Source organism: Nilaparvata lugens, chromosome 9, assembly GCF_014356525.2.
Source record: "Nilaparvata lugens isolate BPH chromosome 9, ASM1435652v1, whole genome shotgun sequence".
Lineage (NCBI taxonomy): Eukaryota > Metazoa > Arthropoda > Insecta > Hemiptera > Delphacidae > Nilaparvata > Nilaparvata lugens.
This window is the reverse complement of record NC_052512.1, coordinates 28,091,275-28,205,530: the sequence shown is the minus strand read 5'-3', so window position 1 is coordinate 28,205,530 and position 114,256 is coordinate 28,091,275. Positions and strand designations below refer to the sequence as shown.

The following is a 114,256-nucleotide window of genomic DNA, read 5'->3' as shown; positions in this document are numbered from 1 at the left end:
ATCCCAGGAATTTAAATTATTTTTTTTTGCCCAAATTTTCTCAGTTTCAAAATTTCTTTGCAGTCATCTTTATCAATGGCATTAAAAACTTTATCAATTCCTCCATTATAATATTATTTTAACATTGAAATAATGATTCACTATAACCTAAATTCACTGAAACCGTCTATCGACTATCAGCAGTTTCCCCCTCAAATCTTTACATATGTCAAGTTAATCCAAATTATTTGGTTAAACCTTCTGCTTTGGAGGTTCAAACTTTCCCGTAGTTCGAACTCAAAACAGAGTTTAAGATGATTCTGTGCAAACGGAATTTTAGTTTAAACCCAAAAAAAATCCAGATTTGGTTTGAGCTTTAGCTTAAGCTTACACTGTGCATAGTCTTAGTTCCCTAAGACTACACGTGTGGTTGGCCCAGTGCATTAAATGGAGGGATATGTATTGATAACAAGTCATTGTAACTGAGATTCCTAAGGATATTTATTTACAGGTGGAATTGTAAGACCATGGTTTTCCGACCATTGGGCTCTGGTTATGAAGAATAAACTCTTCACTGAAGAGACTAAAGGAAATATCAATGAAACGAAGGCAGTATGATATATAAACGATAATTGACCAAGCGAAGCGATTCAAGTTGACGGTTTGGCATTTTAATGTTCAAATATTTAAATGTTTGAATGTTTATATGTTGCGCATTTACAGCGAAACGCGGTGATAGATTTTCATTAAATTTGACAGGTATGTTCCTTTTGTAATTGCGCGTCGACGTATATACAAGGTTTTTGGAAATTTTGCATTTCAAGGATAATATAAAAGGAAAAAAGAGCCTCCTTCATACGCCAATATTAGAGTAAAAATCAGACTATAGAATTATTCATCATAAATCAGCTGACAAGTGATTACACAGATGTGTGGAGAAGCCAGTCTATTGCTGTATTTCCACAAGGTCTATAGTTTCAATCAGGTACTTGTGGATGAGAATACTGCGTGAGTTCTACTGTTCACAGAACTACTAGTAACATCTCAGTTTTCAAAAATATTCTGTTTGAAATGAATTAGACTAGTTTGTATGTAGAAAATAATCCAGAATTGAAAACCTCTTCCTTTCTAGATACAATGGAGAAAAATAGTAGATACAGATTTTCCATTGAAAATAGTAAGAATTGAACCAACTTCTCCCAGACCCAGTAAGGTTTACAATCTAGAACTGCTTGCTATAAAGAACACTAATCTTGTGATCTGTTGTACAGCACTTACCTTGCTACTGGTATAATGATATAAAGTCACAATATAAGAGAAACAAAAGAGAGTTTAGGGACAAGCCAGAGACTATCAGTAAATAAAAGAATGACAAGATGATTTCTGAATCAAAGAACAAAACCAAAGCAATTTGAAATTTATTCGAAAACAGTCTAGTAAATCATTGCTGGTGGAAAACAATAGTCCATTATAGGTTCACCAATCCAATGAATTCTTCATAAAAAATCTGGTGTGGTACACTCACACAACTTTCCTTGCTCATATATGAAACTACGATCAGACTTCTGTATATGTGTATATATAATTGCTTCCAGAGTAGTTTTTCCTTTGTGTAAACTGTGGAATTCGATGATTTTTTCAGTCGTCATTCTTTCAAAGTCGCCGAAACAGCTGTTCTACAGATGAAATAACTCGACTATGTGTTCTTTTTATGAACTGGGCTACCTACCTCATGCACGAAAAGGAGGTTACTAAGTTTATTTCTCAAGGATGGGGTGAACCCCCCCATCAGTTCCCCAGGGAGAAGACTCATGCCAGTTGATAGAGCTGATAAATAACTATACAGGGTATGAATTTGAAAAAAATCGGTCAAGTTATTTTTGAGAAAATCGCGAAAACATGGTTTTTTAGTAATTATCCGCCATTTTTCTCAAGAATATTACGGAGCTCCTGCAATTTTCCCGGAGATGAGACTCGTGTCAGTTGATAGGGCTTATAAATAGCTATTCATGGTATGAAATTGAAGAAAATCGTTAAAGCCGTTTTCGAGAAAACCAAGAATAACATGGCTTTTTAGTCATTATCCTCCATTTTTCTCAAGAATATTACGGAGCTCCTGGAATTTTTCAGAAATGAGACTTATTTCAGTTGATAGGGATTATAAATAGCTATTTATGGTATAAATTTGAAGAAAATCGTTAGAGCCGTTTTCGAGGAAACCGTAAAAAACATGGTTTTTTAGATATTATCCGCCATTTTGAACTCAATTCTATTGAATTTCTCATTGTCGGATCCTCATGGTATAATAAGGACCTTAAGTTTAAAATTTCAAGTCAATCGGTTAATTAGGAATGGAGTTATCATGTTCACAGACATACACACATACACACACACACACACACACACACACACACACACACACACACACACACACACACACACTGTCACGTTATTTTTTATAGTTAAATAACGATTAGCCTCCTGCTTGGCATCAGTCGGTAGAGCATGAAATATTTTAATAATTATAAAAATAAGGTCGTGGTTTTTCATAGGATACAGTCTCACTTTGATACAACATGTTCTTGTCATCATACATTATTGGGCTCATACAGGAGCTTATAAAAATAATACTGATAATTTATTAAAAAATATATATAATGGTACTTATCCTATAGTATTGAGGAATAAAAAATAATCGAACACCATAAACAATTTGATACATATATTAACAAATATTGCAAAAAATAAATCAGAGCAAAAAATATATAGAGTGATAAAAAATATATGATGAAAAATAGAACAATAATCGAAATCAATAAAATATCACAGGCTAAATACTATTCTCTAAATTCTACAGCACGAAACGTTATCATGTGCTTTTACTTCTATGATCATATGCATCTATTTGCATATAGCTGCGATATCAGCTTGCTAATGCCTGTCGACTTGGACAATTCCATCAAAACTAAATTCTAAAAATCAACTTGATAAATTGACAACTAATAATCCAAATATATTTATTAAATTCTATAGTATCTAATAGATTTCTTTGTAATAGATATATTTTATCTCAGGGTGCGAGATGTGGCACCTGAAGGAATAAAAGAGCAATTAATCTAGTGAATCAGAGCTACAACAGACTATCACAAATTATATTGCAGTAATTAATGATCATATGAATGTGTATTAACAGCCTAGATTTTATACTACTGATATGTAGATTGATTCGTTACTTTCTAATAAAATACCTTTAATACTACATTTACTTGCGCAAGTATTTTTTTACCAAATTCTTAATTCATAAGAAAACCCTTTCGACAAGCTAGCTTTGATTATTTGATTATTTAATTTCGAAGCACTGAGGGCGCCCTATCACTATTTCAATATTTTTCACTCACGTGTTGAAATTTTCTTATGAGCTGCTGATGTCGATCCAACTCCTGGTGGTCCTGGATTATTGTAGCCGGAGTCGTCTCTTCCAAGGGGTTACAAAATTATTTAAAATGACTTTTGCTTTATAAGAGCATCACAAAGTCTTATGAGAAATTTGGTAATTCAATTAAACTTTGAGTTATTACAAGATATAGCAAGGTATTACACTCTATGATTCTTAGTGACCTCTCATGGTGGCAGTTGGCAGGCGAGTATAATTCTCGTTTCTCAATTTTACAATTCTCATTTCCGATTTTGAAATTTGCATAAAATTTGAATATTCTAGTCCTCCGCCATTCAAGGCTCAAATAGACTGTGCCAAAATATTAAACTATGACTTATGTTATATATATAATAATTTCTCTGCCTTCGGTCCATATCCTAAACATAGACTATACAACTATTTATTCGTAGAAATATATACAAATATTTTTGAATCAGCTCACTATCGCCACCTATCAATTGCCATTATTTGATTGGTGCATGCAAATTATTACAGTATTCATGCGCCTGGTAACCTCCTACTTCCTTAATACATTTAATTATTTTACTGGGTTTTCAAATATGCTCTCTACATGCTAATCAATTTTTTATAGGTTATTATTTGTTTCATACATCATAATAATTAGCCACGTGAGACCTTTAGTTCCTCAAATTGCATACTGTTTTGCCACAATAAATTTCTGCCAAGGTGTTTGGTCAGATTCTACATCGTATGGCTCAGTCGATCGTTAGGTCGCCGATCACTAAATGTTCATGCCTAACCTCAATTTTCAATATTTTGTATAATATTATATATTAGCAAAAAATTATTTCAATTCCTCTTAGGCTGTTTTACAGTTTAGCCAGGACGTCTGATATTATCTAATCTTCATGTTATCTCTTTGGCAATATTAGCCAATTACTTCACTTAGACCTATAAATATTTCAGCTGGGGATTTTTATTTATCTATCCAAATTACAATATGTTACATGCGCCCCTGGATTTGAATTCGAAATATTTGAGAATCACAATGTTTTTAATAACAATCCATCCTTCAACAGATCGACATATTCCATACTTTGTCTGCAAAAATATACTCTCAAAATTTTACAATAGTTTGCAGATCCTATCTGCTACGCCCCCCTTAGACCTCTATCAAATACAATAATAAATTCTCCTCATCAACACAAAAATATCATAAATATAACATCTTAGACATATTCCTCATTTCAACACTTATAACACAGTATTTTTAAATTTGCAGCTCGCAAGGCTGCCAACCTAACTCCATACATTACACTTGAGATTCTCTCATAATAGATTTCTTTCAAACAATAACTTCGATGTACAAATTTTCTGGGGCTTATATTTTATTGTAACTCCTAGGTCTTAATATAAAAAATTTTCCATATATCAGGTACATTTCCTTTCTTTTGCAACATGGTTTTTGGCTTTTGTGGTAACTAGCATTCGATTGAGGTTTTTTAGTGACAAACATGACATAAACTAATGGTAATAAATTATAAAACATATAAATAAATATATTAACACTGATAAATACGATAAATAACAATAATAAATAACATTTTTGGGGTACAATACTTCTTTCATAATCATATGTTTGAGGGCTACATTTGATTCAGGTGGCTTTGCCCAGCTGGCCACTGGCTCTACATTTCATACTGTTACATCAGAATTTGCTGTCAAATTTCATGATTAACCTAACTGCTGCATTTTTTCCTTTTAAAGGTAATTAACAAATTTTAATTTTACTATCCTCGCTTGTGTCCTTTTTTATCTGATGTATATTATTAAATTACATACTTAAAAAATTGTTCTTTGACTGTTCCAGGCCTCCAACAGTTGAAAGGAATAAAAACGCTGGATTGTTGCCATGTGGTCTAGGTCAAGATTGAATTTATCATGAAAGGTCAGTAATTCTTCTGAAAATGACGTTTTATCTTGATTACTCATCATATTTATTTCAAATTCTGTGTTATTGCATGTAAAATTTCGTGGCTTTCCCATATCTTTTGGCTTTCTGCTTTTAGCTATACTGTAGGCCGGTTAGGTTATCTGCTATCCATTTGTTGTTGATAGATGAGGCTGTCCTAATTAATAATTTTTTCATCATAAATTTAAAGCCCTTGTATCTGGTATATCCTTTTAAACAATTCCAAGCTTCATTAATGGTAATTTCTTTTAATCTGTTCTTTTTCCAATCATCCTATAGTCTTAACTCATCCTTCCTCTTATTTTCCTTTAATATTCTTGATTTCGGTTCATTATAACTCATTAGGCTCACAACAATAAACATTTTTATAATATTAAATTTCCAATCATCAATAGTAGTTTCATTTAATAATAAAAATACAATATTTTTCATCCTATCCACAACACAGTCTTTTATTAATATCACAGCCATTATAACAAATATTACACACCATATCAAAACATTTATCATCTTTTCAATAGTATAATCTCTAATCATATCATATCCAAGTACTTTCACTTTTTTAATATAATTCCTTATTTCTCTTGATTTTATTAACCACTTTCTGTCCATCAATATCCACAAGTAATCCATTCCATTATTATCCAGGCATGAATCCATATTTGTCCTATCAGTTCCATTTTCAATCCATTCATTCGATCCGTTTTTATCGCATTTCTTTAGCCCATTCTTCCGGTCACATCGCTGATTTGCCCTCTTGAAGCGAATGTGCCACGGATGCATGCTGTCGGTCTCCTGTCCTCCATCCTGGTGTTGGTCCGGTGTCTTCTTCGGGCGTTTGAAACGTGCATGCGGCCGGTATGCGCGTGCGCGGTTCGTCTTTTGTCTTTAACGCCTCCTGGCCTTGCGGTGCATGCCTCTTTTCTCCTGTAGTCCATCCTGTAGTCGGTCATCCGATGTCCTCCTCAGGCGTTTGCGTCTCCGGGCCTTGCGGTGGGCGCTCCTTTTGTCTGGTAGTCCGTCCTCTCGTTCTTCCATGGGGTACTTGGTTTGTTGTGGGGTCGAATGATGCGCGGGTGCGGTGACGGTCTCCTCCTGGTGACTGTTTGTGTTCTCCGGCGGTGATGGGTCTTCGGCGGGAAACAATATACTTAAAATGGGTTGATGCTTTCGGGTGGTTTTAATTGCATGTTTGGCGGCGGTTTTTTGTGGTAGGCTGTCTTGTATTGGCTTCTGTTCTTCTAATAATATTTCCGGTAAATCATTTCTAAAGATGGTGTGTGATGTTGAAATATCTTGCTCTTCTTTGTTTGTTTCATTGGAGCTTGCAGGCGTTATATCGGGGGTATCATATATTCGTAATTTTTTAGCTGTAGTCTTCTCTGTGTTTGGTGGTGGGTTATCTTGTGTTTTTCGTTGATTTAATCCTATTGCATGCGCTAATGGTATATAATTGGTACTTATTTGATGAGGTGGCGGTTTGTAATTTCTATTATAATTATTCTGACTGTAACCATTATTTGTGTTAAATCGATCACGGCCATCATAAAAATTCCGGCGATTATTTTGCTGTGGATAATGGTTTGTTTGGCAATTTTGAAAACTTCTATCATTCCAATTATTCTTGTGTTTATGATCATTGCGGCATTCAAATTGAGGAGTAGGTCGTGAGCAATCATATGGTACTGATTCATAGGCTTGGCTGATGTACTGATTAATTTTTGAATTAGGTTGATTCTGTTCATACATTTGATCTGACAGGTGATTTGATATTGCCATCATAGATTGTATATTGTATAAATAATCTATCAGCTGTTTGCAACTAGTTATTGGCTGTGTAGTTAATGCTGTTTTGACTTGGAAATGTAGCTTTTTTACGATTATATTTGCTAAAGCTGAATCACACATTGGCTCATCTAATTGAGCATTTTTCAGTTTAAGGGTATTAACAAAATTGATGCATGTGACGTCTGTCCTAGAATTAAACTCACAAGCAATGATATTGGCTAGTGCAACCATTTGTCTATTTTTACTCCAATATTGTTCCAGGAAAGCTGCACTGAATTCGTCCAACGTCCTGAATTTGTGATTATGGATCTGGAAAAACATCAGAGGTTCGCTGCATAACAAGCTGGATAATCGAAGACACCAAAAATTCCAAGAGGTGGGTGTTAGGGATTGTACTAGTTTTATTTGGTCGATAAGGCATTAGTAAGGACACAAATGAGGATAGGCCCATGGACATTACAATCCAGGTAACCTATTCATTACTTAAACTCTTATAGTATAATAATACTATTCATATTTTCAATTGTCAGTTTCTGACTAGCTAACATACTGTTCTCCAACCATATATACAAAATAATTATGACTGAATTTCGGCGGTTTAGGCCCATGAAATATAATAGCTCTCTCTATAAAATATATTTTCTACAATAATAATAATATAACAATTTTCTTTAAAACACATAATTTCTCCTTATTTAAATCTATTGATTCCCCAAAAAGTGATACAAAAAATAATCTGCCTGTTTTCCTCAATACAAATATTGTTCTATTATCTATCCACGACAAATTTCAATATGACTAGACTTGTCTTAAGTTATTATCCTCAATATAGGTCTTGACTTAATTTCAATAATTATTTGATGAGCTCAGCTCTCATCATCAGTCCCATGTTGGTACGCCAAATAATTGCATCATGGCCCCACGTTGGGCGCCGAATAATTGTGTCACATTATTTTTTATAGTTAAATAACGATTAGCCTCCTGCTTGGCATCAGTCGGTAGAGCATGAAATATTTTAATAATTATAGAAAAAAGGTCATGGTTTTTCATAGGATACAGTCTCACTTTAGTACGACATGTTCTTGTCATCATACATTAATGGGCTCATACAGGAGCTTATAAAAATAATACTGATAATTTATTAAAAAATATATATATGGTACTTATCCTATAGTATCAAGGAATAAAAAAAAAATAGCACATCATAAACAATTTGATACATATATTAACAAATATTGCAAAAAATAAATCAGAGCAAAAAATATATAGAGTGATAAAAAATATATAATAAAAGATAGAACAATAATCGAAATCAATAAAATATCACAGGCTAAATACTATTCTCTAAATTCTACAGCACGAAACGTTACCATGTGCTTTTACTTTTATGATCATATGCATCTATTTGCATGTAGCTGCGATATCAGCTTGCTAATGCCTGTCGACTTGGACAATTCCATTAAAACTAAATTCTAAAAATCAACTTGATAAATTAACAACTAATAATCCAAATATATATAATAAATTCTATAGTATCCAATAGATTTCTTTGTAATAAATATATATTTTATCTCAGGGTGCAAGATTCGGCACCTGAAGGAATAAAAGAGCAATTCATCTAGTGAATCAAAGCTACAACAGACTATCGCAAATTATATTGCAGAAATTAATGATCATATGAATGTGTATTAACAGCCTAGATTTTATACTTCTTTGATTTATAGATCTTCTGATATGTAGATTGATTTGCTACTATCTAATAAAGTACCTTTAATACTACATTTACTTGTGCAAGTATTTTTTTACCAAATTCTCAATTTATAGGAAAACCCTTTCGACGAGCTAGCTTTGATTATTATTTAATCTTGAAGCACTGAGGGCGCCTTATCACTATTTCAATATATTCCACTCACGTGTCGAAATTTTCTTATGAGCTGCTGATGTCGATCCAACTCCTGGTGGTCCTGGATTATTGTAGCCGGAGTCGTCTCTTCCAAGGGGTCACAAAATTATTTAAAATGACTTTTGCTTTATAAGAGCATCACAAAGTCAAATTTGCATAAAATTTGAATATTCTAGTCCTCCGCCATTCAAGGCTCAAATAGATTACCTACGTCAGGGTCATATGTCATTTGTAGCAGATCAGACAGACTGGTTACTACATACTGCATCACGCCATCGTGAAAGCAAGCAGCATTACCACGCCCATCCGAGTTGTATCTGATGCTGGTTCCAGAACATCATCGGGTTTGTCATTGAACCAGGTTCTTCATGCTGGGCCCAAATTGCAGACTGACATTTTTGTTTTGTTAGTTAATTTTCGTTTGTTCCCAATCTCACTAACTGCCGACATTAAACAAATGTATCGACAGATATTAGTGGAGGATTCCTGCCGTCGTTATCAGCGTGTATTGTGGAGATTTTCGCCGGAGGATCCGATCGAAATTTATCAGCTCAATTGTGTTGTTTTTGGTATTTCAAGCTCTCCATATTTGGCGCTTCGCACCGTCCACCAGCTTGTAGAGGAGGATGGAGATCGTTTTCCAGCAGCCAAGGCGAGAATACCAAGAGACATGTTCATGGACGACTTAGTCACATCTGTCGCCACAGAGTCAGAGGCCGCGGAGCTGTATCGTCAGTCCAAGCAGCTGTTTGAGGGAGGAGGTTTCTCGCTCACAAAGTGGACTTCAAATTCACCATCAATGTTGGAGAAATTCTCAGAGGAAGAGAAATCGTTTTCGTACAAGGATTTTGAAGCAGACAACTCCTTGGCTATCTTGGGATTGAATTGGCAACCCAGTACTGATCTGTTTCAGTTTTCAGTCAAGAGTGGTGAGGTCGTCGCTACTAAGCGTTCTATTCTGTCGGTGATGGCTTGTATCTACGATCCACTTGGTCTCTTGTCACCGTTTACATTATTTCTAAAATGTCTTGTCCAGAAACTGTGGAAATTAGGAGTGGATTGGGACGAGAAGCCGCCTGAGTCCATATGCACTCTTTGGGAGAATTGTCAAAAAGAGTTGCCTCTATTGTTGAAATTTGCTGTTCCACGTCACGTTGGTTTTTTTCAGGATTCTCACATCAGTTTGATTGGTTTTTGTGACGCATCATTGTCTGGTCATGGTGCAGTTATCTATGTGAAGTCGCAGAAGGAGAGCGAGGAGTCAAGAGTTGTATTATTGTGTTCAAAGTCCAAGGTAGCACCATCTAAAGCTGTTTCAATACCTCGTTTGGAGTTGTGTGCAGCACTCTTGTTGGCAGAACTCATGAATCCAGTAGTCACTATTATTAGTGAACGTTGTCATGTGTCTCGTATTGTCGCACTCTCTGATTTGACAGTCACCTTGTGTTGGATTAATGCTCCATCTGCGAAATGGCAAACTTTTGTTGGTAATCGCGTCACAAAAATACAGGATTCTTGTATACAGGAGTGGATGCATGTTGCCGGAATTGAGAATCCCGCTAACTGTTTGTCTAGAGGTTTATCACCAGTTGAGCTTGTGAACTTCCCGTTGTGGCTCTCAGATCCATCATGGATAGCAGAGGATGAATGCGATTGGCCCGTCCAAACTCAAATGGAAGAGATCGTGGATCCACCGGAGGCGAAAAAACCGTCAGTGTTGACAGTCACAAAATCTCCTGATTGTAACAGCAATGCAGTATATACATTGATTGGTCATTGTTCGGATTATGGTCGTCTTTTGAGAATTGTAATTCTTGTTCTCAAATTCTTACGAATCTTACCCCAATCGGAAGAATCAGATTTCGATGTTGCTGAGAGGTATCTATGTAAAGTGGTACAGAAGATACATTTTTCATCTGAATTTGGGCAATTAGAGAGAGGAGAAGATTGTTCTATGCGCCTACGTCGCCTGTCTCCATTCATTGATGAAGGTGTGATTCGCGTCGGCGGTTGTTTGTCTCATGCTGGACTGGAATTTGAGACTTGTCATCAGATGATCTTACCAAAATCCGACGCATTCGTATCGATGTTGATTGATTATCATCACAAGAAGAACTGTCATGCTGGACCTTCGTTATTGTTGTCCTTGATCAGACAGATATTCTGGATACTGTCTGCTTGCTCTACTATTCGTATTTGTGTCTTTAAATGTAATCGTTGTTTCCGTATTCGACCTAGTAACAAAATTATATCCACTCCCAACTCAATAGTTGTGGTGATTGTTGCATTTTTTCTTTTATGTTGTTTTTTGGTGTTGGTGTTTTCTTCTTTTTGTCATGTCTGGATTGTTCCCTTCCTTGGTTTTTTCAGTTTTGTAACTTGGCTGAAAAATAGTTTTTCAGAGGCGGGGGTATGGTCCGGCCAGAGCATTCGAATTGTAGCGCCAAATCCCAGACTACAGTTCTGCCAAAAGCGGGTTTGTTGACTCCAGTGCCGACTGTTCAGCTGTTTTTGGTTTGTCGAGAAAAAGCCCCAGTCATCTTGTTTCCGTCAGTCGTTCAGTCATTCTTGTTTCGTCCATTCGCTTGTTTTGTTACCCCATTGTCTTGTAGCAAGACCGAATTTGTATTTGTAATGTAATTTCAATCGGAAATTTATTGTAGATAATTGTTTGAGTATAGTGTGTGTGAATTGAGTATAACAGCGTGAATAGTGTTGAATTGAATCAATTTGAATCAGATTTGAATTGATAAAGACTCCATTTTGAGCTTTGTTCAAACCACAGTATATGACCTGCAAGTGGAACACAGAATCAACGCGAAAAGGCAGCCCGGAAGCAAACCTTTCTTTTCCCAGATTTCTTCCCACCTTGAATCTGACCAAAACACCCAAAAATCATGTTTTTGGACTCAGGGGGCCTTGAAACGTATAGAAAACTTGAAATCAGGGTACTTTAATTTTTTTTGGAAAGCAATACTTTCCTTACCTATGGTAATAGGGCAAGGAAAGTGAAAATAAGTGGAGTGGTTGATGAAGTTGAAAGTGGCCCTAGTGGAAGAGATCCATAGAAATCGATAGGAAAACTCTATTGATATCGATATATGCTCATGGATATCAATATGTGCTCATGGATATCAATAGAAATCAATAGATACCAATAGAAATCACGGTAAATACAGTCAATGAACTTATATTGATATCACTACAAGTTTAGTGATATCAATAGAAGTTTATGGATACCAATAGAAATCACGGTAAATACAGTCAATAAACTTATATTGATATCACTGCAAGTTTAGTGATATCAATAGAAGCTCATGGATATCAATAGAAATCCATGGATACCAATAGAAATCACGGTAAATACAGTCAATGAACTTATATTGATATCACAACAAGTTTAGTGATATCAATAGGAGTTCATGGATATCAATACACATCACGGTAAATACAGTCAATGAACTTCTATTGATATCACTGTACGTTCAGTGATATCACTGAACGTTCAGTGACTGTATTTACCGTACGTATCACTGTACGTTCAGTGATATCATAGGTGATCATGGATATCAATAGAAATAATGGTAAATACAGTCAACGAAAATCTATTGTTATCACTGAACATTTAGTGATATCAATAAAAGTAAATGGGTATCATTAGAAGTGAATACAAACAAATAGAAATCATGGTAAATACAGTCAATGAGCTTCTATTGATTATAATTATGGAATCTTCATTGATATCAATAAGGACCGGTTTCTGAGCTCTCAGGCTGATATTACCCATGTTAACACATGATGTGAAAATCACATTTCTTCACGTGAATAAAAAGTAAAAATGTTAAAAGTGAAAATCAAACATTTTTTCAACTCTCAATTCAGGCTTTCTGACCAACAGTTTGGATGAAAAATCGAATTTCAACCCCTTTCTATCCTTTGCGAAATCGTTTACTACACACCATTATCGAGATAAAAAAAAATTTCATGCCAATTAAGTTTTTGATGGAAAATTTCTTGAATTCTCCAAAAAAGTCTCACATAAAGCTTTCTTTTAATCAATTCGGGTATAGAAATGAATTTCCAGCACTTTTCGTCTTTTGCAAAAATCGTCTACAATGCACCATTAATGATATATAGACATTTTGTGGTAATTTCAAATGCAGTATGTTAAAAACTTAGTAGCCTAATAATTTAGGCTGATTCTGAATTTTCTCGAAACAATGTATTTTTGATGAGTGATTCGGGTGTAGAAGTAAATTTCCAGCACTTTTTGTCTCCTACAAAAATCGTCTACAACGCACCGTTAACAATATATAGACATTTTGCTGTAATTTTAAATTCAGTTAAAATTTTGTAATAATTTTGACAGATTTTCAATTTTCTTGAAACAATGTATTCTTGATGAGTGATTCGGGTGTAGAAGTGAATTTCCAGTACATTTTGTCCTTTGCGAAAATCCTGTCAGACGTGTTAACGTGCTACTGATGTTTAAATTTTTTCAAAAAATTGTATTTGATCATGGAAAATTCTAAAAAAATCATGTACGATTCTGTTCATATTGTCAATCTTATCCTAGAATTTTAAATGATTCTATCCAAAATTGAAAAAGTTATACCACTTTTTCAAATAATATCAAAGTTTATGGGGAAAATTGTGCAGTATCTGAACTATACACACTTGAACTTTGAATGATTTCAATTCAAATGATAACTACTTCTACTATTTATCGATCCCAACATTATTTCAGTGTCAAGCACAAATGTCCCCCCATAAAAATCATTAACCCGCACCTGAAATATCAATTTTTTTAATAAGATTGTCAATATCATTAATTTTGAAATTCCCACCATCCATAGGTCTACTATGGTATCGAATTAAAATATCAATATATTTTCATACTATGAGATAAATTATCAAAGTTTCAACAATCGATATATCAAACAAACAAATTCTAACTTTTTTCTGGGGCAAACTGGTTTTATTGCATCAAACAATATAGAAATTAGGACAGTATTCCACTCTTACTTATTTAAAATATGTAATTTGAATAATGCATTCCCAAACAAGTTTGAAAATATATAATTATGAATAATCGAATATCAATGATATATCGATATTGTCATAGTAGGCTTATCGATAGTGAGTTTATTGATGATGGGAAGGTGGTTGTTGGTCAATGCCAATGGAGGGAATGGCTTCGGGTTCGGCATTGTAACATTTAGATCATAACGGTTTTTTTGGTGTCTGTTGTTTTGTGATTTTTGTGAAAGATCAGGTTGAAGGTAAGTCAAGTGATTTTGTTTTTATTGATGTACTGTATAATGGAAGAATACGTTTATCATAGTCTTAGATACTTAGACTATATTTATTTAAATGATAAACTTATTCAAAGACTAGGCACATAACCTCAAAGTCTCATAACATAGCATAAAAATGTATTATTTATGGCATAATTTTAATAATAATAAAAGTTAGCCTCTTAGATCTATCAGTGCTGGAAATGAACGTTTATTATTCTAGGCAGACACATTCCAGGGGAATGCTAGCACATATAAATTGAAATGTGTAACAAAAATGTCTTAACTTTGTTGTAGTTCAGTCACTGAATCATTGTATATATTTGAAAAAAAACACCTACTTTTCTTGGAGTATTGGGGAATGCATTTTACTCCTGAGGAGCAAAATATCCGCCTGATGAAGCTCCTCCTCAGGAGTGAAATGCATTCCTCAATACTCCAAGAAAAGTAAGTGTTTTTTCAATTATCATAAGTAACACAGTGTCTAAACTACAACAAAGTTTTTGTATAGAATATAGTGTCTTGTCATGGAAAGCAACATCAATTTCAAAAATATCTTTTCAGCCTAAATAATTCATGTCACCACATAGGTAGGCTACTAGCCTAATCTACACTCATCTTAATATAATGAACTTGATAGCAATATATGACTGTGGATAGATAGATTAGATGACCAATGGCTAGATAAATTTTAATGGAATAGTGAGCATTATTATAAAATATCTCTATTTTATACTTCGAATAATTTTGAATAGTTTATTTGAATTGATGTAGCCTAGTAGATATCATTTAATTGCTTTCTATTAGAATTTATTCAGTTGTTTGCTGGTGCGGCAGGCTTTATTTAGACTTTTTCAACAAGCAAGTGATTCATCTATTTATAATAATAGCTCTATTTCTTATTCCAATTTAGAAAAACTATAATTGTAGTCCTCTCGTTTTAGCAATATATATTCTATATAATAAGAGAGAGAGAGAGAGAGACTGTGTGTTTGCAACATGTGTGTTTTTCAATTTTTCAGTCAAGAAATATTGTTTGGAATATGCTCAATTATAGGTAAACTTTTGCTCCATTCCTGATAGGAGCTGTGGTGATAAAATTTTCCAACACAAAAGAAAAAGACATGGAAGCAGTAATCAAAGACTGGCTGAAGTCTTCAAAAATTCGGTTTACCAGCAAAGAGAAATCTAAGTAAGTCTCAATTTTTATTATTTTAAAACAGAATATAGAGTCAAACAATTTTTTCTATGGGTGATGCCCACATGAGCTCTAGGCTTGTGCTAATCATTTATAGTTAGTAATTATACAGAGTGAGTCATATGTATGGGAATCTTTCAATAAATTAGAGACTGTTGTAGATATAATACTGTAACTTTTAGGATATGTTACTGGTCAAATACTCTAACTTTTGACATACAACTGAAATTCAACCCCTTCATAAGGGGTTGACTAGGTTCAGAATGTATAATATGGTGACTTAAGAGTTGTAACTCGAATATTTTTAATGTGAACGCCCATTGTGTGGTACATTATTTCAAAGGGCTTTTTAAAACAAGAAAGATAACATCAATTAAAATGTACTATGAAACTTGATTCCAAAACTGTGACTGATTGAAGTTATAGTTTGTAAAGAAATGAGGGGTTGTAATTCGAATATTTTTAATGTAAACACCCATTGTGTGATACATAATTATAAAGGCCTTTTCAAAACTAGAAAGATGACATCAATAAAAATCTTCTATGATACTTTTATCCAAAATGGCGGCTGATTGAATTTCATCAATTATTCCTGTAAAAACTAAAACTTCAATCAGCCGTCATTTTGGATAAAAGTATCATAGACGATTTTTATTGATGTCATCTTTCTCGTTTTGAGAAGGCTTTCAATATGATGTATCACACAATGGGTATTTACATTCAAAATTTTTGAGTTAGGCCCACAACCCCCAAGTCACCCCCTTATGAGAGGTTGAAATTCAGTTGTATGTCAAAAGGTAGAGTATTCGACCAATAACTTATCCTAAAAGTTACAGTATTATATCTACAACAGTCTCCAACTTATTGAAGGGTTGAAGACTGTGATGTTTCGAAAATAAATTCAATTTTAATATAAATAATTGTTGTTTCTTCATTTTATTAAAGCAAAAATCTCCCTATTGGCCATCCAGACATTCATGGTTTTTTCCCAATGGGTGATGCAAGGCTATAGCGAAGTCCACGCTATAATGGCAGTGTAGGAAGAGAGGAAAAAAGGGTTGCCAGATCTCAGCCTTGCCACCCAAACAGCTGATACTGGTATATCTGATGAATGTAACTGTTCATTATTGTTGAAAATAGTTAATCATATTTCATTTGTCAAGAAAATATATTTTTTGAAGATGTGATAATAAATTTCCATGATTGAGATTAAATATTTTGTCAATTAGTTGAGTTTCTACATTGTTGATAAACGATGTGGCAGCATCGCAATGTGTGTACCCCAGGGTTCCACACTTGGACCTATACTCTTCATTATTTATACTAATGACTTGCCAGCTGCTATAAGTAGTGGAGATATTGAGGTTTTTATGTTTGCTGATGATCTGGCAGTCCAGATTAAGTGTGAAAAGATTTTTACCAATTCAAATGTATTGGGGCAGATTAATGCAACTATTGAGGACTGGACAGCTGCTAACTTTCTTTGTCTCAATAAAGATAAGACCCAGTTGTTAGATTTTGACTTTGGTTGTAAGACAGATATTAGTTATGTAAAATTTCTTGGCATCACATTTGTCACGTTATTCTTTATATTTAAATAACGATTAGCCTCCTGCTTGGCATCAGTCGGTAAAGCATGAGATTTAATATAATTAGGTCGTGGTTTTTCTAATAGTATTCAGTCTTAAAAAATCTTGATAGGCCTAGATATGGGCTTCTCCTATAACTCTTGTAATTCAATAAATAATAAATATATATAAAAATGATACTTATACTATAGAGATGAGGAATAAAAAATAAATTGCACACCATGAAAATTTCGCACATATATTACACAAATAATGCAAAGATCAATCGAGGCAAAAAATATATATAGAGCGATAAAAAATATAATATAAAAAATAGAACAATTATTTTATATCAGCAAAATATCACAGGCTAAACTTTATATTCTAGATTAATGGCACGAATCATTACCATGTGCCTTTATCTTAAAATCATATGCATTCTTTTGCATGTAGCTGCGACATGCACTTGCTAATACTTGTCGACTTGGATAATTCAATCGAAAATATGTGCTCTAAGATCAGCTTGATAAATTAGCCACTAATAATCCAAATATATATATATATTAAAATCTCTAGTATTTAGTAGATTTATTTGTATCGAATATATATTTTCATCTCAGGGTGCAAGATTCGGCACCTGACGGAATAGGTAGAGCCATTCATCTAGTGAATTAGAACTATAATAAATTATCGCAAATTGTATTGCAAAAAATTAAATATTATATGCATATGTTTCAATAGCCTAGATTTCGTACTTCTTTGATTAAATAGAAATTTCTAAAAATATTGATCTATATATTTTTCTTTCAATTAAATACCTTTAATACTAATTTTACTTGCGCAAGTATTACTCTTATTAATTTCTCAATTTATAATAACCCTTTCGGCGAGCTAGCTTTGATCATCAGATTAATTCGAAGCACTAGGGCGCCCATCACTAAATTCAAATTTAATCACTCACGTGTCGAAAATCTTCTTGTAAGCCGCCGATGTCGATCCAACTCCATGTGGTCCGGGAATATGGTAGCCGGAATCGTCTCCTCCAAGGGGTTATAAATTTAATTAAAATGAAAAATGACTTCTGCTTCACAATAGCATCACGAAGTCTTTTAAGAAATTTAATAATTTACTTTAACTTTAATTTTTACAAAATTATTAATAAGGTACTTCGCTCTAAAATATTTGGGGTCCTCTTATGGTGGCATCTGGCTGGCGAGTGCTGGTTCTTCCTTCTCAAGTTTTACAGATCCTCTTTCCGACTTTCAAATTAGCATAAAATTTAAATATCTTAGTCCTCCGCCATTAAGTTCAAATAGATCTTACAAAAAATGCCAAAATATTGCTTAGATTATATGATTAATAATTTCTTTGCATTCGAGCCATATTGATAACATAGATTACACAAATTTTTACACAAAATCTAGTACATTTATATAAATATATATAATATTTTTGAATTGGCCTACAGTTGCCGCCTATTAACTGCCGTTTTACTATTGGTGCATGCAAATTTTATTCGGTATTCATGCGCCTGGTAACTCTTATTTCCTGAATACATTAAATTATTTTTATTTGGTTTTTTATTTATGCTCTTTGCATGCTAGTTAATATTCTATACATTAATATTAATTCCATGCTACCTAATAATTAGCCACGTGGACGGGTGTTTTTTCACATTGCACACCATCCGAATGCAATAAAGCTCTGCCAAGGGGTTTTGGTCAGATTCTACGTTCTTCGGTTTGATCGATCTCTAGGTCACCGATCCGTGAATACATCTACATAACCTCAATCTTCAAATATTTTATATAATAATCTATTTATGAGCAATAAACTTCCTTCAAATCCTTTTTAGGTTCTTGTACCATTTAGCCAGAACAAGCTGATGCTATCTAATCTTGTTTATTATCTGCTTGGCGATATTAGCCAATTACTTTATTTTTAGACCTATTACTATTTCTGTTAGGGCTTTTCATCTACCCAGATTTAAATATGTTACACGCGCCCCTGGGTTTGAATTCAAAATATTTGAGAATCACAATGTTTTTAATGAAAACCCACCCTTCAATACATTGATATACACTATACTTTATTTATAAATTATACTCTCCTACTTCTATCACATTTCGCAGACATATTTGCTGCATCTCCTTTATACCTTTATCAAAAACAATAACAAATTCTCCTCCTCAACACACATAAAAATATCATAAATATAAACTTCTAAACGCACTCCTCCTGACAACATTTACAACACAGTAATTTTTAAATTCGCCGCTTGCAGGGCCGCCAACTTAACTACACACATTTCATAATTCTCATAAATGATTCCTTTTAGACAATAATTTCGATTCATAAACTTCTGGGCTTATATCTTATAGTATTTCTTAGGTCTTAATATAAATAATTTTCTATACATCAGGTACAATACTTTCTTTTGCTAATGGCTCTTTGGTTTTGGTAACTGGTATTCACTTTAAGTCTTTTTCAGGTAACAAACGTGGCATAATTAAAAGTAATAAATATAAAAACATATAAATAAATATATCGACATTAATAAATATAATAAATAACAATAATAAATAACTCTTTGGGTACAGTACTTCTTTTTATAAACATATGTTCAACAGACATTACATTCATTTGATTTGGGTGGCTTTGGTCAGCTGGTCGCTGTTCTACTGAATTCGCTGTCGAGTTTCATAACTATTAACCTAACTGCTCAATTTTTTCTCTTAAAAAGGTAATTAACAAATTTTAATTTTATTATCCCCGCTTGTGTCCTTTTTTATCTGATGTATATAATTTAATTACACATTTAAAATTTATTCTTTTTCTTATTGCAGGCTTCTAACGGTTGGAAGGAATTAAAACATTGGATTGTTGCCACGAGGTCCTATACCAAGATTAAATTTATTAAGGAAGGTCAGTAATCGGTTTGATAATAATGTTTTCCTTGATTTCTTATCGTATTTATTTGAAATTCTGTGATATTTCATGTAGAAATTTCGTGGCTTTCCCGTATCTTTTGACTTTCTGCTTGTTGCTGTTGTAGGCTGGCTAGGTTATCTGCTGTTGATTGTTGAGGCTGTCCTAGTTGATAATTTTTCATCATGAATTTAAAGCCCTGGTATCTTGTATACCTTTTTAAACAATTCCTTGATTCATTAATTGTAGTTCCTTTCAATCCATTCTTTTTCCCATCATCCTGTAATTTTAATTCACCTTTCCTCTTATTTTCATCTAATACTCTTGATTTCGGCTCATTATAACTCATTAGGCTTGCAACAATAAACATTTTTGTAATATTAACCTTCCATTCATCAATACTGGATTCTTTCAATAATAACAATATAATATTTTCCATCCTATCTACAACACAGTCTTTTATTAATATCACAGCCATTATTACAAACATTACACACCATATCAAAACATTTATCAACTTCTTAACAATATAATCACTCAACATATAGCCAGGTACTTCCATTTTATTAGTATAATTCCTTATTTCTCTCACTCTTCTTAGACACTTTCCATTCTTCATTAGCTCCCACAAATAATCCAATTTATTGTCCGCGCATGAATCGATATTTGTTTTTGTAGCTCCATTTTTGTTATATTTCTTTGGCCTATTATTCCGGTCACATCGCTGATTGGCTCTCTTGAAGCGTATGTGCCGCGGATGCATGACGTCGGTCCCTTCCTCCTGGTGACGATCCGGTATCCTCCTTGGCCTCTTGAAGCGTGCATGCGGCTTCCATCGGCGCGCGCGGTTCCTCCTTTTCCTTCGCCTCCGGGCCTTATGATGCATGCCTCTTTTCTCCTGCATGTTGTCCTCCCAGTCCTGATGTCGGCCGTCCGGTGTCCTCAGGCGCCTCCGTCTCCGGGCCTTGCGGTGGTCGCTCCTCTTGTCCGGTAGTCCGTCCTCCCTGTTGTCGTCCTCTTGGTCCGGGTCCTTGGTCTGCTGTGGGGTCAAATGATGCGCGGGTGCGGTGGCGGTTGTAGGTTCAGTGCACGGATCTGTTACATTTTCAATTGGTTCTGTATCCACCCACTCCTTAATTATAGCATGATCCTGGTGGCTGCTTATATTTAGTAGTGACTCTTTGGTGGCGGGTTGCTCTTCAGTGGGGAACAGGATACTTAATAGAGCTTGATGCTTTCGGGGTGATTTAATTGCATTGTTGGCGGCGGTTTTTGGTGGTGGTTTATCTGGTATTGGCTTTTGTTCTTCTAATAATATTTTCGGTAAATCATTTCTAAAGGTGGTGTATGATGTTGAAATATCTTGATTTTCTTTGTTTGTTTCATTGGAGCTTGTAGGTATTATATCGGGGGTATCATATAGTCCTGGTTTATTAGCTGTAGTTTTCTGTATATCTGGTGGCGGGTCGTTGGGTACTGGGTTCTGGGTTTTTTGTTGATTCAATCCTATTGCATGCGCTATGGTGTAGTTTGTATTTATTTGAAGAGGTGGCGGTTTATAATTTCGGTTGTAATTGTTTTGTGTGTGATTATTATGTGAGTTTAATCGATCACGGCCATCATAGTGATTCTTACGATTGCTCTGCTGGGCATAGTGGTTGGTTGTACGATTTTGAAATTTTTCATTATTCCAGCTGTTATTTTGATTATGATTATAGCGGCGTTTAAATTGAGGGGTAGATCGTGAGCGATCATATGGTACTGATTCATAGGCTTGGCTGGTGTACTGATTAATTTTTGAATTAGGTTGATTCTGTGCATACATTTGATCTGACCGGTGATTTGATATTGCCATCATAGATTGTATATTGTATAAATAATCTATCAGCTGTTTGCAACTAGTTATTGGCTGTGTAGCCAATGCTGTTCTGACTTGGAAAGGTAGCTTTTTTACGATTATATTTGCTAAAACTGAATCACACATTGGCTCATCTAATTGAGCATTTTTCAGTTAAGGGTATTAACAAAATTGATGGATGTGTCGTCTGTCCTAGAATTAAACTCACAAGCAATGATATTGGCTAGTGCATCCATTTGTCTATTTTTACTCCAATATTGTTCCAGGAAAGCTGCACTGAACTCGTCCAACGTCCTGAATTCGTGATTATGGATCTGGAAGAATATCAGAGGTTCACCGCTTAACAAACTGGATAATCGAAGACGCCAAAAATTCCAAGAGGTGGGTGTTAATGATTGAACTAGTTTTATCTGATCTATAAATTCTTTAGGTTGGAGATAGCGGTCTGTATTGTCAAAACGGCCTAATTCATTGAAACTGTGTAGTGAATCAAACGTTGCTATGGGAGTAGGCTCTATATTCTCGTGCGGAAATTGATGTATTTGATTTTCAAGTTGTATTAACTTCTCTTGGGCCTGTTTCCAATGACTAGAAGCTTCTGTTTCATTATCTACTACTTCGGCATTTAATTCAGATGAAAATAATTGCTGTTCTCCAACGGCTGTCTCCAATGAATTAAGTTGTACTATGTTTTGGTTTATATCAGAATTTGGGTGAGCTATTTCATGAATTTGCGAAGTGTTTTGTGCTGGTAGGTTATCTATTCTTTCGTTTAACTCACAAGTGACAGTATCTATTTTTGCTGTTAAATCGGTTGTAATTAGTTCTTGATTTTCAGCGGTAGATGCTGATATTGTGTCCGCAGTTTCCTTACCCGTTCTTACCGATGTATCCTTCAATGATTCCCGCATTTCCTTCATTTCCGCCTTCAAGTCCTTCATTGCCATGGTCATTGTTTTTTCTAAACTATTAGAAAATGACTTGATCATCCCCTCTACTGTAACCCTTCTTATTGCTTCTTGGGAGACATTTAACGGTTTATTACTGTTCACAGGATTCTTGGCGGTGATTGAAGATATCTGGGCGTTGGACTCCATCGCGCCCCCCTCAGCGTCGATCTCCGCTACTATCGCCGTCTGCAGTGTGTCTGCTACCTTACTTTGCGTGGACGAAAAGAGACTCATATTTTAAAAATGGATTAAGTGTCAAGTTTTTTAAAAAAAAAAAAGTGAAAGTTTTGGCCAACAAGGCATTAATAAGGACACAAATGAGGATAGGCCTATGGACATTACAAGCCAGGTAACCTATTTATTACTTAAGCTCTTATAATATAATAATACTATTCATTGATTTCTGACTAGCAGTTTAGGCCCATAAAATATAATAGCTCTCTCTATAAAATATATTTTCTACAATAATAATAATATAAAATTTTCTTTAAAACATATAATTTCTCTTTATTTAAAGCTATTGATTCCCCAAAAAGTAATACAAATTTCCCTTCGCCAGTTTTCCTCACAACTCGTATAAGTTATCTATAATTTTCAATATGGTTATTGACTTAATTTCAAATAATTATTCGATGAGCTTGGCTCTCATCATCAGTCCCACGTTGGTACGACATGTCTTTCTGTCACGTTATTCTTTATATTTAAATAACGATTAGCCTCCTGCTTGGCATCAGTCGGTAAAGCATGAGATTTAATATAATTAGGTCGTGGTTTTTCTAATAGTATTCAGTCTTAAAAAATCTTGATAGGCCTAGATATGGGCTTCTCCTATAACTCTTGTAATTCAATAAATAATAAATATATATAAAAATGATACTTATACTATAGAGATGAGGAATAAAAATAAATTGCACACCATGAAAATTTCGCACATATATTACACAAATAATGCAAAGATCAATCGAGGCAAAAAATATATATAGAGCGATAAAAAATATAATATAAAAAATAGAACAATTATTTTATATCAGCAAAATATCACAGGCTAAACTTTATATTCTAGATTTATGGCACGAATCATTACCATGTGCCTTTATCTTAAAATCATATGCATTCTTTTGCATGTAGCTGCGACATGCACTTGCTAATACTTGTCGACTTGGATAATTCAATCAAAAATATGTGCTCTAAGATCAGCTTGATAAATTAGCCACTAATAATCCAAATATATATATATATTAAAATCTCTAGTATTTAGTAGATTTATTTGTATCGAATATATATTTTCATCTCAGGGTGCAAGATTCGGCACCTGACGGAATAGGTAGAGCCATTCATCTAGTGAATTAGAACTATAATAAATTATCGCAAATTGTATTGCAAAAAATTAAATATTATATGCATATGTTTCAATAGCCTAGATTTCGTACTTCTTTGATTAAATAGAAATTTCTAAAAATATTGATCTATATATTTTTCTTTCAATTAAATACCTTTAATACTAATTTTACTTGCGCAAGTATTACTCTTATTAATTTCTCAATTTATAATAACCCTTTCGGCGAGCTAGCTTTGATCATCATATTAATTCGAAGCACTAGGGCGCCCATCACTAAATTCAAATTTAATCACTCACGTGTCGAAAATCTTCTTGTAAGCCGCCGATGTCGATCCAACTCCATGTGGTCCGGGAATATGTTAGCCGGAATCGTCTCCTCCAAGGGGTTATAAATTTAATTAAAATGAAAAATGACTTCTGCTTCACAATAGCATCACGAAGTCTTTTAAGAAATTTAATAATTTACTTTAACTTTAATTTTTACAAAATTATTAATAAGGTACTTCGCTCTAAAATATTTGGGGTCCTCTTATGGTGGCATCTGGCTGGCGAGTGCTGGTTCTTCCTTCTCAAGTTTTACAGATCCTCTTTCCGACTTTCAAATTAGCATAAAATTTAAATATCTTAGTCCTCCGCCATTAAGTTCAAATAGATCTTACAAAAATGCCAAAATATTGCTTAGATTATATGATTAATAATTTCTTTGCATTCGAGCCATATTGATAACATAGATTACACAAATTTTTACACAAAATCTAGTACATTTATATAAATATATATAAATATTTTTGAATTGGCCTACAGTTGCCGCCTATTAACTGCCGTTTTACTATTGGTGCATGCAAATTTTATTCGGTATTCATGCGCCTGGTAACTCTTATTTCCTGAATACATTAAATTATTTTTATTTGGTTTTTTATTTATGCTCTTTGCATGCTAGTTAATATTCTATACATTAATATTAATTCCATGCTACCTAATAATTAGCCACGTGGACGGGTGTTTTTTCACATTGCACACCATCCGAATGCAATAAAGCTCTGCCAAGGGGTTTTGGTCAGATTCTACGTTCTTCGGTTTGATCGATCTCTAGGTCACCGATCCGTGAATACATCTACATAACCTCAATCTTCAAATATTTTATATAATAATCTATTTATGAGCAATAAACTTCCTTCAAATCCTTTTTAGGTTCTTGTACCATTTAGCCAGAACAAGCTGATGCTATCTAATCTTGTTTATTATCTGCTTGGCGATATTAGCCAATTACTTTATTTTTAGACCTATTACTATTTCTGTTAGGGCTTTTCATCTACCCAGATTTAAATATGTTACACATTGCAGAGTAATAAGAAATGGGAAAATCGTATTTTTTCATTGGGTAAGAAAATATCTAGAGGCATTTTTATATGATGTAGATTAAGAAATATTGTTAGCATTGAAGTGTTGGTAGCTGTATATTATGCTTACATTCAGTCACACCTGTTGTATGGTATTTTGGCATGGGGGAGAGATACCAATATGAAGAAACTTTTTGTTGTACAAAAAAGGGCCATAAGGATCATTTGTAAAGTAGATGGTAGAGCACATTGTCGACTTCTGTTTATAAAACTTAATATTATGACTGTTTATGCTTTGTATGTGTTTGAATGTCTGATGTATATCAGAAAAAATCTTTTCATCTTACCCATATATAGTAATATTCACAATCATTTTACAAGACAAGCAGAAGCACTTAGATTATCACAGTGCAATTACCATTTAACTTTAAAAAGTTTTTTTTAATTTGGAAAGAGGTTATTTAATAAACTGCCTGCTCATATTAAAGAATGTGATATTAATAGTTCTAAGTTTTCTGTTGAAAAGATTCTAATTGACTGCTGTCCATATGGTTATGAGGATTTGTGGTGATGCCTGTGTATTTTCTTAACTGTGATATACCTGTTTTAAAAATGTTTATTATATTATAATAAAGTTGAATAGAGTTAATAAAGTTATAGAATTTTCTTATCTTTGTCATTTTTGTATATATTACGATGTGACTGTGATGACTATGAACGTTTATTGTTATATTTTAGAATTTTTAATTTAATTGTTGACTTTGTCTTGCATTCTTGTTAAAGTGTCCTGACAATAAATGAATCTTGAATCTTGAATCTTGTGAAAGAGATAACGCCATCTGCTTTGTTGAACGATAGACAAGGATAGCAACACCATTGCAAATCACACACTGCCATTATAACGTGGACCTCACTATAATACAAGCAAATGGCTGATACAAATTCAAAAAGCTGAAAAAAGAAGCTTACATGGAGAATATTTGAAATTTGTCAGTTGTTGAATGATTACAAATCAAAATGAGCTTTCTTTTTGTAATTATAGTGTCCAGCTGTTAGATTGCATATATCACCTACTAGGAAAAATCCATTTGTCTGAATAAGACTTGATGGTTCAATTCAATTTTTATTCTGTTTTGTGTAAAATTATTGTGAAGTTAGGGTAGAGAATTTACTCCTTATTATATTGTGGTTATTCAAAAGTTTTATAAGATTTATAGATTTTTAATGTAAAAATAAAGAATTGAAAAGGTTATTTATTTAGAATTATAAAGGTAATCCTTCTATTTCTTTTCACAATAAAATATTGTAAAAATGTATTTTAAAAAACGTTATTTTCATGTGAATTTTTGGAAATTTTCATGTGAAAGAAATGACCAAATGTGATACAAGAAATGTAGAAAAAACGTTTCATTCATGTTCTTTTCTGAGAGTTTTTACATGTTCAGTATACCGTAAAAATGTAAAAACAAACAAAAAACGTTAATTACAAGTTTCAGTTTCATGTACTTTCCACATGAAAAGTTGGAACATTTCCACCTTTTTTCTCACGTGAAAAAAATGGTGTTTTCTCGACTTTTCCACCAGAATATGTCGTTGTAATGTAAAACTGTGAGGACATAATTTTCACATGAAAAAAAATGTTCTTATGTTATCTTGACTTTCCTTTCACGAGAGGGAGAGTCATGCATATTTGAATGCATTTTTAGGGTATTAAATAAATTTGCTAGCGGATTAATTCAGGAAATAAAATCCTTATTTCCTAATTTTTCAAGATTTTTTACTTTGAACTGTTATTTGTTCTAGAAATGTTCAAACACCGGATCCTGGAGGAAAATCTGAATGCTTCAGAAATTGAGATTGAATTGAGGTGCAGTAACATAAACCGGTATGTAGCTCAAAAAATTGCTACTTCAAACAGGAAGAGAATAAAGTAAATTGGAGCACCACAATAAGGACCTTTCTTCATAGATGAATGACATGCATATGAGTTATTTTAATAAACAACTTTCCACATTATTTATGTCTTAATTATTTAAATACATTAATTTTTCATCGATATGTCAATAGACATCTATTCACTGAATCCAATTCACTTATATTGATTATAGGTAATTAAACAGTTATACTCCCTTGTCTGATGCTAGTCACAGCTGGGTTAGAATATTATAATCCTTGCAAATGTTATCTTCATCCTAAGCTGCTCTCCTAGATTTAAAAGAGGATTTTTTTTATAAAGGGGGCAGGCTGCTTATGGATAGCTATTGATCTGTATTGATATCAATACAGCTGGTTATGTATTGATATCCATGGCTACCTATTGATTTGTATCGATATCATTAGGTATTTGGGCCAATACACATCAATACATATCCATGGAAATGTATTGATGTGTATTGATATCAATACAGCTGGTTATGTACAGCTGATATCCATGGATATGTATTGATTTGTATTGATATCATTAGGTATTTGGGCCAATACACATCAATACATATCCATGGAAATGTATTGATGTGTATTGATATCAATACAGCTGGTTATGTATTGATAGCCATGGATGTGTATTGACTTGTATTGATATCAATAGGTATTTGGGCCAATACACATCAATACATATCCATGGAAATGTATTGATGTGTATTGATATCAATACAGCTGGTTATGTATTGATGTCCATGGATATGTATTGATTTGTATTGATATCATTAGGTATTTGGGCCAATACACATCAATACATATCCATGGAAATGTATTGATGTGTATTGATATCAATACAGCTGGTTATGTATTGATATCCATGGATGTGTATTGATTTGTATTGATATCAATATGTATTTGGGCCAATACACATCAATATATATCCATGGATTACATTTTTTTTATTGATCTCTATTGATCACTTCCACTAGGGGGGATTTCAACAATAAGTCCAATTGATTTTTCAAATAATGGTTACTGATTGAAAAAGACAATATTGTTAGTGTTCTTGGGGAAATGAAAGCCAGCAATAGTACAGATGTGTATGATATAAGCCCCAAAATGCTGAAAATGAGTTGTGATTCTATTAAAGATCCTTTGATGAATCTAGAGAATAGTTCAATTTACTGATGGTGTTCTTCACAGACTTTAAAATTGAGTCTTACCTGTTCATTAAAAAAATTGCGAATCCGACTTTAATAACTTCAGGCTGATAAATAAAACCACCACTAGTCCAAAGTTCTTGAGAGTGTTTTGAATACTCAAATAATACATTAAGACTAAGCTCTAGCCGGTGAGCTCCCCCTGTTATCTCAGTTATTATTGGAGATATCGACTCAATTTTTTTGTTTTTAATGAAAGAGGAAGACAAAATAAAGCGCGCTAGCATATTTTTATACCATTTGATTCAATTGTAATATTGGAAAAAGCTGTTCCAAAACTAACCTTTTTTTGAAGAAAGGACGATTCTAAATTATCATAATTTGTATCAACTATAATTATTAAAGATATGGGACTTAATTTTTTTAATGAAAGAAGAAGAAAAAATACGTGTCGGTAACTGAATAACAATTCTAATCAATGAAATTTAATACTATCAATATTAACAGCAAATATTGAATTTTGTCTAACATATTAATAATTCTATCATGTTTTTACTAGCACCATAGAGTTTTTAGAGTTATAGAGTTGCTGTTCTATTCTCTAAAGGTCACAAATTTGAAGCATGCTAGATGGAGTTGTCATCGGTTTTTGAAATTGCTCAATAAGAAAGATTCCGATTTCAACTTGTTCGATTAATGATTTAAGAGTTCAATATTTATTTCATTGTTTTTGATTGTTATTGTTCCACAAACTTCAATTTGATACATTAAAATTCTAATTTGATCTACATTTTTTCTATGATTGGAATCCTTTTTTTTTTGAAAAAAATTGGTAACCCCAATGAGTACTAAATTTGTGAAGTCTCATTCAGATATTAATAATTAAAGTTTATTTATTTATTCAATCATTCAAAATATTATACAACTTACAGAAAAGTACCACAAGCTAATCTATGCTTAGAACGTTTCCATTTATAATTTTCAATATCTTCAATTTTTCCAAAATATTCCAATTATGGGAAAAAAATCATTTTGAATTAGAATTCAAATATATCAAATTTGAAAAAAAATATTCTAATTCCATCAAAGAGCTAACCATTACTGCTGACCAAATTTTCTCCTGTATTTAATGCTATTGATGAAGTTGATAGGAAATCTGGAAAATATCAAAAATGAGCCGGTTGTTTGCCTGAAAAATGTTGAAAATATTCTTGAATGGAGCTAACCATTACTGCTGACCACATTTTCTCCTGTATCTAACGATATTGATGAAACCCTACCTACCAAAGTTTGATGTGACTATCAAACCTTAAGTGATGAAGAATAAGCAAGTCTGAGGGTTGCTCAGTCTTTATCTGGTAAGGCTTTGTTATATTAGGTTGGACTATGCTTGGTTAGAGGGGAGATCAATGGTTGGGCTGGACTGCATTTGTTAGTTTGAGTTAGGCTTTGTTAGGTTGGGGATAGTAAAAAGCTCAGGTTACAAAGGTTTGGGTTGAAAAAGGTTAGGTTAAAAAGGTAAGGTTAGGAGAGTTTTGGTTAGGGGAGGTTAGGTTGAAGAGATTTTGCATAGAAAGGATTTGGTTAGGAAGTCTTAGCTTGGAAACACTTAGGTTGAGAAAATCTTAGGTTGGGAAAAGCTCAGGTTGGGAGAAACTTAGGTTAGGAAACTGTTGGAAACTATCCTTTTCTAGCTCAGCAACGATGCCAAATCTGTTTTTGACAATGTAGAAATATAATCAATTAAGGCAGAAAATCGGCAACGCTGTTCTTCTATCTTTATCTACTGCCATTATAACGTGGACCTTACTATACCTACCTACCTCATGCACGAGAAGGAGGTTACAAAGTCCATTTCTCTAGGATGGGGTGGATCCCATTAGTTTCTCAGGAAGGAGACTCAAGCCAGTTGATAGAGCTGATAAATAACTATACAGGGAATGAATTTTGAAAAAAATCGGTCAAGTGATTTTTGAGAAAATCGTGAAAAACATGGTTTTTAGTAATTATCCGCCATTATTCTTAAGAATATTACGGAACTCCTGCAATTTTTCCAGAAATGAGACTCATGTCAGTTGATAGGGCTTATAAATAGCCTTAAAAAATTCACGGTATGAATTTAAAGAAAATCGTTAGAGCCATTTTTGAGAAAACCGTGAAAAACATAGTTTTTTAGTAATAATCCGCCATTTTTTCCGCCATCTTGAATTGAAATTTATCGAATTTCTTATTGTTGGATCCTCATCAAAGACCTTAAAGATGCATAGACTCACATGCAGCGCTAGTGTTGTACTTGGAATTGAAATCCGCCATTGCGGGGGCAACCCATAAGATTATTACATACCAATGCCACCAATGCCTTTGTGATCCATTGTATCACAAATATATATAGATATAATATCTCGTGATAAAATACCCCAATGTCGGCCTTCAATTTCAAGTAAGAGCTATCATTGGGAAGGCATAGGCATTGTAGGTCTATATTTCTTTAAGGTCTTTGATCCTCATGGTATGAGGACCTTAAATTCAAAATTTCAAGTCAATCGGCTTATTAGGAATGGAGTTATGGTGTTCATAGACATACACACATACACACACACATACATTGAATTTAATTGAATTTATTGCCAAAAATTACAAATACATATTTTTACAATACAATATTTAAATAACCTTGATTGTAATTTAAGTGCATCAATAACATCACTGTAATACTTGGCACTGCCAACATAAGATTCCTTGTGTGTTGGCAGTGAGTTGCAGTTTATTTATTCTGTATCAATTCAGGTCAGTATATGAATTAATATACAATTGATAATGCTAACGAAGAAATTACAATGCTAAAAATTTAATAATGCGAATAAAGCTATATTTATACCTATTATAGAAAAAAAAACGCACAGTCTCAAAGCAAAAGAAAAACTTGAGAATACTATACTATGATGAAAATTTTAATCTAATTTATAACTGTGACATCTTGAGGCCATCATGACAGTGAAACTTTCTCAAAGAAAAACAAATGAACTGATACAATAAAAAGAAGTTCCTGTAATGTGACGTGGGACAATACCTATTACAAGCCTGGTTCAAGAGTATACATGCTCATCGCTCACTGTTTTTAGTAACAATTATTTGTATACAACATTATACTTTATAACACTAGTTTAAAGAATACATTTTGGTCAATTCAATATTCTATACTTTTGATTGAATTGCGTGTGATTTTTTTATCTATAAAGTCATTTGGAATTTTGTTTAAAATGTACTTACAATAATATTGAAATTGATGCCTGCATATGGTTAGCTTGAAAATCTGTTGAATCGTGTTAAATCTGTTGTTGTTAGGACGTGTATTATGGGGTGAAATGTGTGTAGCAAAATTAGTTTCATTTTTATTGATATGGAGTATAGCGTTTTTTATATAATTCTGTCTTATTGTTGGAACCTTAAATTCAAGAAATATTTCCCCACTAGAATAGAGTCGTGGCCTTCCTAATGCTGCTCTTATAGTATGTTTTTGTAGGATAAATAATTTTCTTGAATGCGTGTCATATGCACCTCCCCATACTTCAATGATGTATTGAAATAGTGATTGAGCATATGCAAAGTAGATTTTTCATATTATGTCTATGTTTTTCATTTTATTCATTTTGTAAAAAATGTAAATTAGCTTTGAGCATAAATAATCAATGTGCTTGTTCCATTTAATATTTTAATCTAATAGTATACCAAGATATTCAATTGTTTGCACCCTTTCTAATGTTTTATTATGAACTTCTGTTGTGTTTTCATGGCGATCATTTGATGTTTCTATTGTAAGACTTGAATCAGTTGCTGGTTGTCCAGTTATATTGGGTGAAAAAGTGATGTACTTAGTTTTATCAGCATTTGAAGTCAATATATGGTCTTGCAGCCAGTTTTAACTGTAATTAGTTTTCTATTTGCTATATTGTAGGTTTCTTCCCAGCTTTTGCAACTGAAGATCAAAACAGTATCATCTGCAGAAGACAGAGTAGTGCAATTTTGTAGGTTCATTTTGAGTAGGTCATTCACATACAACAGAAACAGAATTGGTGATAGCACCGAACCTTGAGGCAAGCCGAAACCTGATGAATATCTAATATCAGTTTGACCATGTAGATGTAGGTATTGTTTACGTTCAGTTAAGTATGAGGCAAATAAATCATTTGCTACGCCTCTAATTCCAGTCCTATCTAATTTGTTCAATAGTAAATTGTGAGGTATGGTATCAAAAGACTTTGATAGATTCATGAATACAGCAAGAGTTTTTCTATTGCTATTGGAGTTGTCAAAAATTATTTCATTCAAGTGTATGACTGCATCTTTGGTAGACATATTTTTTTGGAAGCCGAATTGCTTTTTATCTATTATATTTTCTTTTTCCAAAAAACTCATAATTCTGTTTTTTAGAATTTTTCCCAATATTTTAGAAAGGTTACTTATTAAGCTCATAGGTCCATAATTTTCTGGCTTTTTTAAATCTCCGGTTTTAGGTATTGGTATGATTCTGGCTTCTGGCTTTTTTGGGGGAATATCCTTCATTCAAACATTTGTTGAATATATGTTTTAAGGGTTTGATTATGTATTGAGCAATATTTTTCATGAAAGGTCCTGTAAGGTTATCGGGTCCAGGTGTAGATTTGTTTTTTAACTGATTTATAATTGTTAATATTTCGTTCGAGTTTGTGGGGTTGAGGAAGATAAACTGTGCCGACATGAATTAGATAGCGAGAGTGGAACTGGAATATTATCAACATTTACTGCTATTTTTTTGGCAAATGATACACCTACATTAGCAAAATAATCGTTAAGTATATTTGCATCAAGGCTTATATCTTTGGTGTTTTTCTTCGTTTCAAGCAGTTCATTAATGTATTCCCAAGTTTTCTTTGCATTATTCTTATGTTCATCAAACTTCTCATTGAAATAATCTATTTTTGATTCTTTTATTAAATTATTTAAAGTATTTCTTTAGTTCTTATATCGGATTTGTAATTCAATATTGTTTGGTTGTCATGAGAGTTTCCTGTGAAGCTTGTCTCTTTCTCGTATTGCATTGACTAGACTGGGTGTTATCCATTTTCTTAGTTGTTTATTTATTCCACTTAGTCTTATTGTTTCTGTTCTTTTGTGTGTAAGTTGTGCCAATTTTTCAATGAAATTACTAACCATTTGATCGATATTTTCGGTGCTGTAAACATCAGACCAGTTTTCAACCTGTAAGTCAGCTATTAATTCGCCAAAATCAGTTACAGTTTTAGTCCATGACTTCTCTGTTACGGTGTTATTTTTCATGGCTTCACTCAAGTGCAGTGTAATACTGTAGTGATCTGTTATATTAGTTTTAATAATCACGCCATGCTACAGGTCTCTATTGTTCACCCCCTCCTTAAAAAATATGTGGTCTATGCAGGTACCATTTCCATTGCCTATCCTTGTCGGCTTATTGATGTAGGATTTAAATCTATTGATATGTAGTGTGCTTAAGTACTCATTTGTTAAACTATTGTTTTCTAAAATATTAAGATTTATATCGCCCATTTAAATTACATTGCTGGTGTCCTTCATTCTGTTTAAACAAGCGTCTAGACTTGTTACAAAATTATGAATGTTGGTAGCTGGAGAGCGATGAATTAATATTATTGTATATTTGATGTTATCAATTGAACACGCCATACCGATGGAATTTGATTCTTCAATATCCAAATCGATCATTTCAAAATGCAAATTTTTATCAACAAATAAACATATTCCATCACACTTCGAGGTTTACCTTTCTTTTGTACAACATTATATCCTTCAAGACTGTAAGTAAAATGAGCATCATCCGTAATCCACGTTTCTGACAAGGCAATAATATGAAATTTAGAGTTTATATTAGCCAAATAATGAACCAATTCTTCAAAGTTCTTATTCAGGCTTCTTATATTAGTATGAAAGAAATTCAAAAGGTTTTTATTGCTTAAGTTTTGTGGTTCATCTATGAGAATAAATCATCAATCTCATTTGTATCATGATAGCCTATGAGATCGTCATCACATTCAAGAACTGACATAGAAGTAATCTGTAAGAGTATAATACTATTCTGTGAAATGTATAATGGTATAAACTATAGAGAGAAGAAAAGCAAATGAAAAAAATGAGTTTAGGACAAAGATAAAAATTTTTTTTTAATAAAAAGAGGGTAAAGTTATTTACCAAACTTGCGACTTCACGCCGCACCTCTTTTGTACAAGAAATAATGTAAGAAAAAATACTTCCCATCACATAAGAAAAATCCAGAAAACTTAATTTAAAATAAAATTGAAAATTAAAATGAATTCCCAAGTGAAAAAATGATTTTATAACAAAAGTAGGAGTATTATTGCCAAAACAAATAACAAAGAAATGAATCCTGATTTAATACAGTTTGGAATAAAATCAGCTGATACTGCAATCGTTCAGTCAAACATAATAAATTGAATAAACTGTTAGAATAGCCACCAACAATCCATTTAAATCGAAAGAGAAAGATGAACCCAAAACAGAAAATCATGGTAATGAAACCGTTATACTGTATGCATTCACTGTGCTGAATCACTCTGTTGATAAGGCCAGGTACCTAGGTTCTAACAATATTGTCAGGAAAAGTCAATGACAATATCAGATTGCTATTCGGGCTTTCATCATTTTATTGTCATCATACATTGTTGTTTCCGACTTTGCGATAACTGAGTTCGAATAAAATGAAATCTCATCATGATGGATATTACACTAAGTACATACACACACACAAACACACATATACAGACCAATACCCAAAAATAATGTTTTTGGACTCAGGGGACCTTGAAACGTATAGAAAACTTTGAATTAGGGTACCTTAATTTTTTTTTGGGAAGCAATACTTTCCTTACCTATGGTAATGGGGCAAGGAAAGTAAAAATCATGTTTTTGGACTCAGGGCTCATCTTGAAACGTATAGAAAACATGAAATTAGGGCTTAAATTTTTTTGGAAAGCAATACTTTCCTTACCTATGGTATAAGGGCAAGGAAAGTAATAAAAATATTGAAACCCTACCTTTTGGAAAAAGACACGGCCAGACATCTGTGTTATACATGCAATGAATAATCCAATTGGCAGCTGATTGATTATGAATTATTCTATGGTCTGATTGATCTTCAAAGTGAATGATATATATATATATATATATATATATATATATATATATATATTTATATATATATATATTGTGATATCAGAGTATTGAGGAATTCCTTTTCTTTTAATAGTATCCTTAAAATGCAAACTTCAAAAAACCTTGTGTATACATTGATGCACAGTTGAAAAAGGAATATTCCTGCCAAAGCCCATCGAATTCTATCAACACATTTGGCCATAATCGCATTAAATACAGACAGACAAAATCAAATACGAGTTGAAACATAGACCTCAACACGTTCGGTCAACTATGAATCCCATTTAGAATGATATACTATGTTTGCTACAATATTTGTTGATATACTATGTACTATTCTACACTAACAGCATATAGTTACTATTTTGGACTTTCTAAAGAAAACATGTTTTCTAAAAAAAGATGAATAGACAAAATAAGTTTTCCCTACAGTTACCTTGAAAAGAGATCATTCCTGCACTGATTACAGAATGCAAAGAATCACTTTTCCACTCTAGTGCTCAAAATATTACTTTGCATACTCTTTATACTTTGCGTATTATCTTGCAGCCATCCCAATCAGCTGTTGACATTGTTGGCATATATTTTGAATGCGAATTTGTTCTATCTTTATTTTCTCTGATTTTCAAATAGATAAAAATGATAACTCATTGAATTATACATTTTGAATATTATTAATTATTCATTATTCATTATTTCAAATAATATTTTTTACATTCATAAATTGATTGGTCGAAGAATTATTTAGAAATAAAGATTTACTCAAAATTATTCAAATTTTTAAATTAATTGGATCAATTTAATTTTCAATTTGAATAAATTATCGATTATTAATTTTCAATTGGATTATCAAGTTTAAAATTAATTGAAGTTGCTATTAATAACAAAATTATACAGACAAACATTTGATGGATTTCAGCCAACATTTCACCCATAATCAACCACTCATATTCAATGGTAACTGTTGGAAAAATTTAATGTGAAATATGTGAGCAAAGTTCCTCTGCTGCACTCAAGAAACCATTCTGCCCTCGCCTATGGCTCATGCGTAAACGTTTCTTCCGGTGCAGCAAATTGTTACTTTGCGCACTAGTTGCACAAATAACTATTTCTTGCTGTAACTTTCGTTACGGTATCGACAGAAGACAAAAATTGTAGCTGTTCTTCCAAGGACGTATTTATCCTTTTAATGTCCTTCTGCGAGTTATCCCAGGGTTGAGACTTAGAGGAATCGAATTTTCATATCATAAGCCTACTTTGTTCCAAATTTCGTTTTTATTATTTCGTTAAATTTTTTTTAGTTGTGTACGTTCTGTTCAGGACCAGGTTTATGGCAATCCAATTTATAATCCGACTTCAGGACTCTTTCCTTCGGTCCTTCAAAGTTTACATCCCATACTATTAAAAGAGCAATTTCTGTTTACATGTTTAGATGTTTATATGTTTATAAATCTGTATGTGACCGGATCTCTGAAACGGCTCTAACGATTCTCACGAATTTTTGAACAAAGTAGGTTTATGATATGAAAATTCGATTCCCCTAAGTCTCAACCCTGGGATAGCTTGCTGAAGGACATTAGAAGGATAAATACGTCCTTGGAAAAGAGCTGGAAATTTTGTCGTCTGTCGATACCATAATGGAAGTGAGTGAGCGATTGCATGTGTGGGTTATTCCTCAGCTGGTCTCACGAGAAGAATAATCCAGCAAGAAAAACTTTTTCTCGTTTATTTATCTTTTTTTTTTAGAAAACATGTTCACTCCAGAAAGTCCAAAATAGTAACTAGATGCTGGTAGTGTAGAATAGTACATAGTATATGACCAAAAATATAGTAGCAAACATAGTAGGCTCATATCATTCTGAATCGAATTCATAGTATATCTATTTGTATTTAATGATGTGTTTGTTTTTTTGAAATGTGAATAAATTGTTTTTTTGATGAGTGATAGTAACTTGACCTAGATTTTGATTTGGACTGTAGTATACATTTGAAAAGGTACAGTTTTTGGCATAAGCCTGTTGTGCCTCCTCATGTAAGTGTTAAAATAATATTGTACGACTGAAAAAATTATTAAATTAATATGAACAATAAATTTAATCTTTCGTTACAATGCTTCTATACTCCAGAGCAAAGCTCGCGGTCCCCCGATATTGTAATCCTTATGGGTGAAGATTTGTAAGCTGGTCACATACAGTAATAAAAATCAGCTGTTGTAGTCATTGCGTCATACAACAGCCGTCGGTAGATAGTAGACAAGAGTGTGTGCTGCTCCATTACCGCCTTTGTATTTTATTTATAACGCCTCGACTAAAAACAAAATGACTTTTCTGTGTGTAACCATCCAGCAGTGCGGTCTCAGGTTGAAGACTTACATGCTCTAAAGACATTGCAGTGTCTCGAATAATTGTGCTGTCTTCTGTGTTTAGAATCAATTGATTCTCAGTAAATTCATTTACTGTTATCCATTTTTCAGTTGGAAAATTATCTATATAAATAAAATGCAACATCGCGCCTCCTCAGGTGTGCATCCAGCTGAAGTTTGTCATGAGATGCATTAAACTATTTGGCGGTACGAAGTTCGCCGGGCCAGCTAGTTTTAAATAGAAATAAAAATGGATGTTGGTTATTTTTGTGTGTTAGTTTGCTTGTAAGTTTGTTTTTTATTTTGTTCGTTCCCTATAGACTCGAGAACTACTTGACAGAACGGCATGAAACATTGGGAATATGTTGTGTGAATATTGGGGATGGTTTCTGAACAGAAATTAGAATAGGAGGGCTAATAATAATTATTTATCAATTGATTTTACAGACCTATGTTTTTGAAATTTTCGGCCGAGCGTAGCCGCCGAGAACGAAAAGATGATCATGATTCAAGATCATATTGTGATAATTTTAGCATCTAAAGTAACCAGCTGCATAATAAACTGGAAAATGTTGGAAAAAAATTGTTCACCTCATGAAAGAGAGTTGTTTATTGCATTCATTAATATTACTGAAGAATAACAGACTAATTTATAGGCCTACATTTTTCTCTTGGAATTTAGCTTAGCTTATATTCATCCTAAAATGAAAGTTGGGAAGAATATGGAACTCTGTGAAATTCATCGTACATCGCATATTTCCTGGATCATCTATTGACAATCAACAACTAAGAAAACGTTAAATTCATCTTTGAAACACTGATCTATCCTAACTATTTTTTTTAAATCAACACTCTACTGATAGATATTACTACCAATTGATTGAGAAGAATATGTTTCCGGATTAATAAATGCTGCATGACTAAGCACATAGGAAGTCCGTATTGAGATGTAAATGAAAATATTGATTGTCAGATAAATTTCATGATTCATCAAATAAAGTCAAGTATGACATGTGATTGACTTTTTGGCGGTACGGAGTAAGCTAGTTTTGAATAGTTAAATGAGAAGGCAATTTTATTTCAACATACCTGTTTACCATCCTTAAAGAATGCAAGTGAAGCACAGCGTTCGTTTTTAAAGTGTTTGTCGAACGAAGTATCTGGTTCAGGTATCACACTCTCCACCCCATAATAGCACTTGAATTGTGTGTACACCACACAGAAACTCTGTAGAGAGTAGGTAGCACATTATATTTCAGTATGAGTAGCTATTATTATGAATCAAAAATACATTGATTCCCAAAATATATACTATACAAGCTGGCAGGCTCGCTGGACTCGCCTTATTCATCTAGCCTGAGCTATCAATGAGTCAGATTCAGATTTAATTCATTCTTTGAAATTGAAACTTTTTCTGGAGGCAGAAACAACCACTTTCTGTTCTACGAAAATTACTCTTCATTAGGAATTGATAATATAATGTATTATATTCACTTTATTCATAGACTTTGTCACGGGTCTAGCTCCATGGGGGGGACACAGAAATAAGTAATTATGACTTGGAGTCATTGAACAAAAAACCAAGATTATAATCTTAAACCATGAGTACAGTTTCTCAGTATTAAGTGCCTCACCTTGTGTTGGCATATGTTATAGCCTACATTGCTCCGTGGAGGGGCATGAATGTGCATTAAAAGATTAACAATAATTAGAATTATTAGAATAATTGAATTAAAAGAAATAAATAAACAGTTGTAAAATTTGAGGTAATAAGTCTGTAATGCGTAGTTGCAGGTTAGGTTGACTAACCTTTGTTTTGTCGGGGAATGGGCATCACTGAATTCAGAGTGCCCATCAGAGTGAACAGTGTATGGATAAAACTGGTTTGAAAAAGTAATTTGCTAAACTGATAGATTGGCGGAGATTGGCGGTCTACAAAGGTAGCCAAAGTAGGGACTGTAAATTTCTAAAATAGCACTGTAGGTGTTTAGGTAGTGGATTAAAATTGAATCTCATTCAGTAATAAAATGCAGTTCAGTTTGAATCTGCCTACTATGATCAATGCTGTCGCTAGGATCAGACAGAGATATAAATTTCTGAGTAAGTTCCTTCTCCAAATAACAACCAATATACTCAGGTTCTAGTACCTGTGTTACAGTTGGAAGAGATATTAGACCGCATAAGACAACAGACAAAAAAGCGAATCCATGCAAACCAGGTCTCTGATAAATACTATGGGTTATATGATTGAAAAATGCTGAACCAAAATAGTAAATACTTCGAGTACCGAGTTTAATTATGATGCTGTCTATGCAACCTATTACCTCTCCTTGTGGTGTTGATCAGTTGTGAATGCAGGATCTAATACACCTCGATGTGGTAGGTTGATGGCAGTCGATTTTTATTTGATTCGGGAGGATATCTCCAATTAAATGTTCTATTATTCGATATGAATACCGACTACCATCTACCACAAGAAGAAATAATGTTCCAATAATGAGTAGGATACTCGATAATATCTGAATATTGCAAAACAGGTCGTGCCTTGCACGATCGATTTGTGTCAGTCAAGTAAGAACGAATTTGGAGGTGTAATGAAATAAATTCAGATCAGTGAAAAGGTAATATAAATATATTCTGGAAAATGCTCTCAGACAGCAAAAGATTGAATAAATAGATGAACAGATTTCACAAAATTTAATTTCCAACTGATAAGGAGTGAATATTAAATGATAGCAAATTTGAGTCTTCAAATGATAGATACTGTATGAAAATTTAATAATTTCTAATTGGATAAAATGAGATGGGTGAAAGCCCTTGGAAAGGGTCATAAAACATACAAATTAAATGGGCCGAGTAGTAGGCTGATACGAAATTATAATTAAGGTGCGTACAGATTTATGCGCTGCGAACATGAGCACTTCACTTTTAATCAGCTGATGCCAAGCTTTTTATATCTGTATCTTACCGTTTCTGTAAAAATACAGATATAGTCAGCTGATTAAAAGTGAATTGCTCATGTTCACGGCGCGTATATCTGTACGCAACTTAATACTCAATTATTCAGATTACTCTTTTTTTTCTCCATTTCACTTTTCTTCACATTCAGCTAGCTGAATTCTTAAAATAAAGCAGTTTAGAGTCTCGCTGCATACAATTTCCACTCAGGGATTATCAATACAAATCAATAGTTCATTTCTGAAATCTATTTCATTATGATGATGAGCAGTTTAACGCTCTACTCAGGGCATTTGTTTGTTTACTAATCATCCTGACTCCTCAATAATAAGAACAGTCTACTCGATCCAACTGTCCAATAATTATCTAGTTATCAGAACAAAATTAGTTTGAACTTCTAATGCAAATTTCTACGTCCATCGAAAGCATTACTCCTAGCTTGACTTCTAGTGAAATAAGGTGATCGTTCCACTATTCTACTTCTACCTGGAGGGTAGAGTGGGTCTTCTCTCTCATCCAACACGGGGCTAGGGAGATTTTCTTCTTCTTCCTCCTCGACATTTTCTTCATCAATATTTTCTACAACCTCCTCTCGTTCAATCTCTTCGGCTTCAACAAGTTCGTCATCCTCATCCTCGGGTGCACGATAATCGATGAACCCCTCATTCCTCCTATGATCAAGATCCTCATCATTCCCAGCTATGTCTTTATCTGACAACGGTTCATTCTCTTGTTCGAAAACCACCATTGTCATATAACATGGTTTAATCCTATTAATATGTACTATTACTCTTTTTCCCTCTGATGAATTTATCATATAATTTACATCGGATAGCTTCTTACTAATAACATAGGGTCCCTCCCAAGGTAGGTGGAATTTCGCTGAGTTCCCTGGTTCAACAGCTGGCTCTAACAGATACACTTAATCTCCTTCCTTGAAACTCCGAAGTTTTCTACTGAGATTGGCTTGCTCCATCCGTTTTTGCGCCACTTGTATAGATCGTTCATTTGCTATTTTGTATACTTCTGAGAATCTTTCCTTCAACTCTTTCAGATGAAACTCAGTAGTTTTTCCGCGAACCTCATCTGGTAAGACACCCGATCGTGGAAGCACTATTTCTCATCCATTTAGCATGAAATGAAGAGAATAACTGATAGATGCATGAGGTGTATGCTATCAGGGCATAGGGCAACCAGTGTCCCAATCGGTACCATCTCTTTTCACAAAATGTGCTATGGACTCGTTCAGGGTACGATGTAATCACTCAATAATTCTACCATTACATTCCAGATGATACGCTGTCATTCTGATTTTGTCAATACCCAGCATTTCACAAGTTTCCACGAATAAACTGGATAAAAAGTTTTGGCCTTGATCACTCAGCAGATGGTTGGGTACACCGTGTCGAGTTATAATGTGGGTGATGAAGACTTTAGCTATTTTTTTGGCTGTTTGATTGACGATGGGAATGACCTCAGCATAATGCGTGAAATGATCGATTAAATAAGCTAACATAGTATTTGTTTGCATTTTGGGTTGTTGGAAGTGGACCAACTACGTCCATCGATACAAGCAGAGAAAGGATAACTTGGTTCTTCAGCAGGTTGGACTGAGGCTTTCAAAGAAACAGGAGTTTTTCGACGAGCACATTCATGACATTCTGCTACAAACTTTCTCACATCTCCTCCTAGTGCATGCCAATAGTATGTCTGTTTCACACGACTAGCGGTTCTCTCTTGTCCTGAGTGTCCCGCCCAAGGGGTGCTGTGATTCAGTTTCAACACAGTTGTTCTTAGTGTTTGAGGGACAGCTAATTTCCAGTGAGATGGATCGTCGTTTTTGTTGGTCCACCATACAAATCCATTCTCTATTTGACCCAGATTTGATTCCAACAATTTATTGCACCAATCATCATGCAGCTGTTCGACTGCAACACAATCTACCGATAATCCTTCTATTTGTATTCCATTCACGGCGCGACTGAGAGCATCTGCATTGGAGTGTCTCTTACCAGGCTTATGAACCACGTCGTACTGAACTCAGCCAATCTCAGAGCCCACCTGGTTAGTCTGGATGAAGGGTCGCGCAGACTTAGCATCCATTTCAGAGCTGCATGGCCGGTGACTAGCGTGAACTTCCTTCCTAAAAGATAGCATCGAAACTGTTTTGTTGCATACATAACAGCCAGCAGTTCACGTTCTGTAGTACTATAATTATTTTCGGCGTCATTCAATTGTTGACTGGCGAATGCTACAGGCCTCTCACCGTTATCCATTTGCTGTAAAAGTATTGTGCCAATCGATGTGCTCGACGCATCTGTTGCAATGATAAATTCACTATCAAAGTAAGGGAATATAAGGACATTCTCCAAACACAGTAATTTCTTCAATTTTTCGAATGATTTCATCTGTTGTGGCCCCTATACAAAGTCCACTCATTTCTTCGTTAATTGTGGTAGGGGTTGAGCTATTAAGGTGAATCCATCGATAAAACATCGATAATAGCCAGCTAAACCAAGCCAACTTCTGACTTCTCGCATGTTCTTTGGCTCAGGGTATTGTTAACCGCCTTTATTTTCTCTGGATCGGGTTTCCTCTTTCCGATGTCACCAGGTGACCCAGATAACGAACACAGCTTTTCACAAAATTGCATTTTTCGAGATTAACTTTCAAATTAGCATTCTCAAATATCGCAACACATGCACAAGACGTTCTGCATGTTGGTTGATTGTTTGACTGTGAACTATTACATCGTCTGAATAAACAGAACACTCTGTTCCTAAAATTTCGGCCAGGAGGGAGTCCATCAATTTTTGTAATGTATGAGGGGCACCCATCAATCCAAAAGCCATTCTCTTATACTCAAAATGCCCACCGACTGTTGTGAAAGCAGTCTTTTCTTGGTCCTCTTCTGCTATTTTCATTTGGTGGTACCCACTTTGCAAATCCACAGTTGAGAAATATTCACTATCGCCTAGTCCTTTAAGTGTCTCATATATAAGCGGTAATGGATATGCATTCGCTAAACTGAATTTGAAAGCCTGCAATCTGAACAGAAACGATATTTGAGGCTTTCATCGGTTGTTTTCTTTCTTACAAGTACAATCGGTGCAATCCAAGGACTGTTTGATGGTACAATTATACCTTTATTCAGCATTTCGGCTATATGCTCTTCCACTATGTGGCGCATGTGATAAGGTACTCTATAGGGTCTTTCCGCAATCGGTCGTTCTTCAAATGTGAAGATATGATGTTCAACAGGAACATTACATCCCTTTAATCCTGGCTCTTCAAATAAATAAATAAATAAATGAATGTTTATTTCTCAAAAAAACTAAGACTACAACATCAATTACAAGAATATCAAATAAATTACAATATTACATACAATAGTTAGTTACAAAAGATTCTTATAATGTGTTCTCTACCTGTTTAGTTTTTTCTGTGTGGAAATTGACCTACTTCACTATGGCGTATCATGTTCTAGAGTAGGTTTTGTTAGTTTTTGTGTGTATTATCAATTAGTTAGTGTTTAGTAAGTCATTAGGTGGTTAGTTGTTATTTGAAATAATGTGTTCTATGTTCTGTCTTCCTTTGCTCATCAACCAATTGTGTACTATTGCTTTCAACTTTCTAGGAAGATTAATCTGTTTGGAGTTTGCAGGGAGTAGATTATATAATTTTTGTGCTGAATGATTGGAATGTCTCTGGTATAGTGCCTTTTTTGCAACACTGGTGATGAGAAGATTCCTTTATCTGGTGATGTGGTTGTGGTTTCTAGTTAAAAATGTTGTTGGGTTCTTGTGTAATCTGCATAGTATCTCCTTGGAGTGGAGCTGTCTTGCATCCATCACGTCAAACTCATTGAATAGCTGGTCTGATGAATAGCATGGAGGCTTCTGGTCGATGACCCTCATGATCAGCTTCTGCACCTTGAGGAGTGGTTCAATGTGCAAGAAGCTTGCACCTCTCCATCCCACAATTCCATACAGCATGAGGGACTGTGCTAGAGAGGAGTAGACAACTTTTAGACATCCCTTGTCGACCAGTGTCCTCAGAATCCTGAATCTGTAGATGGTCTTCCTCAGTTTCCTGCATAACTCATTGAGATGATGATCCCAGTGCAGAAAAGAGTTCATAGTAACTCCCAGGTATTTCTGTGACTGTTTCCTGTGAACTGTGTATGAAGTGTTATTCCCTCGATTCTTGATTACTATCTCATCTCCTGTTGGTTGTCCATGTTGAGTCGCCGAAAAGGTCAGGAAGAAGGTTTTCCTATGGTTCAATGTTAGCAGATTTTCAGCCAACCAGCGAGACACTCTCTGAAGTTCAGTCTCGGCTTCTCTCCAGGTCATCTCCCAGGTAGGTTCAGAGAACAGTATAACAGTATCATCTGCAAAGGTGGTGATTGATCCATTTATTTCAATGTTTCATAATGGACTAATGTTGTGATATAGCACAACTAACTTTACTTATCAACGCAGCTCCTTCAGTCTTCAGATGTGATAAAGTTTCATCAATTTGTTTTTCTAATTTCGAATCATTTTCATCCATTTATACAGATTCTATCTATAAAGAGGGTTCAGTCATCCTCACAGGCTCTGCGATACCCATACATTTATTTTTTAATAGCTGTAGTGGATATGGATTAAGGTTTATAACTTTAACAAATGAGATTGAATTGTTGACATGCTGAACACCACGACCACCCTTATTCCAGGCAGTGGATCTAATGAGGGTTCAATGAATATAGGCCCTTCCTTCAATACATTTCTCAGAGTAACATCGACTAAGATTTCAGAATGAGCAGGGATAAAAGTGCTTCGTGCGGTATACACTGTAGCCGGTCTTACTTGATCATTTGAACAATGGATCTTTGTTGACATTCCGCGATCTTTGCACTCAGACCTCCTCCTGTCATGGAGTGGATGGATGGGGTTAGACGGGGCATTACAGCTTATAGTCTTCCTACTTTAAATTTTCACTAACACAATCACAAAAATATGACGTTTCCATACTATTGTATGACTCATTTTGAACTTCACCTACTTTCTCACCTCCAAATGTTATTGAATTATTACTCACATCGATAACTGCGTACAATTTGGATAACAAATCCCAACCAAGCAAACCATCCTCTTTTAACATTGGCGATGAGAAATCTATGTTCAACCTTGAACTTTAAGACATTTATTTGTAAAACTTGTGCTCCCATCAATGCTAAAGTCATGCCTGTCACACCCTTAGCAACAGCTTCCTCCTCTATTAGTTTTACACCTGAAATAGCCTCTTTCAAAATAGATATCTCTGTGCCAGTGTCAATGAAAAATGTTTTGCATTGACCTTCAATTTCGATGGTAACGTGACTTCCTTTACCGCGAGTTGATACTCATGGAACTATATCGCAATGTCCCTCTCAATGATTAGGCTGAGTAGTTGGGCGACTCCCAGCCAATCTTAGTTTTCAGAGTGCTGTGGTTTTTGGGCACTATGTTTTCATTTTTCACAGGAGCAGCGCGTTTAGTACAATTATATGCTGTATGGGGTGATTCTCCACAAACGAAACAGTATCTCACAAATCTATTGTAGAGTTTACACGGCTGTGACTCAGAAAAATTTCTCTGCTGATTTGGGGAATGGTCTGTTCTCATGTTGGTAGATTCCCTAGCAAGGTGACCCATCCTACCACATGCAAAGCAAGGTCCCTTCTTAACAGACTGTCTGAACTGTGTATTTGGATTGCTCTTTAAATATCCATATGATTTCACATTCCGATCCTTCTCGAATGAAAGAGCAAACACATTGTCTTGATTTGCTGTGGTTGCTTGTTCAACTCGTTCAGCTATGAATACCGCCTCTTCCAAGGTTTTTGGGGGATGAACTTGTAGGGATATGGACACGGAACCAAATAATCCTCGAATGAAAGCTGTGAAAACCGTTCTATCTAGTTGGAGGCGAGCATATTTAGCTTCTGTAGGATGATCGTTGGGGATTGTATTGCTTTCAAGCCTAATTCTCGACAGCGATCCACATACGCGCGAATTGGCTCTTTCCAGTGTTGTTTAATCGCACTCAATGCGAATAAATGACTTTCAGGTTCTTGTAACTCTTTGAATCTTTCTAGAAGAACTTTTTCATACTTGACAAAAGTTGCTACCTCGGATAATAATTCGGGATGAGTGTTCAAACAGATGTTTTTAATTTACATATGAGCTTTTTATCGTTATCAGACCAATTACCAGACTGTGCTACAAATTTCAAATTTTGAATAAATTCCTCCACTTTCTGTCCACCTTCTTCACCTGAAAAGTTCTTACAAATGATTGTCAACCTAAATCCATACGTACTAAAGTTGTTGGTCGAACCTGTTGACTATTTGAAGCATTAACAGTGTCTAAATCTTGCTGTAATCTAGCTTTTTCTAGGGGGTTCACGTTCCAATTGTGCTCTAAGTTGTCTCAATTATTCTTGTAAACACTCTATTCCTGATCTTTCTACATTTCAAACAGGTAGATCAGGTTGTACTGGATTCATCTTGAAAGGTTCACTTGAAATCCCAAATATTTAAAATGGTTTCTCTGAAAAATCAGAAAAATTATTTCCTCGTTTCTAACAGTGAATTTTGTCCCATGACTCCAATCTGGTCTGATAGACATTTTTGCAGTCTATCCCACCACATGCCACCAGTTTTGTAACCGCCCTTGATGGGGGTTGAAGATGTCTTATTACTACTTCAAGGGAGTCATGGGAACTTGATAGACAACAACATTGTATAACCCAAAGAATTTCTCATTTATTATGTCAATCACTTGAAATTTGATGAATGGAATATGCAGTACATTTTATCAAAATATTATTCCTACAAAAACTACCTGCCAATAAGATTCTGCTAACTAGAAATTCTACTATAACAAGAATTTTACCAATTAGGTTCTCGGCCGGGTGAAAATGTTTTATAAGGAGCTAGAAATTTTGGCACTTTGGTGATTTTGGCCACAGCTATCACTCCCACCGTAATCCCAAACCACAGGACACTCACGTATATCATAATGCCAGGAAACTAACTCAACATTTTGCAATACGGTAAGGGTTTTGATCCGCTCGGTACCTCTGTTGTTTTACGACTGGAGGTTTTCCGTCCGAAAACTTCCCCCTCTCCACGTCAGTGTGCCAGAAGGCCTAACTGCTGCTATTGGAAGAGTCGGTTCTCACGAAATTCGGCAAGCGGGTACATGCCAGGTCTGCAGTATTCCTCTGTGAAAATATCTACAGGCTACCAAACATTTGCCTTGTCATTGCCTTGTGGAGCTGCCTCATCCGTGAGAACTAGCAAATATCCCTGAATTTGCTGGTTCTCAGAGTCGTTTAGACATAAGTTAGCACAATCTTATTGTCGCTGCAAAAATACTACTTACTCACTGAATTATATATTTTCTCACTAAAGTCCATCTACAGAAATAATTATTATTCTAATATCAGAGTCTTTTCTCCTGAGAAATCTTAAATTCAAAACACGAGGAAATCAATCAATAAATAAGTAATCAAATACTACCCATGTCACAAAATCATCAATTTTGAATCTTATTCAAGTTAAAAAAAAATTAGCATATTGTAGCGGGTTTTAAAACTTTAAGCTGATTGCAAAACAGTCTTGGTCTTCCATATTGGACTAAAAATAAGTGAGTAATCACAAGAAGTAATTTGACCACAACAGTGCTGCTATCTATAGGGCTAGAATCACAATTTTCTCCATAATGTTTCACTTTAAGGTGCGTACTAATATAATAAGCCCCTCGAGCACGCTCTGCACATGCTCCAATCATGAACGTTACATGAGATGCTATGCGAGGGATCACTGGAGGTTCACAATATGTTCATGGGATGATTGCGTGCTTGTTGTATTGTTGACTTCACTACGACCTAACCTCAAAAATGTGGAATGTTCAATCCAACTAAATGAAATATTCCGACAAGGGGATTGCTGGGTAGTCTAATAATACATTAGGTTTATTGATTATGTTTTTATAATAGATTGATGATAAATATTATGTTTATTGTATTTATGTTGATGTTCCATTACAAAAGGGTCATGTCTGTCAATGTTTTGAAAAGTGAAAGGCATGGTTGGGAGTTTGGCTTCTTGATTCTGAATTCTAATATGCTGGTACCCATTATAATAAATGTTTTTCATGATTTTATATTATTCAATTTTTATAATTTATTTATTTATTATTCATTTTGATAGTTTTATATGCTAACACAGAGATTGTAACTGATTAAAAAAGGAACTTTAACCATGTATTTGCAGCTATTGGCAAGTTCGCCCTAGGAACTTGCCAAGCTCAAGCTCTGTTACAAGCTCTGTTCACGTTCCACTCTCGCTCGACCTACAATCATCTATCGATCTGCTTGAGTGATGTTTTATCGCAGAGCAGGACATACATACGTATGTACACACCTCTAGAAGCTTCTAATTTGTGAAATTCATAAAATAATCACTTTTACTTAGTATTGCAATCTACAATCTGAGCAGAAATACTTTATATATTTTCAAGAATCTAGGCTTCCTGTGTACAACTTACATCTAGAGCTTCCTTATTGGCTTCAACATTCTTAGCTGTACAGAGGTTGAGTACGAATGAGCCGCGGTCTTTCTTCATCAATGCTTCAAACTCTTCCTGCAAACAATGTCATTTGTACATCAATGGACTCATAATACAAACAATTATTATTATAATGGACTCAGAAGAAGCATTTCCTCTTTGCGGATGCCCATTGTTCTTGTTTGCAAAAATTACCTTCAGGGACAAGAAGAAGAAGCACTACAGTCCTGTAATCCACTTTTTTTCTGCTACACTTTTCTATAGAATAGAATAGAATAGAATAGAACTTTATTTACACTTCACAGCAGAAAATGAACATAATACAAGACCATTCTTCTTTTGTAACTTTTTAACAAAATACACAAATATTCTGTACTGAATATAATATTATATCATTATTTTCCTCTGTAATCTATCTTTCCTGTAGCCTATTGAAGGCAAAATAATAGTTCTTTAGGCTTAGCCGTAGCCGTCAGCCGGGTTGATAGGTTTCCTTCATTATAAACAAATTACCAATATTAAATATTCTCACACCTTTTTTTTCGCCCTTATTCTTCGTAGCACTTCGTACCTTTTAAACAGCACTGAACGATTATTTTCGAAACAAATCAATACATGAAAATGCGTCAATGTGGCTGGACTAGTCAAACACGAACAAAACAATAATTCAACTAAAAAAGCAATTTAAACTTTGGAAAAACATATTCAATAGGTTCTCTTTCAAATTGAATAAAATTTGCAAACAGAAAAAATATATATATACAGCATATGTATTCTTAATCATATTATATTGGGAAACCATTCATTAACATCTATAAAAATAAAAAGAATTCTAACAACGCATCATTGCAAATAACCAATTATAAACTTAATATTATATCAACTCATTATCATCAGCTTATCTCTTCCAATGAATTATGAAGCGGGGAATATTCATCTTGATGAAGAAAAGGACGTTATTCCAAAACAATAATCACTTTGAAAGATAATTACAAGAAAAAATCGAAAAGGAGAAAGAATAACAGAAAGAAAAATTGAATAAAGAGAGAAAAAACTTTATCATTCATGATTTAACTTTAAAAATTGAACTCAGTTATCAACTCTCGCCTGTACCTCCAGGCATCCCTCAAATATCCTACTAGACTTGTCCAACATTTCCCGTTTAGATATTCGATCACTGTCTCCCTCTCTATTATCGCTCTTCCCAGATATTTCCTTCTTATTTCACTCAAAATTGTACAACTTCCGATAAAATGATAAATATCTTCAGTTTCTCGACTGTTGCACATCGAACAGATACCGATCCCCTCTTGTCTGTGCGGTGCATGATTGAGTGGCAACAGTCCTCCTCTGGCTTTAAAAATCATCGAGATAACATTCCTTTTGGTCTCATCATTTATATAATTTCTTGTCGTCTCGTCAATTTTTATATCTGTATAAACTCTGTGGAACTGAGATCGCTGCCGTCTCTCTAGCCACTTATCTTTGATTTTCGCTTTTATTTTGACCATTGCCCTCTCCCACGTCACCTCCCACCCGCGCCTGAAATCCACTGCCTGCCAGCTGTCCGCTGTTATCGGCAATTCAATATTCAACTCATTCAAAATCCGTCTCCATTCAGCATACCAGCCGCACTTATCTCTTAAACAGTGTCTCGCTATCAGTGTTCGATATCTTTCACCTGGTAATTCAAATGAATTCAATACATATTTAATATGAGTCTTCAACGTGTAGAGCCACAATATTTCCTTCCCAGTCTCCAAGTATACGATATAATTTGGCGTATTACTAGGTAATCCAAATATTTTTTTAACAAAAAACCTAAGAAATATTTCTAGCTCCTCTCTTTCCGCATATCCCCATACCTGCGCTGCATATGTTACCACTGCTCTACTTATAGATTCAAAAATTCCCCATTTCATTGATATAGGAGCTTCATCATTTGAAATAAGTTTTCGCCACACACTATTTATTCCAAATCTGGCAGCTGTGAGCTTACATCTAAAGTGTTCAGTGAGGGATAATTTTGAAGAAAAGACAACTCCTAGGTATCTATACTCATTAACTGTTTCCACAGCTTCATTTCCATAGTACCATTTCTCTCGTTCTCCTAATCGTCCTCCTCTTCTGAAAACTACAATCTTAGATTTGTCCATATTTACTGTGAGATTCCACCTTACGCAATATTCCTTCAACCTATTTATCATCGACTGCAGCTGCCGAGGATTCTCAGACATTAATACTACGTCATCTGCATATAACAACGCATTGATTAGCTTCTCACCAACATACAGCCCTCCACCAATAAAGTCACTCAAGTCGTTCAAAAAAAGTGTAAATAGCAACGGGGACAATAAGCACCCCTGCTTTAATCCACTCCTGATTTCAAAATATTCAGTTAAGTGACCCTGTACCCCATGCCATACAGTTGACTTCGTATTTCGATATAGATTCCTCAGAATCGCAATGAATTTAGTCGACACTCCCAGTTCACTGAGTTTGAAAAATAACGCTTCTCTGTCAACACTATCATACGCACCCTTGAAATCCACAAAGAAACAATAGAGTTTCCTTTTGGGTCTACTCAACGTTTTCATCACTATATTAAATAGAACAAAAATATTATCCATAGCCGAATAACCTCTTCGGAAGCCACACTGATTCTCTTTGATAATCTTTTTTCTTTCTTCCCAAGACTGTAACCTTCGCAACAATATTGAAGAGAACAATTTAGCGATAGCATTTATAAAAGATATGGCTCTATAATTATTAACGTCATTCACATCACCTTTTTTATGCAATGGGAATATAATTGAACGTGAAAACCCTTTTGGTATCTGTCCGCCTCTGATAATAGCATTGAAAAACATGAGAATTATCTCTTTGTAATTTTTTGACGCATTCTTGTAAAACTCGGCCGGAATTCTGTTATCACCTGGAGCCTTATTATTACGCATGGCCTTGAGGGCATTTTCCAATTCATTCATTTCTATATCACTGTCAAGAATTTGATCTTCTACATTGGCCGCCGCATAAAAGGTGACCACCTCGCCAACCGAACCAAAAACTCGTCTAAAGTGTAAAATCCACTCCTCCGCAGTCACGTTCCCTGAAATCTTGAATTCTCCACTTTTAAATTTCTTTATCAGCGCCCACAAATCACTGGAATCCTTGACTCTCTTAAATTGCTCCTTTATATCACTATAATACGCTTGCTTTTTACTCTTACATAGCAGTTTATATTCCTTAGCTACCTTCATATAATTTTCTCTGACTTGCTGTGTATTTGATGCTCTGAACACTTTCAACAGGCTGAAAACTCGTTTTCTCATAGCTTCACACTCTTTATCGAACCACCTCTCTCTCCCTCCTTCTCTCTTTCCATTAGATTGGGGCTTGTAATTTGCAGCTCTATATACAATACTATTTAACAATTCATAAGTCTCCTCACAGTGCTCAGGTATATTATTTATTTCTCTACAAACATTAGACAGCTTGGATACATACTCATTCTTCTTCGCTTCTTTCCACTTCAACTTTGGTAAGAGTGGTAAAGTTGTGTTCTCTCTTCCTTGAGTATCTATTGTCATAATCGTAACTTCAATTGGGAAATGATCAGAAAGGACTTCTGGCACAATACAAAATTTTCTAACTTCCTGCGCTAAATCAATAGATATGCAACATAAATCAATTACTGAGGCCCCTCTGCCTCCCATGAAAGTAAAATCTCCTCTCTCATCCCCACTCATCCTCCCATTCAGAATGACCAAATTGAAAACCTCACAGAACTCTAATACTTTCTTCCCTCTCGAATTGATCACAACATCCTTCGACTCGCGCTTATCACTCAATGCATATCCCAATTCTACTACATCCGTTAATTCCGATAAGTCCTGCCCCTTACCCACTCTACCATTAAAATCTCCAATCAGAATCATATTATTTTTATTATTCTCATGCTCTATCATGAACTCCCATAATTTATTAAAATCTCCCTCCCACTCCATGTCTCCTCCACCACTTAGGTAAATTGGTACTATATAATAACCACTTTGTTGACCAGCATTCATATGAATAACTTTCATCTCCTGCACATGTATCACTCTACTTACTCTCTCCATCCCCCTTCTAATCCCTATCAACTTTCCTCCCTTTGCTCTACCCCAAATTGATTCTCTTACTGCAAATTCCCAATGCAAACTATAACCTGCAAAATAGTTTTCTAAATACAATTGATTTCCTCTCTCAACAAACGTCTCTAATAATACAAACATATCATAATTTCTAATAAAATTATAAACTTGAACGATCTTACCACTTAATCCAGCCACATTGTACGCTACTATACTACACTGTCCTCTTTCACACGGACTGACGGCGTTATCTCAGCAGTTGTGGTCCTCGCCCTCGTCTCTGCGCTCGCCCTGGTCACACATGCTCCTGCTCACGGCCAGCCTCACACTCTCGTCGAACATGGTACCGATCTTCTGTAGCCCGTCCTCTCCTTCCGAAATCAGCCCATTCTCTTCATCCAACGTGAAAACCCGACTATTCACAATTAAGCGATCCAATTCCACCGAAACTCTCACTCCAGGAACTTGTTTTTTCAATTCCCCAAGAACTCGGAAAAGCTTTGATCGTCTTTTTCGCGTGTCGAATGCAAAGTCCTTATGAATCACAAAACTTGTACCCTTCAGCTTCCTACTGTTTCTACTGATGAATTGAACGTCCTGATCGTCTGGAAAATGTGCAATAATTGGCCCGTTATTGATTTTCTTGCCTAATGCATGTGCTCGATTAACCCAGATATCTGCTCGTGTCCCCAGATGACTCACACAAAAGTCTTTAACAACCCTCTCATATATATATATATATCATGACACACTATTCCTACTGCAGGAAGGGGGAGAAAAGAAATAGGGAGGAAGAGGGGGTGAGGATCGTAAGGGTATGTGATGGACATCTGTCCCCAAGCACCAGGTATATACTGTCACATCTCCAACGGTCATGAGAGACTGTACAATCGTCTGGGCATCAGGTTGGGTCCTCACCAACCGGTGACAATGCAGCAGCATTGTCAAAGAGAATGGCTATAGGATATCTGGCCATGTTCTTGGCTCAATCCTAATGGACTGGAACTGCTGAGTTGCGTCGTGCTTCCACACTGCATAGGTATCCCGTGCTTTCACACTGCTTAGGTGTGCCATGCTCCTGCACTGCTAGGGGCGGGGGTTTTCGCCCCGCAAGGGGGATGCCTAGCTTCCTCACTGCCTCGGGACACCGTGCTCCTGCACTGCAAAGGGATGCCGTGCTTCCACACTGCTAGGTGTGAGGATTTTTGCCCTGCTAGATAGTGCCATGCCTTTGCACTGCATGGGGATGCCGTGCTTCTGCACTGCTAGGGGCGAGGATTTTCGCTCCACTACGGTGTGCCATGCCTACTCACTGCAGAATACAGAGAACACAGAAAACAGAACACAAAAACACAAAGGGTGAACAGCACCTCTGACTGAGTTCTTACTCAAGCTGTCGTGGTGTGTCCAAAACTGCTGACTTGTGGGAAAATGGCCCCTGCTTATACATTTTTCAGGAAACAGAGCTTGCACTCTGTGGGAGGGCTGTGTTTGCACACAGCAAGGCACAAGGATTTTCGCCCTGTCTGGGAAAGCTGTGCTATCCTACTGCGTGCCGTGCTTTTGCAAGGTGTGCCAGGCTCCTGCCCTGCAGGGAGCTGTGCTTACACACTGCATGCCGGGCTTCCACAATGCATGGTGCCATGCTTTCGCACTGCGAAGTTGTGTGTCTGCATGAAGACAACCAAACACACACTGACCGATGTGTCATGTATGCACACAACGTTTGGACAAGCTAGCAATCTGGTTGCACTGTTTCCACACTGCTGAGGTCAAGCTCAAGCACTACCTGTGCTGGGATTTCGCCCTGCTGGGAGCTGTGCTCCCGCACTGCATGCCGTGCTCTCGCATGGCCTCACTTCGCCGTTCTTGCGCACCGCTATGACCGGGCTCATGCCATGCGGGTTGGCGTGCTCTCGCACTGCCTTACTTTGCCGTGCTTGCACACTGCTATTGCCAGGCCTACGCTCTGCGGGTGGCTGTGCTCCCGCACTACCTTACTTTGCTGTGCTTGTGCACTGTTATGGCCAGGCTTACGCCCTGCTGGTGGCCATGCTCTCGCACTGCCTTATTTCGCAGTGCTTGTGCACTGCTATGGCCGGGCTTACGCCCTGCGGGTGACCGTGCTCTTGCACTGCCTTTCTTTGCCGTGCTTGCACACTACTATGGCCAGGCTTATGCCCTGTGGGTGGCCGTGCTCTCGCACTGCCTTACTTCGCAGTGTTTGCACACTGCTATGGCCGGGCTTATGAAGCATTCAAGGCTTAACCCATGCACGACGTCCTTTGGGAAGGCGGACCTGGATACCCGGGCGACCTGAGTGCAGACGTTTGCCGACAAGGAATGACTGGTGCGTCAACTTCTTCACTGTCGGCCTGTCTCCAATGGTCACCAGAGTAAGGCTCCATCCATGGTCGGCGGCGGTTAAGCGGAACGGTGGAAGTATGGGAAGGCACTGGGGAAGGGGACGTCTCCATTGAGGTAAACAACTCTAAAGAGAATTAACAGCTCAAATAAATAGAGGAACAGTGGAGATAAAATGAGAAAAAGAATAAGATAAATGAAGTGATACTCTCAATCACAGAGGGAGAACTAAACTGAGGAAATAGAGGTGAAAGCAGTCAGAGGTTCTGTTCAAATTGGAGCAGAGCGGCCTGATGTTACCTGGTTGGGAACTAACAACAGACTGACTGTAGAGAGCCAGAGAAGTTTCGATAAACTGGGGAAACAGGAATAATCTGAAATTTATCAACTTGAATATAATGAGATTGCAAGATCCCACTAGAATAATCTGATGGATGGACAAAACAAGTTGATTGTTTCATGTTATCGTAAGTGATGACAGCTCAACAGTCACATAGTAATGAGATTCATATTAGACTGGCAGTAATACAACAAAGGGTTAGTGCTATTTCCCACTGTCCATTCCAATATAAAATGATGACAAATATTCACTTTTTGATTTTCTCAATAGAATTGTTACATTGGAGAGAAAAAATATAGCCACGGAAAATATTCACTCAAACACAGGCCGTGTGAAACTTTCATCTCCAAGACATGACTGAATCACAATTAGAACAATAGCACAATAGAGCTTTGACTACTTCAATCACAATACAGCAGAAGTAATTTTCCGAACCAACATGGAATTGTTTGGATTGAGATAATTAAGATTTTATTTCAATTATTAACTGGCCCTCAGGTTTTTATTTTTCATTTTTACTATGAATAATTCATCGCAACATAATTTACTTTTATCCTACAGAATGATAACACCTGTTATTCACTTCATCATAATTTTGCTAATTACCACGGATTAAAGCAACTATCACCAGCTTCATTCTCTGACTGCAATAATTATTTGAACCATTACCTCATGGAGAAATATTATTCAGAATAGACTGACTTATAATTCTCTCCCAATATGCATGAATCGTTATATAGTTTGAAGACTATAACTGACGATTAGAAAGAAAAAATGATTCAAATTCCATATGTTAACCCATGCTTGACAACGACTATTTGATCAGGAGCTTCGAAATAGAAATGTGGCGATTTTATTGGGAATGGAAGAAGTGATAGTAACACTTCCGATTTAACAGATAAAGCCCAAAGACTGATTATCTGGATAATTGAACTGGAATGGTTGAGTTGCAACTTCTCTTTGACAAGGAAAAATTACACAGAATCTGTTATTAGTTTCACTGCCTTTAAAAAGGCCTATCATTAATGAATTTCTTCAGACATAAAATAATTATTTCCATTATTTTCATCTAGTGCTAATGCAACCAACTTCCTCGAACACCATAATTGAATGTTAGTTATAAATTCCAAGTGAATTCTCTCCAAATTTAATGTTCTTCTCCCCTGCTAGCCTCTCACCTTATTAGTTATGGTGGATTCCCCTTCCTCGGTATTCCATCAGCCGAGTGAGCAGCGTCACCCTGTTCACATGATTCACCCTCCCATCACCATCTTCCTCGGCACCGGCTCCTCCATCGTTTCCGACTCCTCCATCCTCGTCCTCCTCGTCCTCAGGAAGGGGCGGCAAAATCTTGATATCCTCCATGTGAACTGTCAGCCTCTTACCGGCAGCTCCTTCCAACAGCACTACTGAAGCACTCAACATTCTCTCTACCTCATAGGGCCCAGAAAATTTTGGATCTAACTGAGCTGCAAACTGGTTAACTCCGGATGAGAGGTGATAATCTCTCTTATACACCATCTGCCCCATCCTCAATTCTGCTGGTCTTCGCCTGAGATTATAATACCTCCTGGTATTATTATAGGCCTCGTTTAGATTATCTAAAATGAGCTTCTGTGCACGCTTCAGCACCTGAAGCCTCCTCATCTTAGCCGCTTGACTTGTGCCTCCATCCTCCTGTCAGGGATCACCTTCCTCCTCGCAGCTAGCATCTCCTGGTGCTCTTAACTGTCAGGAAAGCAGGAGTATACTTGGTACCGACATGTACTGCTGTATTCATGGCAAAACAAAAACACGTAATGACAGCTTCCAGCCGTCACTCTTGGGTGCATCGGGAGGCTGCTGCCGGGCCCATATATGTCGATAAAGGGCCTCACCCCTCACCATATAATCGGGTATTACGGAGCAGGTTGCTTTTCATATTTCTCAAGACCAGGAGTCTTAACTCCGCCCTAAAAATGTGACAATGGCGACCACCTCTCCTGTAGCCTCCTTTTGGCCTCCATTGTTGTTGGCCGGTGTTTCACCTCCCAGCCATGCTCTGGAGAGTGCATCTGGGACCACGTTCAGCTTTCCTCATCGATATTCAATAACCAGGTTATACTGCTGCATTTCTAAAGCCCATTTCGCGAGCCTTCCTGTCAGTTTCGGGATTGCTCTGAGCCACTTTAGAGCCTGATGATCTGTGATAACGGTAGTCTTGTAGCCCTTGTAACATATTTAATTTGGATTGATAAATAAAAATCCCTAGTTGAAATATTTATAGGTCTAAGTGGAGTAATTGGCTAATATCGCCAAAGAGATAACGTAAAGATTAGATAATATCAGATGTCCTGGCTAAACTGTACAACAGCCTAAGAGGAATGGAAATGATTTTTGCTTCTATATAATATTATATAAAATATTGAAAATTGAGGTTAGGCATAAAACATTCACTGATCGGCGACCTAACGATCGACCGAGCCATACAACGTAGAATCTGACCAAACACCTTGGCAGAAATTCATTGTGGTTTCTTATAAATTAAGAATTTGGTAAAAATACTTGCGCAAGTGAATGTAGTATGAAAGGTATTTTATTAGAAAGTAACGAATCAATTCATATATTGGATGATCTATCAATCAAAGAAGTATAAAATCTAGGCTGTTATTACGATATTCATATGATCATTAATTTCTGCAATATAATTTGCAATAGTTTATTGTAGCTCTGATTCACAAGATGAATTGCTCTATTCATTCCTTCAGGTGCCAAATCTCGCACCCTGAGATAAAATATATATTTATTACAAAGAAATCTATTAGATACTATAGAATTTAATATATATATTTGGATTACTAGCTTGTCAATTTGTCATGCTGACCTAAGAATTTAGTCTAAATAGAATTGTCCAAGTCAACAGGTATTAGCAAGCTGATATCGCAGCTACATGCAAATAAATGCATATGATCATGAAAATGGAAGCACATGGTAACGTTTCGTGCTATAAAATTTAAAGAATAGTATTTAGCCTGTGATATTTTATTGATTTCAATTATTGTTTTGTCTTATATTATATATTTTTTGTCGGTCTATATATTTCTGCTCTGATTTATTTTTTGAGATATTTGTTAATATATGTATCAAATTGTTTATGGTGTACAATTTATTTTCATTCCTCAATACTGTAGGATAAGTATTATATATTTATTTTCTAATGAATTATCAGAATTATTGTGGAAGCTCATATCTGGACCTATTAAGATTTTTATGAGACTGTGTCCTATAAAAAACCACGACCTGATCTTTATAATTATTAGAATATTTCATGCTCTACCGATTGATGCCAAGCAGGAGGCTAATCGTTATTTAACTATTAAAAATAACGTGACACCCTCTATATACGGCTTAAATTTTCTCAATGCGAGAATCACAGCCAAGCATTCCTTTTCTGTTGTGGAATACTCAAGTTCGGCCCCCTTGAGCCCTCTGCTTGCATAGGCAATGACCTTCTCCTCTTCATCGACCTCTTGGGTGAGTACAGATCCCAATCCGTATTTCGAGGCATCTGTCTGGAATGTGAATGAAAGTTCAAAATGAGGATATGTCAGTACTGGCGATCTAGTGAGGGCCCCCTTTTACACCTGGAAGGCCCTCTCCTCTACTGGTCCCCAGTGCCATTTCACTTCCACCTTCAGCAGCCGGTGAAAGGGTGTTGCAAGGTCTGAAAAATTCGGAACAAACCTCCTATACCAGGACGCCAACCCTAGAAAACTCCGGAGCATTCTCAGCCTCTGTGGAGTTGGAAACTCGTTCACAGCTCTCACCGTTTCTGGATCGGTTCAGAGTCCCTGCTCCATTACAATGTGGCCCAAAAACCGCAACTCTCTCTTCAAAAACTGGCACTTCTCCTAGTTAATTATCAAGCCAGCCTCTTGTAGTCTCCTGAACACTCTAGCTGAGTTCAGCATATGAGCTTCCAGCATCTCTCCCAGGACGATGACGTCATCCAGGTAAGCAAAGGCACAGGACTCCAATTCCAGCCCAATTACCCGGTCCAGAATACATTGGAATGTCACTCCTGCTGAGTGTAGTCCAAACAGCATAATCTGGATTTGGAATAGCCCCCTTCCAGGAACTGTAAACGCTGAAAGCTGCTCACTCTGCTTCTCCAATGGCACTTGCCAATATCCACTCTTCAAGTTGATCAAAGAAATATATTTGGCATTCCTCAATCAATCTAAGATGCCTGTCATATTCGGCAATGAATATGCATCTCATTCTGTGAGTGCATTAATCTGACGGGAATCAATGCAAAATCGCATCTCCCCATAAGCCTTTTCCACCAAGACAATTGGTGAACTCCAAGGGCTACTGCTCGGCTTAAGCACTTGCTGGTTGAGCATACTGTCGACTTCCTTGTTCATCATCGCTTGCTTAAGTGGATTATGAGGATACAGACATTGAAGGAGTTCAGCTCCTTTCTTCAGCCTGATTTTATGCACTAGGAGGTGGGTCGCACACCTGGCTGCCTCTAAGCTTGCAAATGTGACCAAGCTTGAATAGTTGGATTCAGCTCCTGTATCGAGTGGAGCTCAATATTGGTTGCCAGCTACTTCAACTGTTGTATACAGCCTGTTGTCGAACTGCAACTCCGGCTCCAGTTGGATTTGATTCCGGGTTTTCACCACAGCAGCTTAATCCGTAGACCTCTTCTAGTCTCTCTCACAGGTGCAACTGGAACGAGACTCTCCACAGGTTGAGCAGAGAGAAGCCTCAGCGCACTCTGACCTCCAGTTACCCACCTTCTTGCACTACCAGCATACAGGTTCCACTGGAGTTGACTCCACACATCATTGGGTTGTTGTAGGCTCAGGTTTGGGGCAGGATTTAACTGTTTTACGCACCTCCTCCTGCTTTGCAGCCTGTTGCCTCTGTTGAGCACTTTTCTCTTCCAGTTTTATTCGCTCATGTTGCCAGGCCAGCTTGAGCAGATCATCAACCAAATGAACTTCGGCTTCCCTTATGTACAGCTTGTACTGAGGTGAGAGATTCTTGTGGAGCCTATGCAGCTGGTGGCTGATTGAAAAGTCTCCTCTCTTCGTCATGAGGGTCTGAAGTTCCTCCATATAGTCGTTGATGGCCTCGCCTACACGTTGCCGTGGACCCAGGATTTGAGTATCCAGGTACTCCAAGTAGGTCCCTGGATAGTAACGAGACCGGAAGTCTCTTACAAAGTCGTTCCAGTGATGCCAGAGCCCCCTCCGGTCCGCATCCACAAGGAACACCTTCCCGCTAACATTTCTGGTAGCGCCGGGAACAACTGCTCCCCTGTCAGCCCATAGGCTTGTTGCAATTATTCGAGGTGCTCCAGAAAACTAGGAGCGTCTCCGTTGCCATCATATGACAACCTCCATCCCTGAGCTTCATCACACACAGTTACTGGGTCCATGAATGGAGTGTGAGGTGCTGTGACTCTGGTAGGCAATTTCGGTGCACAGCTTCTTCACTTGGAGGTTGGAGGAGCATTGTGAGGAATCGCTGCCACTGCTCTGTCAATGCTCTCCTCAATTTGGAACAGGAGCCATCAGTTGGCACCGAGTCTAAGAGCAATGCGATGGTGTCTCTCCTCTGTAAGTGATACACCCATGAATGACAGGATTTGCAATCTGGCAGCTGGTGAGGCTTCCTCGGGTAATTTTTCGAGTCTGGAAGACTCCTGATTATCCTCCTCTACAGTAGGCCACAGTGACATTCCTCTACAGGAGGCCACAGTGACGTTGCTTCATGGTAGCCCACACTAGCTCCATTGCTAGCCTGGATTGGACTGCTGGATTCGCCTGCTATTCTCCTGTGGTGATCCACTAGGATCTTCCTGAGCTCCGCCACCATACCTGTTGATGGTAACCTCGCCGATGTTGCTAGTTCCACTGCTTCATTACGATGGAGTTTGTAGATCCAGGACACTCCCGGATTGCTGCTTTCCTCTCGCTCCTCCTTGTCATCTACACCGCGATTACACTTCTCTTCAGCACTCATTGCTGTTCTTCTCCTTCTACTTTTAGCCCAACGTTCGTTTGCCAATCTTCTGAGTAGATTTATGCTCACACATTCTTCTACCAGAATTCCCAGTGTCGCTCTGGGCTAGCTAGACTCAGTCAGCGTCTTGGGTGAGCCACAGCAGGGGACGGAAGGCTTGATGTGGTGTCCATCAACCACCCTCGTTCGAGTTGGGGGTTGGAACAGGGTCTTGAGTACTCTGCTGAAGTGATTCCCTCTTTTAGTGCTTCCCCACTGCCTAACTGGGTTTGGCGGGGAATGATAGGAGTAGAAACGATCTGGCGTCTTCTGTGAGTATGGTCTCGAGTAAAGGAGAAATGTTTCAGATTGTCACTAGGTGTCCTCTTGCTATTCTAATTGGAACTAGCAAGGTAGAAGAGCCTTGGAACTGAGTGTCACAGCTGGTCACCGAGTCCCTCACCTCGGGCACCAGGCATTTTCTGCTGCCAAGATCGGTGTCTCAGGGTCAAGAAAGGCGTTCCCAAGCCTTACTCGAAGTCCTATTGCTTTCCCAGTTGGAACTAGCAAGGTAGGAGAGCCCTAGCACCGGGTGTCACTGCTGGTTACTGTGTCCCTTACCTCAGGCACCGGCAATCCCCTGCGGCCAGAATCATGTCTCAGGGTCAGGGAAGGCATTCCCAAGCCTTACTCGAGGTCCTTTTGCTTTTCCAGTTGGAACTAGCAAGGTAGGAGGGCTTTTGCACCAGGCATAACTGCTGATCACCGGGTCCCCAACCTCGGGCACCGGCCATTTCCAGCGGCCAGGATCGTGTCTCGGGGTCGGGAAAGGCGTTTTCAAGCCGTACTCGAGGTCCTCTTGCTTTTCCAGTTGGAACTGGCAAGGTAGGAGAGCCCTTGCACCGGGCATTGCTGCTGATCACTGGGTCCCTAACCTCGGGCAACTGCTATTTCCTGCAGCCAGGATTGTGTCTCTGGGACGAGGAAGGCGTTCCTTGAGGACTCGAGGTCCTCTTACCGTTCATGATCGTCTTTGTGATGTCCCTGTGTCTAGTCGGGCTTTAGCCAAAACCCGACTTTTCGCCACTGGTCGAAACAGGCAAGGTGGCTGCTAAAAGTCGCTGAAGTGGTCGCACAATACTCACCTGCTGCGAGTGTTGTATCTTGGGGCTTCCAACGTCTTCTATTAACACCAGTTAACAGAAAACACAATATTCGGAGTAGTCGAAGTTGTTGGAGTATACTCTGGTCACAAGTTGTACTCACTTGCTAGCAGCGCGCTGCTTCCTTCCCTAGTTCTCGACCAACCACCCATGCTAGACTGACTTTTACTGCCTCTCGGCAACCTCCCTTGGCAGCTGAGTGGGATGGGGTGAGGATGCACAGCATAGTTGAGCAGTAGCTCAGTGGATGTCTTGCTCGTTGTACAATGAGATCTCATGATGAGATTACCGAGTGTCTTCAAAACTAGCTCTAAAATCAATCCTCCTCACTAGTTACAATATATATCAAGACAAGTTGAATCCTCCATCTGATTTCTCCATCTCCATTTCTGAATCCTCCATCAACTTCCTAGATGTCAATGTAATCCTTTCCAACTCCAATACCTTATCCACCAATACTTTCACCAAATCCACCCACACTCAACAGTTCCTACACTTTGAAAGTTGTCATCCCTACCACATCAAGAGATCCATCCCACGTTCCCTCTCAATCCGAGGCCAAAAAATTTGCAGTGATTCCCACTATCTTGACCAGTACCTCAAAGAACTCCACCAACCCCTCCTGAAATGTAACTATCCTGAAAGGTTGTTACAGAAACAAATCTCCTCCAAAACTGGCACTAATCCAACCATGTAAAATTCCCAAATTCCATAAACTCCAAAGCTCTGTACCACCCACTTACCTGGAATCCCTGGACACCTCAAAGCTGTCCTTGAAGATCTGTTTCATGTCATCTCTTCCAATCTCTCTACCAATCACCTTCTTCAGCAACCACCCACCCTCATCTATAAGCAACCTCCAAGCCTCAAGAAAATTCTCAGGAAAAACAAATCATTCACAAGATGATCTGCAAACGTCTGTGTCTCTTCATCACTACTATTCGCCCATTCTTCTTTCCTCCTTCTCTCTTCTTGTCCTCTTTTTGGGAGGAGGAGATTGATGAATGATGTTTCTCATTTCCTCGGCTGCCTTCCAGAGTGAGTGGTCCATTCGACGTCCTGCTCCAAGATTTATCAAGGAACTATTGATTCATTCATTCTTGATACCTTGAATATCTCTCCTTAGTTCTTGAGTTTTCTCATAATCATTTCTCTGATTTTCGCTGAGTAATTATATCTAGTGGTTCTCCTACTGATCTGTGGAGTATAACATGATGCTGCCTGTTGTACATCAGTAACAAAGTTCTCTATACTCTGTACAAAATTACTTTTGACTTGAGATGGACATGCACCTCAGAGAAGGTATACAGCGGCAGGGATACGACGGCGGCGATGTCGCCGTTCTGAACTGGCCAGCGTTCTCTAATCTATAGTAAGTATTCAAGTGCTCATGTTAAACTTACGAAGTTTCCTCTCTGCAAGCTCTGACTCGACTGACTCTAATCAACAAATTGGCAACTGCGCTTTCACCTATGATTCCATCCATCACTGTAATTAGCTGATCTCCCTCTATTTCTCTGTGCTGCAAATTCCTTCCAGTCAAAAGAAATTTTGTACAGAGTATAACTCCTGATCAATCTGTGTTTCGTTCTCAACTCAAGGTGAGGCTTAAAGCTCACAGTAAAACAACGAGCTCAGATTCTCAATTATACAACATCAAAAGTAGCTTAGTACCCTATTTCATTGGATTTATGTGGATTTTCAAAGTTATAAAGTAACCTTTGAAACACTCTATATGATAAAATACTACTCACCCATGATTTTGCTTCTTGTACGAGCCCAAACATCATTCTTGGAAAGATCTGTAAAAAACATTCGTCACTGAACACTCAAGTTTGAATAAATAAATGGAGACTTGGAGAAAATATCAGCTGTGTTGCCAAGTTATGCGGGATCTTGATGTTTCCATGCATGCATCACTGGATATACTCGAATTGACAACACTAGATCGTGTTGCGGACTGTTGCCGAATTGCATACATGTGGGCTTCCATGGAAGAAGATTGAAATTTTGCACATCTGGCAGCACGGATATCTTCTGAAAGTCTAAACTCACTTCATATAGAATATACACACAATCAGAATAGTCTATACATTATGCTTGGTCAAGCAGAAATGGTCAAACATGCTCAAATCAGAAATGGTTCACAATGTGTGCACTGTCGATTGAAATGCTACTTATTACTGGTGAAAGAATGGATTAAAGTTAATTTTTCCGGATTTTCTGATCCAGCAAAAACACAAGAAATGTTTTTGTCCAATGGCTAGACTTGACAAGGATGCACAAAAGTGGTGAGCACTCTGAAAGTACAATCCAGGACGAACCATACAAAACTTCAGTATTTCAATGATCAGTGAATGATGAATTCAATGCACGTCTCCTCAGTGATTAAGCATACATTTGGTATGTCAGTACAATCATAATAAAGATGGCATAGGAAAGTATATAATGGTATGAGTCGTTCATGTCCAAATTTCAAACCAATTGTTTGTCAACTCTTATGGAGACTATTTACATAATTTTGACAAAATAATTGATAGTTTTCATTTTTTTCAATGTTTCCTGAACATTAGTAAATTGCGTTTTGTGAAACAAAATTTTCTAAAGTCTCAAGCACGGGTTCACTGCTAGTACCAATAAATTCGAAAAAATGATGTATAACCTTGACAGAATCCGTTATAATATATGGGCTGCAAGGGTGGGATGACACTAAAAAGTGAAAATCAGATGAATTCAGTGTCTATTCTACTTAGTCCAGGCAATGGATGCTCAAAAAAAGGGTGTAGATAGAAATGTTTGGAAGACAATTTTTGACCCCACAGTTCTCTTTAGGGTAGTGAGGAGGTAAACATATCAGAAGTCCCCATCTCTACACCCTGTGCTAAGATGGTGGGGGTGGTTTAAAGGTACTATTTTTTGGTTCACTCAAAAAACTCAAAAAATCTGGTGTGGTACACTCACACAACTTTCCTTGCTCATTGAACTGGGAGCCTTATTCTTAAACGACAATAATTTAGAGAAATAACATAATGACGATTGGCTGCAACATAATTATTCGAAACTACGATCAGACTACTGTATATGTGTGTATATAATTGTTCCCAGAGTACTTTTTCCTTTGTGTGAATTGTGAAATCCGATGATTTTTCAAAAGTCGTCAAAACAGCTGTTCTACAGATGAAATATCTCGACTATGTGTTATTTTTATAGACTGCTCTACCTACCTACCTCATGCACGAGAAGGAGGTTACAAAGTCCATTTCTCAAGGATGGGGTGAACCCCCATTAGTTTCCCAAAAAGAAGACTCATGCCAGTTGATGGAGCTGATGAATAACTATACAGTGTATGAATTTGAAATAGATCAGTCTTTTAATTTATGAGAAAATCGTGAAAAACATGGTTTTTTAGTAATTATCCGCCATTTTTCTCGAGAATATTACGCAGCTCCTGCAATTTTCCCAGAAATGAGACTCATGTCAGTTGATAGAGCTTATAAATAGCTATCCATGGTATAAATTTGAAGAAAATCGTTACAACCGTTTCGAGAAAACCGTGAAAAACATGTTTTTTTAGTAATTATCTGCCATTTTTCTCGAGAATATTATGCAGCTCCGGCAATTTTCCCAGAAATGAGACTCAGGTCAGTTGATAGGGCTTATGAATAGCTATCCATGATATGAATTTAAAGAAAATCGTTGAAGCTGTTTTTGAGAAAATCGTGAAAAACATGGTTTTTTAGTAATTTTCCGCCATCTTGAATTGAATTCTATTGAATTCCTTATTGTCGGATCCTCATGGTATAAGGACCTTAAGTTTAAAATTTCAAGTCAATCGGTTAATGAGGGATGAAGTTATCGTGTTCACAGATATACACACATACACACACACACACACACACACACATACACACACACACACACACACACACACACACACACACACACACACACACACACACACACACACACACACACACACACACACACACACACACCACACACACACACACACACACACACACCACACACACACACACACACAACACACACACACACACACACACACACACACACACACACACACACACACACACACACACACACACACACACACACACACACACACACACACACACAGACCAACACCCAAAAATCATGTTTTTGGACTCAGGGGACCTTGAAACGTATAGAAAACTTGAAATTATTGGGGTACCTTAATTTTTTTTGGAAAGCGATACTTTCCTTACCTATGGTAGTAGGGCAAGGAAAGTGAAAATATATATCCTTAAGACTTGACTGTGATATAGAAATAAAAGCTTTCATAGTTTTCTAAAATATTTATTCCACAACTTCTTTGATATCTCCTCTAGTTTTTGAGATATCCGCTCTTGAAGGTGTGACATTTTTGAAAAAACCACGTTTGTCACCATTTTTTTTCTATTTCTGCTCTTTTAACTTTTCAAAAATCGACGAGAAAAAGCCATGCTGATTATGAGCTTATAGAGCATTATATTATCTTATATTTGATGTATAATTTCACACTTTCACGAATTTCTCTTCACCTTTTGCAGCAGCTTTAGTGTTGTGTGTGAAATTTCCATTTTTGCAACAATAGACCAATTGACAAAGGAATTCGGAGGGAATGTTTTAAACAAAATTTTCGACTCTGCGGCTTTGTTGAGACTAGTTAGAAGAAGAACATATCAAAAGACCTCATTCCTAACTCATGTGATAAGGTGATGAGGGTGGTTTAGAAGTTGCATTTTTCAGCTTTTTGCTTCCACGCTCATACCTAGAGAACAATGCTTTCAATCGAAATAACTAACTATTCAGAAATGAAGCTTGATAAATTCTCTACACTTTTTGTTGAGTGGGATTTTGTGATTTCATCAACAGTTCCCGAGATATTCGCTCTTGAAGGTGTGTAATTGTTAAAATAACAGGTCAATGTTTATCCAATGTTTTGCTCTTTCAGGGCTTATAACTCTCCAACAATGCATCATAAAAATTGATGCTTATCGTTGGTTTGTAGAGCATTGAATCCTCTTTAAAATGATTCATCATTTCACCATTCCAAGTTAACCTCACTATTCCAAGTAAACCTCAAGCAGTCACCTATAAAAATTGATAAAAAACAATGTTCAGCAATAGCAGAATTTCTGAGTGTAGGAGAACCAACTATTACAATAAATTCTTTTACAACTTTGGAAGTTGTTCCCTTCCGAGAACGTTTAGAAGTTGAACGTTTAGAACAAGATTGTTGGAAAACTGAGTCACCTTCTGCACAGCGAGTCCAGCCTTCTGAAAAGATATGCATCCACTTCTGAAGAACCAGGGTTAGAAGGATGCCAAGCATATGAAGAACATCGCACCCCTACCACCAGTGATAGACCAATTGCAAGACGTACAAACTGAGTGTTCTATCACCTTAGACCTGTTGTGGAGGAGCACATTTTCGAGATGCTGGATTGAAGGGTTTTTGTTCCATCCAATGGCCCATGAAGTGCACCAGTAGTTCTTGTGAAAAAAAAATTTCATGGATGGTAACATCAAATATCGTTTTTGTACAGACTTTCATGCACTAAACGAGGTCACCAAGGCTGATGCTCATCCTCTGCCCTCAATTAATGAGACCATAGATAATTGAGGCAGTTTTGAATACTCCTCCACCATTGATCTCCACAATAGATACCATCAGATCTGGATAGCTGAGAAATACCAGGAGAAAATAGCTTTTATCACAGTGGAAGACCACTTATAATATGAATGAATGGCTTTCTGCTTGACAGGTGCTCCTGTGACTTTTCAATGCTTGATGGACAACCTCTTGACTAGATTTTGGGAATGGACTGCTTTGTCCATTGAGAAGATGTAATTGTATTCAGCTTATGGATACCTCAGCATGCAGAACGAATTGATCATGTCCTCAGTATTTTTGAAAATGCAAATTTGAAGGTGAATTTGAAGAAATAAAATTTTGTCGAAAGCTCTGTCCAATAACTGGCATACCTGGTAACATCTAAAGGGGTGAAACCAGATCTGGCAACGATTCAGGCTGTGAACAATTATCCAGTACCTAGAAACATCATGTAAATCCATGACTAGCTTGGGTTACTTGGTTACTGCCAACAATTTGTGAAGAATTCAGCTGAGATCACTCAACCCTTCTCACAAGTCACCTTGAAGGGTCTGTCATTTGTGTGGGGCTCCAAACGAATGCAATCTTCTGAAAAATTAGAGCAAGTGTTGTGTTCAGACCAGATTTTGATTTTCCATGACTTTCATAAGAGGTTCAGGGCTCCAACAGACGTATCAGGGATGGCCGTGGGTGCAATCCTATCTCAGAAAACAGAGGACGGGGAACGACCTATGGCATATGCCAGCCATCAGCTAAATGCTGCAAAAAATAAGTATAGCACAACTAAGAGTGAGCTGTTGGCAATGATCTTTGCCACCAAGCAGTTCCGTTGCTATCTACTGGGGAAGAAATTCCAACTTGTTACTGATCATGCTGTCCTAGAATGAATGTTAATCCTGCGTGACCCATCATCACATGTAACAAGATGAGCAATAAGATTATTGGAGTTTGGTTATGGAGTGGTGCACAGTTAGTACAGTCAAGGTCTTTGACAAATGTCTTCCACTTTTCTAAATGTTGTATACATCTTGCCACATGCAAGCCTGCTAGAGGTTCCAACGTTGGTTCAAAGAGCATCACTTCAGTAATAGGAGTATCGGTATAAACATCTGCCAGCTCCTCGAAATATGCCGGTGCAGTCAGACTTTGTATCACATACATGTGAAAGATCTTTTTATCATCGGTGGACGTAGTGACAATGTGGCTGGCAGACGTTACAGCATGCTGCTCCGTTTTTTCTTTCATCGCTCCATCCAGTTCAGTTGAATGGCTTGGCTTGTTCCTTTCCACCGCTAGATGATGGGATCAAACGCTGGCCCTTCATCTTGTGCTGTACTTCTGGAGGGAATTTTTCAGCCGCTGACAAAAATTTTCCTGGCACAGCTGGCTTGCGCACCGGACAGAGTCTCTTGCCACTATTTTCACTTGTATTCTCATTAGTCATCGGCTGTCCCTCTCTTCTCTTATTCTTATTGTCTTCCCACTTTGTATGTCCCAAGGATAGTATATATACTATTCTTGTGTATGTCCATCTGTAGCATCAGATTCGGTACTACTGTGGGTCGGCATCTAAAATGGGATAAGTCCAATTTTTCCAAAACTAGGGTTTTTGTGGCATGTCAATCACAGGGCTATTTCTCAGATGTTTAGAAGGTTAGAGGTCACATATTGTATTCACAACCTTCACAATGGAAAGAGTGTCTAATGAGGTACTTGAAATTATTCTGTAATGTAGAAAGGGCAAATGACTTATCTCCTTTTACATGATCAGAGGAAGCTCCTGATTTTTGTGTGAAATGGGACAATACATACATTACTATTGACTTGGGTATCTGCTTACGCACTGGTACTGTTCATGTAATCCCAGCCAAAGTCACAAGACTAAACAGCTCGATTCCCAGCCAGCTGCCACATTTCACATTATTGTTTTGATGAAATGTTACATGCAGACAAGCTATTAGATCTCAATAAGGCAATTTGGGAGACTTTCACAGAAAATAAATTTTATTTGGGAAACAAAACAACAAATAATAAGGAAGAATTTTATTAAAAAAACTGAAATGTAGTAATTTTGAAAAATTTTACAATGGTCAAACAAGTAGATGTTTTCAAAAAAGGTTCATTGATCATATTCAGGCTTTTAAATCGGAAGACTAATACAAAAATATCGGCATCTGAACATTTGAATGATTATAATCATGAATATATTGATATAAATTCTTTGAAGGGAAAATTGAGCTTTGGTTGCCAATGGCCAAGTTGCACAAAAGCCAATTAAATTTTAACCGTGATTAATTTCACAAGGACAAATCAGAAAAGTCGTCTCCTCTGGAAGATCTTCTCTGATTGGTTCTCGTGAAATTAATCACGGTTAAAATTCAATTGGCTTTTGTGCAACCGGGCCAAAGAGTAATAAATTGAATGTAAGAGTAGAAATTTATATTTATAAAACTGCGAAATTGGATAGGAATGATTTTATAAATATAATTCAATTCATCTTTAATAATCCTATTTCTGATAAAATCAAAAGTAAATATGATGTAAATTATATTATTGCATCCAAAAATACTGAATGAGATATAGCCTGAATGAATTTTATAAAATTAAGCACATAGACATTGTGCCGAGCACTCTTTTTAATTCAGGCATTTTCCCAAGTTATATTAGTAAATTTAATACGCAATAGACTAGAGCCATTATTGTAAGTGAGTTAGCGAAATAAATTATTTTCTCTCTCTATTATGAATGGCCATGACTTCGAGTTTCCCATGATAGATATTTAAAAATTGTGGCTCCGAGTCGTCGAGGAATGTAGATTATGGAATTATCTCTAAAACTTAGCCTTCCTGTCGCAACATTAGAGTGCGATAAGTTGGAAAACAGCAAGCATTGAAATTATAACAAACTACCGATTTTGCAGTTACTATTTGGTCCAAAGGCTCTAGAAGCCACGCGATGATTGGTCAAATTGATTCCCTTTGCCCAATAGGAGACCTGTTTCTAAATACAGTAGTGGGGATTCCCCAGTCGAGAGACCAGATTACGTTTCGGAGGACACTTTGCTAGGAGCACTACGGGAGTAAAGATGTAGTCATTATGTTTTGCCCTTTTTGGGCAAGTTTATAAGTTTATATAATTAGTTAATGTAGGAGCTAGCTTTATTTTTATTAAAGTTTAAATTTTCTAGTAGTGCCATGTCCTGAAAAGTTTAATTGTGTTTCTTCATCATGTACGAATAATTGTTTCTTCAAATAACCGCTAAGGTACATGAAATAAGGTTGAAACATAATTTAGGGAATTTAATTGATTAAAGCTTCAATCAAAGAGTATATAATCAACAAAGCCTGTTATTTTTCAAGTTAATAATATTGATTGAGAATAATCCTTTTGATTTTATCACTGATGGAAGATACTTTGATTGCTGATTGCTGAAAGTCAGGAAGATAGCCTCTAAATTGGAATGGAATTTTTAAGATTATGTTCATATTGAGTTTATGACATTTTATAATTTATATTTTTCAGACTCTGTTTTCTCATGTCATTAAGGCTTTCGAATGATCTAGTAAATTTTTTATGATAGAAATCTTAATAGACGAAGGAGAAAGTTTTTCTTTTCCAGAAAATTAATATTAATGAATGTTCAAATTTTAATACAACTTAAATTATTTTCTATGTGTCTACTAATTTTATTTAATTGAAGGTAAAAACTATCTACAAGATGAATCTTATAGGGCAAACATTATTTTTACCTTAAAGTGAAATTTTCAATATTTTTTTCTTTTATTGTGTTATGAAGTGTCTTGTTTTATTTGGTGATAAATTCATAATTCTAGTTGATACTCGTTTTTGGACTCGTATTTGTAGGTAAATCAAATCATAAACTCTGGAATGTTCATTTTTAATTAAGGTTCTGAGCAGTTTTGGGCGAATGCCTGTTATTTACACTTGGATTGCGTCCTATAGTACATAAATAATAAATAAAATAAATGTTGGCTAGCGCACAAGTTTCCAACAATACTAGCCGAGCTACTATATGAAGAATTATATTTGATTTCGCAAACCACACGAAAATTATTATATAAGTTAGCATCATTACAATCTGAATTATTCCTTTTCTAAGAGTATTATATCAATTTATATAAAAGTTAACATCATAATAAATGAAGTATTCATTTTCTAAGAGCATTATATTAATTTATTACGGGTGTTTTCATAAATGTTGCATTGTATATTAATGACACTCTGGCAAGTAAATTTGTTTTAAATCTGTTAAATTTTGAGAATGAAATCAGAACGTCAAGATAAAATCTAAATTAAATAACAGAATAAACTCCTGTCTTAGCTTTCGATGAATTGTAGGAAGAGTTAGAAATTAATTCTGTAATACATTCATTCACAGCGGTTCATGTGTGTCCCCAAACCAACTTTATGTACCACCCCTTTGAATCCGCAACTTTATGTAACACCGCTTCAAGACACCCGTTCAGACGACAGGTCTAGGGACGTAAGAGGACGTCGCAGTCAAGCCAAATTCAACCGGTAAAAGTTCACCGCCAAAACAAGGTACTGTAACCCCGACGATAAAGCAACGTACAGACCAACGAAAGTGCAGTGTAGTGAAACAAAGGTTCATTAGAGGATGTCAATCAAAAGTGGGGATTCAAAATTATTATGAAATGGGTTATATGGGATACTATCGACGAAATTTGGGTTCAACGGGTTTTTTCTTTCTTGAGTAATTTCATGTTGAAATTAATTGGTTATTTTATGACTGATCTTGTTTGGTTTTGTGACGTATTGCTATCTAAACGGGGATAGTAATGCGCCCCCGAATCAGATGAAGAATGTCAACAAAGTAACATGATATTGTTGTTTCTGTTGTTCGATTTTAGTTGCCAATGTTTATTGAAGTTGTTTGTATTTTTTTTCAATTATTTCAAAGTGTAGTGTTAGTTTATAGTAGAAACCTACTAAATCAGGCATGGCAAGATTAATTGAAGTTTTCTTGACTCTAGCCCGTTCACCTGCATGAATTAGGTATAGACTCAGGTATTTTCTAGATGTGTCGGCCTATTTCTGAATTCTAAATTTTATTCAAAATTATCTTTTTTAGCACTTTTAAAAAGTGCAGGCACACAACTGCGCCACTGCTGCTGAATGTTTAGCAAAAGGCACACAACTGCGCCGACTCTGCTACATAGCATTTTATATCTCTGAAATTCAAATTTAAAAAACAAAATCAAATTTTCTAACTCATTCTAATTAGTTAAGATCAATTTTTCTGAGTCGATACTTAATAATTCATTCTGTGAACGTGTTAACTGTCAATATTTTGGGTTTGGAGTTGAATGAATAATTTATAGTTGCTACTCCAATTTTTCTGGAGTTTAAATAATTGTAGATGAAATAGGGAAGTTATTAAGTTCAGTAAATCCATTAAAATGAAAATCTTTTGAAGTGCTTAAAGATAAAGTCAAGTATCATTGATGCTTAAGTTGAAAGTATTCTGAAACTTTATATTGAAATCGATTATTGACAAATTAAAGGTTTAACGGTAGAATAAAAATTAGTAGAAGAAACTAACATAGGTGAAAAACAACTGATTCTAAGTGCTGAATAAAATTTTTGTATTCTGTAATTCCGTGAATGGTGATAGAAATTATTGTGATGTCAACGTACGTATTCTGGTCTCACGTCGGGTAGTTGAATATCATTATAGTAGTAGTGAATGTGAATATTGAGATTTTAAAAGTCAACTCAATTAAATTAGGAAAATTTGGAAATTATTATGGGAGAATTTTTAGGGAAAATAGGGAAAACTTTTGATAAGTTTAGGTAGATCGAAGGTAATCAGAGAATAAATAGGAAACTGTTTTATTAGTTATTGTTGATATGTAGTTTTGAAAAGTTGATGAGTAGTTTTGGCCTTGAGATGTTTAAACTAAATAATTAGATATTGTAGATTAAAGTTGAAACAATGATCAAATCCTTGGGAATTGTATAAGAATAAGTTGATTGAGTTGAGGTTGTTAAGTCCCTTTATCAGTTATGTTTATTCTCGAAAAGGTGAATCAGTTTTATTATTGGAAATATTTTTTTTAGGTGTGATTTTTGCGGTAGGCATGCGTAGTGATAGTGTAAAGATCCGTTGTGTTGGTGACGTTTCCTGTAGGCTGTGGGGAATTTTTTTTGTTTAGTTAAGACTCAAGATTTAGAGGAGGACACGGGGATGTCCTGCCTGTGTGTGTTGTTGTTGAATTTAGGTAATTGGCGCGAGTGTAGGTCCAGAGAGAACGGAGCACTGCCCGAAAGTTGTCCATGTAACAAATCAAGGAATTTAGCTGTGACTAACCTTGCAAATTTGTACGGTGGAATTGTTTAATTTTAGCGAAAGGCACCGAAGATGGTGTGAGCTAAGATTTTTTTGTATCTAGTAAACGGTCTGGTTCATTCGAGAGTTATGGGGCTCGTCAGTAGAATAACGTAAACCGAAATCTAGAATATTTAGTGAGTCTTCGTAGTGATTGTAAGGAGAGCAATCAGAATAAGGCAGTTTAGGGAAGCCCAGTCAAAAGGTTCGTTAATGTTTGGTAGGAAAGTCAGCCGCAAAAACACAAGTAATAATTAGTGAAAAAAAAGGGGGTATTATTGAGTTTAAAGTTGCTTAGAAATTTGGTATGGTAACGAAAATTGAAAGTTATAGACAATGAATATTTAAAATGATTGGTTAAGGTATACAAATAAAATAACAGAGAAACTTTTTCGAGTACCTAGGTAATGTTAAAATGTTTATCAGTGAAAGTAGAAATAAATATTGGAACAGTACTGAACGGGTTAAATCAAAATAAAATTAACAGTGAAATTCTTCTAGTTGAATTTGAAATGAAAAGGGAAAATCTCTCGAGTCAAGCATGAGTTTAAATTATTCTGTAGTTGAAGATGAAAGGTTGATTAAAAAGTTAATTGGGGATATGAAAGTAGAAATATGTAGGAAAATTCGTGTCAAAAAGGAAATAGAATTTTTGTTGGGAAAATTAAATAAAAGTAATTAACAGTATAGTAGAAATCTTATCTCATTGTTGAGAAATAATTATGTGAGGCTCCAGTAAGGTTGGAAATGTCAGTGCACTTGTAAATCAGTAATAGTGTAATAGTAGCGTATGCTTCCAGTGTTTAGAGAAAATGTCACGTACTCTAGTGAGAAGCGAAATACAGAATTATTATTGTCGATTAACCTGGCACCCGATATCATAGTTTTGTTTTGACTAGCGTTCTGTGGTAAAAGTTTCCTACTGGAATAATATAATGAGAAGTGTTTTTCTCATGATTGTAGAATGCAAAATCACGCTTGAGTCATGTTGGAAAATATCCGAAATAGATGAAAAAAAATAGGAAACAGATCAGTCTATTGAAGACAAGATTTTTTGTCGTGAGTTATAATAATTGGATAAGTTTCTGTGAGTATGGCGCCACTCTATAGCCTTGTCTCTATACACTCAACGAGATGATTCCCAATGAATGAGAAGGAGAAAAGAAGGAAAGAGTTATGATAAAGATATTTACTGTATTTGTTAGAAGGATTCATTACGGGTTCATGAAGGGTTTATTAGTCAAAGATTTTGTTATGTGACAATAATTATAATGTATATCGAAGAAATTCCGGAATGTAAATAACTTGCGCAACTAGATTAGTCATTAAATTATGTTATTAACCTCGCAATCTCAAATATATTTAGGTAGGTGAATTAGGTTTAATTTTATTTCATTGATCGGCTGCATACTCGCGGTAAATGAAATGAATGTACAGTTTTCTCACGGTAGTAGATAATTGATTGTTTGGCAGATCGGGTGATAATCAATTTTTGAGGTTATCAACAGTCATAATATCCTATGTAGCAATGTATGTATGTGATGTCTCTAATAATAATAAGTTATTTAGCATAAGACGATTTATCATAATATTCTATACTATACCCATTTTCAATAGCTTAATACTCATCCATTCATAGTTAAGAATTATACATTCACATAGTTAGGAGTTAGTACATATAGATAAAATATATTCTCATTCATAAAATAATAAGAATAATGTCTAAGGCCTCATATTTTATATTCTATTCGCTTTATATTTCATATTATTTTTGTTGATATCCCTATTTTTTATTAGTTTACCTTCCATGATTAATGCAATTATAAACTTATCATTGGTGTATTCAGTTTAACTGCTTCCGTTTTAGTTCACTTAATATAATTCAGTGGTAGAGATTTCCGGCTGGAATACAATAATGGATAGAAAATTTTCATAGCTACGGAATGTACATAAAGCATGTGTCATTGCTCTCCGATAACTCGCTAGCGTTGCAGTTTCAACCATTATTATCTTTGAATCGTAGCCTATGTGGAATAGTATTGCCTACTGAATTGCTTTATATTGTTAAAAATATGTTGCACTCTCTAATCTATAGTAATGATAGTTAGATTTCAATACATTCAGCAGAGTGAAAAAGTTTCATCCTTTACTATTTTAATCAACCTACTTCATATTTTACAACAGCAGAGTAACATAGAACCAATTAAGACTATGATGTCTTTTAAACGTTTTCCCTTGTTAGAGTTTGCCAAGAAAATAACCAGGGACTCAATAAAGTGATTGAAGTAGTCAAGATTATTATACTCGGTCCGTCTTTGGTACCTGCTTGAAAGATGGACACACCCATATTGTTTTGTCCTGACTCTTGCCACAGTTTTAAAGACTCTTGCCACAAATCTCGCTGAATTTCGGAATGATTAAAGAGATTTCTTTTGAAGAGGGCCCGCTTCAAATTGGATCCCACTATCAATCCAGAAATTCGACTCTCCAAGTCATACAGAATGCCTCTATGGTAACATATCCTGATTAGATTTCTTTTTGCATGTTTCACACCGTAAGAAGGGGGAGTGTGCTGAGCACTCTTTTTAATTCAGGCCTTTTCCCAAGTTATATTGGTAAATTTAATACGCAATAGACTAGTCATTATGTTTTGCCCTTTTTGGGCAAGTTCATAAGTTTATATAATTAGTTAATGTAGGAGCTAGCTTTATTTTTATTAAAGTTTACATTTTCTAGTAGTGCCATGTCCTGAAAAGTTTAATTGTGTTTCTTCATCATGTACGAATAATTGTTTCTTCAAATAACCGCTAAGGTACGTGAAATAAGGTTGAAACATAATTTAGGGAATTTAATTGATTGAAACTTCAATCAAAGAGTACGGTATATAATCAACAAAGCCTGTTATTTTTCAAGTTATTAATATTGATTGAGAATAATCTTTTTGATTTTATCAGTGATGGAAGATACTTTGATTGCTGATTGCTGAAAGTCAGGAAGATAGCCTTCAAACTGGAATGAAATTTTTAAGATTATGTTCTTATTGAGTTTATGACATTTTATAATTTATATTTTTCAGACTCTGTTTTCTTATGTCATTAAGGCTTTCGAATGATTTAGTGAATTTTTTATGATAGAAATCTTAATAGACAAAGAAGAAAGTTTCTCTTTTCCAGGAAATTAATATTAATGAATGTTCAAATTTTAATACAATCTAAATTATTTTCTATGTGTCTACTAATTTTATTTAATTAAAGGTAAAAACTATCTACAAGATGAATCTTGATCAAACATTATTTTTACCTTAAAGTGAAATTTTCTATATTTTTTTCTTTTATTGTGTTATAAAGTGTCTTGTTTTATTTGGTGATAAATTCATAATTCTAGTTGATACTCGTTTTTGGACTTGTATTTGTAGGTAAATCAAATCATAAACTCTTGAATGTTCATTTTTAATTAAGGTTCTGAGCAGTTTTGGGCGAATGCCTGTTATTTACACTTGGATTGCGTCCTATAGTTCATAAATAATAAATAAAATAAATGTTGGCTTGCGCACAAGTTTCCAACAATACTAGCCGAGCTACTATATGAAAAATTATATTTGATTTCGCAAACCAAACGAAAAATATCATATAAGTTAGCATCATTTCAATCTGAATTATTCCTTTTCTAAGAGTATTATATCAATTTATATAAAAGTTAACATCATATTTAATGAAGTATTCATTTTCTAAAAGCATTATATTAATTTATTACGGGTGTTTTCATAAATGTTGCATTGTATATTAATGACACTCTGGCAAGTAAATTTGTTTTAAATCTGTTAAATTTTGAGAATGAAATCAGAACGTCAAGATAAAATCTAAATAAAATAACAGAATAAACTCCTGTCTTGGCTTTTGATGAATTGTAGGAAGAGTTAGAAATTAATGCTGTAATACATTTATTTACAGCGGTTCATGTGTGTCCCCAAACCAACTTTATGTACCACCCCTTTGGTTCCGCAACTTTATGTAACACCGCTTCAAGACACCCATTCAGACGACAGGTCCAGGGACGTAAGAGGACGTCGCAGTCAAGCCAAATTCAACCGGTAAAAGTTCACCGCCAAAACAAGGTACTGTAACCCCGACGATAAAGCAACGTACAGACCAACGAAAGTGCAGTGTAGTGAAACAAAGGTTCATTCGAGGATGTCAATCAAAAGTGGGGATTCAAAATTATTATGAAATGGGTTATATGGGTTACTATCGACCAAATTTGGGTTCAACGGGTTTTTTCTTTCTTGAGTAATTTCATGTTGAAATTAATTGGTTATTTTATGACTGATCTTGTTTGATTTTGTGACGTATTGCTATCTAAACGGGGATAGTAATGCGCCCCCGAATCAGATGAAGAATGTCAACAAGAATGATATTGTTGTTTCTGTTGTTCGATTTTAGTTGCTAATGTTTATTGAAGTTGTTTGTATTTTTTTTTTTTTAATTCAAAGTGTAGTGTGAGTTTATAGTAGAAACCTAGTAAATCAGGCATGGCAAGATTAATTGAAGTTTTCTTGACTCTAGCCCGTTCAACTGCATGAATTAGGTATAGACTCAGGTATTTTCTAGATGTGTCGGCCTATTTCTAAATTCTAAATTTTATTCAAAATTATCTTTCTTATCATCTTTTAAAAAGGTCAGGCACAACATTTATATTATCTCGTATCAACTTGTTTATTTCTGCATTTAAACTTGAAAATGGCCAAAGTAGACTGGAACTAGTTGTTGAAATGTTTCAAAGTTTTTAAATGTTTTGAAAAAAACTGGTACCTACTTCATGTTTTTATTAATTATAATCACTATGAATCGCATCAAGTGTTTTATTAGTGTGGAAACTCATAGCATAATTTAAAAATCAGAACTACAATATAAATTGCATTGACACCTTCTTTTTCATGACTATATTGACTGGACTGAAATGAAGATTAAATGAAAAAGATTTTATTTATTCAAAAGCAGTACAATATCATGGGAATTTGTTCCTTATTATTGGAACAAAGAGATTTACAGTAATATAATGATTTAACATATTAGTAGATATATATTACCAATCCTGGAGCCAATGTCCCAGAACTGCCTTTAACCTCAAGGTCACTCAAGACGATCCCAACCTAACCTCAAGGTCACCCAAGATGACCAAACCTAACCTCAAGGTCACCCAAGACAATCCCAACCTAACCTCAAGGTCACCCAAGATGACCAAACCTAGCCTCAAGGTCACCCAAGACAACCCAACCCAACCTCAAGGTCACCCTAAACGACCCAACCTAACCTCAAGATCACTCAAGATGACCAAACCTAACCAAGGTCACCCAAGTCGACCAAACCCAACCTCAAGGTCACCCAAGATGACCAAACCTAACCTCAATGTCATCCAAATCAAAAAAAAAAAATAAATAAATAAAAAAAAAAAAATTTTCTAATTAAAAAAAAAAAAAAAAAATTAAAACACATAAAATCAGGAATAAATCAAAATAAATCAGAAGGCCTCTCACTCACTTGTGAAGCATATATAGTGTGCACAACAGTGTAGGACCATCAGTGTTCAGCCACAAGCCATACAAGAGAGACATCCCCATCTGTGTGTGTGTTATCAAGTTCCATAGAACCCTGCGTTCCAAACATTACAGTGCTAGGCAGCTGCATATCCATAGAATCCAAAGTTTCATACATTACAGTGCTAGACAGATGTATTTCTCAGTGTTTCACTAAGACACAGCCACACCACCACTGTTTTTTGATCTTCATATAGGTAAGAAATCACCTTATACTTTCAAAAAAGGCTGTTTCAATGACCCCCACTCCACCTCCCCAGTCACATGACCAATGGCCACGCTCGCAGGTGATTTTTTACCTATATGAAGGGCCACTACCAAATTGAAGCCATCCTGGCCTCAGCTGGCGGGACAATGGCCAGTCACAGTGGGTCGACTGTTGGTAGCGGGATGGTAGCTGTCGGTGGGGCGACCGGTGGTGGTGGGGCGACCGGCAGTGGTGGTCGGATGACTGGTGGCGGAATGGTCGCCGACAGTGGGGCGACAGGCAGTGGTGGCCAGATGACTGGCGGCGGTGGGGTGACCGGCGGTGGCCGGATGACCGTTGGCGGGGTGACTGGCAGTGGTGGGGCGACTGGCAGTGGCCGGACGACTGGTGGCGGGATGGTCGCTGACAGTGGGGTGACCGGTGGTGGTGGGGCGACCGGCAGTGGTGGCCAGATGACTGGCAGCAGTGGGGCGACCAGCGGCGGCCGGACGACCGGTGGCGGCCGAACGACTGGCGGTGGGGTGACTGGCAGTGGTGGGGCGACCAGTGGTGGTGGGGCGACTGGCAGTGGTGGCCGGATGACTGGCGGCGGTGGTGGGGAGACTAGTGGTGGTGGTTGGATGACTGGCAGCGGTGGTGGGGTGACTGGCGGCAGTTGGATGACTGGTGGTGGAGGTTGGATGACTGGTGGTGGTGGTTGGATGACTGGCGGCGGTGGTGGAGTGACTGGTGGTGGGGTGACTGGTGGCGGTGGTGGGGTGACTGGTGGCGGCGGCGAGATGAGGAGCTGGGTGACAAATGAGCTGACCCCTGGATTATTTGTATGAAGCGGCTCATAATGGCTGAAGCAGGACCCATCATCACTGTGATGACCCCATTGGACTGTGATGACTCCATTTGATATTGCTCTCAGCCATCTTCAACAAAGCAAGTATCTTTCTGGAACAGTATTGGAGCAGAAGTAAACAGTTGGACGTGCTAGCAGATATCATATCATGCGATTTCAATCCTAATTTAGACGGTGCATGTACCACTTTCGTCACTGCCCTACAGTTCAACAATTCTCAACTGAACGAGCCAATTAACAAATCTGCATTAGTGAGTATCATTTTAAAGAAGCTACCATATCAAGTTAGAATGGCACTCGCCACCCAACCCATTATCGATTGCAAGCAACTAATAAATCATCTATATGGCATACAGTCTGTGATGGCAATATCAAATCACCGATCAGACCAAAGGTACACTCAGAATCAATATAATTCAAAAAGTAAACAGTATACCAGCCAAAACTATGAACTGGTATCATATTATCACTCCCGATCTGCCCCTCAATTTGAACACCGCTATGAACATAAACATTTCAATAACTGGAATAGTAGAAATTTTTAAAATTGCACAACTAATCATTACGCACATCAAAATACTCACAGAAATTATTATGATGGCCATGATCGATTAAACACAAATAATGGTTACACTCAGAATAATTACAACAGAAATTACAAACCGTCACCTCATCAAATAAGTACAAATTATACATTAGCACATGCAACAGGATTAAACCAACAAAGAACACAGAACCCAACATCTGATGAACCACCACCAAAAACCGCCACCAACAATGCAATTAAAACACCCTGAAAGCATCAACCTCTATTAAGTTTCCTGTTCCCCCCCGAAGAATCACTACCGGCCACAACCCCACAACAAGAACCGATCCACTACAATAATGCCGAAATCCCATCACTACTAAATATAAACCATCGCCAGGAGGAGGAGACCACCACCATGCACCCGCGCACAGAATCTATACACCCGCATCATTGTACCCCACCAAAGCAGATCAAGGACCCAAGATGGAAGACCAAGAGGATGGCATCTGGGAGAAGAGGAGCGCCCATCGCAAGGCCTGGAGGCGGAAGAAACGGAGGAACCGCATGCATGCATACTGGCCGCATGCACATTTTAAACGCAAAAGGAGGATACTGGATCTTCACCAGGATGGAGGACAAGAAAAGACCAATGACAGCATGCATCTGCAGCACATACGCTTTAAGGAAGAAGATCAGCGATGTGACTGGAATAATAGGCCAAAGAAATATGATAAAAACGGAGCTGCTTACAAAACAAATATGGATTCATGCCTGGATAATAATGAAATGGATTACTTGTGGAGATTGATGAAGGACAGGAAGTGGTTAATAAAATCAAGAGAAATAAGGAATTATATTAAGAAAGTGAAAGTACCTGGATATGATATGATTAGAGATTAAAGGAGTTTGCTCGATATTGAGCCAGCCATCGATCCGTCTGCGGCAGAACCTGCATTTTCTTGCTCCTAGCATGCATATTTTGCATGCTAGGTGCATGCATGGTAGGAGAAGGCAGGAGTTATCCACTTCCCTGCACACAGAGCATACACTCACGAGATGATGACAATGATCGGGCTCCTCTCACTACCTATCTGTCACTCTCTCACTCACAGCCCTACAGTGGGAACATTATTAAGTTGTATAGGCATAGTTGAGAGATGACGTCATACAGACTTGTTGGAACAGGAAGTGGATGCTGATAAAGACTGGCGGCCATTGGTCATGTGACTGGGGAGGTGGAGTGGGGGTCATTGAAACAGCCTTCGTTGAAAGTATAGTAAGGTGATTTCTTACCTATATGATGTTTGTATAATAATTGGAAAATAAAGAAAATTATTGTAACCTTCTGTGTTATCTTTTGTTTCCTATTCTATCCTATCCAAAGATACAAATTTCCAATAAGATGAAATTGAGACTCAATTCTGAAAGTCAAGTATTATTTATTTAGTAATGCACTCAGCATTGGTTACAGTGCAAACAGATAACAGTGGATGTGAACCTCACTTACACATTTTTAGTCAACTCACAAGAATGCCTACAATAGAGGTATGTGTAACTCAGCTTTACACTTTGCACTCAAGTTTAATTATAGATGTCAGACTGCCTACATTTGGCATTGTGAGATGACTTATCAAACAAGGAAAATTGTAAATAATTGATTGCAAAACATTGTGCAATTGGTATGAGGATTGTATAGTGATAGTTTTGTGTGACTCTCACTCTCTCTCCCACTCACTGTGTCACTCCCTCACCCACTGTTCACTCACTGATCACTCACTGTTCACTCTCTTTCTCTCTCACTACGTTTCTGTCACTCTCTCACTCTCAGCCCTACAGTGAGAACATTATTGAGATGTATAGGCATAGTAGAGAGATGACGTCATACATACTTGTTGGAACAGGAAGTGGATGCTGATAAAGACTGGTGGCCATTGGTCATGTGACTGGGGGAGGTGGAGTGGGGGTCGTTGAAACAGCCTTCGTTGAAAGTATAGTAAGGTGATTTCTTACCTATATGAAGATTTGAACCCCAGTCCTCTAGAATGAAAAACAGAAATGCTAACCACTACACTACGATGGATATCTCTTGTTGAATCAACTTTTCCAATATAATATTATGCTGAATTAACAAATATGATGACATCTTTTTACACAGAAAACATATAATTGAATGGATACTGTCACGTTATTCTTTATATTTAAATAACGATTAGCCTCCTGCTTGGCATCAGTCGGTAAAGCATGAGATTTGATATAATTATATAATTAGGTCGTGGTTTTCTAATAGTATTCAGTCTTAAAAAAAATCTTGATAGGCCTAGGTATGGGCTTCTCCTATAACTCTTGTAATTCGATAAAAAAAAAAATATATATAAATATGATACTTATACAATAGTGTTGAGGAATAATAAATAAATTGCACACCATAAACGTTTCATACATATATTACACAAATAATGCAAAAAATAAATCGAGGCAAAAAATATATAAAGAGCGATAAAAAATATAATATAAAAATAGAACAATAATTGAAATCAATAAAATATCACAGGCTAAACTTTATATTCTAGATTTATGGCACGAATCATTACCATGTGCCTTTATCTTAAAATCATATGCATTCTTTTGCATGTAGCTGCGATATGCGCTTGCTAATACTTGTCGACTTGGACAATTCAATTAAAAATGTGTGCTTTAAGATCAGCTTGATAAATTAGCCACTAATAATCCAAATATATATATATTAAAATCTCTAGTACTTAGTAGATTTCTTTGTATCGAATATATATTTTTATCTCAGGGTGCAAGATTCGGCACCTGACGGAATAGGTAGAGCCATTCATCTAGTGAATTAGAGCTATAATAAACTATCGCAAATTATATTGCAAAAATTAAATATCATATGCATATGTTTTAATAGCCTAGATTTTATACTTCTTTGATTTAATAGAAATTTCTGAAATATTGATCTATATTTTTCTTTCAATAAAATACCTTTAATACCAATTTTACTTGCGCAAGTATTACTCTTATTAATTTCTTAATTTATAATAAAAACCCTTTCGACGAGCTAGCTTTGATTATTGGATTAATTCGAAGCACTAGGGCGCCCATCACTAATTCAATATTTATCACTCACGTGTCGAAAATCTTCTTGTAAGCCGCCGATGTCGATCCAACTCCATGTGGTCCGGGAATATGGTAGCCGGAATCGTCTCCTCCAAGGGGTTATAAATTTATTAAAAATGAAAATGACTTCTGCTTCACAATAGCATCACGAAGTCTTTTAAGAAATTTAATAGTTTAATTTAACTTTAACTTTTACAAAATCATCATCAAGGTACTACGCTCTACAATATTTGGGGTCCTCTCCTGGTGGCATTTGGTTGGCGAGTGCTGGTTCTCCTTTCTCAAGTTTTACAAATCCTATTTCCGACTTTCAAATTAGCATAAAATTTAAATATCTTGGTCCTCCGCCATTTAGGTTCAAATAGATCTTACAAAAAATACCAAATATTGCTTAGATTGTATGATTAATAATTTCTTTGCTTTTGAGCCATATCGATAACATAGACTATACAACAATTCAACATAGATTCCGAACATTTATAGAAATATATATAAATATTTTTGAATTGGCCTACAATTGCCGCCTATTAACTGCCGTTTTACTATTGGTATATGCAAATTTTATTCGGTATTCATGCGCCTGGTACCTCTTATTTCCTGAATACATTAAATTATTTTTATTTGGTTTTTTATTTATGCTCTTTACATGCTAGCTAATATTCTATACATCAATATTAATTCCATGCTACCTAATAATTAGCCACGTGATCAGATGTTTTTTCACATTGCACACCATCTGATTGCAATAAAGCTCTGCCAAGGGGTTTTGGTCAGATTCTACGTTTCTCGGTTTGATCGATCTCTAGGTCACCGATCCGTGAATACATGTACCTAACCTCAATCTTCAAATATTTTATATAATAATCTATTTATGAGCAACAGAATTCCTTCAAATCCTTTTTAGGTTTTTGTACCATTTAGCCAGAACAGGCTGATGCTATCTAATCTTAGTTATTATCTATTTGGCGATATTAGCCAGTTACTTTATTCTCAGACCTATTACTATTTCGGTTAGGGATTTTTATCTACCCAAATTTGATACTTTACACGCGCCCCTGGGTTTGAATTCAAAATATTTGAGAATCACAATGTTTTTAATGAAAACCCACCCTTCAATACATCGATATACACTATACTTTAATTATAAATTATACTCTCATACTTCTATCACAGTTCGCAGACATATTTGCTGCATCTCCTTTATACCTTTATCAAATACAATAACAAATTCTCCTCCTCAACACACATAAAATATCATAAATATAAACTTCTAAACGCACTCCTCCTGACAACACTTAAAACATAATATTTTTAAATTCGCCACTTGCAGGGCCGCCAACCTAACTACACACATTTCATAATTCTCATAAATGATTCCTTTTAGACAATAATTTCGATTCACAAAACTTCTGGGCTTGTATCTTATAGTATTTCTTAGGTCTTAATATAAATAATTTTCTATACATCAGGTACAATACTTTTCTTTTGCTAATGGCTCTTTGGTTTTTTGGTAGCTTGTATTCACTTTAGGTCTTTTCAGGTAACAAACGTGGCATAATTAAAAGTAATAAATATAAAACATATAAATAAATATACCGACATTAATAAATATAATAAATAACAATAATAAATAACAATTTTGGGGTAACCATACTTTTTCATAATCATGTTTGCAGGCATTACATATTTGATTCAGGTGGCCTTGCCCAGCTGGTCACTGGCTCTACAGAATTTGCTGTCGAATTTCATAATTAACCTAACTGCTGCATTTTTTTCTCTTTAAAGGTAATTTACAAATTTTAAATATACTATCCCCGCTTGTGTCCTTTTTTAGTGGATGTAGCTAATTTAATTACACATTTAAAAATTGTTCTTTTTCTTATTGCAGGCTTCTAATGGTTGGAAGGAATTAAAACACTGGATTGTTGCCATGCGGTTCTATGCCAAGATTAAATTTATTACAAAAGGTTAGTAATTGGCTTGATAGTGGTGTTTTCTTTGATTACTTATCATATTTATTTGAAAATTCGACGATATTGCATGTAGAAATTTCGTGGCTTTCCCGTATCTTTTGGCTTTCTGCTTGTAGTTGTTGCTGTAGGCCGTTCGGTTATCTGCTGTTCGGTTTTTGATTGTTGAGGCTGTCCTAACTGATAATTTTTTCACCATGAATTTAAAGCCCTTGTATCTGGTGTATCTTTTAAAACAATTCCTTGATCTGGTTCTGTTTTCTTCCTTATTATTTCTATTTATTCCGTTGAGCCTCAATATTTTCACTTTAGTGGCATTGTTTATAATGCTAGTTACACCAATAAACGACTTTATAATATAAAAGCTTCCAATCATCTTCATCCGATACTTTCCACTTAAATTCATTATTAGGCTTCATCATCATAATAAACAATTCAATAATATAACACTTCCAATCAACACTAATAAATTCTTTCAACAATAACATGGCCTTAATTATAGCATCACTTTTCAATATTATCACAGCCATCATAACAAACATTAAACACAATATCCAAACATTTATCATCTTTTTAATATCATAATCTCTCATCATATAATAACTATTTACTTCCATTTTATTAATGTAACTTTTTATTGCTTCCATTCTTCTCAAACACCGTTTATCCTTAATTAACCTCCACAAGTAGTCCACTCCATTATTTTCCCGGCATGAATCAATAGTTGCTTTGTTACCAGTTCCATTTTTAATCCATTCATTTTGGTCCATTTTGCCGGTCACATAGCTGGTTTGCCCTCTTGAAACGTATGTGCCGCGGATGCACGCCGTCGGTCCGCTCCTGTCTTCCACGGTGTCGGTCCAGTGTCCTCTTCGGGCGTTTGAACCGTGCATGCGGCCTCCATCGGCGCGCGCGGTTCCTCCGTTTCTTCCGCCTCCGGGCCTTGCGATGCATGCTCCTCAGGTGATGTAGTCCGTCCTCCTCGTCCTGATGCCGGTCGGGTGTCTTCGGGCGCCTCCGTCTCCGGGCCTTGCGGTGGTCGCTCCTCTTGTCCGGTAGTCCGTCCTGCCTGGTGTCGTCCTCTTGGTCCTCCATCCTGGGTTCCTTGGGGTGCCTTGGTGGGGCCGAATGATGCGCGGGTGCAGGCTCTGTGTGTGGATGCATGGTGGTGGTCAAAACAGGTAGTATGGTGGCGGTCTCCTCCTGGCAACTGTTTATTTTTGGCAGTGGTGGGATTTCAGCATTATTATAGTGTATCGGTTCTTGTTGTAGGGTGGTGGCCGGTAGTGATTCTTCGGTGGCGGGTTGCTCTTCGGTGGGGAACAGAATACTTGATATGGGTTGATGTTTGCGGGTTGTTTTAATTTCATGGTGGGCGGCGGTTTTTGGTGTTGGTTTCTGTGTTTTTTGTTGATTCAATCCTATTGCATGCGCTAATGTATAATTTGTACTTACTTGTTGAGGTGGCGGTTTATAATTTCAGTTGTAATTGTTTTGTGTGTGATTATTATTTGAGTTTAATCGATCACGGCCATCATAGTGATTCTTACGATTGCTCTGCTGGGCATAGTGGTTGGTTGTGCGATTTTGAAATTTTTCATTATTCCAGTTACCATTTTGCCTGTGTTCATAGCGGCGTTCAAATTGAGGAGCAGATCGGTAGCGATCATATGATACCGGTTCATAATTTTGGCTGTTATACTGATTAAATTTTAAGTTATGTTGATTTTGTGCGTATCTCTGGTCTGAACGGTGCCTTGATATTGCCATCACAGACTGTATGCCATATAAATGATTTATTAGCTGCTTGCAATCAGTAATGGGTTGTGTGGCGAGTGCCATTCTAACTTGATACGGTAGCTTCTTTAAAATAATACTTGCTAATGCCGATTCATTAATGGGCTCGCTCAATTGAGAATTTTTAAACTGTAGGGCAGTGACGAAAGTGGTACATGCACCGTCTAAGTTAGGGTTGAAATCGCATGATATAATGTCCGCTAGCACGTCCAACTGTTTACTTCTGCTCCAATACTGTTCCAGGAAGACAGCTACAAACTCATCCAATGATGTAAATTCATGGGCTCTACTCCGAAAGAACATCAGGGGTTCGCCAATCAATAAACTAGTCAAATGAAGACGCCAAAAATTCCAAGAGGTAGGTGCGAGAGTTTGTACTAATTTTATCTGATCAATGAATGGTTGAGGTTGCAAATGGTGATCAGTATTATCAAATTTTCCTAGTCCTTGTAATATACTATGTACGTTGAGGTTGTCTGTTTGAATCCCTTGAGGTCGTTGTTGAATATGATTTTCTAATGCTGTTATTTTTTCCTGTGTTATCTGCCATTGACTATTATGTGTAATTCTATTTGCGTTTATTTCTTGATTTAATTGAGTCAGAGTGGATTTTTGAATTAGTAGAGTTCCGTTTAAAGCTTTACAGGTTTCTGTATTTTGATTTATGCTACCTTGCAGTTGGTTCATTTTTGTGGACATATTAATCTGTTTATTTTGTATTTCTTTAAAACTGTTAATATTTTTGTCAACTGTAGTTGTTAAGGTTTGATTGGCAACGGTAATTTGTTTGTGGATTTCTTGGTGGCAATCGGCCTTAATGTTATTTGTTATATCATGAATGGGTGTAGTGATTTGTGTGGTTAGGTTATCTATCCTTTCATTGAGTTCACATGTAACCGTATCCAACCTTTCCGATAATCCTGCCGTAACTTTATCCTGACTTTCTTTTTGTAGGGTTATCATTGCTTTTAATTCTTCCCTATGATTCTCTACTTTAGTTTCAATATTATCCAACCGTTGTTCTACTGATTTTATAGCACCTGCGGTCTCTTTCATGCCCTGTTCCACTGTTTGTTTATTTTCCTCTTTTACTGTAGCAATCTCTTTTTTAATCTCCTGCATCATATTATCCATTGTTTTTTGTAACATAATATTGAAAGTACTGCTAGTTTGTTCCATTATTACCTTTTGAAGCGGATCTAACTCTGTGATTGAAAATATACTTTGTTTGCTCAGGTGTGACTCGGCCTCCGGCGATGCGGGTTCTGCAGGCTGCTCCTCGCCCCCTTCAAAGTTGATCTCTACTATCCGTTGATTCAATGGTGTGTCAGCGGCGTCGATTCGAGTGGATGATAGAGGTTGCAGACCTGGTGGATCGAAGACTATCGACCCGACGCTTCCTGGTTCCCTTTCTCGTGGCATATTGGCATCTACCGTGGTGGGGTTTGATGTGCTTGGAGTCGACAAAGTGGGATCTGTGCAACCGCCGTACATATATGAAACTTCAGAGTTTGCGGGAGTGTGATTCATTATGTCAAATATGATAAATGCTAATTAAAAGTGATAAAATGATAAGCGAAAATGCTTAAAAAAGAGACACAAACCGGGACTTACAGTGAAACAGTGATGTGCAAAGTGTTTGGATACTCATACGACAAGGTATTTATACTTAAGTTTTTATAATGCTCTAGCACCCCCAATGTTTTGTTTTAATTTATTCTTGGCTAGTTTACAGGCTGTGACTTATTTTCCAACCGGCTTAAACATATAATATATTTTTGACTAGAAAGTAATAGCAGTTTAGGCTTATAAAATATAATCTCTCTCTATAAACATGTATTTTTTACAGTACTAATAATATAAAATTTTCTTTAAAACATATAATTTCTCTTTATTTAAAGCTATTGATTCCCCAAAAAGTAATACAAATTTCACTTCGCCAGTTTTCCTCAAAACTCGTATAAGTTATCTATAATTTTCAATATGGTTATTGACTTAATTTCAAATAATTATTCAATGAGCTTGGCTCTCATCATCAGTCCCACGTTGGTACGGCATGTTTTTATGTCACGTTATTCTTTATATTTAAATAACGATTAGCCTCCTGCTTGGCATCAGTCGGTAAAGCATGAGATTTGATATAATTATATAATTAGGTCGTGGTTTTCTAATAGTATTCAGTCTTAAAAAAAATCTTGATAGGCCTAGGTATGGGCTTCTCCTATAACTCTTGTAATTCAATAGAAAATAAATATATATAAATATGATACTTATACATAGTGTTGAGGAATATAAATAAATTGCACACCATAAACGTTTCATACATATATTACACAAATAATGCAAAAAATAAATCGAGGCAAAAAATATATAAAGAGCGATAAAAAATATAATATAAAAATAGAACAATAATTGAAATCAATAAAATATCACAGGCTAAACTTTATATTCTAGATTTATGGCACGAATCATTACCATGTGCCTTTATCTTAAAATCATATGCATTCTTTTGCATGTAGCTGCGATATGCGCTTGCCAATACTTGTCGACTTGGACAATTCAATTAAAAATGTGTGCTTTAAGATCAGCTTGATAAATTAGCCACTAATAATCCAAATATATATATATTAAAATCTCTAGTACTTAGTAGATTTCTTTGTATCGAATATATATTTTTATCTCAGGGTGCAAGATTCGGCACCTGATGGAATAGATAGAGCCATTCATCCAGTGAATTAGAGCTATAATAAACTATCGCAAATTATATTGCAAAAATTAAATGTCATATGCATATGTTTTAATAGCCTAGATTTTATACTTCTTTGATTTAATAGAAATTTCTGAAATATTGATCTATATTTTTCTTTCAATAAAATACCTTTAATACCAATTTCACTTGCGCAAGTATTACTCTTATTAATTTCTTAATTCATAATAAAAACCCTTTCGATGAGCTAGCTTTGATTATTGGATTAATTCGAAGCACTAGGGCGCCCATCACTAATTCAATATTTATCACTCACGTGTCGAAAATCTTCTTGTAAGCCGCCGATGTCGATCCAACTCCATGTGGTCCAGGAATATGGTAGCCGGAATCGTCTCCTCCAAGGGGTTATAAATTTATTAAAAATGAAAATGACTTCTGCTTCACAATAGCATCACGAAGTCTTTTAAGAAATTTAATAGTTTAATTTAACTTTAACTTTTACAAAATCATCATCAAGGTACTACGCTCTACAATATTTGGGGTCCTCTCCTGGTGGCATTTGGTTGGCGAGTGCTGGTTCTCCTTTCTCAAGTTTTACAAATCCTATTTCCGACTTTCAAATTAGCATAAAATTTAAATATCTTAGTCCTCTGCCATTTAGGTTCAAATAGATCTTACAAAAAATACCAAATATTGCTTAGATTGTATGATTAATAATTTCTTTGCTTTCGAGCCATATCGATAACATAGACTATACAACAATTCAACATAGATTCCGAACATTTATAGAAATATATATAAATATTTTTGAATTGGCCTACAATTGCCGCCTATTAACTGCCGTTTTACTATTGGTGTATGCAAATTTTATTCGGTATTCATGCGCCTGGTACCTTTTATTTCCTGAATACATTAAATTATTTTTATTTGGTTTTTTATTTATGCTCTTTACATGCTAGCTAATATTCTATACATTAATATTAATTCCATGCTACCTAATAATTAGCCACGTGATCAGATGTTTTTTCACATTGCACACCATCTGATTGCAATAAAGCTCTGCCAAGGGGTTTTGGTCAGATTCTACGTTTCTCGGTTTGATCGATCTCTAGGTCACCGATCCGTGAATACATGTACCTAACCTCAATCTTCAAATATTTTATATAATAATCTATTTATGAGCAACAGAATTCCTTCAAATCCTTTTTAGGTTTTTGTACCATTTAGCCAGAACAGGCTGATGCTATCTAATCTTAGTTATTATCTATTTGGCGATATTAGCCAGTTACTTTATTTTCAGACCTATTACTATTTCGGTTAGGGATTTTTATCTACCCAAATTTGATACTTTACAATACTTATGTACTAACCTTTTTCTACACAATTGAAGATCAAAAAATGGTGGTGGTGTGGCTGTGTCTTAGTGAAACACTGAGAAATACATCTGTCTAGCACTGTAATGTATGAAACTTTGGATTCTATGGATATGCAGCTGCCTAGCACTGTAATGTTTGGAAAGCAGGGTTCTATGAAACTTGATAACACACACACAGATAGGGATGTCTGTCTTGTATGGCTTGTGGCTGAACACTGATGGTCCTACACTGTTGTGCACACTATATATGCTTCACAAGTGGGTGAGAGGCCTTCTGATTTATTTTGATTTATTCCCGATTTTATGTGTTTTAATTTATTTTTTATTTTTTTTTTTTAATTAGAAGAAAATTTTTTTTAAATTTATTATTTTTTTTTTTTGATTTGATTTGGATGACATTGAGGTTAGGTCTGGTCATCTTGGGTGACCTTGAGGTTGGGTTTGGTCGACTTGGGTGACCTTGGTTAGGTTTGGTCATCTTGGGTGATCTTGAGGTTAGGTTGGGTCGTTTTGGGTGACCTTGAGGTTAGGTTGGGTCGTTTTGGTTGACCTTGAGGTTAGGTTTTGTCATCTTGGGTGACCTTGAGGTTAGGTTGGGATCGTCTTGGGTGACCTTGAGGTTAGGTTTGGTCATCTTGGGTGACCTTGAGGTTAGGTTGGGATTGTCTTGGGTGACCTTGAGGTTAAAGGCGGTTCTGGGACATTTGCTGCAGGATTGGTAATATATATCTACTCATATTGATAAGGTTCTCTCATATGAATGAATAAAACAAAAAATCTGGTGTGGTGCACTCACACAACTTTCCTTGCTGTTATGAAAATTGATCACCTGACGCTAGTGTTCCCGCGCATCTCAAGTCTACTATTCAAACATTTGAACCAGTTGGTGACAGGGTAATAATGCTGGAGACACACATGAGGTCTGCTTTCTCCTCATAGTGAATGATTTAATAGAATCAACCATAATTTTCAATTGAATAATTACATTTTCTCGAATTTTAAGTTTATTTCCAACTTTAGGTGAAAATGTCACTGAACATCAATTGTAGAGATTTTCATGCTTAATTTACTCCACTTGATTTTTTTGTTTAAAATGTATCTGAAGCCTGATAATTAGGAATTTGGAATTGAACTTTGCATTGATGGGGCGGAGCTCCTGAAATTTCTACAGATATGGGACTTGTGGCAGTTGATAGAGCTTATCGATGACTATTTTAGGTATAAATTTGATCAAAATCGTTGGAGCCGTTTCCGAGAAAATCACGAAAAACCCTGTTTTTGACAACATTTTCGCCATTTTAGCCGCCATCTTGAATTGCATTTGATCGAAATTGTTCGTGTCGGATCCTTATAGTGAAAGGACCTTAATTTCCAAATTTCAAGTCATTCCGTTAATTGGGAGATGAGATATCGTGTACACAGACGCACATACACTCATACACACACACACACACATACAGACCAATACCCAAAAACAACTTTTTGAACTCAGGAGACCTTGAAACGTATAGAAATTTAGAAATTGTGGTACTTTAAATTTTTTCGGAAAGCAATACTTTCCTTACCTATGGTAATAGGGCAAGGAAAGTAAAAACGCCCCAAGGCCTAGTCTGTGTAGGGTGGTATGCATAGATCTTAAAATTAGAGCTAAGAGCTACGTGGGTGATTTGATGTGACCGACTGGTCCCTGAATATTACAAAAAAATACTGCTAGAATTGACATAAATTAGAAGAAAAGTGGACTTCACATAAATAAGCTATTATCAAAGAATATACAATTCTTAAAATACTCTGACTACCAAATTTAGCATAATGAAGAATCAACCTCCAACTCTAAAAAGGGTATGATGATGAATGATAAAATCTTTTTCACATAAAATAGTTCCACGGGAAAACAGAAAAATACAAATACTAATCCAGTATATCATTCTTCATGAATATGTATCAGAAAAAAGAAAAAATACTTGTGGAGAATGATACCTGTATATGTAACAAAACCATTTGCAGATATAATAATCTAATAATATGATATGTAGATATATTGTCAAGATATATTGTGATATAATATGCAGATATAATCTAGATATAATATGCAGATTTAATGACCTTGAATCATTAAATACATCCGGTTCAGTTATATCAGGGATATGAAAAAAGGACTTTATCCATATTATCGGTTACATGACAATGTGACAAAAGCTTGAATAATATTTTAATGATGTCTCAGAGATCCATCAATAAGTTTCAATGAGTGGGCTCATAGCCACGTTCACACCAGAGTTGTTGACAAAATGTAGTTCACAGATATTTTTTTCTCAAAAAAAAATCCTAGAGAATAGTGGAAAACAAATCAAATGTTGCTGTGCTTTTACAGAAATTAACAACAAATTGCCAAAATCTAATGATATATCTTAGTTGACATTCTAGTGTGAGTGGCTTTAGATTCAGTCAAAATGAATATTGTAAATAATTATTGATACTCACAATCGCTAGAAACCCCAGAGTGAAGAGATGCATTGCAGCGGAGAGGTTGTGAGACGTTCTAAGATGTAAAATTTTGAGATCTTGAACCTTGTAAGATGTGACAATGGTATTTGCAGATAACACAAACCTTCTTATAGTAGATCTTGACAATGAAACTGATTGTCTCCAAAGAAAATCAACAATCGTTAAGGTTGCGATGCATGTCTAACAATTACAACAATGGAAGTCGTTAAGATGTAGAATTCAGCGTACTTTATGTAAAATGAACTAAGAAATTAAATTGAATCGTTTTCATACCTGTAGCTACAGTAATTTTCAATATATGTGACGAAATACGCAAAACTTGGTCCCGAAAAACAAGTTCCTTGAAGGGTTGAGCAGATTTACTATGATAAATGTACAATAAACACAAAATATTTCTCAAATAACTTGCAGATTAAGAGAAAAATGTAAGAGAAGTCTATAATAGACAAACGCAACGTTGGAAAAAAATCCTTAATTACATACAAAACTCATGGAAAATGGACAAATTCTGTTGAGCTCTCTGTCTTTTCTATAATGTTCTACATATTTTCTATAAGTATAATCGATTGTTGATGCTTATCTTGTACAAACTAAGTATAGGTATTCTCCCTCCAAGGATATTTATTGTGAAAGTCGGCATGAATTTATTCAATTTATTCATTTGAATATTGCAACTTACATTGAAACATAAATCTCATCTAGCCTAATTAAATCAACCATTCCAAGTGGCATGATAGTTGCAACTATTGACCGTTCTCAGCTCAATAATAACTAGCTCTATGATCGAGTGTTGCTTGGATTTTGAGATCTGATATTGGGGAATCAATTTCGAAAAAGTATGCTTGAATAGGTATTTGTGCAACTAGTACGCAAAGTGACACTTTGCTGCACCGAAAGAAACGTTTACACACGTGCCGTAGGCGAGTGCTGAATAATGGTTTCTTGAGTGCAGCAAAGGAACTTTGCGCACGTATTTCACATTAAATTTTTCCTACAGTTACCATTGAATGTAAAAAATAGGTAATTAGAGGTAGAACTATTCAGTTCAGTTCGGTACTTCAGTTCAGTTCGGACAGCCGATGAGTTCGTATCGTTTGTTATCGCTCTGTGAAACGAAAGCTCGGTAACAAGTTAACGCCAGCCACCTGCCGTATTCTCCTATCAACTGGCTTAACCTAAAATTTAATCATCTACTTTACGAAGTTCCAATTAGTATTTTATTTTTTAAAGTGGTTAAATCACACATTAACCATGGCAGATATGTGTTTAAAATGTAATAAGTCCGTTACAGTGCTTAAAGATAGTGTGAAGTGTTCAGTTTGTGATGCCCGTTATCATATGAAATGCAGTGGCCCTGTTAATAAACATGGGGAATGGAACTGCGAAAAATGCTCTACTGAAAATTCCTCTACACCTTCATCCGCCAGTAAACAGGTAGAAGACTATAATTCCATTCTGCATGCTATCGCTGAATTCCGTAAAGAAAATAAAATGAACTGGGACTCTAATAACATGAGGTGGGATACGAACGAAAATAATCTAAAGCAAGTGAAAGAAGACATTAAAAAACCAATCTGGAAATTTCAGAAATTAGAGAAAAGTTCGCGGAAGTTACTAGTAAGTGCGAAAATGCGTGCAAATCAGTCGAACTCGTGCTCCAGGAGAACTCTCAACTTAAAGAGGAGCTACAACAAGTGAAAGGTGACTTAAAAAACTTGCAACAACACACTCGCAAAAACAATATCCTTGTGTCGGGTGTGCCATTAAAGAAAGGGGAGGTCATGTTTACCGTTCTAGATGCTGTTGCCAGAGCAATTAACGTTAACTTTAACGAATGGGACATTTCTGCGGCTCATAGGTTACCGTATAGGAAAACGCCAATATGCCGCCCTCAATTGTAGTCAATTTCACCTCAAGATTCACGAAGTCGAACTGGTTATCAGCGAGGCGATTCAAGGGTACGCTTACAGCTAACGAACTAAACAGCCACTTTCCCAATACTCCAGTTTATTTGAGCGAGCATCTCACTCCAGAGACACGATCACTCTTTAATGCAGCTAGACAACTAGTGAAGGACAAAAAACTAACTTCTGTTTGGACCAGAGACTGCAAAGTTATGGCTAAGGTTGCCGTAGGTCAACGTGCGATTCGGGTCCTTCATATGGAGCAAATCGCTGAGTTACGCGGAAACGACAACTCGAACTATATTGCGGATGACAACACCCAGACAACACCCATGGATAATCAACAAACATCCCATTAACTAGTCTATTTTCTGATATCAGAAAGTGATTGAAAATATAATTTTTGCTGAAGATAAAGTAATATAAATATAAATTTTTTTTTCTTAGAATGCACTAATTATATTTTTTATCATTAATACACTTTTTAGGGCCACATTCATACGATGAGAGTCTTGCATGCGTTAACAATTTAAGTGTATAATGTGCATATACATATTTATTTTAGTTTTCAGTTTATTTAATATACATATTAAATTTAATTAAGTGGAACCGCTATTCAATATTAAACTAATTTTTCAACTAATTATCAAATGATTCAAAAGATTATATATTTTTTTTAGTAAAACTAATGATATTACACTATAGGCTATTGTCCTGTGTCTACAGACACAAAGAAATCGTATATGAGAAATCGTAACTTTTATTAACGTAGGCTCTCGAATCAATTTATTATTTTGACGGAAAATAGGAAATTGTACTCTTTAATCTAAAATACTCCACAATTGATATTCTCTTACTTAAATCTGTCTCTATTAAAATAATTGTGTACTGAGCATACTGTAATGAGTAGATTAGAATACTACTGAAAACGAAAGTGATTAACTGATCTTTTAGTGCAGAGATCTATCTGACAGTAGGCCTACGTATTTTTATCACAAACCTTGAATGACAAGTAACAGCAGTATTCTCAATGGTTGACAAGAAAATCGTACGAAATCGACCCCCCTCAGCTTTGAAGAGAAAAAATTATCGGAGATAAGATTAAATAATAGTTGCAATTCCATTCCATTCTCTCTAGTCACTCTTTCATTAGGCTACAGTTTTAAATGAAAAAAAAAACACTTATCATCTAATCATTATAATATAATCACAATCGTAATGGTGATTGTAATATTGATTTATGAAATATAATTATAAAACATACATAGTTCCGATTATTTATTATACATAGTCTAATTATAATATTTGATAGGATAATCAAAGATTTTTAAATATAATCTTATTATTATATTATAATAAATCCTATAATATTGAGATGAATAAATATAAAGCAATAATTAAAGAGGTATATCTTTCTATATATATAATATTATATTATATTACATTAATATCTTTATACTAATGGAATCCTACCTTAGGTGTGAACTATTTATAATCGAATAATGGCTGAAATATTACGTACTAACGTGAATAATGCATAGCTCCTTATAAGAAATAGGAGTATGCATCTTATATTATTTTAATTTGTATTTAAAAGTAATAAATAAAACTAAGTCTCTTTGCTTTAGAACAATGATATAGGATTACGGATGGGTATTGGTGCATGGATGTGTCGACACCGGTCATCGATATTCTTCTCAAATTTAAACAATATTAAATTCCATATAAGTTTGACATAACAACTATCAATTTTATAACAATTTGAAAAATAAGCAAAGAATAATGATAATGAGATTATTCATGGATATTGCAGCGGTTTCCATATTTTATGTCATTTTCCATGAATTATCTATAACCCAGGAAAAATGATCCTATGTATCATTGACAAATGTACCTATCACAGATCGTTTTTAAGATGCGTTGTTCTCTTTAGCGTTGGTTAGATAAGAGGAGCATCGGTTTCCGGAGCGTCGATCTGTGTTTTGTCTATCGGTGCCCAACCTTCATAAGAATATCTTTGCACATTCTCTGAGCTTTCCACTTATCTATTATTATGCTATACTATGCTGAAATTTAAATTCTAATATCACAATCTTATCAATTAAAAATTCTGTTTACCACAGTCTTATCAATTAAAAATCTTATTGAGAAACAACCTACTTTATTTCGAAACAAATTTGAGAAAATATTTGTTCTAATCTCGTTGAAATAGTTTTTTAATAGTGTAATCATTTATTTTAAAAACTTTTATTACATTTACTGGTATATTATATAGTTACTGTAGTATATTAGGGCACTTGAGTATTCAATTGTGGTATCAATATAACTGAATCCAAGTAGCAGTTGAACTAAAATAAGTTTTCATTTATATTAGTATTCATTAGCCTAATGTTCCCCTAAGATGATATTTTTATTTTCAATTAAAAGCATGTCATGTCTCTCGCTGAATAACTGAGTTAGTCAGGCGGCTCGGCTTGTTACAACAATCGTTTGGTTGATGGTAGGTCTAATGAGCGATTTGATGGCGCCGATTGATGCGTCGCCGATCGAGTGCATAGAGTGTGCAGACATTAATAATTTTTCTTTCTACAATCCTACATTTAATTTTTCAAGGAATGGAGACTGTGCGGATTTCTCAGTGATTCATCAAAATATCAGAAGTTATAAGAAAAACATAGACGAGTTTATGGTTATCTTAGAAGGTATCAAACATCGTTTTAGCTGTATTGTACTGACTGAAGCATGGCTGAATGACGAGAGTGATCTCTTGGAAATCCCAGGGTATAAGCTACTCAGATCTTACAATAGCCTAAATCAGTGTGATGGTATAGTCGTATACATAGATAGTAATCTCACAGTAACATGTGATGAGCTCCAACTGGGTGGTCTGGCCACCTGTCTGTCTATAGATTTTGACTGGGAGGGAACTCCCTGTCAACTTCTTGCTGTATATCGGAGTCCAAACTCCAGCTTACCTCGATTCTTAGTAGCTCTCGAAAATCATCTCAATTCTTTAACAAATAGGAAAATGCTAATTATAGCCGGAGATCTGAATTGTGACATTTTAAATGTGTTTCCGGGTTCGCTGGAAGAGAAATACATTGATGTGTTGAACGAAGTAGGACTAACAGCTAGCATAGACAAGGTGACTAGGCCGGCCAGCGGTACTTGTATAGACCACTATTTTATAAGACTACCACAATCCTTTCAAGCCTCTACAATAATAGTTCAAACAGCTGTCACTGACCACTACGCAATATGTATGAATATATTCTCTAATAAGAAAACACAGCACACAAATAAGGATGAGTATTTTTCAAAGGTTGATTGGCAATCAATCAATAATTCTCTTTCTTTGCAGAACTGGGACTCAATTACTAGCGAAACTGACGTGAATGTGGCAACACGTCTGTTTACTGAAACTATCCAGAAAACTATAGAAACCAACACTAAAAGAATTCAGGTTACTGCAAAATATACAAAATTGAAGCCATGGATCAGCATTGGTCTAATTCAATCTATCAGGCACCGGGATAAATTAAAAAAGAAATTGAATAGACAACCCTTCTGTATCAGCTTGAAAAACGAATTTCTCCAATACAGGAATAGACTCCACTCTTTGATTAAACTTGCAAAATACAATTATTATAAAAACAAAATAGATGAAGCCTCCCACAATCCCAAAAAATTCTGGTCAACTGTAAATGAAATATCTGGAAGACCTACTCAGAAAAATTCTTTCCCTATAAATGTGCTTATACAGGATGGGCAAGCCACAGGACAACATAGTGTTTCAGATGTTAGTGATGGCTTCAACAAATTCTTCTCCTCTGTGGGGAGGTGTTTGGCTGATAGTATTACTCCCAGGGGTGAGCCAGCAGTAAACGATTCTTATCATGCTGTCGAGTCTCGGTTTGAGTTTCAATGTGTCACACAAGAAGAACTCAAGCAGGTGGTTGGCAGCATGAGAGGAAACAGCGCACCAGGCCATGACCGGATTCCTGCAAGAGTTATTAAAGAAAACGTGCTCTCACTCATACACCCTATTCACTATTTAATTAATTTGAGTTTACAAACAGGCAAATTTCCAGATGTACTCAAAATCTCCAAAGTTATCCCTATCTACAAATCTGGCCCCAAAACCAATTACAGTAATTACCGTCCAATCTCTCTTCTGGCAATAATTTCAAAAATACTAGAAAGATGTGTGAAAAACCAATTAATGCAATATTTGACCGAGAATAATATTTTATCAACATCACAATATGGTTTCCAAAAATCAAAAATTGTTCAGACGCGTTTTTTGACCTATCTAAACATATTACTGAAAATATTAAAATAAAAAATAAATTGATAATTACTTACCTTGATTTGGCAAAAGCCTTTGATTCTGTTGATAGGGAGAAACTCATGATAAAACTGGAAATGATTGGACTCAAACAGACCTCCTTACAGTGGTTCAAGAGTTATCTACAGGACAGGTTTCAATATGTCCAAATTAATGATAATATGAGTGGCCTGGAAAAGGTTGATTACGGAGTTGTTCAGGGAAGTACTCTAGGGCCTCTACTCTTTTTGATCTATGTAATAACCTACCGCTGCTGAACATCAGCAGTAAACTTTTTTTATTTGCTGATGACACAGCGGTGGTTTCTACAGGTAGGCAGTGGGATGAGGCGTTCAAAAATGCAACAACCGACCTAGCTATGATAAAAAGCTGGTTCGACCATAACTGTTTGACCATAAATACGAGTAAGTCCAAGTACATGCCTATTGTAACCCGTGGTCAGCAAGATCCAGGCCCCAGAGTCATGAAACTTCACTCATGTGGAGACCCAACTTCTACCGTGTGCAACTGTGAAATCTTAGAAAGAGTAAACCAATACAAGTATCTGGGCATAGTAATTGATTACAACTTAAATTGGAGTCCACACATACAGTTTATAAAGCAGAGGCTCCGAAGATTGCTGTATGCTTTCAATCAACTGAGCCAGGTACTGAGCTTGCAACATTGTAAGACTGTCTATTATGCTTTCGTTCAGTCTATCATACAGTACGGTATTCTCATCTGGGGAGGACTGTCACCTTCTCTCCTGGAGCCGCTTGCGGTGTCGCAAAGACAAATAATTAAAACAGCCCTGAACAAAAAATACCGATACCCAACTATACAACTATTTTCAGAATTTCCTGTTTTAAACATAAGGCAATTGTATATAAAATCTCTATTAATTCACCTTAAGAACAATAGTCATAATATTTTGCCAGAAATTCTCCATACCTATCCTACTCGGTATAGATTGAATTATGGATTTGCGACGCCGCAGGTGGTTCACGGAGTGGAGCTGAAAACACCATTCTACCTGGCTCAGATGGTATATCGTAATCTGCCTGCAGAGATGAGAGACTTCGAATGCAGTATTGCTGTTTACAAGCGTAAGGTCGAGAGGTGGCTCTACTGCCTGGGGTGGGAAATGTCTGAAAGCCTGCTTCATTCTGTTTATATGCACTAAAACCTATCCTTTATTTTTTCTTCAATATAAGAATACTGCTATTTTCTTCAGTGTTTATTTATCGGCAATCTGAGTGGTCACATAGTGGATAGCATCATTTGTACTGCGACTAGATCTAAAACCATATTGGTTTAGCGATAGAAGATTATTTTTCCAAGAAAGCTGATCAGTCTTGTTCTGATACACTTTTCAAAAAGACTTTTATGATGTAATGAGTAATGATATGGGTCTATAGCAATTCATATCTTTCTTATCTCCTGTTTTGAAGATTGGACAAATGACAGCTTCCTTAAGACACTATGGAAAAACACCTTCCTCAAAAACTCTGTTTGCAATATGTGTTAAAGGCTTGGCAAGTATAGTATTATTCTGTTTTAAAAAATCTGGATTTAAATTATCGAGTCCTAGTGCACTATCAGCTTTAAGACTATCAATGATTCTCATCATTTCGTCTCCACTGACAGGTGTAAAGAATAATGACCGGCAGACTATCTGATCAGCTGCCGCATGCTCATCTGCACCATTACAATTGCTATTCAGAATGTCCTGGGCCAGTTCTGATTCAATACTTATAAAAAATTCATTGAAAGAATTTGCCTTATCTTCATCATCATCTCCCAATTCCAACTCTCTCACTTCCAAGTTGATTTGGTGGATTTGTGTTCTTGGCCGTTGCACTTCAGTTATTTCTCTTATTACTTCCCATGTTTGCTTAGAGTTGCTGGAAGTTTCAAATCGCCTTGAAAAGTATTTTTTCTTAGCATTTTCTATTACAGTTGTTAGTAGATTCCTGTACCATCTATAATACTCTTTAAGCTGTAGATTCGCTGTATTATTCTTGCTTTGTCTGTGTAATTTATCTCTCTTCCTTATTGATGTAATTAATCCATTCGCAATCCAAGGCTCAATTTTTCTTTTCGTGTGCAATACCCTATTAATAACTTTACATTCTTCTGTGTATTTCTTCAATATTTCTATCATTCTCTTCAAAGCACTATCAGCGCATTCCTGCAGGTACACGGAATCCAAGGTCTCATTCATTAGTGCAAATGAAAGTTCATTATAATAAATAATTTCATAGTAGGGTTTTCTTCTGTTGTGATTGTGTTCCACCGCACCATATTTAATTCCCAGAATAGTTATAAAATGATCTGTGATGGAATTTGGGAAAACTATTGCTATAATATCTTTTTCAAAGCTTATCAGAACATTATGTATGCATGAAGCGCTATTATTTCCAATACGAGTTGCCTGCTCTATACAATGTGGGAATCCATATTCACTGAGTAGATTATCATAGTCTTCCAGTTGCCTGTGCTGATTTGGTTCTTTTGTGTTAATGTCCAAATCTCCTAGGACGATGTGAAAATACTTTCCAAAATCTGCCTCAGATCAATGAGAAATTCTGTTAAGTCCAAGTGTTATGGAGATCTATATAATGCTGTTATAAAAAAAGTATGTTTCTCAATTTTTAAATGCATATTCATACAGTTGGCTTGTCCAACTGCACTTCCTCTTATTTCGACAAAATAGTCGGATTTGACATAAATTATTACTCCATCATTCTGTATAATATTGTTTTCTGTTTTGTGGCAGGTATAATTATTGATTGATTTCAAGGAAACTACACCAGCAATCCAGCATTCCGTTGAGACTATCACGTCGAAATCCACGTTCAGTTCATCCAGTTGAATAAGATGTGAGAGTGTGGAAGACAATAATTCAGGTTTAAGTTAGTTATAAGATTAGAAGTATTATTTATTGTAAAGAAGAACAATAGCCGGCTGTACTTTGAACGGCATTGGTCGATGTAGGCAGCAGAACTGCTGCCTCAGCGGTCAGTGTCGTCTTCCTGGTTGCAGTCCACAACATTTCCACTGTGTAATTGTCACTCGGAAAGAAAATTAATGTTCTTATTCATTTTCCTTTCGACTGATAATTCCCTGATGAATCGTTTGCGAGCGCCAGCTTACGGACCAGGTTGCCAAGAGTTTCCCACAACCTGTGGAATATTTCGGTGAGCTCCTAGTCAGTCAGTGAGCAGCTCTCGAGATTGAAGGACGGGTCTCTTGGTGGAGATGGATGTCGCGATCGTGTTGTTAGGAATGGTGTGGGGTGAGTGACTGAAATTCAAAACCATTTTTCACTTCTGTTTTTGGTGGAACATTATTCAAAATTTGAGCAACCTATTTTTATTTAAAATTTAAACTTGAACCTTGTAGCCTGTGACACTCGGAGTTACAGCCGGCACGTTCTTCTCCGGTGTAAATTTGTTAGGTTATTTGAGCAAAAGAATGTATTCAATTATATTTGAGAACTAAATTTGAGGTTAGATTATAGTTAAATAAGGAGTTAAGTTAGGGCAACATTTGCTAATATGATTTGTAGAACAAACAATTGATTTGATTGAGCGATCTCACTAATTTCGCTCTAGTAGTAGGAGACAAGATATTTATTTCATACAATTAAGTTTTTGTTTTCTTGTATTTTCTGAAAGTTTGGTTGTTGAAGTTTTATTGAAATGCTAATATATGTTATACCGTTTTAGATCAATAGTACCGGTTATAATTGCCGTGCTATTTCATGATTAGATGTATTTCAACTATTATAGTATTGTAACTATTTAGTTAAAGTTGAGAAATTGAATTTGAACTCCCGAAGTGGATTTATTGCGGAATCAGTTATTTTGTTACACAGTGTGAAAGTGGAACAATTCTGCTATTCCTTCTTGGAAAATATATTAATTTCAAAATATATCCAGCAAAAGTCTTGGGAAATTTATCAAAGGTCACAGTAGAATAATAGTGTCGGTTCTTGTCCTTATTGGTTTCCATCCCATTTTGTATTTATTGTCCTATACCAATTTAAATCTGAAATAATCTAAATTATTTTTTTTTTTGTTTTTTCCCTTGTTGTAACTTTGTTAATACTCAATAGTAGTTTAATTTTGTGGGTCCTGGGACAGACCCAGCCGGTAGCGTAATTTTGCCCCTTTTGCCCCCTTCTAAAGAGGAAGAGGTCTCCTTGTACCTTGGCAGTTCTTTGACCTTATATTGAACTAACATAAAAACAATTTTTTTTTCTTGTTGGAAAACTTTAATTTTTTTTATTTATCTTCAATTGATTCATTTACTTGATCTCTATTTGAGTGATTCATGACATTGTGGTTAGTTGGTAAGTTTTAGATTTAAGGAAGTATTGCCCCACAGGAAGGGCATAGATTATAATAGATTTGACTCAATTATCGGTGTTTCTCTGCTGTCCACCCCACCAGTATTCGGTTATATCATTTGGTGTCAGGTGTGGGGTGGCTGCAACAATGGCCACTGAGGAGGAACGAACCATGGAAGAGCTCCACGAGAGGGTGGCCCAGTTGGTGACAGAGAGAAACGCCTTAGCAGAACAACAGAAACAATCCGCCATAGAATTAGCTGCTCTCAGAGAACAACAGGCCCAGAGTATAAGTCAATCAACCAGCCAACCAAGGGTGAAGAAGGATCTGGGGCTGCAATCGCTGATCAAAACATTCACCAGAGATGGCATTGGCCCATCAGTCAAGGAGTTTCTGAAAAACATCAACCTAGTGGCAGAAGCCTGCAACTGGGATGAGGCTGCCCAGAAATTCATCTGCAGGCTGAAGGTAACTGGCCCTGAACTCTTCGAGACCGCAGCTAGATTCGGAGATTTCGAGAAGGTGTTGCATCAGCGGTTTGGCCAATCCCAAGACCCACAGCACTATATGCTGGAACTCATGGGAGCCACTCAACAGCCTGGGGGGACTGCACGTACCTTTGCAGACCAAGGCCAGACACTGGGACAAAAGGCACAACCAACAGCTGCCAGTTGGGAACAAATGGAGTGGTCCCACTCACAGATGGATCAGACTGTACTCACCTCATTTGTCCGGGGACTTTGTGCCCAGGTGGCCACCATGCTGAAGCTGTACCCACCCTCTGATTTGGAGGATGCTGTTAAAATTGCGGAAAGGATGGAGAACATCAGTGAATCTAGCAATCCCCTATCCAAGATCTTTCAAGTCAATCATGATGGACTAGGGGTGGATTCATATGAGATGACAGTAGGGCAGGTCGGAGCAGCCCAGCAGTTTAAGAGAAGACCAACTTGTTATACATGTGGGAAGCCTGGTCACTTCGCCCGTGAATGCCAAAGCTTCAACAACAGTCAAGTCAGGAGTCGAATTGCCAGGCAGCAGGGTGGTCAACAGCAGCTCAGTGGAGATGGCCAATGCTCAGGACGATTTTGCTTTGTGTGTGGAGATTGGAACCACCTAGCCTTCAACTGCTCCCAGTGGAGATTGGCAACATCCGATCAAGTCAATGTGGGAAGTCAACCAGCCACAACCCGTCAACAGAAGGAGTCATCCCCAAATGGGAGAGGCTTGACCAGTGGTCCAACGTCAAGCCAGTGAGAGAGGGACCACAAGAGATTTGGATACCTAGTGTGAACCAGAGTGGTGGGAATCCAACAATTTTGTTTCAATTTGGTGATGGCATCACTAAGTTTCTGCTTGTGGATTCTGGGGCTGAAATTTCCATTCTCCGGGAACCTATCCCACATGTACCCCTTCAGCCAGCCCGGGTGGTGGCAAAAGGAGTAACAGGAGCCCTGCTTGGTGTACAAGATGCTCAGACTCTAAATGTGGAAATTGCACATGTAAATGTGAGGCATACCTTCATTATTGCAACAATTGATACTTGGAGGGATGGACTCATAGGCTGGGAACTTTATCAGAAGTCAGGACTAGTCCTGGATGGTCAAAATGGAACTGTTACCTGCGGAGGGGTAGTCATTCCACTTATGAAATCAGTCAACCCGAACAAATCATCAGCCAACCTGAAAACCCGACACACGTTGACTATTTGGACAGAACCAGGAGATAAGGACAAGCATGATCAAACCCCTGATGTGGTGGCATTAGAGAATAGGGTTGTCCCACCCTATTGTGAGTCTGAGTAGTTATAATATGGGAGTTTGAACAGACTTTTTCGCTCGAAATACCCCTCACACCTCTCGACACTCTCATCCCACCACCCCCCGCCCCTCCCCCCGCCCCCGCAGGGTGGGGGGTTTTCTAAAAATAGATTTACCCCCTCCCACACTTCACTCACTCTCTCTCTCTCTCTCACTCTATCTCTCTTTCTCTCTCTCATCTAATCTAATCTAATCTAATCTAATCTAATCTAATCTAATCTCCCTCACTCTCTTCCTCTCTCACCCTCTCCCAGTTAGGACGAGGGTGATGAAGAAGGAGAGAGAGATATCTCTCTCTCTCAAATAGATTTTTCCTTCTCCTTCACCAGTATTGATGAGGGGGGTGGATATCGATTATCGACTATCGACTTTTGGATGGGGGAAAAAATAATTTCCCTTTGAGGGGAAAATTCCCTCTCTCTCTCTCTCTCTCTCTCTATCTCTCTCTTTCTCTCTACATCTAATGCTATACTGACAGATTAAAGTGAATTGAGAAATTCCCTATCACTCTCTCTCTCTCTCTCTCTACATCCAATGCTATACTGTCAGATTAAAGTGAATCCATATCTCTACAGAGAGGTCAATGATCTAAGTTCTTTTACATTTTTTATCTGCAATATTGTACAAGCATTTCCAAAGTTCATCGGAATTTGTAACAACAGATAATGGTGAATCATTTGTACAATCATAATGTAGATGACCTGTGTCTAGTATATCGAGTAATTCGAATATCTCAGATAAAATTGGAAAGTGCACATTTTCTGTTTTTATGAACAGCAAATCAGCATCTTTACATCCTGTTGAAAATTTAATATTCTTCGCAATTGAATCAAATTTGTTAAATGAAATTGCCATCAAGAGACGAGTTAATTTTTTGAATTTTGGAAAACCACAACACTGCATGTTAACGCCCCTGTTTGGCATGTGTCTCTGTTCTATAAATTGATAACGTGCACATTGCGTACTTGTTAGCATCAACAGATGGCTGAGGGGGGTGTGTCTCACTCCTATGAAAAGATTGAGGCACATGTGCTGGTCTTATCAGCTGTAGCTCTGAGCTGCTACTAAACTAAAAAGTGAGAGGAATATTGGAATAAAAAATCATTTGAACACAGAAAAGGTTTATTTACACATTCCACTACAACTATTCATAATTTCATCTTCAATTTTATCTTCAATGAGGACGATAATAACATAGATAGTCTCTTATGTCATTTAAATTAACCGTGCTTAGAGAAATGTCTTTTAATTGTTTTCCCAAACTATAATTTTTACGAGTTGATTTCCTAATTGCACTTTCACACTCATCATGCCAATCAATACAGTTTTTTAACCTCTCTTCCAACTTGTTGTCAGCAGCCAACCACTTTCTTGGGTCCATGATAAGCGAATGAACAAAACTAAGTGTAGGCTGAGACTATTATAGAGTAATTAAGCGGACTTTCTTCATTAATTGTAGACAGGCAACATGTACGTGCTTTATGCAGTCTCAATGCATACATGCTATAAACACACTGAATCTCTTTTCCGTTGTAGAAAAAACCCTAATGAGCAAAGTTTCTTTTCTGCAAATTCGTGTACATCATGGCCATTTTCATACTTTGCATTCGATTGTTTCCACACATGAAATAATTTGTTTGATACATATTTTTAAACAACAAAGAATTATAATGTTGAGCACTGAACAAGCACATCGTCCATCAGGCCTATTTTTATGAATGTTACACACACCATTAAACCATGAACTAGTGAAAAAGCTGAAATCAGGTTTTGCAAAATCCTCTGGTATACATTGAATGTTAGTATGCAATCTTCTTAAAAACTTTGCTTTCTCAGTTCCTTTTGTAAAATTTTTTTCATAACCTACAAAGTAATCACGTAATTATGAGTCCGTGTATTCTAAATCTCCATCTTCCCATTTTATTTTATGATAGTGACATTCTAACCATGTTACATTGTTATACAATTTCACACTCAATTCCGTCCTTGCAAATGGTGATTTGAAATGGAATACAATATAATTATTAAACTGATCAATTATGGCAAGTTCTTTCACAATAATTTGATTACAATCTTGTTTAAACCAGTGAAGATCAACTGTAGCAATTTTCGTAGTCGTCTGCTTGTCCACTTCTTTCTGTTCGGGGGGCTCATTAAATCCGCTGTCTTTCTCCCCCTCCTCCTCCTCCTCCTCCCGTTTCTGCTCCTCCACCTCCTGTGGCTTCTGGATTGGTGTACTGCACCTTGGCTCATAATAGAAACTATCAGAATCGAGATCACACTGGATACCAATAGACTGAGTTTGCACTTTGTTCTTACTCTCCAAAATATCAGAACACAAAGAATAGAACATTTCAGATGTTACCTGTTCAAAGGTGAAACTGATAATAAGCCAAATTTGTCAGGGTGCACACTAGGGATGGGTATCAAAAGACAAAACATAGATGTTTTTTCATCCCAACATTGATAAGTGAAAAACATCAAACAGTAAACATTGATGTTTTTGAACATCAATGTTTTTAAACATCGTTTATCGCCCTACATTTTTATGGATGATACTATTAGTCCAGTCAATATAGACAAAAGGGGGTGTGCTTGCAATTTATATTGTAGTTCTGATTTTTTAATATATTATTTGGGTACATAGGAGAAGTCCAGAACCAATTTCTTCATGCAAGATTTCCTTGTGCTAGATACAAGATAGCCCAAAAACCTCGTATTTTTGGCTCATTTTCCAGTTTTCAGCTATTTCTGCCAAATCTCTCCTAGATTATATGATTGTGAAAAAAATGAGATCACTTGGAACTCTTTATCTCCAATGAGTACTTTGTTATAATTTTTCAAAAATGAGTAAAATTTGAAGAAATAATCAATTTTGATGAAATTTAGTTTCCAATCAACAATGTCTTCCAATTGTTACAATTTAGATGTATATTTCAAAATCCCACTAGGCGTATTTTTGTGCTATACAATCTGAGATCAGGTACACCTGACAACAATGCTCCTTGTATTGTGGAAAACACCTAATTTTCAGCTTCAACCATCATCACCATCTACTTTGTCCTCACATTGATATTTCGCACAATGACATAAGTTCATGGGTAAGAATCACCCATTAGATGCACTTAATTTCAGTATTTCCCAGTAGAGGCACGCTTAAGGACACCTCAAAGATCAAAATTACAACACTTATAATTTGCTTTTGACATAATGCTCAGATTTCATCATACTACACTTCATTCTTCTCGGCTCGCCAGGGCGGTTCAAAATCATGCATCAACAGTCGAATTCGGTCAAAAAATAGAAAATTTATTGTTGAGTGTAGGTACTTATTCATATTCAATACATAAGAAATGCCCAATTTCTATATTCAAAGCTATGTATCTCGGTAACCCCTTATTATAAAAATTATTACCTAATCTTGGAATGTACAATAGAATTTTCTATTTCATCTGCTGTAAACAATTCATGAAAAAATATGTTCATAAAGTAAGATTTGATTGTTGGAAAAAATCCGGAAATTGTAGATATTTCTCCCATATTAACGGTTTTGGCAGTTCTATGATAGTGAAAAGTGATTCAAGATAGATTTTATGCAACTGAGCTCGTAGAGGATGAATTTATCTACAATTTGTAATCAATCATAAGTTTCTATGATGTATCAGACTTGTTTTAGAAACTCTTGATCAACAGTAAAATTACGAAAAAATGTAAAAACTGAAATCACCATTTTTAAAATCTTAACTTCCAAATTGTTTTGGAATCGAAAGTATTATTTATTGGAGTGGGTAGAGGGGGGCAGTTTTCACTTTGAACGTGCGTGGATGCTAAGTGAACACCAGACTGATTGAGTCACTACAAGATTCGATACAATCGTCTGAATCGCGGGAGGCATAAACACTCGCTCACCCTCGATCCTTCTTATGACAGATTGTATGATGATAAAAATTTTTAAAAGCAGTGTAGCGGTTGCTAAACACTAAATACAGATATCTTAGAACTATTACCTATAATGGAACAGCATACAAAATCATACAGGTTGAGCAAAAGTCCCGATGTAGATAATTTACGGGACTGCATCTGCAAATGTTCTGTCCCGAAAAATTGAACTTCAGGCACTCATATCTCAAAAAGTAATGATAGAAAGAAAATGTTTTTTGAGGAAACCTTTTCATTTTGTTCAAGTTCAAAAACAGATTGAATTCAAGTTCAAATACAGATTGAGTTCAAGTTCAAATACAGATTGAATTCAAGTTCAAAAACAGATTGAATTCAATTTCAAATACAGATTGAATTCAAGTTCAAATACAGATTGAATTCAAGTTCAAATACAGATTGAATTCAAATTCAAATACAGATTGAATTCAAGTTCAAATACAGATTTAATTCAAGTTCAAATACAGATTGAATTCAAGTTCAAATACAGATTGTATTCAAGTTCAAATACAGATTAAATACAAGTTCAAATACAGATTGAGTTCAAGTTCAAATACAGATTGAATTGAGGTTCAAATACAGATAGATTTCAAGTTCAAATACAGATTGAATTAAGGTTCAAATACAGATTGAATCCAAGTTCAAATACAGATTGAATTCAAGTTCAAATACAGATTGAATTCAAGTTCAAATACAGATTGAATTCAAGTTCAAATACAGATTGAATTCAAGTTCAGATACAGATTGAATTCAAGTTCAAATACAGATTGGATAAATGTTCAAAAACTTATATAGGTCTGTGAAAAATGGATAAATAAATAATCATTATTAGCCACCTTATAGAAATTTCTGGTCAGAAACCATCCCCAATATTCACACAACATATTCCCAAAGTTTCATGCCGTTATGTCAAATATTTTTCAAGTCATAGGGAACAAACACACAAACAAACATTCATTTTTATAAATATCCATATATAGAAGATAGAATTCATTACGTCAAGTTTTCAAATAATCAAGTTTGAGAGTAGATCCTTGCGAAGCACGGGTTCCTTCTAGTTCTAAAATATATATTTCCACCCAGGTTCAGGTTCTGTATAGCATGATGCAAGGTTAAATAATACCGCCGCTAGCGCATCGCCTTGCTTCACTCCATTTGTGATGCGTATCTCTCTGCTCTTCCTTCCTCCAATTAATTGCTATCCTTGCCGTAGACCCTTCCAGACTCATCTTCACCAGTCGCACAGTTTGCAATTGGATAATCACATTTTCTCGAATATCGAGCTTATTTTCAATTTTAGGTGAAAATGTTACAAAACATTAATTTTAGAGATTTTCATGCTCAATCTTTTTCACTCAAAATTTTCTGTTCAAATTGTTTCTGAAGCTTGATAATTGGGAATCTAAAATCAAACTTTGCATAGATGGTGCAGTGTTCCTGAAATTTTTACCGATATGAGACTTGTGGCAGTTGATAGAGCTTATCAATGAATTTTCTAGGTATTAATTTGATCAAAATCATTAGAG

At 36.0% G+C, this 114,256-nt stretch overlaps 1 protein-coding gene across 1 annotated transcript; it reads right to left on the bottom strand.

The window, feature by feature from the left end:
* Nucleotides 1-39,239: 39,239 nt before the first annotated feature.
* On the bottom strand, nt 39,240-96,482 carry LOC111049986. The gene is made up of 4 exons (XM_039435294.1): nt 96,365-96,482; nt 65,472-65,519; nt 49,700-49,795; nt 39,240-39,386 (listed from the first exon to the last, which is right to left on the bottom strand). Exons 1-4 carry the CDS (start codon nt 96,395-96,397, stop codon nt 39,240-39,242), a joined length of 324 nt encoding a protein of 107 aa, XP_039291228.1. The 5' UTR covers nt 96,398-96,482.
* Between the last annotated feature and the right edge of the window lie 17,774 nt (nt 96,483-114,256).

Excerpts from the sequence above, each read along its gene's own strand:
- LOC111049986 (XM_039435294.1), bottom strand. The coding sequence starts at position 96,397 with ATGCATCTCTTCACTCTGGGGTTTCTAGCGATT. Across the intron at positions 65,520-96,364 it reads CTCTGGGGTTTCTAGCGATT|ATCTTTCCAAGAATGATGTT; the intron begins GTGAGTATCAAT and ends TGTTTTTTACAG. Across the intron at positions 39,387-49,699 it reads CCAATAAGGAAGCTCTAGAT|AGTTTCTGTGTGGTGTACAC; the intron begins GTAAGTTGTACA and ends TACTCTCTACAG.